At 34.1% G+C, this 121,896-nt stretch overlaps 1 protein-coding gene across 2 annotated transcripts; it reads right to left on the bottom strand.

Moving 5' to 3' along the window:
• Positions 1-495: 495 nt before the first annotated feature.
• Positions 496-93,997, bottom strand: LOC145252637 (constitutive coactivator of PPAR-gamma-like protein 1 homolog). 2 transcript variants are annotated; one of them, XM_080112370.1, is made up of 17 exons: positions 92,951-93,997; positions 60,787-60,869; positions 53,586-53,680; positions 49,988-50,097; positions 45,017-45,081; positions 42,579-42,666; positions 36,957-36,997; positions 32,024-32,158; positions 30,197-30,353; positions 27,335-27,590; positions 25,409-25,517; positions 23,674-23,880; positions 22,592-22,820; positions 14,176-14,323; positions 13,997-14,084; positions 3,381-3,541; positions 496-1,231 (listed from the first exon to the last, which is right to left on the bottom strand). In XM_080112370.1, the coding sequence occupies exons 1-17, from the start codon at positions 93,666-93,668 to the stop codon at positions 931-933; spliced, it is 2,991 nt and encodes a 996-aa protein (XP_079968496.1). In that variant the 5' UTR covers positions 93,669-93,997; the 3' UTR covers positions 496-930. The 2 variants fall into 2 exon arrangements, with proteins under 2 accessions (XP_079968496.1, XP_079968497.1); XM_080112371.1 differs by having other exon boundaries at positions 3,381-3,538.
• Positions 93,998-121,896: the final 27,899 nt, after the last annotated feature.

The raw sequence follows: 121,896 nt of genomic DNA, 5'->3' as shown, positions 1-121,896 counted from the left end.
TTGAAAAACAAAGAAAAATCTTTATGACGTACATACTTGCCATCGAATGAAAAGGTCATATAAAAATTATGTAAATTGATCAAGTGTTTTTTTTTTAAACTAAGAAAATCAAATTTTTATAAGAAAGGAAGTATGTTGTTTTGATCAGCCATATTTGATAAAGGGAGCCAATTCAATTTGAACAACCCCAATCCAAATCAGCTCTGTAATGAGTACGATTTATTAAAATTGCTAAAAATCAGTAAATAAAAAATGATTTTCTATATAAAAAAAAACAAAACAAAAAACAAAAAAACCCTACTTGATCAATTACGTAATTTTTGGAATATAACATTTTCATTCAGTGATGATATAAAGACTTTTCTTATATATATATATATAATTACGTTTAACTCTGAACTTGCACCAATAATAAAGTAAAATAAAAATAAACAAAATAACGAACTTAGATATTAAAAAAAAAAAAAAAAAAAAAAAAAAAAATAGATTCACAAATTTTATAATTTTTTAAAAATCTTTTATTTCAATTAAAATATTAATTCTACAATACTGTACATAAAAAAAGGATTTACTATCAGAAATTTTTTTTCTTATAGTTAAATAAGGAAATTAATTCCCAAGGAAGAAATTAACCTTCGTAAAAATAATATTCACCACATCTGCTGGCTTGAAATAATATATAATGCATTGATGTATATATTTCTAAAATAATTTTTCTTTAAAATTTAAATTATTAAAAAAACAAAAAACCTTTTTCTTTTCTAAACAATCAAATTTAGATTATAAAAAAAATTTAATATTGAAGCCTAAAAAATTTAATATTTCCAAAATGTCCGATGATCGCAGAAAGGAAGAGGAGGAGGAGAGTGAAGAGATTTGATTATTATTGCTGTAGCAAGAATGGTGATACAACATGTACAAAGATGAAATTTAAGCCTTTGCCATGACAATGTTTTCTGTTGAAGGACTACTGTTTTTTGGTTCCTTTTTAGTAGCCGTTGAGGAGGAGGAAGAGTCATGGCTGTTGTTGTTGTTGGTGGTGGTATGATTGTTGGTGGCAGTGGTGGTGGCATTGTTGTTGTTGTTAGTTTTGGTCGCCGAGCCTTTTTTATCTTTCGGACTTATTGCACTGTTTGAATTGACCTTCTCATCGGCGTTGCTGTATTTTCCGTGTTTGTCGTTGTCAGAGGTGGATAAGAACTGACTCACAGATACAACAGCTGATCCAGATCTGGCCGAAGGGAAAAATAAAAGAATTATGGTTTAATTATTTTTATTTGTTTTTTACATGCATGCCTAATGTAAAACCTCCTCCAATTATATCAGAGGAAAGTAATGAGCTACTTCCACAAACTGTTTCTAGCTGAAGAAAAAAAAATGCACTGCAGTTCCATCACCTACCGACTATTAATGCTGAAAATGACCAAAATAAACTCCATTAAGAAAGAAAAAAAATTAAAGAATAAAAAAAAGACAGCTATCTGATTCCAACTAAATTTTGTATTATTTACACTAAGTTCAATTTTCAGGTACCTAAATATATTACATACACAGGTATGATACTATCTCAAATATCCCATCCTTCTTAATAGACAAGATTCTAGAAATATTAACATTTTATTTTGCTAAGTTTAAATACAGAGAATCGAGTTAAAGTTAAGTACTAAAAATAATACAACTATCTGGTTGCAAACTAATTGTTTATTGTAATAATACTGTTTTAATTATTCTATTTAGAAATATTATTTAAAACTGATTAATTTATTTTTAATTAAAAAATAAATTATTTTAAATTATTAAGCACACACTAACTGCCTTTAGAAACGAAAGTTATTCAAGCTGCTAGAGTTATTTCCCTTTTAAGTTATGAGCATTATTTCTTGTTTAATTTTCATAGTCAAAAATGGATGTGTTTTATGCTTCCATAAATCCAACATATGGCCCACTTTCAGGAAAATCATAAAAAGTTAGGATATTCGATGTATTTCAAATAGCATGTGACTAAACCCTCTGCCCATCAATGTTTCCACTGGGTATATATAGCTAGTTAATAAAAAAAAAAAAAAAAAAAAAAAAAAGAAAGAAAGAAAGAAAAGATTTTTGTCAATAATTAATTGAATAATTCTTTTTATACATACATACATACACACACACACACACACACACACACACACCTGTAATTAGGGTGCTAGAGAGTGTCAATTATGTAAATTGATTAAGGTCTTTCAACATATACTCCTTATCAAATCGACCCATCATGAAGTATCCGGCTCTGTTACACTCCTTAATGCTTCAATACAGGCAAACAACTTAAATATTAATGGTCAACATAAACTTTGACCTTTTTTTAATACAAGTCACTATTTGACATATACTTCTGACATTGAGAACTTTTCTCAAATTAAACACAAAAGATCCAATTGTACTTGAACTTGAGAAATTTCATGATAGTATTCAAGCTAATTTTGTACACAATATCACAAATTGAATTGTGTTAAAAAAATCACCTGAATATAAAATTTTTGTTCTATTCATTTAATGTTAGTATTCCCTAATTAAGAGATCAGATGTTTCCTGATATTACATTACATAAGCTCACCCTCGAGTTCAGCAGTTCAACTGTTTCTAAATTTCACTTTGTGCTGCCTTGTCTGCTCACTTGCTCCAAAGTTTTCCCTTTGTCAACCAACCTTCCTGCAATTTAAAACACAAAATGCTTCTGCATCCAGAAGAAGCATTTCGTATAATCACGGATGATTCAATTCATTCTTTTGTCTTTATTGCCAACAAATAAAAATAATATAACTGATTGTAGTTTTGAATCCCAAATTTAACCACACTGAGGAGCAATATAAATGGCAAAACACGTATCCATGGATAATTGTCTTATGAATAAAAAAAATATAAATGCTCCTATATATAGAGTGTGACACAGTGTAATGGAGGTGATTCCATCTAGCATTTAAGTAAATGCTTCACTGTAGAAAATTAACCGTCTTTATTAAGGACAATAGAAAAAAAAAATAATACATCCATCTATTATATATATATATATATATATATATATATAGATATATATATATATAGATATATATATATATAGATATATATAGATAGATAGGATGCTATATTACCTTTGAACTTTGTATCAATCCCCTGTGCTGATGAGATCTGATATCAATAAAAACCAATATCTCAGAAATAATCATACACAAAATTGTTGTTTATATTGAATTCTTAGAGCATATACAAATTATTTTTAAAAATTTATTTACCTGATATACATATGTATACATAAAAAAAAAAAAAAAAAAAAAAAAAAAAAAAATTAAATTGTTTAAAAACAATACCAAAGCAAATAAAAGTTTCTTGAAACTTACTCTCCAGTTATTTCTACTGTACAACCTCTTCCGCGGCCAATTGCAACTGCACCAGTACCTTTGACATTCCGAGATTTATTTCCGGGCTTTGGACGGGCTCTTAATGTACGCCTAGCAGCTGGTCGAAATCCTCGGCCTCTTGAAAAACGGTTATCATGCTGCTGAAATTAAAATCAACAGTTTCAATAAGAAAACTTAACTCCAAAGATGAGAAAATATTTAAAACCTTTATCATGTAATACACTTTTTTGCCAACAATACCAATTTCAATACTGATCTCTGAAACTTCATTATTTCTCCAGTTAATCATAAATTATGGCTATGATATCCTTTTGTTACTTCAGAATCCATTATGCCATACAAGATCTCTTCCCAATATCTTGAATTTGTTTTACTGGATGATATCATCTTTTCATGACAAAAGATTTACTTGGTTTCCCACAACTTCATTTAACATTATTCAGAGACAAACATACAAGATAAAACACATTCAGTCTTAGTAGTGTATATATATATATATTTTGTTACGGTACGCTTCAGACCATCACTCCCATGTTACAACAATTCATTCTAAAACTTGAATTCCAATTAGGATATATCTCTGAATCAGATATCACATTAATAAATAAATAATATATATATACACACACACACTATTTTATTAAACCATAAAAATTAATGATTTCAAAAAGTTGATTGATTGATTGATTGATTGGTTTTACGGCATATCAACCTATGTGGTCATTTAATGCCGGAGTCCTTTTTTTTTTTTTTTTTTAAACTTTTTTTATTGGGAGGGGGGGAATGACTTTTTCAGCCTTTCCTCCCTTTTTTTATAAAATTGAACTAAGAAATTAAATATTGTATTTATACATGGATGTGTATATTTGGGTGACTTTAAATTTCCTTAAATTTTCTTATATAAATTTACTTTCCTTAGGTATGCTAGAATATTTGCTGAGTTGACCTTTTCAAAAAGGTCTTCCATATTGCTTTCTGTATAATATAATTTTCTAGTTGGGGCAAGGTCATCACACCCAACTAGGATATGTTTTACTGTGAGTGTCTCCTGGCATGGGATGCACTCTGGCGCCGATTCTCCATTTAGTATATAAGAATGAGTAAAGTTGGTGTGCCCTATGCGCAGTCGAGTCAGTATCACATCTTCTCGGCGTGATCTCTTGATGTCCGGACATCGTTCCTTAAGTTCAGGTTTGATTGAGTATAATTTGTTGCCCTCTTGCTGACTCCACCGCAGTTGCCATTTTTCCTGTATGTATGCTTTTATCTGGGGTCTAAGATCAGTATGTGGAATCTTAAAATTGTCAGTTGGAAGGTGAGAAGATCTTTTTGCAGCTATATCTGCCCTGTCATTACCTTTGATCCCCACATGGCTGGGGATCCAGACAAGAATAATGTTTTTAGTAGTTGAAAGGATATTGATTTTTTCTATTAATTTTGTTGTTAGTGGATTTTCTTGTTTTTGATTTTGTATAGATAATAGGACTGATAGAGAATCTGTGAGAATGATGAAGTTTTTGGTGGTTTCCTCTGAAATTATGTTGAGTGCTAGATCGATAGCTATAGTCTCTGCAGTGAATATAGATGCTTCATTTTGAAGATTTCTCTTCATTGTGGTTTTATGGTACGTTGCTGCACATCCAGTGTGATTGTTGCTTTTAGACCCGTCTGTGTAGATAAAGGTGTAGTCTGAATATTGTAATTTTAAATGTTGAAGTTCGTCGTGGTATTCAATAGGGTTTGTGGTAGATTTGGACTTTTTGTTTAGGTTGAGTTTTATTTCAACTTGTTTCATGGTCCATGGGGGTGTTTTAGGCAGTATGAAGTTGTGAATGCTGGAGATTGGAATTTTCGATTCTTCAATGCTTTCCTTCATTCGGAGCCCGAACGTTTTGATAGTTTTTCTTCTCATGTTAAAGAGTTCTTCATATTTAGGATAGAAGGTACATTGGTATGCAGGGTTGTTTGGGCAAGACTTCAGTTTCAGTAAATATTGAAGGGCTAACTTTTCTCGCCTTAGATCTAGTGGGGGTTCGTATGCTTCCGTGTATAGACTGTTCACGGGGGAAGTTCTGTATGCTCCTAGGGCCAATCTTAGGCCAGTATGGTGAATAGGGTCTAGGCTTTTTATATATGATGTTCGGGTTGATCCATATATGAAACAACCGTAGTCTAGCTTTGAACGGACTAGTGCTCTGTAAAGTTTAAGGAGTGTTTCCCTGTCTGCACCCCAATCGGTATGTGCTACCACTCTCAAAAGATTTACAGCTTTGTTACATTTTTTTTTCAGATAGTTTATGTGTGGGATGAATGTTAACTTTTTGTCAAATAAAATCCCTAAGAATTTGTACTGGTCAGTAACGGGTATGGGCATTCCTTCCATGGTTAGGACAGGATCATTATGCATGTTCTTTAGTTTGCAGAAATGCATGCATTTCGTTTTTCTTTTGGAGAATCTAAATCCATTCTCTTCCGTCCATCTCATTACTTTGTTTAAGCACAATTGAAGCTTCCTTTCTATTATAGATATATATCTAGATCTACAGCATATTAGGAAGTCATCCACATATAGGGAGCAATCTACCCCAGGGTTAAGGTTTTTTACAATGTTGTTAATTCGGATACTGAACAGGGTCACTGACAGTATACTCCCTTGAGGTACTCCATTCTCTTGTTCTTTCAAGTCCGAGAGAGCTGTGCCAACCTTTATTCTGAACCGTCTATTTTTTAAAAATTTTCAATAAAAATTGGCATTCTGCCTTTTAGTCCAAGCGCCTTCAGATCCCTTGTAACACCGTACTTCCACACAGTATCGTAGGCTTTTTCCATGTCAAAAAACACTGCTGTTAAATGTTCCTTCCTTACAAAGGCTTCTCTGATGAAGGTTTCAAGTCTGACTATGTGGTCTATTGAACTTCGGTTTTTCCTGAATCCTGTTTGAAATTCTGTAATAAGATTCTCTGTTTCCAGGAACCAGATTAGTCTTTTGTTTATAATCCTTTCCATGGTCTTACAAATGCAGCTTGTTAGAGCTATTGGCCTGAAATTCAATGGATCTGAGACGTTACTTGATTGGGATTGGATGTTTGAGTTTTCAGATTTGGGGATTGGTATTATTGTGGCCTCTTTCCAGGTCTCGGGTACGTTTCCACTGGACCATATAATATTGAAAATTTCAAGTAGGTATTTCATTGAGGCTTCTGGAAGTTTTTTGAGGATTTCATATGGAATTTCATCGGGCCCTGTAGCTGTGTCATGGGATTTGGTTAGCGATTCTTTTAATTCAGGCAAGGTAAGAGGTTGGTTGTATTTTTCAGTATTTTGTGATTTAAATAGAATTTTCTTTTTCTCTTCCTTTTCTCTAATCTTTTTGAATTTCTCTGTTTGTCTGTCACATGATGAAATTTTTGATAAATTATCTGCCAGGTTATTGGAAATGTCTTTTTGATCGGTGTATATTTTGTTGCCTTTAGAGATGTGGGATATTGGTGTACTACTACACTTTCCTTCTATTTTCCTCATCATGTTCCAAACTGTTTTCGCCTTGGTATTCACATTAATTTTGGATATATAATTTCTCCAGGTTGTTCTTTTGGATTCCTTTATGATTCGTCTGGCTTTTGCTCTGTTGTTTTTGAAGAAATCCAGATTTTCGCTTGTTGGATACTTTTCGAATTTTCTCAAGGCAGCTCGTCGAGCTCTGATGGCTTTTCTGCATTCTTTTGTGAACCAAGGTTTGTTGTGATTGTTGGTTTTGGTTGTTTTCGGTATAGTATTATTTGCTATGTTTGTGAGTGTTTTAATGAAGTAGTTCAAATGGTCATCTTCATCATTCTTTTCGATAATTAATTGGTTTTTGTACTGTTCCTGGAAGTCTTCCCAATCCGCTTTATGTAGGTTCCATTTGGGTGTTTTTTGTTCAGTGCTAGTACTTAGACTTTCCAGGATGATTGGGAAATGATCACTCCCACAGGTGTCATTGTGTACTTTCCAGTCATAGTCCGTATATATGGAAGGATCACATAAGGTAAGGTCAATGGCGGTGAAAGTACCTGTTGCTGGGTACATATAGGTGTAGTTTTGATTATTAAGGAGGCATAGATTATTTTTATTTATTATGTTTTCTATTTCTTTTCCTTTTTTATTTGTTTCTTTACTTCCCCATATTACATTGTGACTGTTGAGATCTCCTAGTAGAAAAAAGGGTTTAGGGAGTTGTTTTATTAATTGAGTTATCTCAGTTTCGTTGATTGTATCTTTTGGAGGGATGTAGATTGAGCAAAGTGTTATAGTTCTATGTAGAGTCACTGAAACTGCAATTGCTTGCAAGTTTGTGTTTATATTTATTTGTCTTTGAGGGACTTCATTCTACACAAGTATTGATGTGCCTCCAGAAGCTCTGTCCGTATCTTTATTTATGTAGTTGTAAGAAGTGTAGTGTTTTATGTTGATGGTATTATTTTCTTTCAGAAAGGTCTCCTGTAGACAGACAAGTGCTGGGCTCATATTTGTTATTAATAATGTGAGTTCATTTTGGTTTGCTTTTATCCCTCTGATATTCCATTGTAATATTTTGTTCATCATTTGGAATTGTGTTCAACTTCCATCGTCTCCAATCCCTCAAATCTATTTTCTGTCGGAGTCCCTGTTCGAGATATAGATCGGGATCTTTCTTTTCCTGTTTTTGTTTGTTTTTTTTTTTGGCTGGGGGGATTTTTGATTCTTTTCTGGCTTGTGATGTGTTTGATGGTTGTTCGGTTGTTTTTGTAGAAATGGTTTGTGGTTTTGTTTCTTTTTGTGGTTCAGTAGTGTCTTAATATTATCCTTGGATTGGTTGCAGACATTGCACTATTCATTTTCCTCATTTCTTCTAATAGTTCTTTCATTTCCTTTATTAGTTTGCTTAGGACATCAATTTTCTTGTCAGTTGTATCCGTTACATGTATATGACCATTTTGATTGTTGATTGGATTAGTTTTTTTTGTTGCATCTGCATATGTTTTAGTTTCGATGATTTTCCTGGCCTCTGGGTAGGATATATTCTTTATATGTTTTAGTTTGGTCACTTCTTTTTCTCTTTTCCATATTTCGCAATATCTAGAGCCAGCGCCATGGTTTCCCAGGCAGTTGGCACACTTGAAATCTTTTCTGCAGTCAATGTGTGGGCCACTTTCTCCACATCTTCCACACACTGGTAATCGTGTGCACCGATCTTGATGGTGTCCAAACTTCTGGCACTTGAAGCATTGGAGGGGGTTTGGAATATAAATTTCTACATTTATTTTCATATATCCGACTTTCACTTCTTTGGGTATGGTGAGGGAATCGAAAGTTAGTATATATGTATTGGTATCGATTTTCTCACCGTTTTTTTTAATTTGAACTCTGCGAACATCTAACACATTCTGTTTCTGTAAGTTTGTCCGGATTTCCTCCAAGGGACAAAGTGCAAGTTCGTGGCTTTTCACTACTCCTTTGCAGGTATTTAGGCTTGGATGTCTGTAGCATTTGACTTTGATGTTTTCAAATAATTTTAGTTTCAATATTTCTTTAGTTTGTTCTTCGTTATGGGTTTCTATTAGTAGGCTGCCGTTAAATTGTTTTTTAATAGACTTTGGTTTTAGAGTTTTAAGATTTTTTTCAATTTTAAAAGGTGATAGTTTGCTCAAAGGAGTTTCCTCCATTGATTCTATTACTATGAATGTTGAGTTCCTTGGTTTTATCGTCTCTTCGTCAGAGCTACTGATGTCAGAGACATCAGAGTGGGTTCTCTTTGGGTGGTTGGGTGGTTTTTGGGAGGAATAAGCCATATATTTTGTTTTCTTTTTTCGTCATCTTTGTTCCCCACCCACCTCGGAGTCCTATTTGGGAAGAGCCTGGGGGGAAACCCATTCGCCCAGCCTCTACAGGGATACAATGATGATATAACCGACTTTGGTGGTATTATAATGATTATCTGTTCTCTCTTGATATTGCTATGGGATCTGTAGCAATCCTGAGGGGTTTACAGCCTCGTCATCGATATTCACACCTAATCGATTGACCCTCAGCCACCGCTTTCCATCATATATTAGGGAGTAGGGTTATTTGTGGGAGAGGGAGGATGTGTTGTATTAGTAGTGAGTTTTTGGAATGGGCAATATATGGTGGGGCTTGGCGTGACTGGCCGATTGGTCGGATCGGGCCTCTCCGACCGCCCGTCTAATCGAAGTAAGGGCCAAAGTAATGTGTTGCGGTGCCTAAACTTCTATGTATCCTGGTTTAGGTTCGCTCAATCACCAGGATCACGTCCTAAGACTTTACGGGTAGCAACCCACGGCTAACTGGTTGCCCCATTGAGGGATTTTTACCCTCTGCAGGGGGACAGTCGGTTTGTTCTCATGCCCTACCGACAGGGCAAAAAAATAAATAAATAAATAGATAATTTAATAGAATATATTTGTTTTCTTTTTCTTTCTTTTTTTGTTGTTTCTTTTCCTTTTTAAAATCTGTTTCTATTTAACCCATAGTTGGGACCCTAACAGGTACTACCACTCCGGGTCAGGGTGGACCTGGGAGCAATGGCAATTAAGAGGTGGCTCCACACTCCCCAAGCCCGTAAGCTGGACCTCACCATCGGATGTAGTTTAAGGTCATATCCAGGACCGGGAGTAAGGTAGGAAAAAATAAAATAAAAAGGGGGGGGGGGAAATAGGCTGTTGTTTTTGTTTTTGGTTTTGCAGAACATAATTAAGTTTTACAAAAAAGATCAGAAAACAAAAAAACGTCAATGTAGGTGCATTTCGTCTCAGGAAGCCACAGGGCAGCCTGATCTGGTAGCACCAGGATTTCAAAAAGATATGCAGACAACATCCAATAGATGTTAGAGACGGGTTGAATGAAAGAAGATCAACGAAAGAAATGTTTTCTCTCTTTTTTTCCTATATCATGTGAAACGACTAAGTCCAAACACAAAACCATATTCAAACATAAATGTCACAAAGCAAAAAAAACAATATTGAACTCAGCAACTCAATAGGGATGGAATGGGTCAGGGAAATGGGGGAGGGTGAATATAAAAGCTTAGGAAACAGATATTGTTTTTCCTTGAAAGATTTGCAATGATCCAATGTAACCAGTTCTCATTTGTATATTTCTCTTTCCTGTGAGGTCGAAACCTCCAACGTTTTAAGGGATAATCTCATGAATTATCTTTTTATTTTTAAATCACTCCTCTTAGCGTAGTGACAAAATCTATTTGTGTTTGATATCCTTTGGTCAATTTTCCTTTTTGTATTCCATGTGCTTCCTGTAGGTGCGTATATATTTTTGTATATGTCTCGGCTCAAACTTTTATATATTTCCTTAGAGGTTCATTCTGTATTTATTTCGCTGTATGGTAAAGTCCATGGATAGCTTGATTCTCTCTTATCATAATGTCATGGATATATATATATATATATATATCTGCTTGTCTCCAAGCATCGTTTTCCTTTTGGTTGTCTGTCCTTTACTTTGCTACGTTGGAAATTCCACAAGCTGCCATGCTCATTTTCACATACATATATCTGTCTTGTTAGATATATCTTTGCTTGCATTCAAGCATTGTTTTTCTTTTGGTGATCAGCCCTTTGCTGCAATGTTGGAAAAATTTGTAGGTTGCTTCACCCTTTTCCGTTGCACTTATTTTTATTAAATTGACTTGGGCACACTGATATCTAGCTGACTTCTCTTGATTTATTTTGTTCAACATGCTTTGTCCTTGAGATGGTGGTTGGTGTAGGAAAAGGCCTATGTGATGTGTTCTGACACACGTAGGCGTTATCTGCTTACTGAATAAATATACATACATTATATAAGGATGGGTGTGTGTGTGTGTGTGTAATCTCTTTTGTATTATAACCCCACTATGAGTTCCCATCACAACATACTAGCAGGGAGACCCGATGCTGCCTGGGATTGAATGATGATCAATGAATGTTTCACTCTTGCATATTTTTATTGTCATCAAAACTTATGAAATTGCTCATTTTAAAATCAAATCAATTGCTTGCTTGTTTTAGTTGGGGACCCATTGCGGTACACTGGGAGGAAGTTTTACATGCCTCCCCGCAGTAACTTAGTCCAAACTATTTTGTAGTATACATTGCACTGTAGAGAACCTACTGTTGATATTATAAAATTATTTTTTTATATATAATGGCTTGAATTAGAGTTTAAAATGCAAAAGTTAAATATCATGCTTCAATTGTGCTTTAAACAAAAACATTCATTTTGAATGCGCCCCTGTCATACCAAAGAACCTATACTGTTAATTTTACATGCCTGACTTTTCTGCTTGTATGGTGATAATGACTTGAATTTTAGTTTAAAATGAAAAAGCCAAGTATCATGGGTCAATTGTGCTTTAAACAAAAGCATTTCAAACGCGGAATATACTTAGATTTTGTATTGAAATGTCTCCAATAAGTATTGAAATTGATTAAAAAATCTGAAGGAACAGTCCAATTTTGACCAAAGTTAACACCCTTATACAGCCTTATATCACAAGCACATTTGAGAAGTTTTATCACTGCATGGCATAGAAAATCAACAGTAAGTTCTTTAATAAGACAGAAGTGCGCTTGATACTTGATTCTGCATTTTAAACTTCAATTCAAGCCATTATATAAAAACTAACAGGTCATTCGACATTGCCTAGTTGTAAAATATGCTTAAATATGTTATTTTAATTTATGTAGATTTTCTTATTATTATAGAGTCAATTCTTTATTTATTATTATATTGTACCCAATAATGAGTTCAAAGTTAAAAAAAAAAAAAAAAAAGAAAAAAAGCTGCGCGTGCATGGTCCCCATATCCTGCATATGAGATGATGCCACAAAAAAATAGTGAAGAAATGATGAAGGGCCAACATTACCTTCACATTTTCGCCAAGTTTCAGAAAAATCTAATGGATGGGGCAAAAATTATGGGGTGAAAAGCGTAATTTTTTTTGCAATTTTGGGGCATTTGTAACCCCTTTTGTGCTCCTGGGAACACCAAATCTCAGTGAAAATGGACAAACGATGCAGTTTCACGCCTTAAGCTATATTTGAATTCAGCCCCATGGAAGACCACTATATAGACATACATATCAAGTTTTTGAGTAATATGAAAAAAAAAGCTCCAAAAAGGCATGTTTTTTTAGCCATAAAAGTCCCAGAGGGATACGAACCAGAATTTTGCCAGAGTCACCCATACTGAATTTATATTAAGAACAATAGCCTTCACATTTTGGCCAAGTTTCAGGAAAATCTAATGGATGGATTAAATGCTATGGGGTAAAAAGTGTCATTTTTGGCAATTTTGGGGCATTTTTTACTTCTTTTGAACCCCTGGGGACGCCTAATCCCAGTGTAAATGGATAACGGTGCAGTTTCAGGCCTTAACACATGTATATTTGAGTTGACCACCATGAAAAACCATTATATAGTCAGACGTAAAGTTTTTGAGAAATATGAAAAAAAAAGAGAGCCATAAAAAAGGGGTATTTTTAGCACTGAAAGTCCCCAGGGACACAAACCAGAATTTTGCCAGGGCCACTCATACTGGATTTATATTAAGAACAATGGGCTCCACATTTTGGCCAAGTTTCAGAAAAACATAATGGATGTTAGAGGCCAAAACGTGTCATTTTTGGCTATTTTTTTTTTTACCTATTTTGAGCCCCTGGGGACACAACGGGAATTTTTGCCAAAAAAAAATTTTTTTCACTGTGCACATCTATTTAATGAAATACAATTTGTGGTAAAATTTCAGGAAAAACTAATGAATGGTTATCTGGCAATCGTCCAGACTAATGGAAGCACGCCACTGAAAATGTAAGTCCCTCTCTGATAAATCGGGCCACCAATATAACTTAGGTGCCACTAGTTAAAATTAAAACCAAAACCTAGCTCTTCAGTATTATTTGTTACTATCTGAGCCACGTCCATATGCAGATAAAAACTTAAAAAAATAATGTTTAGCTTATAAATGTATATTTGCGCATGCGTAGAGGAGCACTTGAAGTTGACTAACAAGTAACAATTTTCTTTTCAATTTAATCACTTACAGTGGAAAAAAACAAAATCGAATTTGTTCCACAGGTCCAAATCCCCTATATAGCAATTTTAAGTCTGTAGACAAAAAATTGATAGTAGATCGGTAAACACCGTTCCTCACACTGACAGATAACGACACATTTCTCTCTCTCTCTAGATTATATATATATATATATATATATATATGTAAAAATCATGGCTCCTGTGAGATGTGACATTATCTGGCTGTGGAAATAATTATATATGAGAGAGAAAGAAAGATAATTTCGATAATATTGGAAGTGTGAAATATTCATTCATCCTCATTCAATCCTGGTCAACATTGGGTCTCCCTGCTAGTCAATAAATATTGTAATTTATTCAATTTTTATTTTCATCAATTTTTCTTCTTATATATATATATCCCAAATAATGATTCAATGGGTCAATCTCAAAAATCTTAGAATTATGAACCCGTTTTGGGAATGGGTATTCCTGCTAGTATTCAGTAAGAAGAAAAAAAAAAAAAAAAAAAAAATGAAAAATGCTTACCGCAGTTTTAATTCCTCTGCCCATGCCGTAAAGAGTCGAAGATGGTTTCCCCTTGAGTGCTCTGCCAGAGGCAGCCCCACGTTGAACTCTGAAAACAATATTAAATTATTTATTAAACATAAAAAAAATTGCTGAACACAAAATGCATATTTTCAAAGCATAGAATGTGAAGGAGATACCTTTTTCCTGGCCCTCCAACAGACATGACCTGTGGAGCCATATTAGAGGCACGACCCCGAGCAGCTCCATGAAGATTTGGTCCCCAGCTGCCAACTACAACACCTGCAATCTCTAACTGGCCTCCTCTGGCATCTACTGGTGAACGGCCTAACAAAGAAAAACAAAACAGCAAATCAGATAAAAGAAAAATATATTTGGTTCCGCAAGGAAGGAAAGGTCCACACATTCAATATAAATTGATATATATGTGACCTTGTCTGTGCATGCGTGCAGAACAGTCTATCAAACTACTGTCAATTTTTGGTCTACAGATTTTAAACTTGATACAGGGTATTTGAACCTGTGAAACAAATTCGATTTGGCTTTTAGCCAGATAAAATAGCTGTTTAGGGATCAAAATTTAAAAATTGGAACTTGGTAAGCGTAAATCAACTTAATGTGTATCCTCAGTGTTCATTTTTAAATTTTGAACTCTGAAAGAATAAAATAAATAAAATATTGATTTCGCCTGAAGAATGACTATCAATTCAATGTTTCCATGAAACTAAAAGTATGGATAGACCATCAAACTATACTTTTTTTTTTTTAAATAAAAGTATATGCACTTACACATGTAGTTACAAACTTTGGTCATTTATTCTTTACTAAAAATAATATTACACTAGCTATATTCATCTAGCAACCCATTGTTATGCCTTATGTCAAAGAATATTCCTAGTATTTTCAACCAAGTGATAGAAGAATATGACATATCCTTTATATTATTGGCTATAACAGAAGCATAAAACCAAGTTAAAGCAACATGAGCAAAACTGCTAATAAAATCTTCCATTATTCAATAAATATATTTTATCTTTATGCTTTTGAAATTTAGCATTAAAAAAAAAAATTTAATTTAAAACTTTATGCTTAAAAATTGACTGATAATTTCTTTTATTAAGCAAATTTCAAGGTTTTGATGTCAATTGCATTTTAGTTTTTTAAAATTTAAAAAGTTGAATCAGTCCACAAAATCTTCCAATATTAGAAACAAATCAAGATTTTTTTTTTTTTTATTTCTCATCCAAAAATTAATCAAGTATAAAAATTTTAAGCTTATATCCTTAATGAGTAACTTTTTACAAAAGGTTTGATAAAGTGTACATTTGATATTTTCCTGTCCAACTGACAAATTGGCTTTGGGCTATGTTTATATTGTAACAAATAAGTTTTTTTTATGGATATACTAATGCAAAAAAAAAAAAAAATTAGTTTAATCTGTATGACATTATGACTCATAAGTTTCAATGTGTTAGATGCTAAAATAAAACATGAACCAAGTTGCTCTTCTGTATCATTTTCATATAATTTTTGTGACGGCACCAATATTTAAAACAGGTATTTCTAAGAATTATTAATTTTACTTATATTATCATTCTTTTAATTAACTATGGCATTATGTTTATAAAGACTTCACTTTTTTGAAAATTTCATCTTCAATTATACACTGCTCAAGTTAGCCTTGTATTCAATATCACACAAAATGTTAACTTTGAATACTCATAACTTGGATACAAATTGAGGTGGCAAGATAAATTTGGTATTTTTTTAAATAGCCCACAGCTCTATGTAAGCATACGTACACATTTTTTTTTTTATATTGAAAAATAAAATTCAGTTTGGGATACCTATTCAAAAATGTTTAATAAAAAGGCTCGGCGACCAAAACTAACAGCAACAACGTCACCATCACTGCCACCATGAACAACAGCAATGACTCTTCCTCCTCAACGGCTACTAAAAAGGAACCAAAAAACAGTAGTCCTTCAACAGAAAACATTCTCATGGCAAAAGCTTGAATTTCATCTTTGTACATGTTGTATCACCATTCTTGCTACAGCAATAATAATCAAATCTCTTCACTCTCCTCCTCCTCCTCCTCTTCCTTTCTGCGATCATCGGACATTTTGGAAATATTAAATTTTTTTTTATAATCTAAATTTGATTGTTTAGAAAAGAAAAAAGGTTTTTTGTTTTTTTAATAATTTAAATTTTAAAGAAAAATTATTTTAGAAATATATACATCAATGCATTATATATTATTTCAAGCCAGCAGATGTGGTGAATATTATTTTTATGAAAATTAATTTCTTCCATGGGAATTAATTTCCTTATTTAACTATAAGAAAAAAAATTCTGATAGTAAATCCTTTGTAGAATTAATATTTTAATTGAAATAAAAGATTTTTAAAAAATTAAAAAAATTGTGAATCTATTTTATTTATTTTTTAATATCTAAATTCGTTATTTTGTTTATTTTTATTTTACTTTATTATTGGTGCAAGTCTAGAGTTTAACGTAATTAAAAAAAAAAAAAAAAAAAAAAAATATATATATATATATATATATATATATATATATATATATAGATAAGAAAAGTCTTTATATCATCACTGAATGAAAATGTCATATCCCAAAAATTACATACATTTTTGATATATAGAAAATCATTTTTTATTTACTGATTTTTAGCAATTTTAATAAAATTTGTAAACATTAACTTATTTTAATTTTAAATAGCCCACAGCACTAGGTAAGCATACGTACACAATTTTTTTTTTTTTTATATTGAAAAATAAAATTCAGTTTGGGATACCTATTCAAAAATTGTTTATATGTTTAATAAAATTTGAAAACATTAATACGTGATCCAAGGAAGAAAACAATAATGCCATTAGCAAGAGAAAGATCCCAAGTATGTATATTATGGGTGGATTAAGCAAAACTCTTATTACCTCCTACTTGCATTGTTTGCTAGAGGCAAAAGCTACTCACACCTAATAGTATCCTGTATCTCTACAAAGCCACCATTCACCCATGCATGGAGTATTGCTGGTACATCTATCACTAGTTTTCTCCTCTTGGACAGGATCTAAAAAAAAAAGTCTCCAATCTAACAAGTCCCAGAGTATAAACCAAGCTCCAACTCTTGTCCAATTACTACAATGTTGTATCCCCATGCCTGTTTCACAATTACTTTAATGGAATGTGCTCTGATGAACTCTTAGCACTTGTGCCCCCTCAACATTCATACCCCAAACTAACCAGACAAGCAGCAAAATCCAACCCCTTCACTGTAGAGGTCTCTAGATGCCAGAAAATCTAAGTCTTTTCTCTCAAAATACATTTTGAAATACTCTCTCAGTTTCCTGCTTCTGTGACTATACTAACATGTTGAAATTTAAATGTAATACAAACAAGCATCTCTCTTCTTAACTCCCCCACATAGTGCCCCTGTAGACATGGTCCCAAATAGTAGCCTCCTAAGTAGCAATATACCTTGTTTAAAGTGAATAATAAAAAAAAAAGTAATCTCTAAAAGTATATACTATAAATGTAAATTTAGCTCAATGATTAGGACTTTAGGTTTCAGAGCTCATATATTATAACACAAAAGAATGAAGTTTATAATTGAGTTTTTCGTCACACTTGGATTGATATTAAAAATCTAGATTTTCTATTTAAAAATTATTAAATCGAACATCTTAATCAGTCATAGATATAAAACGATCAAATAAAGGGCTACTAAATTGCATATTCTTTGAAAAACTTTCATTTTGTAATTATTCCTTTTTTTTATTGGAGGATTGATTTTCTTAAATTATTCTGCTGAATTCTATTTATGCATATTTTCTACATTGTGCATAATTGCATAGCATTTACAATGATAAAGTTCTCGCACACAAACATGCATTTGTAATTGTAAATATATACTCATGAGCAAAAACAAAAAAAAAAAGGGCCAAGAGTGAAAGAAGGAAGAAATCGATTTTTCAATATTTTTCCATGAATTTTTGTTAATTTTAACTGAAAATTTCTATTTTGTAGATTATTATTATATAGCATATAATGAAAAAATGAAAAAAATGAATCCTAAAAATGGTAAGACCGCATCTTGGCGAGGATATAAGAAACCGAATTGCATGGATTAAGGCAGTCCAAAATGACTTACAAGCAGATTTTTGATATTTTAAGAAAAGAAAATATGAAAACATCTTTCTGTAGTGAAGCGAATTGGTCAAAGGTTCGAAGTCGAACACTTGGTAAAAGAAAAACCTGGATTTGGTCGCCCTAGAGCGTCCACTTTGAAGGACGACCACAGGCTTAAATTAACTGTTTTAAAGGATTGAGAGGAAATTTATGTTGACCATAGCAAAGAATTAAAAACAAGGGTTGGAAATACTCTTTTTTGATATACAATATCTAGACCAGGGATGGGCAAACTACGGCCCGCGGGCCGCATGTGATGCACCAAAGGTATTCATGCGGCCCTCCAAATACTGAATATTGAATTGTGGTTTTCTGATAGCTATGCAGACTGCCGGACACAAATACGGGCAGATCCTTGCAAAAAATGAAAATTTGGAAATAAAAAAATACCTTCCTTAACAATCTAAATTTCTGAAGAAAGAAAAACAAATAAAGTAAAAGGAAACGAAGAAACCTTACGAATTACACATTAAAAAATGACTTTTATGGGAACTGGTAAATTTACACTTGGTTCCCAGCTAGACTGCCAGGCGTAGCTTTATCGAATCCTTTTTGATTTGCCACGCCCGAAACTTTTGCCTGGCCGAAAACAGCCAATAAATTATTTTGATATACTAAAAATATTGTGGGGACCATAAAATCTGGCGCTTGTAGTCTGGGGTACAGCCGACCGACCAGTCAAGTCTTAGCGAACTCTCTCTCCCATCTCCATTACTCCTAAAAGACACTAAAATTTTCATATATTTAGAATTTCCAAAGAAAGGAAATCTTATAAATTCATTGCCAAGCATTTTCGTAAGTAAAAATATTGACTAATTATTTTGTTTACATCTGTAATTATGCTAATTTGTTACAAAAATTTAGTAAATTTAAATTCCCATTATGTAATTTCGCAAGTCAAACTTTTTAGAATATCAATAACAGGGTTTATGCAAATCCAAGCAAAATATTTAAAAAAAATGCAATTAATCAAAATATCTTGATTCAAATAATATCTAAAATTTAAAATTTTACAGGACGCCTATATATATATATATATATATATATATATATATATTAGTCAATTTTGTACATTTATTACTGATTAAAATAAATTAACTGATTTATAAAATATTTATTAAAACACACTTTTAATCTTGTTTTCCATTTTTCTATAAATGACCAAAAATTAATTCAATATATGCAAAAAGTTTATAAAAGGTAAAATTTTGTGGGTGTTTAAAAAAATTGCAAAAATGTGTGAATACCAATCGAATCTTCGATTCGTTTCATGCGGTTTCTATTTTTTTGTTATGTTTTCGATAACTATATTTTCAGGCACTCATTTTACTTCTTTTTTTAATATTTTCGTAAATTGTATCAACATTATGGTAAATATGGATAAGCACGCTATGTTTTTCGGTTGTCACAAAAATGGAACAGAACTTCTAATTTTGTCCTGGTTTACTCATTTTTTGTTAAAAACTACAAATGCGTGAAATAAGTCAATTTTAATAGAAAAAACAAATTCAGCGAAAAAATAATTTATCGAAAAAAAATATAAAAAACAAATAATTTAAAATAAATTTATAAATTTTATCATTTCATGTTTAATACCAATCAAAAATGGCTTCATTTCCCGTTAATTTAACAAATATCAATGATTTAAAATAAATTTATAAATTCCATTTTCATGATAATAACAAAATTATTATCCCCGTTAAAATTAAAAACAAATTTTATTTTTTCGTTTAAAATACTTGCTTCCTTAAAATGCTTCATCTCAGCGACAAGATCATAATGGCTATCCGCAGGGCTATCAGAAGAGAGGATCTCAATATGCAACTAGCCCACTCTGGGCCATCCCTTGGACAGAAACTCTCTAAACGCAGGCACAATGAGGACCCACAACCATGCACATTAGCAAATTGCCCCGTATACCCCGCAACAATCTGCCACCGTACACACTTAGTATACAGACTAGAATGCTCTGCCTGCAGAAAATTCTATGTGGGCAGCACCACGAGACCCCTACACATAAGAGTCAAGGAACAAACACAAACATCATCATTCTGCAAACACCTCAACACCTGCAGAAACACTAATACATCTATTAAAGTCGATATTTTAACCACAGAACGCAATATTGGGAATCTTCGCATAAAAGAATCATTACTAATACCCAAATTACGTCCAGAACTCAACAAACTGGAGCTCGGATCTTCATTCATTATATAACTCTACATACGGCTCCCACCTAAGACTTACCATTACAACCATAATCCATTAGAACAAATACACCACTGCACACCGCTCACAGCCCAACTCACAATCCAGATAGGACATTACTACAAGCCCCTCCCATATAAATTATATGTATAAAAAAAAAGTAATAATATAATAAAAGAAATTTAATAAATAAAAACAGCAGAATATATTTAAAACAAAAAAAAATTAAATATAGCTAACTGAAGTAACACAAACCAATTAAAAATAAAGTAAAAAAAAAAAAAAAAAATGTCCCATCTACTACCATTTATAATCTCATGGAAATAAATAAATTAACAACTCCTAAGGAATGTCATCCCAATGCCCCCCTCCCCACCTACCTATCTTCCTACTCCTGGCAACACTAACCTAAACACCCAGCTGCCAATTGGGAGCGCACCACCCCGCATCCCACCTCCCCTCTCACATCCCCCCCCTCTCACATCCCACCCCTACTCTATCCTTCAATAGCTAACCGGACACAACCCACTAGCGACTTACGTGACCTAGATAAACCTAGACACCCCACATATCAGCAGAAAATAAATAAATAATAGTAATAATGATAAAGACAACAAAATAGAGAACATACAAAATTTAAAAAAGCTCACGCTAAAGCAACAAGTTATAAACAAAAAAAAAAAAAACAGACAAATAAATAAATAGAAATAAATAAAAATTATAAACATGTTAATTACCTAATCAGACCATACATAAATCCCCTACTCACATTTGCTCCGAGGCCCCACATAGCTACCCAACTTCCGCTCCATCATCTAGCATGCTTTGAATCGATCTGTTACGCCTACCATTTGAAAAGGGAATTTTTTTCCGAAATTAATAATGGATATTGTTACAGACATAACAAGTAAGACATTTTACCTAATACAACTGAATAAATATATGTATATATAAAATATATGTATGTACTTATTGATTTGTAAATCGACACTTGTTCTCGTCTTCTCTTACCAACAACCACTATATTTCATTCCTCGCATTGTGACAGCCTTCTAAATCCCTACTACATATATACAAATATATTTAAATTGGGAATTTATTGTTTGAAACAAGGGATATATGAAGAAAAATTATATTTATTTCCTTAATCCATGGATTTTTAGAATGCATATAAAAGTGGTATGCCTTCCATCTTATATTGATGAGGAATTTATTGATAGCCTGCACAAGTTTGTGGATGAAGTATGGTTTAGAGGAAATGGGGACATTTTTAGCAGAGAGAGGTATATATTCCTTGTCAAACAGTTTTGGTAAAGATAGAAAAGCTTGACCAAAAGGGAGCTTCAGGATAAATGAGATAAGTCACAGATTAGAAATCAAGTGAATTTTCCTGTCAGATATTACATTGAAGTAATGCTTTCAGGACGATCCTAGCCAAAAAGGTAAAGCTCAATATATAAAAATAGAGCAATATATAAGCTTAATGGTTAAAGTTAAATTCTGTAGATTAAAATATATACAAATATATTTAAGTTGAGAATTTGTTTGAAACAAGGAATATATGGAGAAAATTATATATTTATTTCCTTAATCCATGGATTTTCAATAATGGCTCATTATCAGAGGAAACGAAATGCAATTAGCAAAGTGTTCAGCTGTGAAGCTCCCTTTTTGGTCGAGCTTTTCTATCCTTACCAAAAACGGTTTACAAGGAATATATATCCCTTGCCCTATGTCTGAATACACTTTATGTAAAATTTCAAATGTTTACACCAAAAATTGGCCGAGTAATTTAGTAGAGACCACAAAGGTCAAATTTTTTTAAAACTTTGACCCCTTAACATTCATTCATCAAATTAAAAAGTTTGATCCATGTTCAAGTAATCTACATCTAATATTTAAAGTGTTTAGACTGAAAATGGGCGGAGGAGTTTGGTAAAGTTTTCAAAGGTCAAATTATTGAACTTTGACACCTTGACAACCAAATTTCTGGCCAAAAATCGACTAAAATGAATTTCCCAAATCTCAATACTCCTTGTGTCAAATCTCGAATCTGTAGACTAAAAATTGACAGAGTAGTTTGGTAGGAAAATGTACACACACACAGACAATTTCACTTTTATAGATATACACACACACATTATATATAAGAAATATTAAAACTAATTATTGCCTTACCTAGAATGCCTCTTCCTCTTCCTTTATTTTGATTTTGTCCACTTTGAAGAATATTTGAAGGAATTTGAGAGACACCAAGGGGTCGGTGGCCATAATTCACATTCTGGTAAGCTGGAAACGGATAGCTAGTAAACTGGCCACAAGGTAGCATTGGTGGTTTGGCAAATTCAACTTTTAAACCTTCCATGATTGCTTGTCGCATTCGTTCAACCTTTAGGACTTGGTCAACCTATACAGGGGAGAAAAACATTTTTTAATAAAAAACAAACAAAAAATTATAGAAAGTAAACAAAGATTACTATATTTTTGTATACTTAAAATATTTCCAGACATTAAAGATTCATCTTATTTCAGCTTCCAATAGTTATTTACATCTATAAATCTAAAATAAATTACATTTATCAAAGATTAATTAAAATAAAAAAAAAAAGGTTAGTTTTCTGATTTAAATTATTTTCAGCGCCAAAAGTAACATTTCCTCGCCTCAACATTTGTACGTTCACTAAATATTTAAATTTGTATTTACACTGAACACTAATGGTATTCATCCAGGGTAGGTTGAACTAGCTCCAAATAAGTTCATGGCATCTCGTGTCAAGGTGACCCGCTCCAAACGATTCGCAGGTGAGTGATATACATCAAGCATTCTTAATTCTAGTGTCAAACATGAAAAATGCAGGCGCCAGCAATGTTTGTCAATGTGTGTCCTCACTGTTCCTACCAAAGTTTTCAGTTGGCTGCGTCTGCATTTCTTCCAGCCAGCAAATGCGATTGGGCCTATCATCTTACAAATAAATCTTAAGTTATCAAAAGATGGAAATTATTTACAAAATCTCTAACACAAAAACAATGATTACAGTCAATCATTTGACATGATTAGTTTGTTTATGGATTGGGAGACTGGGGTTCAATACTTGATAGAATCATTAAAAATTCTTGAAGCCCATCTTAAACATTTGGCATTATAAAGGTCAGGATCAAGGTTAAGTGTATTCCTGAAATAGAACCCTCCTATACATCTGTGCAGTAGTAGCTAATGAAAATGGAGATTATGCTTGAACATTTTATATTTTATGGCTTACCTGTCCATCGCACATGTCTATTAATGGAGTGTTGTTATTAGCTTTCAAGAGTTTGAAGTGAAACAATTTTCCATCAAAATAAAGCCATGGGCAACACATGGTCCATGGAATTGGAGCTCCACAAATGTCATTGGCAAAGATTGCAGTTTCAATTCCAGCCATGAACAAGGAAGCAAGATGGACACCACGGTTATTGATTGATGGAAGCTACAAAGAGAAAGATATAAAAACAGATATTGATCCTTGCTTCAAATTTAAGAAAAAAAAAAAAAAAAAAATTCATCAAAAATGAAAACATCCAATAAACAAATTGTTAACATTTAGCAAATGGTAATAATATTTTTAGTCACTTAAAATGCTATGTCATATTTGACAATAGTCGGCAAATCAACATATTTTGTTACAAGTTTGTCTCAAGATCAACTTTATTATATTATGTAACGACAGTAGGCATATTTCTTAAAAAAAAAAAACAAAAAAAACACAGGCTCCTTCAATCTTTGGCAGACTATGGATACGCATGAAGAAGTGCCTGAGCATATAATTTTTTTTTTATGGTAGGAGGTGCACAATCTCCAACCACATCTCTTCTGAGTTGACATTGTTAAACACCAGTGGCAAGTGAAATGTATGTACATGGCGACTGGAAACAAATACAGAGATAAGCAGGGAGCACATACAGCGTCTAGAATTCCCAAATTGTCACCCATCTGACACTAACAAGGTTCAACGTTGCTTAACTTTGGTGATCTGACGAGAACAGGTGTGTCAATGCAATTATGCTGTATATACTTTTTCAACCTTAAAATGAAACATTCAATAGTGATAAAAATAATTTTTTCTTAAAAAAAGTAGGTTATGCATCAGCATGTGGATATTTGCGTAGTACCCAGACAGTTTCTCAGGGAGCTTTCTCTGATACTAGTGCCTCTTATGGGTGTGGCAAAGGATATATGAATTTGAAAATAACTATTCATCAACATAAAGATCTTGGACTTCTGGAAGTTTCAGAATTGGCAATAGGACGAGCATACAACAGTATAAAAAAAAAACAAAAAAAAAACACTCTTCCAGAATCACATGACAGTCATTGAAAAGTTTAACAATGAACCAGAGACAACAGACCATAAGCAGTGCAAATGGAGAATCAATCCCTACAATTGTGATAACTTGAGACTTAGCATAAAGACATCCAGCCAAACAAGGTCGAACTCCTGTCAGACTAAACATGGACAATAAATATGGATAGTGAGCGCAGTAGAAAATGTCAAATGAAATTTACTATAAATACATTTTACATTTCATCAAAATGACAATGCAATAGATTGACTAATAATAGTTTGTAATTCATTTGTTAAATTAAAAGATATTGCTGCTCTCATGATGCTGCCAGATGTTAGGTGCAGCATTTTTTCATAATCATACCTAATCAAATTTCTCACATCTAACTTGTGACTCCTCCAGTGAATAATCTTAAATCTGACTAGTTGTATTCAATGATAGTCATGTGCTGGAATCCAGCCAAGCCAAGAAAAGATTACAAGAAAGATAATCATAGTTACATGATCAATTGAGGAGAAGAAAAGTAATATTGTCCACTGTCTTACAAACTCAAATGTTTGAGAGGTAAGGAGAATCTTAGGTGAATGACATGGTTACATATTTCAAAGAAATCAAGTGTTAGCCTTGGTTTTCTGATTCGTTAATGAAGTACAAAAAAAAAAAAATTATTTACCTTAAGATCTTGCATTATCTGGATATCGTGAAGAAGTGGAGAGACAGCCATTGCTAAGAATGCATCTAATTCTTGCCTTTGAAGTACTCTGCTAGTTTGTAAAATGTATCTATAAGAAAATGATATATGAACATTTGGATTATGGATCTGACATAACAATCTTAAGGAATGGTGGAATTATATATAAAACAATTACAATGAATCCCATAAAGAATGTTAAAAAATCTGGAAAGTATTAGACTCATGCGTAAAATTATTTTCCAATGGTATTTTTTTTGTAAATTGTCTTTTCATGTCCCTAAAGATATTCACCAATGAGAGAAAAGTCATTTTTGATAGTTTTCTTTGTAAAAAAAGTTGAGATAATTAAAAACAAAACGTTCATACATTTTACAAAAGTATGAGAAACTAGTTCTTACCCAGAATTCAAAACATCTTTATGATGCACATACTCATCACAAAACAAAAACGTCATACTTCAAAAATCAAATTGATCAAGTAGATTTATTTTCCTAAGAAAATCAATTTTATGAATCCAGAACAGTGCGTCTCACTTTGACATTATTTTAATAAATAAAAGGGAGACAATTCAACTACTAAGATCAAAATCAGTTTTGTAATGGCTATGAATTACTTTTACACACAAAAAAAAAAAAAAGGAAAAAAAAATATCGCTAAAAATCATTAAAACGATTATATATATATATATATAAAATCATTAAAACGATTTTATATATATATATAAAATCATTAAAACGATTTTATATATATATATAAAATCATTAAAACGATTTTATATATATATATATATATATATATAAAATCATTAAAACGATTTTATATATATATATATATAAAATCATTAAAACGATTTTATATATATATAAAATCATTAAAACGATTTTATATATATATATAAAATCATTAAAACGATTTCATATATATATATAAAATCATTAAAACGATTTCATATATATATATATATATAAAATCATTAAAACGATTATAAAGACAGATTTGATAGAAAGAGATAAAGACCTGTTCAGAGATAGGTTAGTTTGGAAATCAATTTCTAAAAGCTGTCCAACACATGCCAGCAGCATTAAACCAAATATGATAATGATAATAATGGTAATAAAATAAATTTAAAAAATTGATTATTAGTAAATTTCTCTAAAACACTTATAATCATTAATTACTATAATGTGCTCTATTTTGTCCGTAGATCATATACTATGTGAATATTGCTTAAGCATTGGTTTAATAAGACCATGCTCAAGTATTAGCTTCATTTATCTAAATGAATAAATATGAAAGTTGGGCCCATTTCTTGAACTAACATTGTAACACACATAACATCCTATTGTAAGTTAATTCAGCTTCACAATGGATACATCATCTTTTTTTATACACTGCTTATGTATATGCAATATCCACCACAAGATAAACTAATTTGTATATTGGTTTTTAAAAAGGATATTTTATTAACTGTTGTTTGTTATTGTTTTGATTCTAATGTAAGAAATAGTTCCATTTCATTTCCTGTACAAAGATTTAGCATTTCTATTCAAATATTTTTTTCTTTGAGGAAAATGACTTGATTTTTAACAAGTTGCAAGTGATTTCTAAATTGCACTTGTAAAGTCGAATTGATTTTTTTTTTTTTTTTTTACTCCTCCTTTTTCTACGGCAACATTTAAAAGATAAATTTTTACTGTTATTACATAAACATTAATCTTTATATGACTAAATGAAAAAGATTTTGTTTCGCATTTACAACAAAGTTATAAACAAAATGTTTAATTTGTTAAATTAATGTTTTAAGTATTTCAAGTAGCAAACTTTGCAAACAAGCCAGAAAAGCCAAACAGTTAATCATAGAATAGAAAAATAAATAAATAAAGCTGACGATATGACGATGGATACCTGTGAACACAACACATGAGGAGGAGATGTTGCGGAACGTAGCTTGTGTTTAACATGAGGGGAGTATCACTTTTCAGACAAGTAAGGAATGCCCTCAGGCGACGATTTTTGTCATCAGCTTGTTGTCCTAACCAAAGACGCTCAATACTTGGAGTTTTCCAGTCAACTGGCCGGGCTATCACTACCTCACAGTGCGCATTAGAGACACCTTTACGAATCACCCATTCTTTAACACCGACTTCAAAACATTTGTCACCTAAAAAAAAAAAAAAAAAAAAAAAAAATTTTTTAATAAAAAAGATAATTAAATGAATTAATTTAAGGACTTGTCAAACAAGTGGAAATTCCACACAGAATTTGAAATACAACCGTAAATGTATGGAGCTAACTATACATTTATATAGAATGTATATGTATGTATGCATATATATATATTATTCAGACTACTGTACTTATCTGGAGTGTTATTTTTACATTTTGGCCTACGTAACCTTCGACATTCAGATGCCTCTTATCCAACTCCACAATCTGCATGGAATTTTAAACAGAACTCTGTATTTAATTCATGAGGGTAGCATGCTCTTGTTCTATTCGACCAGGTAGAATTTAGAAGTAATTTGTAATTGCATTCAGTGTATTGTTCACAATCAACATTGGACCTCTAACCTCCAAAAGAGTGCCACTTACAATTGAATTTTACCAAGTACTTTATCAGTTATGCTACTGGTCTGCAAGATCAATCCTCATCTCAAAAATTCAGAAACATAACGTGTGTATATATGATTTACTGCTAACCTAATTAATTGATCATTATGAATTTTGGAACACACTCGTTAGGTAGGAGTAATTTGATTTAGTTTTATGCAAAGGGGGGGGGGTGAGCACTTAAAATAATTTATATACCTCCTATTTTTGTGAAATTTAAATGAGTAATAGACATTAATAAATATTCCTAAAATTTTAATTCTTTGGCACATTTAAAGGGTTTAAAATGCATAATATGGACAGAACTTTAAATTTGAGCACTTCAGAATTGCATTGAATTTAATCGACTCATGAGATTCAAATTAAAAAAACATTTCATGAATTTTAATTTCTTCTGAAGCCCCTCCTGTAATGGAATGATCAAAACTGGAATAAGGATTCTAAACATAAGATTTAATTAGCAGCATTATATTTTCATTTTAATCTTTGTAAGAAAACAAAAATGGTGCAACACTATTGTTTGGAGAATTTAGTTGGGCAGTTCTGGGATCTAGTACCTAAAGTAAAAAGTGTGGAAATGTGGGGCAAATCGAACCACATGAACATTACTGGAATAAAAATGCACGCGTTAGCGAGGCTGTTTGCAACTGACAGCATGCAAGAAAGGTTAATCTTGCAAGTAAGTTTAGTTGAACCCGTAGGAGTTGATTTTTTGTTGGTTTTTCTGTTCAGCTTAGATTACTTTTCATTTTTGTTGCATATGTGAAACAGACTTCCTTGTTTCAGAGTTTTACTTACCCCCCCCCAAAAAAAAACATGACGTATAGTAAAATATGACTTAAATATAAATTGAAGTTTATTTCATAATTGTATTCTAAAACAAAGCAAACATTTAAAATGACATAATTGTTTTTTGTATGAGAATCATGAGTTATCCTCCCAGGCAGTGATGGATTAGCAAATTAGATTAGCATAAAGCCTGCCACAGTTCAAGGCAAGATACTTACAAAAAGACTTATTTTTACATCAAAAAACAGATGAAAAAAAAAAAAAAAAAAAAAATTGAACAAGGCTAAAAAAAGAAAAAGAAATACCATAAAATATAAACAATTCAGCATCAATTAACTTATTCATATCAAGAATGTCAGTTACTCATAAGTTTAATGCTAATGAATGTAATAAAATTATTGACTTTATCTTTGTCTCCATTTACCTCTCCAAGACAGCCATTTGTATGTAAGAGATATTTTAACTCTTTCAAAACTGATTAAAATATATATATTTTTTATTCCTATTTATTTATTCATGTTCACATTGGATGATCATGTTAGTAATAAAACAGGAGATATCTAATTTCTGAAAGACATTTTCACAAAAAAGCAAATGTCATGTCCTGTCATAGTTGTTGCATTCATTTTGGATTGGTTAAGCTGGCTCTTTTCAATAAGTTCACCACATCCCGAACACTGACTGATCAGGTATGGCAATCCAAGACTGCTTCCATTATGAGCATTTGCAGTTCCAGCGAGCACCCCGTAAAAAGTGAAATCCTCAAAATAAATAAAATCAAACCCAGAATGGCATTTGGTCACAGATGCTAGACTCTTATTGTTATAAATTTTGTGGTAAAAAAATCATAAAAACAAAGTTTTGATCAAATTTGTAGCGATGTATATCACTGCAAATTTCATTCATTGATGTTTTATTTTTAAAGGTATGTACTCTGGCTATGCCTTAATACATCACATTTGAACACCACTAGAAACAAAAGAAAAAAAAACAATTCTAACTGGCATTTCCATGAGATTACAAATACAGATATGTTATGATCAGCTTCAATTTCAATCTTTACCTCTTAAAAAATGTACCGGTTCCTTATCAAATAGTATGTTTAACACAAACATCTCTAGATAAATCCCGCCCCAAACTAATGCAAAATGAAATAGTAACACTTACAAGCATTTTTCTTGGTATGGCTATGAAAACCTGTTACACTAATAAAAGGTAATACAAAAACCCAAATGAAACGAAATTGAGTCAAGAGAATTAAAAAATATTGAATTAAGTAGAATTTTTGGATGAAAAAAAAAAAAAAAGAAAAAAAAAATCCAATCGAGAAGTGAAATAAAAATTTACTAAAGATCAAAAATATTTCACCTTTGTCTTTGTTCTGATTTTCATGAATGATTTTCAATTTGTTTAAATTGAAAAGTACTGAATACAGCGTCTGTCTGACAGGTCGGTAGAGTTCAACATATGATGGCAACTCCCTGGTGACATCATCTTCAAGACAAACTTCTAACTTGATTTCTCCCTGTAGATGAGTTAAAAAGTAGAAGAATTAACAATTGCAGAAAACCTTAAAAGATACTATAACTAAAAGATTAAAGGGTTTATTTTATAGTATATCCACCATCTACGGGCTATTTAATACTGAATGTTATCAAATGAAATCTTAATATAGGATAATTATTTTAATTTTATATATTAAGAATAAAAATTGAAAGGTCTAATTTCTTTGATGAAGTCTAATATTTTGGTTCTAGTATTTTGTTCGGCTATGTTGCTGATCCTGACAGTCTATTAATGTTTGATTGTATAATATTCTTGACTTATTGGAGACTTATTGACTTGTAATAATGTTTGTGAGTATTAGGCATATCCTATATGGAGTCTGGCTACTACATCCCTTTTCTTGCCCTTTTTTTTAGACTAGGAGCCACAAAAGATTAGTTAGAGAATATTTCTATGTAGTAATGTAATTACCTTTACATAGACACTCATGTCTGTACAGGTAACATCATTAAAGACTGGAAAACATTTCTTGAGTAGAAAATTAGCACAACTATTCTTTGACTTGTGATACCATTCACAATGACTTGGTGGAGTTAACTCCTTCCAATTGTTTTAGAGTCCCAACTGAGGGGTGAATAACCTTAACAGTTCTTTGCAAATGTTGAGATGAATGGCAGCCAAATCTCAATTCCATCAGTAAAAACAGCAAAGTTTTGAGTTTGCTACCACATTGTTTCTTCCAGCCTTGAAGTAGAACCAGATCAATGTCCTTTCTGATTAATTTGCCTTGCTGATGCCGCAGAGTGTGATCTCACCAGCAAGGACTCCTCACAAGAGCTTACTGAAAGGAAGATATTTGGTACTGCGCATGGACTCCTACATTTGAGACAAACTGCTGCAGCAATGTAAATAGTTAATTAAAAACTTTTAGTTTGCAAATGTCTGCAGCTCTCATCAGCTAGGATTCATACGCAGAAAAGAATGGTATGAATCAGATCTTAATGAATGCTGATCTTTATAGTGTGCTTAATTAGTTTTTGTTTGTCTATCATGCTGCCTGGGAAATCTAGACATGTTATGGAGTTGATGCAAGAGATTGCACACTGCACATAGCCAAATCATCTGAGACCTCCCAAATTCCACTAATACCAAGTGATGAACTGATGGTTGAAGCAAGTTTGTTGCTGAATATCCAGATTTTAATCCCTTAGTAGCCATCTTTACTGGTTAAAAGCAGAATTAAATTAGTCTTACAGATCCAAATCCCCTGTATATCAAGTTTCAAGTCTGTAAACCAAAAACTGACAGAAGAGTTTGATAGAGACTATGCAGGCACCCTTACAGTTAATATTCATAGTCTGTCAAGATTGAATGAACTGTTCATTATATACTAGAAGATGAGAAGTTTTCCAACTCAGTAAAAGGAACCTACCTTATTTATAGAAGATTTGACAGTTTCTTCTATGTATTCATGTCGTTTATGAATGATTAGCTAAGGAGTTTGAACACCAGCCTATTTTATCAATGCATTTAAGGTTTGAATCATTGCTTAGGAATTCCTATTTTTCTTACATATTTTAATTGATCATTACAAACCAAATAGAAATATATAAGCCTATATGAGACACTATTATGATAGTTTGATACCAATACTTTTAATCTAAATAAAAAACATTTTAAAATTCTTACTTGAGAAAGTAACTGATAAACCCATGGTGCCATTAATCCTTTTTGATGTCTTTCACTGGCAATACGCATTATTTCTGGAGAGATCTGTGGTAATTTTAATTCCTTATTCTGTAAGCTGTCACCTTTTCCTTGACTCTGGAAAGAAAAAAAAAAGTAAACAAACATTACAGAAAACGTTAAAATAACATGTAAAAATCAATTTTTTTCAAGAATGATAAAGTAAAAATTTGACACTGGTATATATAGAGTGGATTGAACTTTTAATGTTCCCATAAATTATGCCTACCCTTATATATATATATATATATATATGATTGTTGAGCTGGATTAAATCCGACGATATGAAATAAAATAAAATGGAGGTGGAAGGACCTGGATACTCAACGTTTCGCTCGATTTATGCGAGCTTCTTCAAGAGGGATGGTCATTGACGAGAGAGTCGGAGGATTGTGGCTATATATAATGATGGGGGAGAGCAGCGTGTTTTCCTTATGTAAATTAGATGTCATATATACATGTATATACATTTTATGAGAGAAGAACTAATTAGAGTAAACTAGTGTAGTGGATTACGTCTAAAAGATAAAATATCGTAGAGATTAAAAATTGTGTTTGGAAATATAGTGGTGATAGATTAAATAAATAAAATGACACGAGATTACGAAAGAATCTTTTTTTTTTTTTTAAATTAGAAATAATTGAATTGGAATAAAATAGCGCAGTAACTTAAAAGATGGTGTCTAAAAATAATAGGAGGTGATAAAATGGAGTCTAAAAATAGATAATGATAAAATACAGTAAATAAGTAAAATAAAAATAAAATTAAGTGAAATTACGAATTTTTTTTTTTTTTTTTCGCGTTTAACCGCTGTCTAAGTTGTTTTCTTTAATAATTATTTTTGACAGAAAGGGAGCAACGTGGAAAAAACCTTTTCTTTGCTTAATTATATTGCTGGAATGGGAGATTATAGCTGATTCAATTAAACGTTGTGTGGATCTGTTATGTATGTGTTTAAGGAAAGTTGCTTTGTTAAAATCAAAATGATGGTCTTAAATTTAAGTTTAAAAAAATGTTATGGTAGGTAAGTAGAAAGGATCAAACCCGGAGTCATGAGTAAAAGTAGGAAAATAAAGTGTGAAAAAAAAACAACAAAAAAAAAACATCTGCAACGTTAACAGTTCGACCACCAAGAAAAGTCCATTCCAGTTGTTTAGGAAAAAAAAAAAAAAAAAAAAAAAAAAAAAAAAAAAAACGACTACGGTAGGTCGGCGCGAACGTGAAAATATAATGTGAATTGTCCAGCACGCTAACCACTAGGCCACAGAGCACTGCAGCTTAGGTTAGTGATTTTAAATAACTTCACATGAAAGAACTACGAAGCCAAACCGGTGTTCTCTTCTCAACTGTTCCTTGTGAACGATCCCCAAACAGTGTTAAGTGGTGGCAGGGGGAGGAGGAATTTATTAGAGAGAAAATATTTTACCACTTCCATTGATCTTAACCGATTTTGGCCGTGACTTCTCAGCAGAAAAAGTATAGAAATCTAAGATTATCGAGGAATTTGAGAAATAAGCCTATAACACACCTCAGATATTGTTCTGCCCTTTGTGCATATTATATTTGCATGAAATATCTTGATTTTTAATCCTATTAAGATCAAAATCATACGGGAAAAAATGAGTTCATTTTATTTATATAGGGATAAATGTTTAGTTATTTTTTGTTGTTTTTTTTTGCTTATATGACAGCTTATGAAAACCATTTCTGGTCATTCACTTCCTACATGCTTGAGAGTCATCTCCCTTATATTAACTCTCAAACACTTAGGAATCACAGCTAACACTATCAGAAAAAAACAAGTATATAATTGAATTGAAAAGATTTTCACGGCTTACACTAACATCAGTTCTTTGATTTTGAAAATCTGTTTACTGGTTAAAGACAAATTCTAAATATATAAAAAAGTGAATGGGGTGGAGAAAGCAATAAAATCAAAAACTAATAACGATTCTTGGTTATTAATATTATTGAAACCGTCTGGTAGTTCATTGTATTCTGCAGACAAAATACAAATATATGTGAAAGAAAATGTGCTTGTTGGCATAAAACTAAATGCATTATTATTCATTTACTTTTTAAAACTATTGTAAACAAAGTTAAAATGTTTTTTTATAAATAAAAAATTGATTATTAGTAGTTTTTTTTTTTTTTAAATTTTGGTTTCATATTTAAACTTCTATTTTAACATAAAAGTTTTATTGTAAAAGTTACGTAGACTCTTTTAGTATGTAAATACTACTTATTAGTAGTGTTATTGTAGATGAAAATCCTCAGGCGATTACATGTGAACACCTTGAAAAATTTGTCAGGACGGAAAAAAAATCCTTTTAGAATTTAGAGTGGAGGGATCAATTTCACATGTAAATTTAAGATAAATTTGTGGAAACACTTGAGGACCTGCTGTCGATAGAAAATTTAAGATTATCTTTGGGAAGAAAAATGTTAACTTTGCAAAGAAGGTGTCCAGTCTTTGGTGAAATGCTGACCATAACAGTGAAACCAGCAATTAATACTAAATGCCAACGCATATTCTCAAAGATTGTATTTCTGTTGAATGACAAAATACAACTACGTACGACCTTCTACACTATTGAAAATTAGGTTTCAAGTTACTAGAACCAGATCCCTCCCCTACTGATCATTACCTCTTTGGGCTATTCAAAAATCCTTTATGAGGTTATCGATTTAATCCAAAGGAAGAAAAAAAAAAAAAAAAAAAACTTCTGATAGAAGCTTGAGGATCATTTGAAGTGCATTATAATATGCAAGAATTTTTTTTTTTTTTTTTTTTTTTTTAGAAAATGCAATTGTTTAAAACTGCTGTTAAAATAATTTTTCTACATAAATGACAACTGAAATTGCAGATCATCTTATACATGTGTGTGTGTGTGTGTGTATATATATATATATATATATATATATATATATGGTGATTGTCACTTCTTGACAGAAGAAGACCATCTTTCCCTTGCTTTATTATTGATTACTCATTCATTTTCATGTATTTTTGAAATTAAAAAAAAAAAATTATATACACATATATATATACATGTGGAGATGTGATCAAGATGCATCAATTCCTATTTTCTGTGGGAGCGAAGGTGGCTCTTCAGACCAGCCCTGCTCTTACACAGTCTGTTGCAAAGGTCACACTTAAGCTGAGATTGAGGGATGCCAACTGATGCTGTTCTACTGTGAATGCTCATATGACGCTTCAGGCCTACACTCGATTTACTGACCACAAAGCAAACAGAACATCTGTGCCCTGCAATGTTTTCCCCATCAAAGAAAGATTGATCTCCATGTGAACGCTTGTGGCTAGCTAGGCCAGCTCCGGATAAAGTCATTTTACTGCATAAATCACAGGTGTGGTTCTGCATGAAATCCTCCGACAGACCTGATATATCTGACAGATTTTTCTTCCGGATATCACGCTTCATTTTTGCATGCTTATATTTTTTCTTCTCAAAACTATCACAGCCATGATAGACCAAGGAGCACCACTTTTTATCATCATTGGAAGCACTTTCCCAACTGAACACGTCAATACCAAGAGCTTTAAGATTATCTTTGATATTATCCTTAAAGTGTTTCCTCGGTTTATGTTGTGGACGCTTTCCTTGTGTAATTTCACCATAGAACAGGCGCTTTGGCAATCTATCGTTGTCCATCCTTCTCAGATGTTCAGCCCACCTCATCTGGTTGCGTATAATCAACTTCTCAATAAAAGGTACATCAGCTCGCATGAGAACATCCATATCAGGTATAAAAGTGCTCCACCTGATGCCCAGAATGTGTCTCAGGAATTTCTGGTGCACTCTTTCCATGACTTTTATGTGTCTACCATAAGTTGTCCAGGCCTCAGAAGCGTAAAGCAGGGATGGTAAAATACAAGATTGATAGACACTGATCTTTGTATGAATAGTTATACCCCTGTCAGACCATACTCGCTTGTCTAAGACACCAAAAGCCTTAGTGCCACACTGTATCCTATAGTTGACTTCAGCATCCAGGGTTCCATCTCTGGTGAGAGTACTACCCAAATACACGGCAAGTCTCTGGTTGTTGAAAAAATATTTGGTTCCACATACAAACTACCGGGTGGAGGTGTGAACATGACCATAGTCTTCTTAAGGCCAAAAGACACACAGGCCCCCGAAAACAAATCCACGATACTCTGCATATCCCTCTCATCATGGGCCACAAGATTGGCGTCATCCGCATAAAGCAATTCATGAACCAGGTGTTGAAAGGTCCTTGTAGAAGCATGAAAACGACGAAGATCAAAGACCCTACCTGTGGTTCTGAAATGCAAATAAACACCTAGAGAACATTCCCTAAAGGCATACGATAACATAGTTGCAAAATAAATTAAAAAAGTGTAGGTGCTAGGATATCGCCCTGCTACACACCATTGTCGACTGAAATGGATTCCGATAGGCATCCGTTGAAGTTCAGGTGAGCCTTCATATTAGTGTGGAGCTCCCTGAGTAATCGTAGAAATTGAGGTGGGCATCCCAACTTACCCAGAATTATCCATAGGGCACTTCTGTTCACCGTATCAAAAGCCTTAGTCAAATCAACAAAAACCTGATAAAGCGGAACACAGTGTTCAGTACATTTCTCCTGCAACTGCCGAGCAGAGAAGATCATCTCCGTGGTTCCTCTGCCCAGACAAAACCCACTTTGGCTTTCTGGAATGACGGATGGACAAATATACTTTAACAATCTATTGAGTAGAACTCTGGAAAATACTTTGCCAACTGCTTCCAACAAATGAAATTGCAGATCATCTTATACATGTGTGTGTGTGTGTGTATATATATATATATATATACACACACACACACACACACACACACAGATACTCACTTGTGTTTTTGTATTATCAGCTGAATTTTTGCTTGAATCTCCTGAAATAGAAAAATATATATATATATATACATACATGTAAGTGTTATCCACAATTATTTTAGACTAATAAATATATTACTGGTAGTGTATAATGTTTCAAGTTACAAAATTTAAAATTTGTTTTTTTGTTATAAGAGCAAAATTCAAAAATTGAAATATTGAATTTCAAGTAAAACCAATGGTATCTTAATTGTCATATCACTGTAATGAACATATCCAAAAATTATGAAAAACCATAAGGTATAAAATTAATTATTAATGAAAACAGTCTTACTTATAACGTCACCAACTAACTTCGGAAGACCCCCCCCCCCATCCGATTTTGTTTTATATCATAAGTTGCTTAAAACGTGATTAGTTAAAGTTCAGAATAAAATCACGCTTTCTCTTAACGGTTAATTTAAAAAAAAAAAAAATCTTCTGAACGCTATTAAAAGTTAAATTCTACACTAGTTTGGAGACGGAATGCGTTGTTGTGATAAGTGATTTTCTCTACTAATTCGCACTTTTTATTTTAAGATTCAAATATTAATAACTACATTTTATTTCAGTATTTAATTTATGTATTTCTGTTGTATTAAATGCTAGCTTTAATTTTTTTTTTTTTTTTTTTTTTTTTTTTCTCGTCCATAAATGTTTATCTACCAAGTTGATCTTAAATATTGTATAATCAATCCATTATATTATCATTTTCAGTCCCCCACCCCTAATTTCTGGCTCCCATCTTATCTCGCAATTACTTATAACGTCACCAACTAACTTCGGAAGAACCACCCCCCCATCCGATTTTGTTTTATATCATAAGTTGCTTAAAACATGATTAGTTAAAGTTCAGAATAAAATCACGCTTTCTCTTAACGGTTAATTTAAAAAAAAAAAAATCTTCTGAACGCTATTAAAAGTTAAATTCTACACTAGTTTGGAGACGGAATGCGTTGTTGTGATAAGTGATTTTCTCTACTAATTCGCACTTTTTATTTTAAGATTCAAATATTAATAACTACATTTTATTTCAGTATTTAATTTATGTATTTCTGTTGTATTAAATGCTAGCTTTAATTTTTTTTTTTTTTTTTTCTCGTCCATAAATGTTTATCTACCAAGTTGATCTTAAATATTGTATAATCAATCCATTATATTATCATTTTCAGTCCCCCACCCCTAATTTCTGGCTCCCATCTTATCTCGCAATTACTTATAACGTCACCAACTAACTTCGGAAGGACCCCCCCCCATCCGATTTTGTTTTATATCATAAGTTGCTTAAAACGTGATTAGTTAAAGTTCAGAATAAAATCACGCTTTCTCTTAACGGTTAATTTAAAAAAAAAAAAATCTTCTGAACGCTATTAAAAGTTAAATTCTACACTAGTTTGGAGACGGAATGCGTTGTTGTGATAAGTGATTTTCTCTACTAATTCGCACTTTTTATTTTAAGATTCAAATATTAATAACTACATTTTATTTCAGTATTTAATTTATGTATTTCTGTTGTATTAAATGCTAGCTTTAATTTTTTTTTTTTTTTTCCTCGTCCATAAATGTTTATTTATCTACCGAGTTGATTGCAAAAATAGATTACCTAATTGTACTCATTTTTAGTTCGTGGGAGGGGAATCTATCACCATACTTTCCCTTAAACATGTCCGTTGGACTTTTATTAAGTACAATACTTAATAGTTATTTTTTTTTTTTTTTTTTTTAATGGAGAGTAGAAAACGCATTGTGGATGCGTTATCGGCAGCTCCTGTTACTCTCGCTTCTTCTTATTTGTCCCTCAGTCCTCATTTTTTAAATGAGTGATTTTTCTGACAAAGGGAGAAGAAAAAGCTGTTTTCTAGGTTGGCAGTATTTTTGCGCGAACAGTTGGCAGAGTTGGTGGAAATTTTCTGTTTCTATGTCTATCCTTGTAGCCATGTCACTAGTAAGGGTGCTGGAGGTAAACGTTTTGTCTGGGCTGACGTTATCCGCCTGATAGTCAGGGACCCGAACCTTGGATTAACCACTAAGGAGGCTGTCCTATCAGCAGGTGCAAAGTACTGGGGCTGCTGTATTGCCATTTGGTGAATGGAATCTGGACCATGCAGTAGCTTCTGGTGGGGCCTCTCGATGCCATACTAGTGGGTAATTGTTACGGCTTTACCTTATCATGTGGTACAAAAAAAAAAAAATTCTTCGTTTCTTTTTCTCTCTTAGTTTCCCCTCTCTGTCCTGCTCTAAGTAAATCTGTCGACCTAGTCCACAAATTCCAAAATTTCATCATGACAAGTTTCAAGAAAAAATACACGATTAAACCCGGTTCTCCAACTTCCAACGTAGACCCCTACTACCATGTCTCCTTCTCCAACATCAGGGGTCTACGTTCTAACCTTCCAGAGGTTGAAACCCAATTACAGGAGACTAAACCAGACCTTTTATTTTTAAGTGAAACTGGCATTGGACAGGCTATTTCCCTTGATGAGTTTGCAATTACAGGATACTCTAACTTAACTTCTAAATCTGACCCCCAAGATCGCCATGGGCATGGAATATGTGCCTATATAAAAGATAGCTTTCCATGTGGGAGGGACATCTCCAGGGAAGATCCTAACTTACCCTATATGTGCTTCCGGGTTGCTTTAGCTCACACTACTGCATTTATATTTACTCTCTATCGCCCCCACAACAGCGGAGTTACTATCTTTCAAAGCATATCTGAGAAAATTGACCAAGTCCTTTCTACTTATCCTTCAGCTAACATTCACGTATGTGGAGACTTCAATGTTCACAACGTCGAATGGTTGACCCACTCAAACAAGACCGATGATGAGGGGAGGTTCTGTCATGATTTCTCCATTGCCTATGACCTCACTCAGATTGTTCAGGAACCTACCCGTGTGCCCGATAATGACGGCCAGTATGCGAGCCTACTAGACCTTTTTCTCACAACTTGCCCTGAACTATGTTCAGTTTCTGTTCTGTCGCCTCTTGGATCTTCCGACCACTCTGTTGTATCAATTAAGATAAAAATGAAATGTAATAAGTCCCCAGACGTACCTCTTCATCGTACAGTATATCGATACACTAAGGCTGACTGGGATAGCTTCCGTACATTTATATCTGATCTACCTCTGCATTCCATGTTTAAAAAGGATGTGTCCTCTATAGTATTAGACCTAACTGAATGGTTAATTGTAGGTATTGACCATTTCATACCCTCTAAAAAGTTTCAGCAAAAACCTAACAGCCAGCCATGGTTCTCTCCAGAATGTGCTGCTGCCATTGCGCACAGAAATCACTTTTTCCACTGCTTCAAACGTAATAGATGTATGGAAACTAAAGCCGTTTTCAGGACTGCCAGCAACCATTGTAAGAAAGTAATAAGGAACGCAAGAGAGTTATATGCTCAATCTGTTAAGTCCAAAGTAGCTGAGCAGCGGCTTGGTTCCCACCAGTTTTGGCAAATAGCAAACAGAATCCTGAACAGAAGCGTGTGCTCCATCCCAACTATTATCAATGGACCTGAGGTAATCTCGTCAGCATCAGACAAAGCCAAACTCTTTGTCAAGAACTTTGCAGCTAATTCTACCCTTTGCGACCAAGACCGCCAACCCCCAATATTTCCTCTTGTATCAGAAAACACGCTACGTGATATACGTATATCTGTACGTGATGTTGCCAAGCTAATCAAAAACCTTGATTCCAGTAAAGCAACTGGCCCTGATGGTATTCCAATTATAGTACTCAAAAAACTTCAACCTGAACTAGCGCCCATACTTACAAAACTGTTTAAACGTTGTCTTAAGGAGAATAGTTTCCCATCTCCCTGGAAAATCTCATCAGTATGCCCTGTATTTAAGAATTCAGGTGATCGCTCATCCCCCTCTCAGTACAGGCCAATAAGTCTCCTGTGCGTCATGAGTAAGTTGTTAGAATCTGTATTAAATACAGAAGTAATCAAACATCTCAACAAAAATAACCTTCTTAGTGACACTCAATATGGTTTCCGTTCTGCTAGATCTACAGCAGATGTCCTTACAGTTATATCGCATAGGATTAGCAAATCTCTCGACGGTGGCAATCTTTCTAGGGCAATTGCTCTTGACATATCTAAAGCCTTTGATAGGGTATGGCATAAAGGTTTACTTCATAAGATCGCTAGCTATGGTATAGCTGGAAAAGTCTTCTCAATTATTAAATCATTTCTTTCTGATAGGTTCATAAGAGTAGTAGTTGAGGGGCAAAAATCAGAAGCTCACAGTATTAATGCCGGTGTCCCTCAGGGATCCATCCTGGGCCCAACTCTTTTCCTGATCTACATTAATGATCTTCCAAATCATATCCTTACATCATTTGTAGACATTTATGCTGACGACACTACCATTTATGGTACCACATCTAAGACAGTAAACGAGCAAGTTCTCTCCAATTCTCTCTCCTCTGATCTTGAGCACGTAGTACAATGGGGAAAGGAGTGGCTGGTTACTTTTAATGCATCTAAAACCAAGCTTCTCTCTTTACATCATCAACATTCTAATCCACATTTGTCATCAATTGAAATGAATGGCTCTCGTCTTCAGGAGGCCTCAAGTTTTGACAAGCTTCTGGGCTTGACCATTACTCCTGATCTTAAATGGAACACGTATATCAAATCTGTTGCCAAGGCCGCTGGAAAAATGGTGGGATCTTTCTATCGATCCAGTAGATATCTCACTGCTGATGCTATTCTCTATCTATATAAGAGCCAGGTACGTCCAAGGATGGAATACTGTTGCCACATCTGGGCAGGAGCTGCTAGAAAGGACTTGGCCTGCCTTGATAGAGTTCAAAATAGACTTCGTAGCCTCGTAGGAGATGTCCTTTTCTCCTCCTTGCAACCTCTATCTCACAGAAGAGATGTTGCGAGTTTGTCTCTGATGTATCGTTATTTTCATGGAAAGTGTTCAACTGAGCTTCAATCTATGGTCCCCCCTCGCCAAACTTTCACAAGAAACACTCGTCTAGCTGTAAACACTATCAATAATTTCCCCCACTCTTTATCTGTCCCTAAACCTAAACGTAGATTCCATGAACAAAGCTTCTTTCTTAGAACTGCACGCCTGTGGAATTGTCTTCCGTTTTCCTGCTTTCCGGCTGACTACAATATGGTTTTGTTCAAGTCTAAAGTAAATAAGTTCTTGATGAGCCGTTCCATATAAGTTATTAAATTTACCAAATTTTCATTACTAATGATTACTATATTGACCAACTTCTACTGTACACTCTTTAACCCTTATCCTTGAGTGGCCTCTGGGCCTTGATAATGTGGTGATGCCTTTGTAAAAAAAAAAAAAAAAAAAAAATTGTTGGTCAACAAAATATAATTAACAAAAAAGAGCAAGAATGAGGAACTTAAATCTCATAAAATTTGATTTTTTTCATTTAAAAATAAAACTACTTGATCAATTTACATAATTTTTGGAATACAATATTTTCGTTTCATGAGTATGTACATCATACATTTTTTTTTTTTTTTCTGGACAAGAACTGGAAATTATTTTCAGACTTAAGATAATCAGCAAGAAAGAAAAACAAATATAAAAAAGGGGGTTGCTTCCATACCAGATTGGTAAACTTTATCTTGTAAAACTTGATTTGGTGGATCAATAACTATTTGTGGATTGACAGAATCAGCATATCCGGAGGTTTCCTAATTTATATGGGAAGAAAAAATTTATTTTAATTGTTAAAAAAAAAAAAAAAAAAAAAAATCAATTTACAGTAAAAGATTAATAAAATTAAAACAAGCACTAATAATACTTTTGTTATAAAAAGTAAACTTTACTATTTAATTAGGTTTAAAAAATTTTTATTAACATCATTTATATTAATTTATATATATTTATTTCGAAAGAATTCTCTTGACATTTAGAAAATTCAAAACAATGTTTTAATTGACCATTTGACGGCACATCTTTTCAAATCTGGGGAGTCTATACAAAACCCTTTAATCTAATCTTAGTAGAAGTATCAATGACTAAGAAAAGTATAAAGATTAACACTTCTACCCAGTCATGATTGACGGATGTTGGTTGTTTTGGGTTTATTATTTTTTTTTTTTACAGCATAACAACCCTTTTCAAGTTATTTAATGTCGAATCCAGTTATTTTGAAGAACAATTTTTAATAGAATATATTTGTTTTTTTCAAGTCGGTTTCTATTTAACACATAGTTAGGACCCTAACAGATACTACCACTCCGAGTAAGAGTGGACCTGGGAGCAATAGCAATTAAAGGGTGGCTCTACACTCCCCAAAGCCTGCAAGCTGGGGTCTCACCATCGGATATAGTTTAAGGTCATATCCAGAACCCATGATTGACAGAAGGAGAATAAATAAAGGCTTCAATTCCAAATTTCATATATGTTCCTGATTTTGAAAAGATGCACCCGCAAAAGAACAAAGATTACATTGGATAAAACGCTGTGAAAATAATTAGCAACCACGATAAGAAAAATAGTCTGAATAATCAAATCATCAATCTACATCTAAAAAAACAATTCAATACAAAAATAAGATACTTCGAGTTTATTTTAAGGTTTTGTATGCACATTCAAAATTAAAAAGAAAATTCTAAGTAAATATTTAGACACGTGTTGCTTACACATCTTGATTTAATACAAAAATAAAACAAACTTTACTTTTCTTTAAATTATTGCCAATTTTCAGAGTCCGGGTTTCTCATACAGACATTTTGAATAAAAAAGTAAATAAATAAATTTAGGTTGGAATTGAGGAAACTGAAAGTTGCAACCACTCTAGAAGTAAACTGCCTTGAATAACTCTTTTCATCCCCGAATACTAAGTTTTTATTAATGATATAAAAAAACAAAAATATTTGTAACTAGAACTAGGAAAGGACTAAGATGAACAATTAAAAGAGAGAAAATACTAGCATAAAATGAAAAGAAAATGAAGAGGAGAGAGAAAGAGAGGGAAATAAAGGGGTAAAAAGATTGAATAATATAATATCTTCTAATCATTTAAAGATCTTCAGGACTGGATATATATTTTTTTGTGCGTTTGATATTTTATTTTCCTATCATTGGTTGCCTCACATAGCTAAATGGCTTACATTTTATTTTACCCAACCCCAATCTCCAATTCCCCTCCCAGTTGGATAGTCAATCAGACTTATAATAACATTTATGTACTTTTTTTTTTTTTTTTTTTTTTTTTTGAGTCATTTTTTCATTGCTTATGATATCGTAATTGCATTTCTTTTGTTCGTCCCTGGTTCTGTCTGTTGAGTTGTTTTGTGGAAATTCCATTAAGATTTCTTTCCTTACCACATTATCTTATATACTAGCTGGTTGCCCGGTAGTACAATACGCTTACACGATATTTTAATTTATGCAGAGTGCGTCTGTATTATTATAGAATCATATTACGAGGAATAATCTGCCCGCTGGACGAATTCACAAAAAAAAAAAAATTTTAATTAAAAATATTAATGATAATATTGTTCATCAAATTCCGTCTGTGTTTGTTTACATATCATGTCAGCTGATATTTGGGCTTGACAATCTTAAACAGTCTTGTTATAGGAAGGAAGAAATTTTACAGGGTAACATTTTACGTTACACCAGCTGGTGTAACGTAAAATATTACCCTGTAAAATTTCTTTTATCTATAATAATCTTTCGACTATTCTTAAGATCGGATTTTTTCGATACTTGTTGGATGAATTTCTAGACTAAACATATCTAAGAACATTGTCAGACATATATATATATATATATATATATATATATCTGTGTTTAACCATGCATTTTGTTGTTCTTATAATGCGTATGCATCACTTAGGGATATAATGAGGAGAAGCTTATCTTGAATCAGACGTGTCGCAAAGGTTGTTATCCCACGGCTGACATATTTTAAATTCTGTACAGGGGACAACGTCCGATTCTAATATCTCCTGACAGAGTGTGATAATTGGTTCAACTTTATAAATATACAAGTAAAATGATTAAAAAAAAAAGTCTTCAAACATTACTTACTGTATTCTCTTTTCTATTTTGTCCATTGTGCATGCCATAATTGTTTTGTCTCTGAAGACCACTTACTGAAAATAAGGAAAAAAATGGTTTCATGTTTTACATTAAAAGAATGTAATCAATTTGTTTTATCTTCTTTACTTTTAAAGTAAAAATTGTTTTTAGTAGCTACCACCCATCTTGAGAGACAATGAACATTTTTTGAAACAGTAACTCATCAGAATTTGTCCAAGAGTCAATAATAAACTCAAAGACACCGGAATAAGCTGGCAAATTAATAAAGAGCCCCCATTTTTGTTTTGAGATACAAGATATAATGGACACCCTCTGAAAGAATGCCTACGCAATAAGAAAGTAAGATTTGGTTATAGTCAGCTAACATACTTCCTAATTTCTGATGTAATCTTATTAGAAGCGTTGACAAGGCAACTCAGTTCCTTCATTTTTTTTTCTCTCACTCCTATAAATTATGATTTCAATAATTTTATTTTTATACTATCATAAACATATTTCTAATAAAAATTAAAAGAAAACTTATTTTTATAATTTCATAAACATATTTCTTATAAAATCTCAAATAAAATAAAAACTCAGGAGGTGGGGGCATGGGGAAGAGTAGCCCCCCACCCAATCATAAATGAAAGCAAAAAGATTTGCCCCTCCCCTCCACCTTCCCACAAAAAAAGCGAGAAATAAAAATGACTTCTTATAATTTTTTTTTTTTTTTTTACTTGTAAACAACTACTTGCTGGCAACAATTTCAAATGTTATATTCGTTCAAAACAGACTTGAATACAATAAAATCAACTTTTTAACTAAGTCTTCATTTGGTCTACCAAGCCACAAATACCTAATATAATTCGTTTTTTTAAAACATCATATTTTTGTTTATTTTAAATAAAACTATCAATCAAAATTTGGTTTAAGTAGTTTTATAAATAAATTTTTTAAATATATAAATGCACTCTCCATAAAAAAAAAGAAGCAATCTTGGTCGTGAATAAATAACTAATTTTTGCTACTATTTTTATTATTTTTTAAAAAATAAAAACATCAATCCAAAGGTTAATTTAAGTTGTGTAAAAATATATATACAAAAAACACACTTTTGGTTGTGAAAATCCGCTTGAACATGCCAAGGTTAAGGTTAAACCGGTGTCGACCAAAATCTGTCACTTTTTTAGTGAAATCAGCTGGGGTCCTTATTCCATACTTTGTTATTGTTATTTTTATTTGTATAATTTTGTTTATTTTTATTGTCTAACTAGCAAAAGTACCCGTTGTTGACTGGGTTCAAAAACAGCCTACAGAAAATGGACTGATTTATGAAAGTATGATAGCTATGAAAAGGAAAGGTTGTAAAGAGATAGCTTCAAATTTGGGGGTATCAAAACCAAAGCAAAATATGATGAAAGTAAAAATAAAATAGATAAACCCCATAATTTATTATACCACTATCACACTGAAACACTTATCACAATATTCTGTGGATCTATATTAAAAAAAACTTGTTAAATTTTGTGACATATTTCCATTCTATGGCGGTCAGGCACGAACGAACACCCCATAATTTTATCATACCATATTTCTTTAAACCGAAACATAATTATCAAAGTATATTTACGCAGATAGATATGAAAAGTCTTTATTAAAGTTTGTGCATATTTCCATTCTATGGAGGCCAGGCATGAACACAGACCCCACAATTTTATTATATCATCCCTATTTAAGTTAAAACATACTTATCAAAGTATTATGTACATCTATATCAAAAACACTTGTAAACATTTAAAAAAAATTTTTTTAATATTTTATTTAATATTTTATTTCCATACTTTGTGGACCAGGCATGTACGCAGACCCCACAATTTTAATGAATCATCATTATGCCAGATTAAACATACCCATTCCTGTGCCTCGATACATCTATCATTATATGTGATCAGTTTTCTATTATAGATTTTATTTTTTTAGTATACTTTTTGATAATGTCCTATTCTCATATTTTATTTCAATAAATCGCTTCACAATAGAAATACTGAAGAACAATAAAAGTGAAGGAACTGATTTGCCTTGTTATTGCTTCCAGTAGTTCTACGCCAGAAATTATGAAGTACATTAGCTAACTATAGCCCAACGTTTATATAACCTTTAGGTACCACCAACGTGAGACAGATTTACCCCCACCACACTCAACGTAACTAATTTATTATCATAACTTTTGTATCATCTAAAAAAAAGATGCTTCGAATAAACTAATAGTATTAAAAAAAAAAAAAAAAAATTTTTTTACAACGCACAAAAATAATGAAAATGCGATACCAAAATCGTGTTTATATTATTAATGCTTTAAAACAACATTCTTATGTGGTGATTATTTCAAAAACAAACACCCGTGTTTAAAAATTCTAGCAAAAATCAACTAATGTTCAGATTTTCATGAAATTTTTGTTATGTGTTCAATTCTAAATTAACTTATATTCTAAAAATAATTTTTAAAATATTTAAATAGAATAAAATTCCAATACTCTGCGAAATGAAGTTTTAAACAGATTTTTTAGTAAGGTTTTCTAAATTAAAAAAAAAATATTTTCATATACAAAATATGACTATTGGCAATTATAAAATAGTAAATTTAACTACAACTTAAAATTATTTCAATTATTAAAAGATACTTATTTCTAGGGAGCGGGGGTCAACTTGATTTTAACGTCTATTTAAAAAAAAAAAAAAAATTTGTACAAAGGTCTCTAATTAACAAAATTTACATAAACAATAGCAAAACAAAAAAAACAAAAAAAAAAACAACAAAAAAAAAACACGCTGCTTCCCTGGTTCAATTAAAGTGTCTAGTGGCATTTGTAAAAAGTAAGCACAAACAAAATGATGACGTGGCTGATAGTGTGTAAAATGTTAGTGATTTTACACAACATTTTGGATCTCCCTAATAATATCCAACTTCACTTGTATTGAAAAAAAAAAAAAAAAAAAAAAATCCTTGATTAGAAATAACTCTGAAGTGAGCAAAGAATTTGCATTACTTTGAAGTTTTCCTCTTCTTAGTCGCTCTACCAATGCCTCACCGAAGTTTAATGGTGGGGATGGATTTACACCTTGCCTGAAGTATTAGAAAGAGTGCATTGAGTCACATTCACTTCCGAACATACAGAAGCTGGTATTTTCAACAGTCACTTGAATACTGACCATCTTCAATATTGCTTAACTTTGGTGATCTGATCAGAATGTGTGTTTCAGTATGATACCCTTAAATTTCCATATGTATAATATTAAAAAGACCATGAATGAAGAAAAAAAAACAACAAAAAAACAATTTGCAGTTTATCTTAAAGCATTTCAAATATAATTAATGTAAAAGTAAGATATTTTTTATATAAAGTAATAATAATAGCTGGATGGGCCAGTAATACTGAAACAGTGTTATAAGAGTGGCTGAATCCCTAAATATATAAAAACAATTCAAATCGGTGAGACACATAAAATAATTTACATGAATGAAGTATTCAACTTCTTTTTTCACTCATCAAGGCCCAAAGACCACTTGAGTACAAGAGTTAATAGTTTGTGTCAGGTGAATGAGGAGGCCTGGTTGAATCTGAGGTGAAACTGATTATTTAATAGGATGGCTCAACAGGAATTTGTTAACATTGGACTTGAAAATGACCATGCTGTAGTCAATTGAGAAACAGCCTTGTATTATGTTCCACAGATGGACAGTTTTAGGAAAGAAACTTACAGAAATTCTGTTTGGTTTCAGGTACACAGAGGAAAGGAAAATTATTTACAGTGGTTAGAACTAAACAAGTTTTTACTGCAGATGCTTTACAGGGGCAAATCAGGGACTCAGAAAATGTTTATGAAAAGTTTAAAAAATTATTTCAATTTGCTGAAATTGTCATTTGCCTGAAGTTTAACTTTCATTAGCTTTTATTAATAAACAATTTAGGCTTCTGTAGGGATTTATTTATAGGGGGGGGGGAATAAATATTGATAGAATTCGTTGTTAAACAAAAGATTGTTTTTAATAGAAAAAGAAAAAATTTGTGCCTAGAAGTGAAAAAAATGATTTTTGAAGATCAGTATATGGGTCCTAAGCTATTATTTATTTATTTTTTTATTTAGATTAACTGAACTAGTAAAAAGTTAGGTTTTAAGCTTAAATTAAGGCTGCTTGAGCTTACACCTCCAGAATTATACAAATTTTGAAATAAAATTTGATTCAAATATATTTTCAGATAATTTCTATATAAAAAAATAAAAAAAATAATTATGTTGAAACAGAATTACTCAAAGAAAACAGACACATGTTTGATTAAAGAAAAATTGTTTTATAATATATTTTTTCATAATTTCTGTATAGGGTACCTAAATATTTAGGTATTCAAGCATTTTGGATTGACTTGCTTTTATGCCCAACCATTTATTATTAAAATTCAGTTTTTGGGGTGCAACTTTACTATAGTGTGTCATCCGACTCAATCGTGTATTTTCAAACAAAGGCATTTCAGGGAAAAACATCACTTATTTAAGTCTCATGTCAAAATTAGTATAAATTCCAAAAAATACGAAAAAATTACGAGAAGATGTCCCAGAGTTGATTTTTGGAAAAAAAGCTTGCAGTAGATCGAGAAAAAGCAAGATGGCCGACCTGAAAGATGGTGTCATCGGATTCTATGCAAAGTAACTTAAATGATAGAATGCAGTTATCTTCCCCTGTTTTCAAGCTTCTAAAAGGGTTAATTTACAGTGAAAAATCGCAATTTCAAAAAATTCTGTTTTTACATATAGTTATTTTTCTACTGGACCATTTTTCGTATTTTTTGGAATTTAAACTAATTTCGGCATGACACATAAGTACGTAATAATGTTTTTCTTTGAAATGCATTTTTTCAAAGACACACTATAGTAAAGTTGCACCATTGTTTGATTAAAAGCAAACAAATACATAATACTTACTTTTTACTCTTGGTTTATATTTTAGAAATCCATCTTTAGTTCCATTCAAATAATATTGGACACTTTGCTTCAATTTTTTTATAAGTTCTTGTTTATTTTTATTTGAATTTCTACAAAAGAACAAAAACAAAAGTTATAAAAATATCAAAATAAAATTTCCCATAAACATTTTATAATGAAAGTGTTTCTATAAAAAGACAAACTAAGTAAAAAAAAAAAAACTACAAAAAACAAAACAAATGCGTAAATCAAGATATTTTCTTTTGTCTTTTCAAAATTTATGGAATAATATTTAAGAGAGTTCTATAAATCTTGTTTTTCATTTAGGTCTCCTTTTTAATTTTCTCAAAATTGGTTTTGCAATAAGAATCAATAGGACATCTTACAATATGCTGAAATCCATAAATACTTTTAAATTTTCCTTCTTTTCATGAGGTATAGTACAAAAAAAAAAAATACATTTTTAAAGCAGCTGTAGCATAATTCTGTCATTACAGAGCAACATGGCTGATGTACAATATCAACAAAAATGGAGAAATGACTCCTCCCACTTATCATTCACCCTTCCTCCTGCAATCTCATTCATGTACAGATGAAAAGCGTAAAAAAAAATTCTTGAATTAAAATTATGGTTCTTTTTTAAAAACAGGGAAATTCGAAAGATTGAATTTTCAAGTAAAACTAAGGGTATTTACTTAATTGTTATGTCACAATAATGAACATATCCAAAAATTATGAAAAATGATGAGGCAGAAAATTAATTATTAATGAAAAGTTTTCAAAGACAATTAGCAAAAATTACGTTTTCCAAAAAAAAAAAAAAAAAAACTGGGGAGTTCGAATCGAAACAATAGTTGCTGTTAATATTCTTAAATCCTTCTAGAGGCCATAATGACAGGATTTTTAATTCATAATTTTATTTATATAAAAGCTCCAATTTGAAATGGTTCTGATATCATAGCAAACATTGAAAAGTTGTAAGAAGACCCAACATTGCCAGAGATTGAATAAGGAACAAAAATGCACTCAGCCCATAACACCCCATTTTTTCATTTTGATCTTTTTTCTATTTCATGAATATCCAATTTTTGGAATGAGGTTTAAAGGATGTATTAGAAAATAAGGTGATATTAATTCAAATACATTTTGGTAAATTAACGTTCCTGAGGAAAAAAAACAAAAAAGCATTTCCCTAGGAATTAGTGAGGATCTCTTTGAATTTCTGCTTCAAACACTGTATTTCTATTCTTGTTTTAATTTCTATAATTTTCAAGTTATAAAATAAAATATAAAATGTACTTTTTTTATTTTTTATGCAAACACAGATCCCCATATTATTGTTCCTGCCATGTATGCTGGATAATGTAATTTAAGAATACATATGATTATGGTAATCTAGTTCTGAATTTTGTGAAAAGTTTTTGAACAGACAAAAACTCTGAGACACACGCATGTTATCAGAGATAAAATTTATTACATGCATTTATATCTGTTCTAAGAATACAACATCAACAACTGTTTAACGTATATCATTTAAGAGATTAAATGGACCTTTATTACAAGCCTCCTTATCAGTGCATAGTGTAAACACCAACTTCGAAAGTAGAACATAGCATCAAGACTAAAGTATAGTTCAGTCAGTTATACAGCAAATTCAATGACGGAGATTAATGATATAGTAATTACAGTTCATTTCTAACAGTGCACAAATCAATGAAATTGAACATACAAAGGGACACAGTAGGGTAAAGAAAGACTGTCAGATTACAGGTATAAAAAAAACATTAATAGAAAATTTCTTTTATACAATCAGAAAAACTGTTTTTCAAAGGAGAATTATATATAGTGGATGTTTTAGCTTGTTAAAAACAAACAAAAACTTATAGTCTTGATTTAGAATGAGTGTTTTATGCTAACTTGATGGTTGAATTTGGTTAAGTTTATGCTCATTTTTGCATTATTAAATACTAATCTTTATTAATCCGTAACTGTACATCGAATGGATACCATAATACCTAATTCACCTTATCATAACATAGGTTCATGCAAAATTTCAGCTAGATTGGACTAGTAATTTCTGAGAAAAAATGAAACAGAGACAAATAAACAGATAGACTAAGAGAAATATAATGTAGTTGAGTATTCACAGTGAAAAAGACAATAGCCAAAAGCAAAAAATTATTTTAATAGAACACTTACAAGCAACATTATAAAAACATATCTGAATAAAAATTTAAAAAAAATATAAATTAGTTTTACAAATATATTTTGTTGTACATATATTGTTAGAAACTGGTTTAATTTTTCAACAGGTTATTGGAGATAGAAGTGGCATAAGCCAGCCATGTGTATATGCTTGTAACTCGTTAGTGAGAAATGTGTGAACAAACTCCATTTTCAGAAATGTTAATCAACTGTCATGAGCAGTAGAACATCTACAGATCGTAATGTTGTTCAACTTTTGAAAATGGGATCAAAGCAGTCCTATACATCTTTATGTATTTGTATGTACAGGATTCACTAAACTAATTAACCCGATCATTACGCATTTAGGAAACAGCTGCTAAACACATGATACAAATGTGGGTTATGTTTAGTTCAATTTACTTTTCTGCAAAGAGGATAAGAAAAGGGAGTGAAAATCCTTTGTGAAAATCCAGATACTTTAGTTTATGAAATTTCAAAAATGAATAAATATCCCCAAATTTCAATTTATTTGGAGTATATTAAAAGGTCTTTAGGGGGCATAATATGGACACGATTTCCTATTTGAAAATTCAAATATTTCAGATTTGCATTGGATTTGATTCATAGTCAATTAAGCAAGATTCCTTGAACTTCATTTTCTAGAATCAAAATAATGTAATCGATTTTGCTCAACATTGGAATAAAAGATTCTAAACAAAAGGTTTACTCACATTATATGTTGATTTTAATCTACGTAAAGAGGATATAAAATGTGGTACAAAACTGTTCTGTTCAGGGTATTAATTATATCCGTCCTGGGATACGTAGTCAGCTGTAGACAGACTATTTCAGAACTTTGCAGCATAGCACCCACTCCAACAACCACCAAGTTGGTACTCAGTACTTTAACCACTAGTCCATGGAGAGAGGTGCCGCTAGTAATGATAATCTACAATGCTTTTATACAAGCATTGACTGCTACTTTCACAGTGCTCTATTTGCTTATTTACAAAGAGCTTTGCATTATACTAAAGTAGCAGCAGGCAAAATCGCAGTGATCAACCTGAGATGAAGGGACTTTCTATATATGTGTGTGTGTGTGTGGCCTTATATGCCTCTCAGGGGCTAACATTTCTAGCTATAAAAAGCTGTCATCCATAATAATACATCCATAGTATCCAAACCTAATCTGAATATCTTCTGTAAAAAGGTTTATACGTTTATAAGTGACCTCATACATCATTCTTGATCTTTGCATCCAATTCTAGAACAGTCTGTGGCTCAATTCCCTCACACCAACTTGTTTTTTTCATTCATACTTTGTGATCCTACTAAAGATTGTTGAATTCATACACCCCCTCCACACACACAAATGCATCATTAATTCTAGCAACAAAGACTTGGTACCTACTTGAAAATATCCTCCCCAATTGCATCTAGATTGTCAATTGATGACAATTTTCTTACATAATCAACCACAGCTTTGATGACTTTTTCTGGTGTCAGCTGAAAAAAGAAATAGACATTGTTAAAAAGGTTCATCCAAACAAATTATTTGAACAAGCATCATTAAATTTGAAAAATATGTATCGACAGAAAATGTGAAATTAAGAAAATACACTGTTTTTCGATTGGGTTTACTTTGGTTGCAATCAATGTTGTTTGCACAGGGATGTGAGTAACCAATGAAAAAACATTAATATTTTGGAATTCTTTTGAGATGAGTAATTTGTATATTTTATTTAGTTATTTGCAGACTATTATCCTCATCTTTTACACTTGTTTAACGACGTTTCGACCAACTATTCCCCTGGCCTTCGTCAGGTTGTTAACCGCGACGAGATAGGAATGCTGAATCTTTAACAGCATCTTCAGTAATTATTGCCTTCCATAGTTATCGTCTCACCACGTTTTTGGCCAACTAATCCTGTCTGGTTTTGGGTAGGATTGAAATCTATCTTTAGACAGTGCGAGATTCAACGTTTATCCACTGCATCATGGGCCCGTGGTGTAGTGGATAGAGATGTTGAATCGTTACAGTTTCAGGTGAAGATTCAGCATTCCTATCCCATTGCGGTTAACAACCTAATGAAGGCTAGAGGAATAGTTGGCCGAAACGTTAAAAAAAAAACTATAAAAGATGAGGATAATAGTCCATAAATAGATAAAATACAACAATGTTATCAATAAAATGGTTATTTTAAACTAGTAGAGCTACCTGGCATTTCCTTGGGAAATAGTAATTTATTTTTCTCAATAATAGTTAGTTTTCTATTGTTGTCATATGCAAGGTAAATATTATTGTAAAAACCAAAAGTACTAATCAAAATAAAACTAAAAAAAAAACAAACAAACAAACACAAGTTAAATTTTACTTAAAGAGCAAAAATGTAAGTACAGTTTTACAAAAAATGCATGGTAAGTTTTACTTAAAAAAACCCAAAAGAAAACAAAAACAAAAGAAAACATTAAGTGAATTTGTAAAGAAAGCATCTGTGTACCCATAGATTGATTTTATTATAGCCACGAAAATATTAAGAAAAATAGAATATTTTATTTCTATTAAAAAAGTGAAAGAAATTCTTTCACATTTTATTATCAGTTTTAAGTTTCAGCCTCCCTTTCTTTGTTCATAAAAATCAATTTGTATACATGATTGCCACTGATTATTGAATAACGTTTGCAAGACGATAGCAAACTGGCAGAGCGAGTATGACAAAGCAAAGTTAATTTCAAATGTTACAGTGGAACAATTATTTGATCATAGATTACCCGAACAGAAGCTCATCACAAACAGCTGGAATCTTGTGTTGATAATACATAGCAGTAGTTTGCTTCTTTTTCTTCTTGTTTAGGTTAATAACTTATACATTTTGTGATGAATGCTTAATTTTGTCTTCTTTTTAACTAGCATGGATACCCGGCGTTGCCGGTTCGCCATGAAGTTCGGTTTGGACACACCTACTATACAAAGGATTTTGAGCACTTCCATCGATACTCCCACAACAATTTAAAAACTAAAACAAATAAAAACATGAAAATTTAATCACAAAAAAAAAAAAAAAAAAAAAAAAAGTATGTGACAACCTCACCACCAGATATTTTAACAAAGGGATACGAAGAGAAGCTATTTTCCAGATATTGAGCACTTTTTGTTGCCCGTGCGCTAAAACCCATTCCCACCAAGAAAATTAACTAAAACAACTTTCCTTTCAATCAAAATATCAGCGAATGCCTGTATGACCAAAAAAAAGTTGTGGCAGCCAGGCTGAAACATGAGACATAAAAGAGGAAAGGGAAAAAAAGTTACTGACCAACAGGTTTCCAACACGGCCACCAATACTTATGATGTTGCAAAATAAGGTTTTTAAACATAGTTTTAGTTAATTAAATGTGTGTGACTTGCAAAAACAGCGCAGTAAAATAGGATCCCACTTCCAAAAAGTGGTCTAGTTGACCGCCACAGAATTAATCTTTTTTCTAATTTTCACATATTATGCATCCAAGGCATTGCTTTTTCAGATGGTACTGGTTTCAACCTGGTCGAATCTGTCCGACAAAAGTTTTTAGCAGACATACATACAAACACAGACATCTTTCCTTTATATAATAGACTAGCGGGGGGTACCCGGCGATACCCGGGTGACTTGAGGTAAATCAAAACTCCGGGGTGGGGGGTGTTAAATAAAAAAAAAAAATGTTTTGGTAAGTGAGTATGAGGTTCAAACCCGTACCCTTGAGTTGGAAATTAATGTATGAAAAAAAAAAAAAAAAAAAAAAAAAAAAACTGTGACGTTAATCATTGGGCCACCGCGACGTACAACGTAGACAGGTTTCAATTTATTTATTTAACTATAAAAACAGGCGTGCGCAATAAAAGTTAACTCTGCTGCTTCCATTTGACCTAATTAAGAAGGTCAAATAGAAGTCACGCAGCGTTTGGGTTTGTTTACTCAAATTTGACTGTTTTTTCCCCTCCCAACAGATGTTGGGGAGGGGAAAGCGGTACTTGTGCATTTAACGAACCAGACGTAAGTCAGCATTTGCTCGGCTTTGTCCGACGCATGACGTCAACAGCCGGATATAACCGAGCGTTGCCGATTAAGCAGACGAGAATTGCGCTATCAATTGGAAGAGTGTCACAACTCAAGAAACGCTTATTTGAAGAGAGTTAAAAAAAAAAAAAAAAAAAAAAAAAATTGTTTTAAAAAGATAACTGACGAAATAATAATGAATATTACAAACCTTGCGGAACAGCTCTAGACCCCAGAGGCTGTACTAAACTTTTGCCAGCAACGGAAATTGTTGGCAGAAGAGAACAGGTGTTTACATTTTGGCCAGGATTGAGTACTTGCAAAGAGAACAAGCCTTTCCGACGGTTATGGTTGGAGGTGTAGAAGTGTAACATGTCATCGATGGACCTTCATTAGGATTGGGACCTTCTTCTCAAAATCCCGACTAACCATCGCATGCATAATACAAATAATATACTTATGGGCGTTCGAGATGGCATCTACAAAAAATCTCCATCGCGAATGTGGGTTACGTTCTCGCCACACAATTGTGGATTGGAAAATTTTCCAGCGTGATATATGCAGGGACTATTTTCTTAGGAATCCCAGGCAGATTGGAGGCCCAGGCCATACGGTAGAAATCGACGAGTCCGTTTTTAACCGCAGAAAACATAACGTCGGCAGACCTCTGACACCGGTGGTCTGGGTCTTCGGTGGATATGACCCCGCCGAAAAGGAAGGTTTCTTGGTCACTGTACCAAATAGGAACGCCGAAACCCTCCTTCCACTAATAAAAAGAAATCCTTGTTTCTGGCAAAAAAAAAAAAAAAAAAAAAAAAGAAAGTCCTTGTTTCTGGTGAAAAAAAAAAATGTACAAATAAATAATCCGTGTTCTGCCCCCCCCCCAAATGCTTTTTATTGCCCCTTTTTTAGGCTTTTCCCATTTATTTGACAAAGAGTTGCAAAAAAAAAATAAAAAAAAAAAAAAAAAAATAACTTTTACGTTTTTAAGACATAGACAATATGTTTTTTTACGTTAAAATTAAAAAAAAAAAAAAAAAAACATTTCAGACAAAAAAAAAAAAAGATTCCTATTTAACAAAAAAAACTTGTTTTATATGTATTTATTTTGAAAACAGAAAACAATTCCAAACAATAATAATAAAAAAAACAAATGAACGGTGGGTTTTTGCTTTTTACTTATTTAATTTTTTTTATGTTTCTACATTTTACAATTTCATTGTACAGTTATTTTGTTGTAACGTTTTTATTTTATTGCCAACGCTCGGTTTTATCCGGCTGTTGACGTCATGCGCCAGACAAAGCCGAGCAAATGCTGAGTTACGTCTGGTTTGTTAAATGCACAAGTACAATTAAATCTAGACAATTGGGAGCTGCTTTCCCAGCTCCCAACTGTCCAGATTTAATAGCAACTGTCTGATATACAAGATTGATCAAGGCTGATTGCTTCTGGATGTTTTTCCCGGCGCAATGCCGAGAATACGTCCGTTTGAGTTTAGTTTCACTTTATTTATACTAAAAAGCCCAATCAACATGCGAGAAGCCAAAATGGCAATAATTTTGTAAAAATCGACGTAAATAAATCTAGACGTGACGTGCTTTCCCAAATCCTAGATATTATTATATAGGACCTATATAAACAGTTGTAAGCGATCGTAACGAACCCGGGAGCGTGTGCGAAAGAAGCCTTTGCGGGACATACACGAAATGGTCACACACATTTTGCCTTTTATATATATATATAGACTAGCGGGGGTACCTGGCGTTGCCCGGGTGTTTGGAGGTGTAAAAAAAGAAAAAAAGTTTTTGTACGTAGGTAGGAGGTAGGCTCGAACCTGAAGCCTTGAGGCGAAGGTGAAAAAAAGCATGATAACTTACCGTGACACTATGAGGACAGCAGAAGTGAGAATCATTGAAATTAACGATTAAAAAGTTAAGTGAATGAGTTCACACATGTGCGTAAATTTAATGAGAAAGAAGTACATAGAAGCTAGAAGTAACGTTAAGAAAGAAATAGCGACAGCTAAGAGGGAATTTACGGAAACCACTAAAAAACGCATCGAAGCACAAAAACTAGAACTCGTGACTTCTGGAAAATCTACAACAGTGTAGTAAATAATGGGCAATCAACAATTCCCCCACTAACCAACAATCACGAGGTTCTTTGCTCAGCAACCGAGAAGGCTAACATGCTTGCCAGTCGGTTTGCCTCAAACTCCACACTGGACCCTCTAAACCACCCCCTACCTCAATTTCCTATGCGGACAGACGCCACGCTAGACGATCTGATAATCACCCCTGCTCAGGTGCATGCTATCATAAAAAACCTTGACACTTCCAAAGCATGTGGATCCGACCTCATCGCAGCTGTGCTATTAAAAAAGTGCTCAGCCGAAGTAGCTCCAGTTCTCTCCAAACTCTACAACAAATGCCTTAATGAATCTTGCTTTCCGGGCTGTTGGAAAACTGCTTCTGTGGTACCAGTATTCAAGAATTCTGGCGAAAGAACTGACCCATTAAATTATCGCCCTATTAGCCTCCTCCCACTTTTTGCCAAAATATTTGAGACCTTAATTAACCATGCTCTAGTCCAGCACCTTACAGATGCTAAACTTCTGACCGACCAACAATATGGATTTAGACAAGCCCGTTCCACGGCAGACATCCTCACTGTAATCTCTGAACGCATATACCATTCACTGGACAAAGCGGGAGAGGGCAGAGCGGTAGCTCTAGATATATCTAAGGCTTTTGACAGGGTATGGCATGAGGGTCTCCTCAGGAAGATTAGATCTTATGGTATCACTGGTAGAATACTTAACATAATTAAATCCTTCTTAGATAAGAGAAAAATCCAGGTTGTCCTCGACGGTCGTACATCTAAACAATGATATAAATGCGGGAGTGCCTCAGGGATCTATCCTTGGACCTCTGCTGTTCCTGATATTCATAAATGATCTCCCCGACAAAATTATCTCTGAGATGGGTATATATGCTGATGACACCACACTCTATAGCAGGCACGACAGGAAAACAAATGAACATATATCCAAAGTAATGGCAGAAACACTAGAGGATGACCTCCAATCAGTAGTGGAATGGGGACAAAAATGGATGGTAACGTTCAATGCCGCCAAGACAAAACTGGTTTCATTCAATAATTACAAGAAACCTTCTCTACCACCTACAGCAATGGTCACCGACTCTTTATCTGAGAGTATGTCTCTCAAGCTCCTTGGCCTAACGTTCACAGGAAACATGAGTTGGAACAATTACATCGAGGGCATTGCCAGGGCCGCTGCGAGGAAGGTGGGCTCTCTACCGTGCTAGAAAACTTCTAACACCCGAAAGTATCCTGTACTTCTATAAGGCCACTATTCGCCCATGTATGGAGTATTGCTGTCATATTTGGGCCGGTGCATCGGCTACTAGTCTCTCGCTCCTTGACAGGGTTCAAAAGAGAGTCGCAAATCTGATAGGCCCTAAACTGGCATCTAAACTTCAGCCTCTGTCTCATCGTTGAAACGTTGCATCCCTCTGCCTGTTCTACAAGTATTATAATGGTGAATGCTCTGAAGAACTGCAAGCACTTGTGCCCCCACGACGTGAACACCCTCGACAGACCCGACAAGCTGCAAAATCCCACCCCCACACTGTAGAGATCCCTAGATGTAAAAGATCTTTCTACTTCAGTAGTTTCTTTCCCAGAACTGCCAGACTTTGGAATTCTATTCCAGGTTACTGCTTCCCCAACTGTACTGACATGCATAAGTTCAAGTGCAACGTGAACCAACATCTCGCTGCCCTAATCCCTACATAGTATCCCAGTAGATGTTTCCCCTGATAGTAGCCCCCTACACCAAAGTGGCAATGTGCCTTGTTTGGGGTGAAAATGTAATAAAAAAAAAAAAAAAGGTCAAACATTACATCCCAGGAGAATGAAATACCGCACTTAACTTTGGCTGCGAGCCAGTTTTTTTTATTTTGTTTCCCCAAGATGCTGGGGGAAAACCAGCTCTCCATAAAAAGGGGAGTATCCAAATGAATAGCAATTATCTGATATGACAGGTTTTCCCCCTGCATTGATCAAAGCTCATTGCTTTTGGACGTCCCTGGCAGGAAAGCCAACTGACTTTATTTCAATTAGTTTCACTTCATTTCTACTAAAAAGCCAAACATGCGGGACCATGTGATAGCATGAATTTTATAAAATAAAAGTCGCTCAAATAAAAGATAGACACTGTCTCCTTTCGTAAATTGGAGATATTATAATCCAGGGAGTATATAAAAAGTTCTAAGACAACTGCCCCGAATATGACTATTCTTTTTCACGGTTCAGAAAGAGAAAAATTTTATGAACTCATCCACTATGGGTCATTAGCGATTTCCTGTCTGTGACGAAGTATGTTGACATGTAGCTTTAATTCCGATCTGAATTTGCGATGGAATTTTTTACTTTTCTGCCTAATCTAACCCAAGGCGTAAAATACCGTTTTTACCATTTTTTTAATACCCAAATCACTATTGCTACACAAAGATGCAGAAATCGAAAAATAAAATGAAAATGTTTTATTATACCTTTGTAGGTTTTCCCTCAGTTGCCTTAGAAACTTCATCCTTAAAAAACTCAACAAGGTCTTCATCAGAAAGAATGTGATTTCCTGAAGTTTAGAAAGAGAAAAGAATTATTAAAAGATGGAAGATATCAACATTTCGAATGAAAATAATCTCAAGTTCAAAACATCAATTTCACACAAAAAAACTGAAGTCATGGATAAAATATGGTTGGAATGAAATTTTAGATATCTCAATTTTTCACTATATAAGTCTTTAGATGCTGGAAGATATTTTTATTCTGATAGCTTCTTTCCTCTAACGACTTACCTTTGGAATCCCCTTCTCATTTCTCCTACAGCACTAATGTGCAGAAAACCAAATGTAATGTAAACAAACATCTTGCTGCAAATTGCCTCTATAAATCTGATCCCTATCATAACACTTGTTTAAGGTTCAATGCCAAAATGTCTTATTTGGAGTAATTAAAAAAAAAAAAAAATTTAGGCAGGGTCTAACTTACAGAACAAGGAGGTGGTGAAATTTTTAAACAGAAATTTCAGGACAGGCCCGTGTATTGGCTGGAATTACTAAAAAGAAAATATTTTATAAATAATTATTAAAAAAAAAAAAAATTCTTTTTCAAGAATGAAGTCTCAGAGGATCTGCCTTTATGTCAGGTTTTTTTGTGGTGCTAAAAGCAAACAAAACTTACCCCCTCCCCCTACAACTTCCACCATTAGGACGCTAGTCTAGTTAGTATCAAATCATACAGTTAGGTAGGATGTAGTTATGTTAACTCAATCTGTGTTGCTTAGCTTTGGTGATCTGACAAGAACTAATATTTCAATGCAATTTTGTCAGCAAAATATTTAAGTAAATCACAAGTTGGTAGAAAATATTTGTTCAAGTCTGCATTAAAAAAAAAAAAAAAAAAAAACATTTTAAAGAATTCAGATTCTAAGTTTTATGACTCTTCTCAACAGATATGATATACAAAAATATACATTACATATAATTTCTAATTGCTTATGTCTATAATTGTATACTTCTGCTCATAATTCTGGAAAGGAGTACCAGAAAAATTAATACCAAATTGGGAATCAGCAGGAGAACTAGATAAAATATGCTTTGCTCCACAAAATTGATCATAATCCTCTAGAATAGAAGTCAGCAACCTTTAAGCTGAGGGTTACATCTGGCCATGCTGGTATACAATTTTTATCCAGGACAACTCTTAGACACTAAATAATCAACTAGCATTGATTACAAATCTCACAGTTCACTTTAAAGGTAAAGTATCATTAAGCGTAATTGAAATAATATGAATAAATATATCGACTTATGTTCCACTGCCAAAGAAAAGTTTCAACTTGAGTTAATTGAAGATTTGCATTGAACATCCAAAACCACACATTACCTTCTTGTAAATAAAAGAATATATTTTTATCAGAAATACAAGAGCTTTGTTATGTTTCTTTGAATCGAGTAAACTTGAATTTCAGGTGTATTTTTTTTTTCTTTTCAATTTCTACATGTAAATTATCTCGTCCACTTAGTGTTTCTCTAAAGTTCTGAGACATACTTCACTACTAGACAAACACAGGAGTTGAATCTGATCTTGTTGACCAATATACGAAAAATCATTGATGGCAATCACTGTTACAACCAATGACACAATACCAGGGATGACATATATCACATTTTGGCTGCTTACATTTCATGAATTTTTTTTATATTTTAATCGTAATTCATGTATTCATAGTGCAAATTTTATTTTAATTATAATTTTTTATGACCTTTATAGATTGGATATTTTTAACTTTTATTTATTATCTTCTACTATATAAAGGAGAGATGTCTATTAGTGTTAATGTATGTGTGTGTGTGTGTAGGTCTTACTAAAACTTTCAAAATATGAAGTGGGTAAGAATGATTCTGGTACTGTCTTAAAGAACAAGTACCGACGCATAATCTGTGAAATTTAGAACAAAATATTCATTTTTTTCTATTTTAATAATCACAGAATTTGATAAGGTGTAACATAAAATCGTCTCTTTCTAAATGATTCCAGTATCTACGCATGCGCGAACCACTTCACCTCTCGGATGTGGACTACATAAATTTGCAATGTCATGGTATGACCGTTACTGTGGTCCAACGGGTTGGAACATTGAGAAATATTTGGTTTTGCATTTGTGTTCACCTTACGGTGAACATTTCATTATTTTGTTTTTAACACTTTTGAAAATGTTTATTTCGGTAAGCTTAAACAAGGCTAAAAGATTCTTTTATATATTTTTTTGTTTTGTACTTAGTATTATTTACTTGGCTCAAAGCAAAAAAATTAAAAGGGATTTTTTTTTTTATCAGCTGTTTATTTAGATGAGATGAGTTAAAAACCAGATTAACTATTAAATGCATGACCATCACTTGCATAAATCACTTTTTTTTTTTTTTTTTTTTTTTAAATCGTAACTGCTTAAACTTTTTCTTGCTCACATGCCTCTATTTCGAATTCGTAGCAGTGAGCCAACATCAGGACATTTTTCAAACTGATTAAAACAAAAATCATTTAGCAAGTGCAGTCAAACGTAACTTAATTTTCTTTTTTAAATAGCCTGGGCAACACTGGGTAGCCCTGCTAGTTTAATATAAGAGGCAAATTTACAGGTTTTTTTTAAATTTTTATAAATCTTGGACTTTAGTATGGACTTAGTATATGCAATTTATTTGCATTAATTTTGCTTCATTTTAAACAAGAAAGCTTTCTAAAAATTTTTTCAAGATCTGCATCTACAGAATCAAGTTAAACATTCCAATGCCTAAATCCTAAAGTCTGTTGTCCATCTTGTTGCCGTGATGTATTAGATGGTTTGGACATACTAGTTGCCAGAGAGGGGAGGGACTTAATTTGCAATGTAATCCTCCCTATTTCACTGTCTAGGCAGCACAAAAATATTGGTGAGCTGCTGAAAATGTGAGAAACAACCATTAGGGAGGGTTTGACGCCTTTGATGATGGAATCACGACTGGTAAACCATTTTGTGAGATTTTGTTCGGGGTCACCATTGTTTGAGATGTGGTGCACACAAAAGAAACTGGTTCAACCTTACAAGAGTGAACATTGTTGTAACAAAAGATGCTAGTGGCAAACAAAAAAAATTGCAGAAATTACTGCAACTTTCTCAATCGGAGTACCATGGTCAAGAGACACAAAAACAAGGAGCTTATTTAACAAAGTTATGATTTGTAAATATATTTTTATAAATTATCATAATCATCCAATTTTGGTATTTAAGGTTGTGTGAGTGTTCTGGTCATCACTAGATAACGTCTCACACTTGTTCTCTATGCAGCCTGATCCAAAGGGTTGATGCCAGTCATGTTACAGGCAGTCAAGTCACTACATAGAGGCAAGATGTTCCTTGGTCTTGTGTTATTGAGTTGATGCAAAAGATGCCACGCTGTACATAGCTAAGCCACCTGAATACTTAGAAAATACTGATTATCACTTCAAACAGTGATGCTGTAGTTGGTTTTGTGATTAAGAAAAGAACAAGACTGGACAAAAAATGATTAGAATTGTGAAAAAAATATTCCTCTTTCACAAAAAAAAGAAAAAGAAAAAAAAAGAAAAAAAAAAGATTTATTCATACATAAACTGAGTTGACAAAGTGTTTTTAATTATTCTGTGGCTCCACTTAATAAATATACACACACACACAATAGTATCTCCGTATTCTACCATAATTCGTTCCAAACATTTGTTTGAACACCAATATGTTAGACGACCGAAATGATATTTCCCCTTTAAATTAACTAAAGTAGAATTGGTTTCAGGGTTTAAAAGTCCCTATTTATCTGCAAACTGATGATTTAATACAATTGCAGACTAACAAACATATAAAGATGATTACAATACTAAACAGTACACCTGCACTAAGAGAATAAAATGAAATTCCAATTCAACCGTCTTTATTTCTTACCTTTCAATGATCACCTAATGCTGCAATTGAATAGATAAAGAGGCAGAGAGGAATAGGAAGGTTACTGCATGAAAGAAGAATCCGCTTCCATCAAAACAGAAGGCAAATTGTAATCTTTTAAAATAATTTTTGTGCAATTAACGCGCGTTGTTCCAGGGTAAGTCTGCTTTGTTCATGTTGCATCAAGCTCTGGTCGCTACTGATTTTTTCCCCTTGATTTTTGGACACCTCGTGGTCCTCTGTCATACAATGCTAAAAGGAGTCGACTAATCGAATTGTAGGGATCTGTTGCTGTACTGGTATGCTAAAAATAACTTGGTCACTGTCTAGACAGTCGAATGAGTTTTTATGGCAGAGTTCTAAAAATAAATTTCATTGCAAAGTTCAGACTCACATGGTGATGTTGTCTAGATGGGGCTGGGAAGGGAGTCGTTACACCACACTTAAAAAATATCATGCATCAAACTGTCGATCTGATCCGACCAGCATAAATCACAACGTTCAATTGAGGAACAGCATTGCTTGTTTACATTCGAAACGAAGCCAATGGTTTCAACTTCGAAATTTTGTTCGATTACTGAGGCAAGAAAATCTCCAACTATTGGTATGAACACAGAGTTATTCAATCACAGAAATGTTTAAAACCAGAGGTATTACTATATATATATATATATATATATATATATATATATATATATATATATATATATATATATAGAGAGAGAGAGAGAGAGAGAGAGAGAGAGAGAATCATAAGGATGGTTTTACTTTAATAAGAGATTCTCATTACTTAATAAGGGATACGCATAACTCCTAGCTTATCTCCACCCACCCCATTAACATTCAATTAGGCACGGCCAAAACGGAAAGAGAGAGGAAGTAATTTCGGCAGAGTATTTAAAAATCTACTAAAAATCAAGTAATTATCCAATCAATATGAAATTTTCACTGATTATTAAGTTAAGAATGAACTTTATAATGGTGTACTTTTTTTTTTTTTTTTGCCTACAACCCCCCCCCCTTTATTTGTGGTTACAAATATGCTTACAATAATCAGCCAAAACTGAGCAAACTATATTGTATTGTGGAGAGGGTTAGGATTGTAGTTATAAAAAAAAAAAAAAAAAAAAAACTGCACATATCAGATTTTAAGGTTGAAAATCCGAATTTTGAATGTTTAATTTTTCATCTTTTGTGTTTGGAAGTGTGAAATTCATTGAATATGTTAATAATTATCTTTCAGATCAGCAAAAAAAAATATTTTCACGGAAAACACTACTTTTAAATCTTTGAAAAATAAATTAATTTTTTTAGTGCGACAAATATACCATTAAATAGAAATTGTTTTGAAGAATTCATTAAAAAATGAATAACTAACTGCACATTTTGCTAAAAATACGATAATTTGTTTCAGCAATTTGTTGTTATGTAATATTGCCTCACCTATGGTAAACCATAAGGCCTACACACAGTTGTTCATATTTACAAACAGTTGTTATCTCCCCCTTTTCCTTTTTGTTGTGCTTGACTTAGTTTATTGCATCTACTACACTTTTTCGTCCAGAAACACTTGGTCCTAATGGCAAGACGACCAAGCATGATACTAAATGCAGGAGATGTCTCCAACATATACAGCACTTAGCATTCCCAAAATGGTCACCCATCTGGTTCTGGCCAGCCTCATCGTTGTTTAACTTCAGGGGTTATGTAGGCAAAAATACACACACACACGGGAGTCACAGGAAATAGATGTTTTTAAGGAAAAAAAACTGAATATTCAAAAAATTTTATTTACTAAACTATCCCATTATGGAATATTTAAAAGCAAAAAGTTATGTCTGACAAATGATGGCCATGCGTTTCCTGTGACTCACCCTGTGTGTGTGTGTGTGTGTGTATATATATATATTGCCTATGAAAAAAGAATTAAACCCTTATAAAGTTGATTATTTACTTAATCTTCAAAACAAACATTAAAAATACATGGAAATTTACAGGACTAAATGAACTTATTTTGTCTTATAAAGGTTACCATAGTTTCTCCCAAACTATCATTAAATCTCGGATTCTTTAATTTCGCCACACAAATTCTACAGAGCGAGATAACTGATGGAATTATTTGAAATTCAGGTCCTTATGTTATAATATTTTGGCATATTTTTATAGCAAATCCTAAATCTTATTTAGAAAAAAAAAAAAAATTGGTTACAAAAACAGACATGTTTTTTTTTGGGGGGAAAATTTAAAATTCTATTAAAAATAGCAGAAAAAGTTTTATATTATTCTGCTTTTCATATGATAAAAATTTGGGCTTTTATTTTTCTGGGGGGAAAAATAAGTTGCTCAAGAATAATGGATTTTAATTTGTTAAAAAAAATAATTTTTTTTAAAAAAAACTTGCTTTTTCTTCCATTTTTTGGCCATGCCTACATTCATTCTTAAAAAAACAATTTCTATGAAAGTTTGCTCATCATTATCACAAAACTAGCAGGCTATCCAGTGTTACCCGGTCGTAAAATACACATAAATATTATATTTTAATTCATGCAGATTTCTTATTTATTATTAAAGAGACGATTCTCTTGATTATTATCCAATATATAGTAATAATTTCAAAAGTAATAAAAAGATATGACTTGGGTACCATCCACTAGAATCAAAACCAGAACGTTTAGTGCTCCAACTTTAGTCGTTATTTACCTCTTTGTGTCGTTATCTGAGCTACCGACAGATGGATATGAAAAATACAAATTTAAGCAACTTTGAGCTATGAATATTAAATTTTGCACATGTAACAGCAGGAGTAATGTTTTATTCAACTTACTCAGCCAAGGTCAACTGTTTTGTTTTCAATTTTGACCCATTAGCAGCTAATTTTGCTAAAAACCAAATTGTCCAACAGGTCCAAATACCCTATATATCAAATTTCAACTTTGTAGACTAAATATTCACAGGAGTTTGGTAGAGACACATTTCTGTGTGCTATGATGTTTTTATCTTTAATTTTACGCAATTACGCAGAATGTAGAAACTATGCATACATAGAATTTAGTGTAATAGTGAAATGGAACAAATCATTTAAGAAATAAAAATGAATAAATAATTAACGCTTATTTTAGTTAACCTTTATGTAGTTGCTCGCATATCTATGACCGAGTATATTAAGAAGTTCGTTTTAATATCTTTTCAATAGAAAAAGTAGGGTTTTGATATAAATGTCAGAGTGAGGAAAAAAAAAAAAAAAAAAAAAAAACTTATAGCTATATAGATTAAATTGCTCAGGTCCAACAAAAGACAACTATTATCTCTGATAAAAGAAGTTACAATTGAAAAAAGAAAAGAATTTACAAACAAATAGCCAACAAAAATGGAGATAAGATTGGTGGAAATATCCTTTCCCATCCAAATGGAAATGGATTTCTGACAACTTAGCGTATAATTCACATTTCTAATCATTAAATAATTAAAATTATCAAATAGAGTTCTCTTTATATCAAAACAGATGATATACGAGTTCTTTTGTTTTTAAAGTTGGCAAAAAATCTCCAGTAAACTTGAAAACAGGTTGCAACAGGTTGAGTCATCTCCTCTATCAGTGGTCAGAGCTCAGTGCAGCTAACCCACAGCCCCTTACTCCCCACAGTTGGAACTAATGTGAAAAGAATGAGAAGGCCGATAAGTTAACATAATTTGAAAATCAAATTGGCAGGTGAGATTCAAGCACAAGAAGTGTAACAGTACGACCGTCGTTATGGTTATAATAAGCCAATGAATTAACACTGTCAATATTTTAGCAGGATCAAAATAGAGAATAAAGAGAAAATATTACGTTGTACAAGTTTTAGTAATTTATGAGATGAAGTGATGAGCCAGAATTGACACACTTCTCAGATGTTTGGGCATTTTTTATTTTTTAAAAACGACTCTGGAGTGGAATCTGATTTTCGTTTCAGCTAACTCCCCACATCTATCCAAAATTTATCTCATGAACAAACTGATATCTTTATATTGGTCATCATGATAATAACATTGGATATATACTTTACAGATTCAAAACTACACTTGATGGAAGTATATTGGTTGTGTATTCCTGTCTCAACAAAGGCGATTGGACCTGGTGGTTTCTAACAGAAGTTAGACTACTTGGTAGGTGGCCAAACACAGGACCAGTGAATAATTCTATCTTTCGTAGATTATCTTAGTGGATTTATTTGAACTCCCATGTGTAAAGATTATCACAAGCAGCCTTCTTTAGAGCTGGAATCTGTCTGAGGGTCAATTGAGCCCTACAAACTTTTTTTTTTTTTTTTTACACTATTAATTTATTAAATCTATTTGACACACAATCACTGACCAGTTGGTTGCATCACACGTTTCTAGATCTTTAATTTTCGTTCCCTTTTTTCCTCCGCTTTCTCAGTAGCCCCCTCCTCTCTAATAACAACAGCATCAGTTCAGGACAGATCCCCAAGGGACAACATTAATACTGGCAACCCAGTTTATTATTATCTTGAAGCAGATTATATTTCTATTTACTTGCCTTGCCATAAGCACAGAGTTGGGGACAAGATTAGTTTTTAATGTGGAAAAAAAAAAAAAAAAAATCTAGTTTTGCCCAAAAGGGACTCTAAATCAGAACAAAAATAAAACATGCTTCAGTCTAGAAGAACCGTTGTCCTAATTGACCAAAGACAGGAAGAGAATAAGTGTAGTATTAGAACAGATGTTACATTTTGCTTCTAACAAAAAGTCATGGTTATGTTTTCATCTGTTTTTAGGTTAAATATTTGCTCTTCTCCACATAGGGAGAAAGATACCTTTATTTCATCTTGAAAGCCTATCTTCGTTTTTCTGTAATACTCAAGCATCTGTTTATTTTATTGCTAAACAATAACTACCAGAACTATCTGGCATTGCACTTGATTTCGATAAATTACAAAACTAGAACAAAATTAAATGTAAACAATATGCTTAATACAGAAATGTTTAAGTTCATCTGAGGACAAAATTAGAGTAAAAATACTTATGCATCTGGTGAGATCCATGATCTTTGTAAATATGATGCATTAACTAATTGAGCTACCAAAGTAATTAGGAAATGGCGATACTATTAACTAGATAAAGAACAGGTGGTTGCTTCTAATTAACCTAGAGTTGAAAGAGTCAAACACCGAGTCTTGAAAATTGTTTATTAAATTTGTGCCTGATGTTATGGATAGCAGTGGTAGGACTTCTAGTGTAAGGGTGAAAGACCCTCTACTTTCCTTTATTTATGACTAGTGGGTGGGTGGGTGCCAAGCGTTGCCCATACGCTGGACCCCTTCCAAATCAAAACAACCCCAGCCCAATCAAAATAGCAGAGAGTGGCCGTTCATGTGACAGAAAAAAAAAAAAAAAAAAAAAAATCGCGATAACTGAGTTCAAACGTGAAACATGGAAGAAGGCAAACACTTGTGGCCAAATGTTTTTACCCACACAACCATGAGTGCTTATGATGTCATAGTGCTACAAAATAAGCATTTTAAACAGTTTTAGTTTAATATGCGTGCGTGACTTTCCGGTCTATTGCAATGACTGTTACTTTACAGTCTGTACTGGAAATAAGTAGAATTTTTTAAAACCGAAATAAACATTTTTATGCTTTAAAAATAATTACTTATGGCTTATTGTGATATTAAAAGTAAAAGTAAAAAAAAAAAAAAAAAAAAAAAAATGTGATTTATCTAAACCTCGAAATAAGAAAAAAGTTGTTTTAATTTAATTAACCGTCGATAAAAATGCCAAATTAATATAACATATTAAAAAAAAACATTTTTAAAATTTTTTAACCCTGTTTAAATGCAAAAGAATGTAAATCAAAGTTTTTTGTTTTTGTTTTGATTAAAGAATTGGATTGGAATTTTTGTTTCTTCTAAAAAGGTGGCTACAAAGTTGGTGTTCATTTTAAGTTAAAAAAAAATATAGAAAAGTGATCCCCACTTTTTGAAACTATAATTTCTTTATATCTTGGAAACTACTAGTTTTCTGGAATTTTATTTGTTTTCAGCACCCTTGAAAACCTATAATAGTGGTAATTTTAAAGAATTTTTTGTGGGTGGAAAGATACTGCACCTTTACCAATGTTTCAATCAGTCATTTGATTTCCTAGTTTTGCATATGAATTATGAAATATCCAATATTTCCCCCAACCCCCTGGCAATGATAGAGGGGAGACTAAAACTTGCTATGGTTTCAAATGATCTGAAATAACAGCAAGGAGAGACTTGATTCCAAATATTTCTCATAAGTTATATATCCTCTCTTGGGTTTTCATACATAAAGTAAATTTCACAGTGTATAAGGATTATTTGATACTGGAGATATTCATAATTGTACACTATTTCCAAAAGAGGGGAGATATAACATATGAGAAATACTTAGAATCAAGTCTCCTCTTGCTGCTATTTCAGATCATTTGAAACCATAGCAGCAAGTTTTAGTCGCCCTTCCATCAAGGCTAGAGGTTTTGGGGAAAATATATATATTTAAAGAGTGCAAATGTAACTGCATCTATCAGAACAAAAACAAACTTAGAATGCTTTACATTTACAGAAATTATACAAAATTATTAGTTGTAAAAATTGGCAAGAATTGAAGACCAATTACAAATAAGTGGATTGTAATTGAAACTAGGCTATATTGGGTTTAACATTTTTATGTTATAAACTGTTTTTATGATTTATTAGCACAAAGAAAACATTAAAATCAGGCAAGCCTAATATTTCATAGAAGACTTGGTATAGCTTGGGTCCTTATGACTGTTTTTCCAGGGAAGGGGCTAAAAAGGGATAAGATATGTTGAGATTAGAAGGCATACAAAGATGAATGGGATAATTAGTAAAGCTATTGCAATTACAAGGGAAAATTGGAAAAATTAGGTATTTTTACTTTTGAAAAGAATAAAAGTGAAACTTTCAAAATAATAGTTTCAGTTTCAAACACAGAAACACAAAATTTCTATTAGTTATAGAATTGAAGTTTTTGGTGGCAACGATTTTTACAATAAGAAGAAAAAAAAAGAGTTAATGAATTTAACTGTTAGATTTTTTAAGTCAGCTGTATAAAAACAAAAAATTGTTTGCATATAGCAATTGCAGGTGTGAGTATAGACATAACCTAAATGATCAAAGAATGGAATTTGTGTACTACAGATAAGAACCTTTTTAATATGAAACATTTGATATTTATATTCAGACAACCAGTGTATACATGTTTTTCTAATGCTCACTCGATTCGTGTACATGCACACACCGGAGGGAGGAGGATATGGTGAATGAAGATATACTACACTGACCCACAAAGGAGCAAGTAATGATCGATAGGATGTGATGAACCTCCACCTGCAAAGAGGGAGTTTAGATTAACAGTACAGCTAGTACACTAGCCGCCCCCAAATAATCAAGGAATGAACACATACTATAGTGTCCCTCAAAAGGAGGTAATAACTGGGAGGTTTTCCCATAAGGTAAAAAGATAATGCTTGTGAATATGGTATCATAGAGATGGAAGTAGTAAGCCCAAAGTTCACTTTCTATTCTCCTTAAAGGTTAAGATCTTTTAAAAATCATTTTATTCTAAATAACCACACAGAATAAAGCCGTGTGTGGTCACCCACTAGTTAACCTTGTGTCTCATCAACTATTTCAAATTCTCTTTCCCGACCAATCATGGCTTAACATCTTTGCTCTCTGGCACAATAAAAAGTCTTTAATTATTAACCTTACACCGGAATCCAATGAACAAGTTTGAAAGCTGCACTTAAACTGACTTAAGTTTCTCTCACAGAAAGCTACTTAACTACATGTAACTAAGAGTTCACAATAAAACAAATGTTAATGAGTCAATAAAAGCTATAAAATCCATCACAACGATTTTATTTAATGTTTTCAATCAGACAAGATTGCTTTTGGAGCTCAGTCAGAAAAACAAAAAATGTTTCAATAGATTTTACCAATTTAAAATTATTCTTTTAAGTTTAATTCAAGAAACCTAATTTCAATTATTTTTCTGACTTGGATGACCCTTCCCAATAGTTTCTTTTGAAAATGAATAAACTATATAAAAGTTGAATTTCTAGCAGCAGGACTCTGGAGTGTGAGCCCAGCCTAAAATTTCAGGAATTGGATATATTTGTACTAGAAACTACAACTCTTTATCATGATTAACTTTTTTTTTTAAATTTAAGTTCCTTACAGTTGGTTTAAAAACAAATAGCAAATGTTGAATACAGCCTTGAGAAAAAAAAAATTCTATGATATATAAGAATACTCATCCAAGGAAGGATAAATTAATTTCCTCAACAGAACAGCTTGCACCACTTTTTTTTTTCTCTAATAAAGATTAAAATCATGGTATGCCTAAAATGTTTATTCTAATTTAGATCATATATGATTTTGATTCTAAAAAAATGCCTAACATTTAAGACTTAAGCTTAAAGGTATCTTAAAAAATAAAAACTCAGAAAATCATTAATTAATTGATATCTAATGATCAAATTTAATGCAAATCTGACGTATTTGAATTTTTAATTGGGAGGTTGGGCTCATTATGTGCCCACTTAAACCCCTTTTAAATACTATATAAAAAACCTCCTGAAATTCAAAAAATAATATCTATTGTTAAAACGTCACAAAAATCAGAACTATTTGAGTTTACATAAAGGGCTTCCATCTCCTTTTTATAAAATTACATGCAGCCCACACAATGACCAGTTATTCCTAGCATCTGCGTAACAAAACTCATGATTGGTCAATTTACTATATTAACAAAATGATCTCAATTTTCTCCTGTACAACTTTGGCCATTATAGGCAAACAGCACATGTCCTATGCAAATCTTTAACACTCACCACTTACAGCAACTACTAAAATGTTGCTCTCCAAAAAACGTATACAATTCAATCATATTTACAAATTATTACAATTAATATGACTAAACTTACCCTCAAATACATAATCCCACACAGTAGCAAACAATTTCATCCTCATGGTATTTAAGTTCTCCCACAAAACCCATGAACACAGCATGATATAATTTATAGCAATACTTTTCACCTTAGCACCGATCCTTGTTTGATTTCTAAACTAATAGCGTTTCTTACATATTAGGTTAGACATTAAAATTAAATAACTGCTTCCTTGTTTTTAGTTAAATTTTATGTGTTCCATAACAATCATGGATTAAAGAAATAACAAAACGAGTCAAATTCAGCAGTGCATTCTACACATTAACATTAAAAAGATTTGCTCTTCAGCAGTGAACGAGTGGTTCAGTGGGGGAAGACGTGGCTGGTTACCTTTAATGCATCTAAAACCAAACTCCTATCTTTACATCATCAATGCTCTGATCCCCATCTGGCATCAATTGAAATGGATGGCTCTCGTCTAGGAGAAGCCCCATGTTTTGACAACCTTCTGGGCTTGACCTTTACTCCTGATCTAAAATGGAACACGTACATCAATTCTGTTGCCAAGGTCGCTGGAAAGATGGTGGGATCCTTCTACTGCTCCAGAAGATATCTTACTACTGATGTAATTCTCTATCTATATAAAAGCCAAGTATGTCCAAGGATGGAATACTGCTGCCATATCTGGGCAGGAGCTGCTAAAAACAGCCTATCCTGCCTTGACAGAGTACAAAATAGACTTTGTGGCTTAGTGGGGGATGCCCTTTTCTCTTCCCTGTAACCTCTCTCTCACAGAAGAGACGTTGCAAGCCTATCTTTGTGTCATCGTTATTTCCATAGCAGGTGCCCGTCTGAACTCCAATCTCTGGTCCCCCCCCCTCGCCAATCTTTTACAAAAAACACCCGTCTAGCTGAATCCACTGTCAAAAACTTTTCCCACTCTTTATCTATGCCTAAATCAAAACGTAGATTCCATGAACAAAGCTTCTTTCTTAGAACTGCACGCCTGTGGAACTCTGTTCCGTCTGCCTGCTTCCCTCCTGACTACAACTTGGATGTCTTCAAGTCCAACGTAAACAAATTCCTGATGAACCGCCCCCTTAAGTAGACACTTTAAATATCCACACTAACGTACTGTACTTACAATAACCCTTATCCCTGAGTGGCTTCCGGCCCTTGATAAGTGATGACAACCTTGTAAAAAAAAAAAAAAAAAAAAAGCATAATAGATTGAATTACCCAAACATTCCAATTCGCATTCACAGAAGAGTCTTAACCACCACAGTAAGGCAGTTATTTGCTTTTTAATAATGCTTTAACATTGTTTTCGTTTCTTCTACTTTTTTTTACCAAGAAAAAAAAAAGGGGGGGAGGGGATACATATTAAAACTGCTTATCTCTTACAATACACAACAAAAGCTATTATAACAAATATTTACCATTACTTCCTAACTCGGTAAATGATTTCCTTTCTCTGCTTCCTATCATATGGCATTATACAGAGACATATGGATATCCATCCAAAACTGCCATAGCCACATGTATCATAATTTTTATAAAACTACTAGCAAACCATTTTTCTACATAAAGTTGCAAAGACTAAACAGCAATTTCTTCAATTACTGACAGGCATACAATTCCAGACACAAATTGTAAATTTGTTAAAGTATTGAGCAAAGAACATGTTTTATAAACCTAACACTTTCTTTGCTATAAGATACTTCTTCATAAAAGCAATAGCTACTTCATTATGAAATTATCCTTAATATTTTAATTTACTAATTTCCTTGCAAATACTTCCATCACATGTAAACAGCTTAGAGCATAAATACCTGGCAAATTTGTTATTTTACTTTATTTACTCATTTTCAGTTATCTCTCTCTGCTTTTTATGTGGCTAAACTAGGATTTACAACTGTTGTTGTGTATAAAACATGGAGTTCAACATTTGGATATTGTACAAACATGTTATGCAACAAAATTAATATTCATACAGTTATTAATTTTTTAAAAAGTAGATAATCACATTTGAGATATTGATACTTTCTTATTTATTCATTTAAAAAGGATTTTTTTCTTTTCAGTCAATTTTTAATTTTCTTGTTCTTTTCTATTGAGAAACATGTTTACATAATATTCATATTATCTTCGATCATTTTTAATAATTGCTTTTTTTTTTTTAATTCCTTAAAAATTACCTCTGTGTATTACCTCAATCTAGAAGGATTTGATTTCTCCTTTCCTGAAGGAGCACACGTTAAATTAAATTTGGATTTATATATATATATATATATATATATATACACACACACACTTTTATTAATATAAACAAATTTACATAGTTGCAGACACTAGAAATGCTGACGTTTTGAACAAATGGTTTCTTCTGTGGAAAGAAACCATTTATTAAGTCACCCGATGAGGACTTCTAGTTTTAACCAAACCTTTGTCTGAAACATTAGCATGTCCAGTGTCGTGACCCTATAAATTTATTTACATTAATAAAAATAAATCTTGCTTTTCTTTTGAGCACTCTTAATAAACTTGTTAAATTCATTAGTTATCACTCTTGAATACTTTTAACCTTATATATATATATATATATATATATATAAAATGCTGAATCACAGGGTCATATAAATGTATGGCAAAATCACATTGACAACCAGCTCTGAAGTTAAGCAATGTTGATGCCAGTAAGTATCAAATGGTTGACTATTTAGCAATATCAGACGCTACATGTAGGAAGATTTCAACCTCCCTGCAAGAACTGCAAAAACCTAACATCATCATCGCCTGAGTTACAGCACAGACTAAGAAGTAATCTGTATTGTATCAATTGTTGTAGCTGACAACTATTACAGGTTACAAAGCCAAGCAGAAAACTGAGGTTACAATCAAAGATTGGAGACTCTGGAATTCAGACATGTCACTAGTACAGAAGTCGACTATAGGAACATCCAGAGAACAGAAACACAAATGATTGGAACTGAAATGAGCATCAAAACGACAGCTACTAACACTTGTGGAACATTTGGAAGAAGAAGAAAACAATGTGAAACGTAGTGGTGGAACTCTTGAGTGGTGGCATCCTGTATGCTTCTGACATCATCCGACATGCAAAGAGAGCCTACTGGAAAACCTGGTGTATAGATGTGATGCCATGTGGGGAAGCCAAAAGCCTCTAAAAGGCCATCTATAAATTTGTTAGACAAATTAAGGACTGCTTTGATGTTTCTCCAAAGTTGTGTATCAAGTCTGATGATGGAAAGTTTCCAACAGACTGAAATTGTCCAAAGATGGTGGTGGTGGTGATGGTGGGGGGGGGGGATATTTAAAAAAATTACTTAATGAGTTTGAACACTACTATCCCCCAAAGAGGTGATGGCAAGGCCAAAGCTGGAAATACTGAAGGTTAAGGTAAGTGTTGCAAGGAAAGAATCAAAATCAAATAAGGCTCTAGGCCTGCCAGGCATAACTGATTTGCTGAAATGCAAAGGAGAGAATTTCAGCAGATCACTTTTGTCAATTATGTAAAAATTGAAACTATACTTATAATTTACCAGAGCAATGGGGTAATTGCATCACAGTCCCACTTTACAAAGGCAAAGGGGGGTTCACTTTAGCGTGACAGTTATAGAGGACTGAGACTTCTTTTTCTACTATTGCAACTCTTAAGAAATTCTGACATAGAAAGTAGCTTTTCACATCTTTATTGACAAGGTGCCAAGAAAAGCGATCCTCAAGTAATTAGTGAATGCAGTTTACAGACTATCTTAAATCAAACACTGCTCTATTATTGGTGTGCTCTCTGAATCCTTAGAAATAACTACATGAGTACACAAGAGATCAGTACTTAGCTCATACTTTTTATTAATTGTCCTTGATGAGCTGACAACAATGTGTAGGCATAGTATTCCATGGTAAACTCTGTATTCAGACAATACTGTTATCAGTACACTTAGTATAACAGAACTGAATACAGCAGTTAAGTGGAAATCAGCACTTGAAATGGGTGACTTCAGGATTAATATGACAAAGATGAAGCATATGATATTTGATGCAAAAGAGATCCTATCTGCTCCACAAGGCAAATATTCACGCAGCATTTCTAAGCTTGGAACTGGTTCGGATTATCAATATCAAATACAGAACATGCAATAAGTGGCACCACAAAAAGTGCACCAACTTGCCAATGATATGTGTAGCAGATGCAATTAATCTCATTTGCAGCACCTGTTGAAATCAGAGTTCCATGAAAAGAAATTATTGCAAATATCGAGAAAGTCAATCAATTTAGTTACTCCGGTAACACAATTGATTTCAGTGGTCGAACTGACACAACTATAAGATGACACACATATATATATAGACACATGAAGAGTTTTCAAGCAGCTGTCAAATTTTACAAAACACAGAAATTCTATTTATTGCAAGAGACTGAGGTAGCACACAATGCACATGTCTGACCTGTATCCTTGTATTGCTGTGAAATATGGTCACCAATGAAATATCAGAATGACACCATACAGGCTGCAGCACATCTGATGGAGAAAATTCCCAGTGTAATTAATGCTACAGGTCTCCATAAGAAAGTATGTTGCGCAACAATATTTCAAACTGATACATCCATGTCATCCACCATCAGTAATGCAATATGCTGCAAAGTATGTTCCACATTGATGCCAACAGCCCAAAGCCACATAGCAGGTTGCTTAAAACATGGAGGGGATCGGTTGATAACTTGATTCTGGCAGGTGGCACAAAAGAAAAAAAATGGCAACAAATACGAAAAGTTGAAGTCATTTATGAAACCTCTAACCTTAATCATGAAACAAGAAAAAATAATAAAAATAATGTTTTAAGTGAGCCATATATATATATATATATATATATATATATATATATATATATATATATATATATATATATATATATATATATATATATTGTATTTATTTGCTTCCCCACCAAAGCAAATTAGGCACAAGGCCTTTTTTTAATTTGGGGTAAAAACCAGCTCTCCTAAAAGTAGGCAAAAAGGGGGCACTCTGGTTACCAAAAATAATAATTATCTCAGTATAGAGGGTTTCTATTACCTTAAGTGCAGCATCTGCAGAACAGATACTACACTTTGAGGTATTTATTTGCTTGCCCACTGAACAAATTAGGCACAAGGCCGATTTTTAAAGTGAGGAGGGAAGGGGAAATGGGGACCAACTCCCTGGGGAGTAGGGGAGCTGGATAGTGACAATTGGTATGAAGGGTTGCCCCTACATTGACCAAGGTCTTATATGTGGGATTTCCCCCCATATGGTCTTTGCTTGCACACTTTGATCCCGGCCCCAAGGCCAAGTGGGGGAAAGATGTGTTTGCTCATAGCAACTGTCCGTGGCTATAAATATTACTAAACAAGCAAACAAGAGATTGTTTTTTTGTTTTAAATATAGAACAGTTGATATCCATAAACAGACGGACAGAGTTGCTATGGGTAGCCATTGTGTACACGCTTATCCAATGTTTAGATGAATCACTTAAAAAATGATAAACTGATTTAGTTTAACTTGCAAAATCTAGTTTATCTTTTTTAAAATATTTTAATAAAATTCAATATTTTCTCTTTATAAATGAACAATAAATCTATCTTGTGACACTAATAATTTTTTTTCCATGTTACTTCAAGTTAGGTAAATATTTTAAATGATGGGTGATTTATTTCATAAATAGTGTTTATTTCAAGCTCATCAATTGTCTAACAGCCAGCAACCCTTATGGACGCGGCCCCTAGAAAACATGCACAGATTATAACATTACATGAACACATCAAACAGATGTAGAAAAATCTCAAATTTTTGTTGGTGTCAACCTGCCAAATGGTATCAATGCTAGGAAAAAATCAGATCAGCAAGTCCTAAATGGAAAAGAAGTTGTGGAAGAGGAAAATGATACCTAGAGATAATTTGTATGCGATCAACTTACATTTATTATAATACTAGCGTGGGTGTTTGGAGGTGTGTGTATTGGTGGTGGTGGTGGGGGGTAGATCAAAACAACCCTGTTTAAAAAAAAAAAAAAAAAAATGTTGGCCGGGTGTTTGGAGGTGTAAAAGAAAAAAATAATTTTGGTAGGAAGGTAGGCTCGAACCCGAAGCCTCGATGCGAAGGTGGAAAAGGGAAAAAAACCCTGAGACCTAATCAGCTCGGCCACGAGGGGAGAGGAAGTGAAAACTATCTTAGTTTAATGTTTATAAAGTGAAATTGACAGGTGCAAGAATTTAATAAGATCAAACATCATGCGACTTAAGTTTGGCGCTGCAAGCCAGTTTCTGTGTATTTTTTTGTTTCCCCCGCCAAACGAATAGCAATTGGCTGATATGACGGAGTCTTTTCCCCAGCATTGATCAAACCTTGTTTGCTTTCTGGAGGGCCAAGAACACAAGTTTGTTTTCAGTTTCAGTTTTTCATACAAAAAAGCAAAACAAAGACACGGCGATAAAAAAAAATCTTGAAAATAGCGCATAAAAGTCGGGCAAATTAAGGATAGATGCAACCCTTGTTTGTAACTCGTAGATATGATTTAGACAGTACATAAGTTTTAAGGAACGACCCGACCGAGCGACCCCCCTCCCTCCAAAGCCTTTGCCGGATATACACAAAAAGTGCACACACACGCACACATATATATTTTCGCTTTTATATATATATATATATAGACTAGTCTGGGTGCCCAGCGTTGCGTTGAGGAAAAAAAAATTTTTTTCTTTTTTTTGTTTTTGGCAGGCAGGCAGGCAGGCTCAATCCCGTACCATGAAGATCGAAAAAAAAAGGTGACATTTTTGCTGTTGCATCTATCGCCAAACCCGAAGTGACAAAGGTTTAAATTAAGGCTAGACAATCGAAAAGTGGGGATGACTTTCGAAAATATTGGCAAAAAAAGTGACCCCTCCTTGTAGACAAGTGCCTAGTTGAGGGTGAAGGAATTAATGTTTTTAGCCAATTTTTCGATATTTGTCTTCTGAAGGGTTGAGCGCCAAAACGATACCAATCTCGTGAAAATCCGTCACCTCTGTCGAAAGTTTTAGGTAAAAATGCAAACATACATACATTTAAACAAACAGGTGAGATTTATATTATAGAAGATGTTAGTTGTGCATAACTTTGTAATCATCCATTGTAGATTAGTCTCAGATGGTGGATAGAATAAACCAGGCTGGGCAACCTCGTTAGCATTACACCAGTCGAAGCTCTCTTAGATAGTTAGCGATAGACTCCTTCTCAATAAGGAAAGGCAAGGCCATGGAAGGATGGACCTCTTAGAACTAGCCAGAAGGAATACCAAAGCCCAACAGATAAAAGACTATCAAAATGGCCCAGTTTCTGTAGAACTAATTATTGAGGGCAGATTCTAAATTGGTAAGATAGGTGCAAGAAAGGAAAAGCCTTGGATGTGTCTCAATTACAAATGTAAATGACACATGAAAATATAAAATGGAAAAGTCTCAATTACAAAAGAGCGATGGGAAGAAAGTGGGAACAGAAGGAATGAAACAAAACGTAGAATAATCTGGAGACAGAGTTCAATCCCTGTATGGAGTAGCAGATTTTCATTCTTTCTTCAATCTCATCCAAAATAAATTTCACAAAAGAATTTCGAAGACGAAATTGGTGATTTGAATTGTTGATTATTTGAATGTAAATAAAGTTTATAGTGATATAAAAATGTTGCTGGTTTTATTTGTTGCTGGTTTTTGTTGCTTGATTTGTTAAAAAACAATTATATTTCTGTCATTTTGATGGTATGGCTACTTGAGTGATTGCAATCATATTTTAATGTCCATTTTACATGGTCATGTATTGAACAGGACCATCCGTTAACTTTTCAATTTCAATTTGATAAAGCTTATATTTTGCATTTTTTTTCCCTCAACAATCATTCTTGCAGATGTAGCTCTCTAAGTTTCTTGGATCGAACACAAATCAATACATCTCTCAAGAAACTCTTGAAAATCTCACCAGACATTTAAACTCTATAGCCATAAATTTAATCAATTTTACTTTGGGAGTGATTTCCTTAGTTGAGGCAACATTTTTGAGGCCAACCCAGTGAGATGGAGACCAATGCTTTTTATCAATGCACTAACCTCACCTGTCCTTTTGGCTTTCATACAAATTTATTTTTTCATTATATATATATACATACATACACACTAGCAGAGTGATTCGACGTTGCCTGGGATTGAATGATGATCAACTCATGTTTCACACTCCCATATTTTTATTGTCATAGAAATCGGTGAAATTGCCCATTTTTCAATAAAATAGATTGATTGTCTGCTCTAGTTCCAAACTCATCACGGTGCACAGGGAGGAAGTTTCACATGCCTCTTACAGTGACTTAGTCCACAATACATTGTAGTCTACATTGCTCTGTAGTGAATGTACTGTTGATTTTATACAATTATTTTTATATATAATGAATTAAAGTTTAAAATAAAAACAGCCAAGCATCATGCTTTAACTGTGCTTTAAACATAAATATTCATTTTGAATGCAACACTGTCATATCAAAGAACCTACTGTTGATTTCATGTTGGGCCTTTCGGTTTGTGTGGTAATAAAACTTCTCAAATGCACTTGTGATGTTAGGCTGTATAAGATGTTAACTTTGGTCAAAACTGCTCGTTCTTTCTTTTACTGGATTATTTCAATTATTGATACTTATCGAAGACATTCCGATACAAAACATATCTAAGAACACTGCCAGGCATATAAAGTATCTTTGTGTGAAATTTCATAAAAATCAGCCTAGCTGTTTTCAAATCCATAGGGAACTCAGTTTCTTTTTATATAATAGTAGATATACAATAGAACTCTGGGATACGGTGGCCCTAGGATAAGGTTTTTTTTTTCAGATTACGATGTGGAATATGTTTTTCCGGACCCTGGTTTTGGTATTTGCCCAACCTTACGGTGTTATTTATAATGTTATTTGATTATGTATATATATATATATATATATATATGTATATTATATACTGTACTGTATTTTGTAATTAATTTTTAATGCCGTATCCCAGGGTTCTGTGTGTGTATATATATATATATATATATATATATATATATATATATATATATCTCCACTTATTCTGTGCCCTTTCACCCACTGCAAAGTCCAATGTCAGTTGAAAATATGAATACAATGATCTATCTATATAGCAATTGTATTTGTCTACCTTAGCATGACCATGTCAATATGCATGCACAAAATCAAAGTACACTTCAGCATGAAATGCTGTGTTATATTTATAGTAGAATGATGCAGTGGGTATTAGGTTAGTGCAAAAATAATGTTGGTTTTTGACGTTCAACTTCAAAAGATCATGACTCCTTTCATAATAAACTTTATTAATCGAAATAAGAACCATTAGAATTGACACATATTTGCCAACAAGAAACAAGTTTATTTATCCCATTAGCATAGAAATTCGGATTTCTAGAAGCGATGAAGTTATTGAAGGCTGATTCGGCATCATCTCGGCTTTTTAAACATTTTTTGCGCAGGAAGTTGTCGAGATGCTTGAAAAAAATGATAATCGGTGGGCCAGAGGTCCCATGAACATGGCAGATGAGGCAGAATCTCGTAGCCCAATTCGTTCAGTTTCTGCAAGGTCAGTTGAGTAACATGCAGGAGAATTGGATCCTCCATAAACCAATCTCAGGCACATACGGAGCTTCTGGTGCAGTTTGTCGATTTGTCAGCAGTACTTCTCTGCTGCAATCGTTTCGCTCGGATTCAAGAAGCTGTGATGGAGGAGACCAATTGCAGACCACTAAACAGTCACCATAACCTTTTTTGGTGCAATTTCGGCTTTGGGAAGTGTTGTGGAGCTTCTCCGGCATCCAACCTCTGTGCCGAACATCGCCAGTTGTTATAGAGGATCCACTTCTCATCACACGTCACAATCCGCTACAGAAATGAGTTGTTTTTGTTGTGCAGAAGGAGCATAGAAGACACCTCAAAACGAGGACTTTTTGATTATCGTTCAATTCATGTGGCACCCATTTATCCAACGTTTTTTTACTTCCCTATTTGCTTTAAATTGCGAACAAGTGGTCGACCTCGAATTCAACAGCAACTACGTGTGGTTTTGTGAGGATTAGCTTCAATTAAGGCTTTCATATATTCTATATCAACTGCAATCGGCCAGCCACGACTGTCTTCATCTTCAAGGCTGTCATCACCATTGCGAAATTTTTTGAACAACCATTGTGCCACATGTTCGTTAATGGTTCCAGAGCGAAACGCATCATTGATATCATGAGCTGTCTCGGCAGTTTTTTCAGCCTAGTTTGAACTGAAACAAGAAATCGTGCAGATTTGAATTTTGTCCATGCTGTCGAAAAGCCTGCAAAAAAAAATTAAGAGATTGAGAACAGTAACAGATAACACGATTTGATAGAGTGAAAAACACGCTTCAAAATAATATGTAACATGGTTATATATATCAATGAATTCAGAAATCCTATAGAAAGTAACATGTGAGAAAACGATATTCTTTTTGCACCAATCTAATAATCTGCATGGATTGTGGAGTTAGTGATGTGTTAGCATTTTATTGAGAGCAATTACATGTTTACTTATATACAGTAAGCATTTCATGTGTATAATACAAACACGTTTGTTGTTTACTTGCAATTGAAATGAATAGTATTTTAACTTTGATTTTTTGACAGTTTTCTTCAATGATTTTTTAGCTAAAATTATTGTAATTAAACTTGGAAGAAATCAGTTATCTTCTGTTTCTTGTTCACATAAAGAAAGCTGTATTAATGCTACTACTGTGCCCAACGTGGATGAATGATATTCCTATTGACAATATAGCTATCAATAATCATGGATTAAACCAAAGGAATTTAATAGTTTCTACTTCAGTCATCATATTTGGTTTGGTTTAATGTTTTACATGTTCGCATGCATTTGATAACTTTTACAAAATCACTTCCTATCTTATCTCTGGCCAGGTCTTTATCCCTTTCATGTTTTGTCTTCTCCCTATAAACTGAGCCTGCTACCGCAACTGTTCTACATCTACTAACCCAAGAACTTTCATCCATTCTTTCAATGTAGAAATACCATAAAACCATACTTGGCATCTAATAATAAAATTGCTGGACAATTCTTTTTATTAATGAATAACCATTTACCAAGGCCAAAAGTCACTCAAGGATAAAGGATGGATTGTCAGTTGAACAATGAATATTATGATGTCTGAAACAATGGTATGAACAAAATTTAATTACGAAGACGGTTTATGGTAAGTATTCAAACACAACTAATGTGAAGGGAAGCAGTCTTGTGGTAATATGTCCCAAATGGCAAACTTTTGAAGAGAAACTTGTTCATGAAAATTCCACTTGACCTTAGACACACATAAATAAAGGCAAATTCTTTTTCGTTCTTGCTGTGAATGTCTGCGCAAGCTGATGCATAAATGTATTGAACTAATTTCATTCAATTAATGAGCAAAGAATAATATTAAAGTTCACAAAATCTTGAATAAAAACTTTCGCAAAAATTCCTCAAATCCTCCTCCCTGAAGTTAAAACATTTTTTTTCCAGGAATGACATATCAATTTCATCTATGCTCCTTTGTGAAACAAAAATAAAAATCTCTGGCAGGTAGAAAACTAGTTTAGTTTATAAACCTTCTTTCCCCAAATTATCTGATGAAGGTTAGTTTAAGAGATATTTTTGAGTGAATTTTACCTAGAGGTCACAAGTTAAATCCTTAAGAAAAATATAATAAAAGGAAATGATATGCGATATTTCAGAACAAAAAGCATGGAACAAGAGTAATCTACTTTAGCGGATAAAATAAAGAATTTGATTCCAAATTCCTGGCACTTGAAACTCTGGTAACAGCACAGTACCATATTGAAATGTGAATTGTGATACTAAAACGTTCTGATACTGGAGCTTCTGCAAATTTAACAACTACACAAATTGTAACTGATAAAGATTGCAAAATGGCAATGATTAAAATAAAGAAAACAGAAAAATACCCTGCAATATATACTGATATGTGTTGAACGGCTTTTAGAATTTGACTAAATAAAAAAAAACAACAAAAAAAAAAACTGGTCAGGTCTTTATCCATCTTTATCAATTCCTTCCATGTTTTCTTAGTCTTCCCCTGCTGACTGCTACTTCAGCTGTTCTACATCTACTAAACCAAAAAACTCATCCAATGTGATCAAACTAATGAAGTATCCAGTTCCTTCATGCATCTCATTATACTATCCAGATATAATCTTCCTCTGAGGTCATCAGATCTAAGCTATTTTTTTAAGATTCACATGACACATTGTATCATTTCTTTTCATGCAACATGTTCTTAATCCTCACTGGCCAAGTTCTGTACATAATCACACTTTGTACACACATGCCCGACAGTGATAATGTTCGGATGATTAGTAATAGCAAAAGTTTCCTGGACTTACTCTATCCACTTTTATGTAAATAAAATAATTGAACACAAGTTGCTTTTCATGCATTGCATATGTGCACAAGTAGCGGATTTACAGGTTCATTCCAACAGTATTAGTTCCTACATCATTAATAGATAAAATGTAATTTGGGCCAATTCCTATTTCAATCATGTAAATTAGAGTGAAATGAGTTTCAGCATTACCTCTAAACAATTTTTTTTTTTTAAACTTAAACTATGTTTAAGTGACGCACAAAATAACATTTAAAACAGTTATATTGTACTTGCTTCAGCATTCATTCTGGAGTGGTTGGGATGGTTCTATCCAAAGAATTTACAGTGTCCCCAACGAATGCTAGTCAGGTGCGACAGTCGACGTCAGTCACAAATCAGAATGTTAGCAAATCAGAATTTCAGTGGTAAACTCCACAGAAACGAGGGCCCAGGATTAGCTCTGCATTATGTTTCACCGTTCTGAGCCAGATTTTTATTTTAAAATAAAATGTAAATTATTTTACAAAAGCCTAAGTTTTAAACTTGTTGTAGGGGTTGATTATAGTGATTGGTCTTATAACCTGTCAGATTTTAATGATCAAAGAAAGAGGCCTAACACAGGAATCAAAGATTTTTATGAGGTGGTTGATATTGCAGCTTGTAGAGCACTTGGTTGCCCTGCTTTTCCAATATCGATAGTCAAATTTGAGGACGGAGTTGAAGAACAACTTGGCAGACTGAAAGAGAAATCCCTGTGAAAAAGATAAGAGTTTACAATTGTAGCTTTGTTGTCCTAAAAGGGACAGATGCAAATGTTTGATCAGGAAAAAGGGATGTTGATGAATGGGCTCAGTTCAAAGCTGACTGCTCGAGTGTGATTACCAATATGCAACTGTACCAGTATCATCTGAGTTGGTCAAGTTAACAGCTAGACAAGTGATTTAGTCGAGAGGAAGCAGTTGATGGACCAAGCGGTACGAGTCAACAACCCGATACGTGAACTAGTTTTATTAGTCCAACTGTAATAAGTGTCCTGTTAACAATAATAAACAAATTGATTCAGTTATTTAAAACTGTTTTCGAGACACTCTCTAAAACGCTATCAACAGAGGTCCTAGGTGTAGAAATGTACACTTTGATTTATTTATCTCCTCTTCAGAAGGTTAGACACAAGGTCAGGTAAGGTTTTGAAAGGCCAGTGCACTAGGTTGGTTGTTTTTGTTTTATGGCATATCAACCCTTTTCAGGTTATTTAATGCCGAATCCAAAGATTCGGAAGAAAAATATTTTAATACAATATATTTGTTGTTTTCAAGTTGGTTTCTATTTAACCCATAGTTGGGACCGTAACAGGTACTACCACTCCGGGTCAGAGTGGACCTGGGAGCAATGGCAATTAAAGAGTGGCTCCACACTCCCCAAAGCCCGCAAGCTGGGGCCTCACCACTGGATATAGTTTAAGGTCATATCCAGGACCACAGTGCAGTACTAGGATAAGTGAACTCTAGCCTACAAAAATACCTGAGCCCTGAGCAGCCCTGTTGGCATTGATAAGAGTAGATCAAGTGATTAACAGTCTCTTTTTAAAGAGAGAAGATACAGCTTTGGAGGATGAACTTCTTACGACTGAACAGTAACGATACTTCGACCAACAGAAGAAAAGCCAATCACAAAGAAAAGGAGGTCATTGTCAAATAATATTATCGGGTTTGTTACCAAGGAATTTGTGGTTGTAAACAACTCACAACACGTTTCCATAAATCGACAATAAAAATACGACTCTAGCAAAATAAACAAAACCCAACGTCATTAACCACCATCCCAGATTTTATACCAAGAAAACGAGTAGAAAGTGAAAGCAAAACAAACGAAAAAAATACGACTAAATAGATTCCGGCATTTATTTTATTTAACACCAAGTATAATTTTAATACATAATTCCAACCAAGAGTTTACAGGGTAGGGGGGGGGGGAATCTCGAGCAGTTTTAAACAGTTTTTCCTTTGGTCATTCAATACTTTTACTTGATAAAACGAGTCTAAAATAATTTAAGGGGAAAAACAGAATAAGCAGTAAACACTTTTATAAAGTAGTACACCCGTTCTAGATTCCCTTACAAAGTTTAAAGATTTGATACCAAATCTTATATCTAAAAATCCTTATTATAATTTTGATGATTTTGTTTCTAAAATATATATAAAAAAATTAAGATTTTAAGCTTAAGTGGGTTTGAAATTCAGAGAATCTTGCTCCATTGGCTGTGGATCAAACTCAATAAACTTAATACAAATCTTCTGTTTCAATTTTAAAATGGAAAAATTATAACCATATCATTACCCGTCTAAAACCCTTTAAAATCACCAAAAGAAACTAAAATGAGGAATATTTTATTGAGATCAAATAATATTATAGAAATAATAATCTAATAACTTTCAAATATCAGAGGTATGTGAATTTTCATGAAGAGCTTATCCCCTTTGCACAGACTCAAATACAGTCCACATTTGAACCTCTAGCAGAGGGGGTTGCAAAATTCATAAAGATCAGTTAATTATTCTAGGAGTGAATTATCTACGTACAAATATGTACCTTACTTTATAAAAATATCGATTAAAATATTGTAAAAAAAAAAAATAATAAATAAATAAATAAATAAATAAATGTTTTAGTGTCTTAAATTAAGGGGCAGATAACTGCGCAGTGTCACGGAAGACATTTTTATCGAAGAGCGACTTACGTGTGTACAAGAGGGGGTGTTATAAAACTACACGATGCAAGATTAATATCATAAAACAAAAAGATAGAGAGAAAAAAAAGTAAATGTCCAAAACAGCAATAATAAAAAAAATATTTTCTTAAGATAAATTTAATAAATTATAAGAATAAACATCTACTAAAGAGATTTTGTTTCTGTTTGTTTTCCAAATAGCCGGTGTTATATACGACTATCGTTTCTAATGGAGAATATTCAAATTAAGTGCATAACACAAATTATTGCTATTGAAAACATTCTTTAAAAAATCAGCGAATAATCAAATTCCAAATGAGAACTGAATTGGACACATCTATACAAATAAATTATTAAACCGCATAAAAAGTAAAAGAAAAAATATCAATTGTAGTTTCGTCTTAAAACACAATGAAAAAGTGAAACTAATTTGATGGCGTTCAGCAGCTTAATAGTAAAAACAAAAAAGTATATTTAACGTTATTACTACTAGTTGATATAAAAAGAGTAGAGGGTATCATACAATAAACTGGGCAGGGTAAAGGGAGGTATAAATGTAATGTATATTTATTTAGTCAATAAATATCTTACTACTATTCTCATTTTGGTTACCATATTGACCTGCCCCCGTCACTTAAAAATGATTGCTAAGCAACATTTTGGACAAGTAGGCTATTATATGTCCATGTGATGGTTCAATCCTTACTACAGGTGATAACTAAGAATAACAAACTAAGATATCGATAGCGCATGGTCAAGGCTGGCGTGACGAGAACAAGCTACAGCCGTGAATTAAATAAACGGTTCAGTTTGAAATTCTCTTCGATCGACAGATGCCTCCGTTCAGTCTCAAGGGACAATGGATACCTCCTGTAAGGATCTGCGCGAATAACTGTGAGGCAAGGGTCGCGCAATCCTTAACCACACGCGACGCCCCTTAATCGGCACTCGAGTCCAGTGGTAAAAAGTGCTAGACAACTGGAAACAATGCAGAGATAAGCAGAGAGAGCACCTGAAATTCCAAAATGGTCACCCATTTTAGTATTGACCTAGACTCAACGTTGTTTAACTTCGGTGATCTAACGAGAACTGGTGTGTCAATGTGATTATGCCGTATATTCCCTTACATGTTCTAAAATTGAACATGAAGATTTCCAATTTCGAAAAGATGCATCTGAAAGATGCATCGGATGTTATATCGGCGAAACGTTGTGAATATAACAAATTTATAAATACTCGACACGGTGACAAGCAAAATATGGGCCCTTATGATTAATGATTATTTTCCTCTCAGATAACGTGAAATTCCACCCCCCACATTTTCCCACGTTTTTGTCCGCTTGTTAACCATGTCTAACTATCTAGTCAAACTAACAGCAGAAACCGGAAATAAAAAAGCAGGCAATCTTAAGTATAACCATGTACGTTATTAATATTAATCTAAAAAGAAAAAAAAAAAGAAAAGAAAAACAGACTCCGAAACACAAAATGCTAAAATATATTGCAATTGGATATTTAAATGAAGATACACAAAACAAATACGGGTTAAAAATACAAACAATCATACAATATATATAAAGCTAAAAATACAGTATTTATAAACTGAACACAAAAGAGATAATGTTAAAAAATAAAATAGAACGTTTTTTCTGTCCTCGTTCAGTAGAGGAGAAATCCTTCACGACTGAGACAATTTTTATTTTTGTTCCTATCCACAGTGCCCTTTTTGGGGAGCTGGAGTTTCCCCACATTAAAAATCACCTTGTGTCTAACTTTGCCCTCGTGGGGAGGCAAGTAAATAGGAATATTTTTTATATATATATATATATATATATATATACACACACACAATTATAGGTATTACTATACAAACACCGTGACAGCGTTAGGGTTAGGATTAGGGTTAGGGTTAGGTTTAGGGTTAGGGTTAATTCGCTGTCACGGTGTTTGTATAGTTTTACCCAATTATATTTATATAGCAGTTCTAATTCATTTTTAAATGTTTCATATATATTTGAATATAAATTGTTTCACCATATAATAATAAACTGCATAGGTAAATACGAGAAGTTATAACTACTGACTACTGTGGTGCTTCTAATATGGTGTCTTCAAAAGAAAAGCTTTTTCCCACACTTCCGTTTAGTAGCGCAAGTGAACTTTAATACTAAACTTACGTCGACAAACTTTCATTCAAGCTAGAAATCACAAATAGTAGTTTTAAAAGCTCCGAAGCCTCTTGAATTTACAATTTCCACCAATAATTAAATAAATAAAATACCGGCACCGCCATTTTTTTTTTTTTTTTTTTTCCAATAATAAAAGTTAAACCTCGATGTTTGAAAATGATTTTTGACGCCTTTTTTTTTAAAGACTTAGATTACCGGCTAAAAATAATTTGTCTAAATTAAGTTTGAAGGTAAAAGTCGAATTGTGTGGTTTATTTATATACTACTAAACAAAACCAGAATTACTTGGGAAAGGAGTCACTATTTTCGAAAAGAATAGTAGCTTAAAAAAAAAAAAAAAAAAAAAAAAAAAAAAAAGTTCAATTGTAGTATAGGGACCGTTGAATTTCACGCCCATTTTGACAAAATTTTGGATAAAACTGGATTTTTATTGTAAATCCAAAAATCTTCCCTACTAACCATCATCTTTTTGATGATACTATTATTAAAGTATTTTTAAGGCGCTTCCAACTTATTGATGTCAAACAATATTCGAAGTTTATTTGATGCGATAAAAACAAATTGCTTTTTTTGTTTTTCTGTGTAATACGATTTTTAAAAATGTTAACACGAAGGAAAACAAAGAAAATATTGAATTAAAGTTAGATTTTAAAAGACAAAATTAGAAATTTATTCCAGGGCAACAAATAACATTTAAATATAATAAAGTTTGATGCTTATGTACTTATGTTACCGTGCTATTTTTGTTTTTAAATGTTAAATTCAAGTTTTACATTAGGTTAGATGTTAGCTGAAAGTACAGTATAATTACAAAACATCCGCCCCTCCCCACATTCAGAATAGCTTTCTAAATAACATTATTTCAGCACGGTAACATAAGTGCATAAGTACCATCAGTTTTATTGAAATGTGGTCGGGGAAAAAAATCATACGAAATAAGCGAGTCCAACGGTTTCTAATTGGACCGGAAATGCAGTTCAGTTTGTGGTTAAATTCAAGAAAATATCGTAAATATAATGTTATCCAGATTTGTTATTGTTTAAAAAGATAACATTGAAAATTGTAGTGAAAATAAGTAGTTTATTTTTATTATTTACGATTTTCAAGTCATATTTTCGTTCGGATGCGGCCATTTTGTCATAGAAAATAAAACAGAAAATATCAAGGACGATAACTCGATCAAGAGTTTCAGTTGAATTAAGAGTTAGAGTGTTGGGGTAGAGATATCATCATAACATGCAGATCGCATAAGTAACAGTATACGCTTTATGATTACATATTTGCAGATATGTTTCAGCTAAAACATAGGGAACTTTAAATTGCACATATGTAGTAAAAAATCTTTGTAAACAATCATTAAAATATATAGATCTACTTATGATTTGAGTGAGCACTCCTATAAAGACAGGGAATATACGATTATTTACTCGTATCATAACAAAACTGTACTTGGAATTAAAAAATTGAATCTTTTTAAAAACGAATAAAATACAGTTACTGGAATCTTTCTCTTGTTTATTTAGGCCTAAACATGCTATAGGGTAAAATTCACACATACACATTTCAGGGACTAAGAGCTACAACGATCAAGTATCAACTTGCAAATGCCAGTAGCTAAATAGTCATTGGAATATGGAGGGTACTTATGCAGAATAAAGAACATGTTAAATTACCATCATTTTGAAATCCATTCTTAATATAGGGAAGGGAGATTTTTTTAAACAATATCGTACAAAAGATCACGTAAAAAATGAATTATATATATAAGCACGATCAGCATTATTATGCATAAGTACAAACAGAACGAAGTTATATGCATCATATATACTGTGTTGTAAAAAAGGCAAAAGTACTTACCTAATAGTGCCGCAAAGAGACAGAATCGACTAAGATGAAGATTAAGACATTTAGCAATGTCGCTCATGATGTATTCCTTCGTTTCAAGCGACCCTTTGTAGGTAAGTTTCAGGTTATTTGAGCAGAAATAACGGGGCGGATCAAATATTGCGTACATCGAGTCCTGGGCCACGATGCCCTGCAGCCCATACTCGCGACAATAGGCGATCACTTCCTGGTGGTGGTCATCCATTGAACAGGCGACGGTCACGTTGAGTTGGCGGAGGGCCATACGAAGCGAGCCCCGTAGAAAAACAGGCGGGGTCCACCAGACCTTGGGTGGCGGAGTGCCCTTGTTGTGGACATGTTTCGCCACGAGGCTCGCTTTCTTCTTTTGGTTTTGCTGTTCGGTGGCCCAGTCGTCGAGACTCTGGTTTTCGAGGGCCCCGTTAAAGAAGACTACCAACTCCATGTTGGCACTGTGGCAGGCCTGCATGAGACTGGAGAGAAAACATGTCATGCGGTTCCACTGGCCACCGCAAACCCAATCCGAGAAGAAACCACCGTAGAGCCGGTCTAGGCAACTCTCAGCATCAACGACAAGGCAAAAGCGATTGGAATCTCCATATTTGTGGCGTCGTTTTGGTAAAAACCCACGAGACAGTTTTAATAAATCAACTGACACACAAGCACTAGCGCAATTGGCCTCTAAAAAATCCTGTAAAGCTTTGATACCCATTTTTTTCTTATATTGAGAAAAAAAAGTTAAATTTATCCCCCCCTTAGTAATTTACTCTTTTTATATTTTTTCTAACAAGATATCTATAATTATTATATAAATCTATCTCTCTCTATTTTTTTTTCGATCAACCCTTTCCTATAATCACTGCCTAACTCATGAAGATGATAAAAAATAAGAAAACTAGAAAGAAAATAAAGACAATACGGGCACGTTCGCACCCTCTAAGTAACTACCATGTGCGCCTTCCCCTCCTTCAAGCCGGACACGGCGGCAGGGTTCTTTTAGAAAATGCCCGGATGAATGGCATCCCATAATAATCTCACCAAATCTCATCGTACTTAACGTGAGCGGCAGTAGCGGCCTCCAGACGAATCACAATGTAGATATGTTGTTTAAAACAACAACAGAAGAGAGAAAAAAAAAAAAAAAAAAAAAAAAAAATGGAAATAATGAATAAAAAAAAAAAGAAAAGAAAAAAGCTTTGCAATCTATCTGATTACTATTAAACATCGTATATCTTACTTGTTTTGTTTATATATATATATATATATATATATATATATATATATATATATATATATATATATATATAAAAAATCATCCATATACAGTACTGTTTCGTTGTATCACAGCTCATAAGTGCGGCTAGACATACACCTTTCCTTTCCCCAGCCGTGGATTGAGCCTATTACCATCGTGTAGACTAGGGATTCTCAACCGGGGTCCATGGAATATTTCTGGGTGTCCACAGGCAAAACATAACAGAATGAGGGTCCACAACGATATTTTGGTGGTCCATGAAGAAAACCAACTCAGAATAGTTTTTATTATTAAAATTTTAATTTCTACTGTCTGATCTCCATCGGCTTGACCATGGAAGAAACATTGTAATATTGTAATACAAGATATTGGTAAAGAATTATTATCACTTTAATTTAGATTATTATTATTACTTATTATCATTATTATCATAATTATTATAGTTGTTGTAGAATACCTTATTTGCATTAAATTAGTTTTCATTTAAAAATAAAGCTTAATTTCATATTATTTCTTTGATTATTAACACCTCAAAATTTATATAAGTGTAAAATAGAAGATTGTCCAATAGTTATGAAGGGGTCCACCAAGATAAAAAGAAGGGAAAAGGGGTCCATGAGTAAAAAAAGGTTAGAACCACTGGTGTAGACAGTCGGCAGCTCTAACCATATATATATATATATATATATATATATATATATATATATATATTAGTGATGGAATGACTCCAATATTTTTTCTGATTCCGATACAATTACTGATTCCGTACTAAATCCCCAATTCCGATACAATTACCAATTCCGATTCTGATTCTTTATAAATCTCTAAATATTTAACTATATAGTTGTATTTTTTCTCTGATTACCGTAAAAACATACATGTTAAATGTGCAAATATTTTACTAAACAAAAAAATATACTTGTGGGGGGGGGGCGATCGATCGATTTTAGCCTCACTGGTGGTTTAAAATCAATAAATATTTATTAATTTATCATTATAACCACCAATGGAAGATTTAGCTTTGAACAAAATCAAATAAAAAAGATAATTAAAAGAATCATTTTGGCATCAGAAAATCGGTACAAATTTTTCAGATTCTGATACCGATTCCGATACTCTTAAATAATCCAATTTTTCCGATTAATCATCCCAACACTAATATATATATATATATATATATATATATATATATATATATATATATATATATATATATATACATATATATATATATAAGAGCAAATAGTTAATAAAACATGTTAAAAAACACTTTGAAAAAGAGTTAAAAACATATTTAATCTGAAAAGGAAACACTGATGAGAAGGAAAGTATTTCTTCGAAACTCTGCGGATTAAGGACTATCCACTTATTAAGTGTTTCCTTTTCAGATTAAATATGTTTTTAACTCTTTTTCAAAGTGTTTTTAAACATGTTTTATTAACTATTTGCTCTTATTATAAGCTCTATCTCCTATTTGGTTTGAGATTACTTCATAAATATTAATTCTTTAATATTTATAATATACTTTAGTTTTACCATCTGGGATCATTTTGGTAAATTTAATTGTAATTTTTATTTTATATATATATATATATATATATATATATATATATATATATATATATATATATATATATAAGAGAAAGAAAATTAAAATTGTAAGTTGAAATTTACAATAAAAATTTATTGTTCGACTGAATACTCCAAAAAACAATTTAAATTATATTTTGGAGTATTCAATCAAACAATAAATTTTGATTGTAAATTTCAGCTTACAGTTTTAATTTTCCTTCTCTTATAATAATAAGCTCTACTCTATATTGTGTATTGAGCTTTTTTTTATACGGTTGGGATTAAATTATCTATATATAAATACTGGTATTTATATTAGATTGAAGTTTACCATTGCGTATATCAGGTAAACATGACATCTTTTTTGCTTCCATTATTATTCATATATATATATATATATATATATATATATATATATATATATATATATATATAACAAATTAAGAGTATACCCTGCTCTACTTTGGTCTTGTTACACTTCATTGGATACTTAACCTTTGGAAACCAATGAAGTGTAATGATGTTAATACAGGAGTGCTCAATACCGAAGTAGAGCAGAGTATACTCTTTATTTGTTTTTACATAAGCAGTGTTGCTACAGTGTCATGAGCATGTTTCAGTCAGCTACCTACTAGTAACTAGAGACCTTTTCAGGTGATACTGCTTGCAAAGTTTGCAATGACAATATCAGGTCTTCTTCATCACATGGAGTTAAAATCAGGAGGTTCTGTCAGATGTTATGAAAAATAAGATTTGGTTGTAATTCAATAAGACCCAACAAGGGTGTGGATTTGAGTTTCCATTGAGAAATAGGAAAGGTTGGAGGGTTAAAGAATGGTATCCATATGTGTGTGTGATGGCCCTAGTGTGTATAGGTTCTATTAGTGAATGTGAATTTGATATATGTATGCTAAAAGGGGTTTCAGATTTAATCAAAACTATTCAGTTATAAAAATGCTTGTATTTTACTAGTATTTTTATGTGGTCAGAAAACGTACAACTTATGTTGCCCTCTTGTATATCTTTGCCCCACTGTATCATCCCTACCTACCCCAGTGAAGAGGTTAAGAGACAAGGAAGAAAAGGAAAAGATGCAAGGGAGAAAGAAAGAAAAGAAATAAGAAAGAAAGAATGGAAAGTGGAAAAATGGAAAGGGGAAGCCATAAATATTTTGTTGGTGGCGATTCTAGAGTATGTCTTTCTCCTTCCTACTCGTCCTCCATCCTGTCTATTCCCCTCACCCTCACTCCCATTTCTCATCATAGTTTTTTTTACTTATTAACTGCTAGGCTTTGAAAGTTATATAGCAATAATCATAATAATAAAATGTATATAATTAATTTATCTCCATGCTTAGATGAAATTCTCTACTTTAATTGTGATAATGATAATTAAAAATAGAAGGGAAAGGGGGTAAATAAGTTGGTGGCTGTGATATTTATAGTAATTGTCAATGATAATTTTTAATAATAATATTGATTAGTAACAATAGTGGGAAGAGAGTGTTAATAGTAAGATTCAAAAATCAAAATTTAAAGAATAAGGGATTTCAAAAAGTAGAAGATAAGATATAAATGACAAAAGATAAAATATAGAATAAGTCTACCTAGTGTGTCATGCTTTTGGGAATTATCAGTGCAGGGTGCCACGATTACTGCTGATCAGGAGATTCGAACCCAGCCACGAAGCCATCTCTGACTCCATTAGCAAGGAACAAACCCACATGGGCAACATTAACTGCAAAAAATATCGTTGAAAGTTTAAACATTCATTTTTAAATGTCGAGACGTCTGTCCATAATTATCCAATGATTATAACATCATGATCTGTGCATGCGAGCTTAAGTGACTGATTTTCATTTCATCTGTAAAGTGCTCAACAATAAGAACTGTGTTCTTAAAGGGGTTGACATAATTATTACTATAATAATTTTTTAAGTACCTACAAGCACTAACTTTCGGGAATCATCAGTGCAGGATGTCACGATTTTATATATATATAATCCTGGGTATGACGTAAAACTACATCCGTCAACGAGGCCCTGGTGCGGGAGCTCCAGGGTTTTGGGGAGAATGTCACTACCCCCTTAGTCGTTGCCATGCTGGGTCACCCTTGGGTAAGGTGTAGTACCCACTAGCCCCCCTATTTAGGGTCACAAAAATCCAAGCCTGGATGAGGAAGGAATTCCAACGGCTTGCGCAGTGGATGAACCAGCACTGCAGTGCCAACGTGGTCAACAAGGGTGATGTACAACTCGACTCGAGTCTGCCTCAGCCATCAGATGCAGCTGGTTGCCTGCGTGCAAACTGTCCTGGCCCGTTCTTGCCTCTGTACTTTTGCTTTCAGCAGAGAGAGTGCTAGCAGTACTGGGCAAGCTGCTTATTCCTACTTTGCCTAGGCTGGGAGAGAGGTGAAAGTCCTGTGGAGATGGAGTGAGGGTGTACCGGCAGGTTTGATGGACTGGAAGTCGTGGCGTGATCTCTGCACTCAGGCGATTGGCATATGATGGTCATGTTACATAGTTTTATCATTGAAGTTATCACTAGGGTTATTATAGAGGGGCACCAAATTGACGTTTGGTGTATAACATAAAAGGATTCCGTGTGCGTATGATCGTCTAGTTTCATATGCGGTTGTGTGTGTTCATCTCTAATTGTTCATATGCTTTTGTGTGTGTGTTACATGCATTTTCTTCGACATACCTTACTTCATGTGTCGTCGATGTGATCCATCTGGAATTCATCTTCTCTTGAGCAGGAGACTGGTACCTGTTAGACGAAGATTTATCACTCCAAGACGATGAATGGGTTTTATAGTTTTTTATTTACCTCCCAGATGTCGACACAGAATATGGAAGTAAATCTTGCTTGCTTTGAACACGTCAGCGTCCCCCACTCCCAGTGAAGGGGAGGGAACAGCTATTAAGCCGTCCGTCTTCTTCAAAGCCCAAATCCAGTCTCTCAGATCTAGCCAACCTGACCACATCACTCATACGTAATCTGGTCAGCTGACCCTCGGTTCTGGTAAACGTGTCTACACTCCACGTTTACTCACCTCTCTCTCTCTCTCTCTCTCTCTCTCTCTCTCTCTCTCTCAATCCATTCTGTAAGAGCACGACTACAGGCGCCACTACCCGGATTTCCTGGCATCAGGTGTCACATCTGCTGCCGGGTTTCAGAGCTCCAATCGGACCCATGTCGCACCTTCGACACGGACACTAACCAACCTCAGTGTCATCGTTGAAATCGACGGACTGCCCAAGAGAGAGAAATATATAAACTGTCTTATATAAATATATATATAAATATATATATAAATAATATATAAAAATTCTAAGTTAAATTATGTAGAATTACCCGTCGTTGACTGGGTTCAAAAATAGCCTACAGAAAATGAACTCTGATTTATGAAAGTATGATAGGTTATGAAAAGGAAGGGTTGTAAAGAGATAGCTTCGAATTTAGGGGTATCAGAATCAAAGCAAAATATGATGAAAGTAAAAATAAAATAGATAAACCCCATAATTTATTATACCATACCTGTTCACACTGGAACACTTATCACAATATTCTGTATTAAAAAACCTTGTTAAACTTTGTGACATATTTCCATTCTTTAGAGGTCAGGCGCGAACGAACACTCCATAATTTTATTATACCATATTTCTTCAAACTGAAACATAATTATCAAAGTATACTTACGCAAATATATATGAAAAGTCTTTATCAAAGTTTGTGCCTATTTCCATTCTTTGTAGGCTAGGCGCGAACGCAGACCCCACAATTTTATTATACCATCTCTATTTAAGTTAAAACATATTTATCAAAGTATTATTATGTACATCTATATCAAAAACACTTGTAAACGTTTTTTTTTTAAATTTTTAAATTTTTTATTTCCATACTTTGTGGACCAGGCGCAAATGCAGACCCCACAATTTTAATGAATCACCGTTCTGCCAGATCAAACATACCCATTCCTGTGTCTCGATACATCTTCTATCATTATATGTAATCAGGTTTTTAAAATAGTCAACCATATAGGAGCCTAATCGTGACCACACACACACACACACACACACACACACACACACACACACACACACACACACACACACACACACACACACACAGACATTCAGCTTTATATTATAGATATATATATATATGCACATATATATATATAGAGAGAGAGAGATTTATAAATATATATATATATATATATATATAAACGCTATGAATTCTAGAAAGACTGAATGCAATACTACTACAGCCACAGAATACAATTTTATATAATATGTGTCATGCCTCTGTTTCAATATATACATGTATAGATAGCCATTTTTTTGTATGTAACACCAAAGGGGCTTATTTAGTATATATTCAAATGAAAGTAAACATCAGTAGCAGCTGACTGAAGTATTAGCGTTATTTCCACTGTAAACAAGACAGCAACTGTTTTTTTTCCTTCAAAATGAATGTAATTATAAAAGTTGTTGATAATTTTGAAACTGAAAGTTGTAGAAAGGACGAGAATTTGATTGCATTTCACAATGTTTATACAACATACGTTTCTATGTGAATAGAGTAAATTCTCCACTTAAATACGTATGTGTACTTTATAGTGGACAAAATATTTGTAAATGGACTTTTTAGTGAGTTATATACTGTTGCTATTATTATTATTATCTATATATTAATAGGATAGCGTGTGGGTTATTTTGTTGCGGGCCAGGATGTAAATATCCTAACTCACTACAAAAGAAAATAATGAAATGAATGGAAAGAAGGAAACAAAACTCAATTGCTGGATAAAATAAACATGTCGTTTATTTTCTGTTGAAAAAATGAATGTTTTAGGTGTAACACATGTTCATGTCCGCGCATGGAAAGAAGAGTGAGTAATGTAGTGGAACGAGAAATGATAGTCCAGCATGTAGACAAAGACAAAGATAGAAGGTTGACATCAGTAAAGCTGTGCGCACATGGCGGTACTCGTCTACGTGGAAATGTCTTCAGGCCACTAGCTGTGTACGCGACTTATCTGGTTGATGGACCAAAGCAAAAGGGAAAAAAGAGTGAGAAAGTCAATCCAGTTCATGGAGAGAGAAAGTGTATAAAGTGTACGTACTGTCTGTTAGCTCTTGCCCCACATACAGTAGCAAGTGGCGTGAGGTGCGCTGGTGCATGCGCCCCAAAAGGGAGGCGGCTGGTCCGCCGACCATTCAGGTCGGAAGCTGGTCTGAAAAGAAAGAAGCTGCTTATTGCTCTTGCTTTTATAGTTGTTTCCGGTGGTCTTTTGCGCATGTGTGGATTTCCTTCAAAGGGGAAGTGACATTGCCCATGTGTGTACGTTAGCGTGTGTGTGTATGCACGTGAATGTGAGTGTATGTACGTGAACGTGAATATATCTACGTGTGTGTACGCGTGCGCACGTATGTTTGTGTGCGCGTATGTATATGACAAGAAATATGGCTTGAGATGTGAACGCGTTGTTTTTTATTTTGTGTGTCATGCTTACATCTGAGTGACTGTCGTTTAATTATTATGGACTTCCATTTCTTGTAATAAAACCAAGCTTCTCTCTTTACATCATCAACATTCTGATCCACATCTGCCATCAATTGAAATGAATGGCTCTCGTCTTTAGGAGGCCTCAAGTTTTGACAAGCTTCTGGGCTTGACCTTTACTCCTGATCTTAAATGGAACATGTACATCAAATCTGTTGCCAAGGCCGCTGAGAAAATGGTGGGATCTTTCTATCGATCCGGTAAATATCTCACTGCTGATGCTATTCTCTATCTATATAAGAGCCAGGTACGTCCAAGGATGGAATATTGTAGCCACATCTGGGCAGGAGCTGCTAGAAAGGACTTGTCCTGCCTTGATAGAGTTCAAAATAGACTTCGTAGCCTCGTAGGAGATGTCCTTTTCTCTTCCTTGCAACCTCTATCTCACAGAAGAGATGTTGCGAGTTTGTCTCTGATGTATCGTTATTTTCATGGAAGGTGTTCAACTGAGCTTCAATCTATGGTCCCCCCCTCGCCAAACTTTCACAAGAAACACTTGTCTAGCTGTACACACTATCAATAATTCCCCCCACTCTTTATCTGTGCCTAAACCTAAACGTAGGTTCCATGAACAAAGCTTCTTTCTTAGAACTGCACGCCTGTGGAATTGTATTCCGTTTTCCTGCTTTCCGGCTGACTACAATATGGTAGTGTTCAAGTCTAACGTAAATAAGTTCTTGATGATTATATAAGTTATCAAATTTACCAAATGTTCATTACTAATGATTACTATATTGTCCAATGTCTACTGTACACTCTTTAACCCTTATCCTTGAGTGGCCTCTTGGCCTTGATAATGTGGTGATGCCTATGTAAAAAAAAAAATAAAATAAATAATTTTACTAAGAATTTTTCATAAGTTTTGGTTGCAGTTTCGATTATAGCTGATGGCACTCAAATAATCTATTTGTAAATAATTTTATCAAGAATTCTTCATAAGTTTTGGTTTTGATTATAGCTGAAGGAACTCAAGTTATATATATATATATATATATATATATATATATATATATATATATATATATATAAATTAAATTTACCAAAATGATCCAAGATGGTAAAACTAAAGTATATTATATATATCAAAGAATTAATATTTATAAAGTAATCTCAACCAGATGTAAAAGCTCGATAAAACCAAATAGGAGTTAGAGCTTATAATTATATATACATATATAAATATATATATATATATATATATATATATATATATATATATATATATAGGTTTTGCTGTCGGTTTCGATTCAATCTGTCATATAGATATATTTTTTTTATTTTTGAAATAGCCACTTTATAATATATAAAAATCGATAGAACGTTTACTCTATAATAATATATACGAAATCTGCAAAAATGAAAATATCATATTTAAGTGTACTTTATGACCAGACTATGCTGGGCATCCCTTCTAGCTTAGATAAATATTTTTGCAGTTTAAACAAAAGAGATACAATAATATCAGAGCGTCTCCATTTACACTGAACATCTACAGAATGCCAACATCAATATATTACATATGAATGAGTCCCCTGTGGAATTTCCACAGGTCCTGCTAGTTATTATTATCATTATTAGCAGGGTGACCCGACATTGCTTGGATTGAATGATGACCAATAAATCTTTCACACTCACATGTTTTTATTATCATCAAAATCGATGAAATAGTCTGTTTTTCAATCAAATCGATTGCTTTCCTGCTCTAATTGGCGACCCATTGCGATGCATCTGGAGGAAGATTCCCATGCCTCTCCGAACGACTAAGTTCACTGTGCACTGTAGAGAGTGTACTGCTGATTTTATAAAATTATTTTTATATATAATAGTTTGCATTAAAGTTTAAAATACAAAAGTCAAGTATCATGCTTCAATCGTGTACTAAACAGAAACATGCTCTTGTCATGTCAAAGAAGCTACTGTTGATTTTATATGTCGGGCCTTTCAGATTGTGTGGTAATAAAGCTTCTAAAATGCACTTGTGGTGTTAGGTTGTGTAGGATGTTAACTTTGGTCAAAATTGCCTGTTCCTTGTTTCATCGGATTATTTCGCTTATCAAAGACATTACAACACAAAACTTATCTAAGAACACTGCCAGGCACATAAAGTACCTTTGTGTGAAATTTTATAAAAATTGGCGCAGCTGTTTTTGAGTCCATAAGGAACGAACTTACAGACATGCAGATATGCAGACATGCAGACAAAGTTCCTTTTATATAATAGTAGATAAATAGGCAGATTTATAGTTTTAGTTTTCACACAGGTCATCATCAGAGATTGCTCACGGTGGTGTTTGCTGGAGTCTACATGGCAATGAATTTTTCCAGATTTCCAATAGTCTTTATCTGTTCCAATAACCTTTGCAGATTAATTTGCGTTATCACTTGCCATTGACTTCTTGCTGGAAATGACTATTGGTCATCATTGGAATTTGGGTGGCAGTAAGCCTCCCCAAGATCCTAGTACTCTTCGCTGACTCTATTGTTACTTTTTTTTTGGGGGGGCGGGAGTTAGTCAATTTATAATTTTGCAGTTTCAGTCATATGGATATATCTTTTTATTTTTGAAATAGCAACTTTATAATATATAAAAATCGATAGAACATTAACTCTATGATAATATATAAAAAATCTGTAAGAATTAAAATATCATATTTAAGTGTACTTTACGACCGAACTATGCTGGGCATCCCTGCTAGCTTAGATAAATACTTTTGCAGCTTTAATAAAAGAGATACAATGATATCAAAGTGTCTTCATTTACACCGAACATCTACAGAATGCCAACATCAATATATTACATATGAATGAGTCCCCTGTGGAATTTCCACAGTTGCCTCATTTCGTTTCATTTTTGTTATAGTTTCTATATGTCTGGTTAGTGTTTATCGCTCATGTGGATTAGTTTCCGCATTCAAGGGGTTTTCCTTAATATTTCAACTGTTTTCAGCATTACTGTCCATTGCATAACCTCAGTCTTCCTGTCAATTCTGATTTTTCTCAGTGTTTTTTTTCAAATTCTTTGCAAATGTTCCTAGTGCTTCTGCAATTATTGGCATTCTTCAGGTTCCATATTCATTCAGTTCTCTGGTTAGTTCTGCACATTCGTTTCATTTTTCTGTCTCTTTGATCCTGATCCTGTGGCCTACGAGGACGGTAAAATCCACAAGTTGGCAGTTTCTTTCCTTCTTGTTAATTATTATAATGCCCAGTCTTCTTGCTTGGATGAGTATGTCTGTTTGTATCTCCATATTCAAGAGGATTTTGTGATTTTCATTTTCTTGTATTGCCTCTGGTTTGTGTTTGAATCTTTTATCCCCATGTCGAGGTGTAGTTGTCTCCAAAACTCCCAATGTACTGCCTTCCCCCTGCAGTTGTACCTGTCCTTTTGGATTACTTTGCTGCATTCACTTATTATATGGTTTATTGTTTCGTCTCTTTGTCCACAGTCTTCATTTATTGTTTTCTTGTGTCTTATCTATTTTAGTTTTAATGTAGTTGGTTCTAATGGCATAATTCTATGCAGCTGTCAGTAGAGATACTGTTTCTATGTTAACGTGTTCTTTTTCTTAGCCATATCCAGGTGTTTTTATGATTCTCTTTTTTTTTTTTTTTTTTGTTATTCTGATGAATTGTCCATGTAGTTCTTTCTCTTTCTACTTTTCTTTTCTTGTCTTTTGTTTGTAGTTTCATCGTTTCCTGTATTGTTCTTGACACTTTCTCTCACTACAGTGACTGATCTTTCTGTGTTCTGACTTATGCCCTTTTCCAAATCGTTTTTGTGCTTTCTACACAGTCTCCTATGTTTATCATCCCTCTTCCGTTCCTTTTTCACATAAAGTGGTCAGTATCATCTTCTGGGTGTAATGCACTGTGCATTGTCATTAATTTCCTTGTCTTCTGATCAAGATAACTAAGTTTTTCTTTAGTCCAACCTATGAATTAGCGATACTGCCCAGGTGTTTATTCCTTTAATTGGATTTCTATTGTATAGTGTTGTTTCTAAGAGTTTCGTCATTATTCACAAGCACTTTTTTTTCAATCTTCTCTTTCATTTCTGTAGATTTGATGGAATCCGCTTCCAGAACCCCTGGATATTTGTAAGCGTCATGTTTCATCTTCTTTTAGTTGGGCAGTTCTATACTTTCTGATGTTTCTAGTTTTCCATTTTTCATCCCTAGTAAAGCACACTTTTCCATTCCTATGTCCTGGCAGAATATTCTGGTTGCATTTATCAATTTCTCCAGTTCATTTACGTTTTTTACAAACAACTTCAAGTCATCCATATACATGAGGTGGTTCGTTCTTTGTTCTCTATCTGTAAACTTGTATCTGGCATTACATTTTCTAAATATATAGTTGAGTGACATCATGGCTATGATAAATAGTAGTGGTGATAGTGAGTCTCATTTGAAAATGCCTCGCTGTGTTCTTATCTCAGTCAGGTTCTGTCCTCCAGCCATCAGTTCTAGTCTCCATGTTTCCATTGTTGTCTTAATAATATTAATAATCTTGTCAGATATCTTGTACATTCTCAGGCATTCAATTATCAATGCTTGTGGGATTCTATTGTAAGCTTTCTTGTAATCAATCCATGCTATAGCTATGTTCTTTTACCTGTTTTTTGTTTTTTTGTTTTTTGTTTTTTTACTTCTTTCAAGATCCATGTATGATAAGTTGTGTGTTTTTCGTTTTTCTTTCCAGCATCCTTTTTGTTCCTCAAGCAGTAGTCCATGAGTGTTAAGGGAGTGGTAGACCTGTTCACTCAGTTGTGCACTTAACATTTTCCACATGGTTAGTAAGCAGGTTATCGGTCTTTAATTGCTTGAGGTCATCTCCTTTTCAGTGTCTTTTTGTATTAACAGTTCTTCCATTAGTCATCCATTCTGATACTTCTGTTTTGCAGATATATCTTCTTCGATTTTATACCAGTCTGTAATGTTATCATGTAGTGTGAATTTTTTGAACCAGTATGCATGGTGCTTTCCAATTTGCCATTTTCCTTAGAATCATCTTGAGTATTTCTTCATTAATTTCTGTTTCTCTTCCTGCTTTAATTTCCTGGAGTTCATTCTTCAAGTCTTTCAACTATTTGGAGTTTCTGTTTTGGTTTTGTGGCTGTCCTCATATCTGGCTCAAAATATGTTTGATTTCTGTTGGGTCCGGTTGTTCCGATCTTGCTATTCCTCCATTCACACTGTAGGGAAAATTGTGGCTTACCATTAAAGCACCCGCATGTATGTGTGTAATGTGGAGTTGAGCTGTCGGGGAGAGGGAGGAAAGAATTATGATGACAGTGCCCACAGCTTTTATAACTAGGCAATCTCACAAACTAATGGAAAGTCTCATGGCTTGTGTACAAAATCTCGCTGGTCAGCTACATAAAAGGAGGCCGCAGGGAGAATGGGGACAATCTTTGATGAGAATCTTTGGAGACTGTTGTTGCGTGTAACTGTCTTATCTTTTTTAATTACTTTTTTCTTTCCTTTCTTTTTTGTGCTACAAGCTATTTCGGCATTATAGACAAATTTGACCTAAAATTGATCCCTGAATTTGACGGATCTCTCAGGGCTAGTCTGTTGTCAGATGGTTTGAAAACGTCACAGTTGCAGACAGTTCAAAATAGAGTCGGCACTATTCATCCCACTGAGGCTGACAAAAAGAGCCTATGCTGTATACCAGCAACTCGGGGATGATGTGGACCTGGAAGAAATTAAGCAGGCACTATATGCGGCTTTTGGTATAGACCCCTTCTTTGCCTGAAAACAATTTAATGAACAAAGGCTCAAATCGGGTAAAACGGTGGATGTTTACCTGGCAGATTTGAGGAAGTTGATCCAATCATTTTCCAAGGGACTGCCAAAGTCAGAGCAATACAAGGGACACAAATGGCCAAAGAGTAAAGAACAAATACGCTGCTATCATTGCAACAAGCTAGGTCACATAGTGCAGAATTGTTCGGGAAACGAGTGTGGGGACAAGTAATGTCACTATCCATGCCCTAGGTCAGTCAATAGATGCAGTGTTACCTGTGGTTGACATGAAAGTCTAGAAGTGTAAGCCATTTTGAGTTTCAGAACAGTTTCAGATGGTTCGCTGTTACACACAAGTCCTGGGAGGTGACTTGTTTGTAGTAGACAGTTCCACAGAACAAAATATTCTTACCGTGTCAAAACCCGGGAAAGAACATGTGAAATTGCTCCAGAAAAGGTTTAATATTTATGAAGCAATTCTGGTTTCTGATTGGTTTGTAGCAGAACGTGAATTAATTTGATTCGTCAGTTCTTAGCCGCCTCGTTTATAAATAGAATCGTCCGACTGTGTGGGATCATACCCCATTAATATGTCCAAAATATTGCAACATACTCCCTATTTTTTATAATGGGGAAGTCCCTTGTGTTTGTTCTGCTCAAAAATAAATATATATTTTTATATTTACTTAGACATAACAAAAATTAGAAATCATTTGGATCTTAGAATTTTAGCATTTAAAAAGACGCCATTTTTAATTGTGTTCAAATGTCAAAAAGGAAAATTACAAAGATTTTTTTTTTTTTTTAAGCAAAAGTATTAGTAGGTTAAAGTGTTAATACAAATAAAAATGGATACAGTTTAACGTCTTGTCCAGGACTATTTTTTTTTTTTACTTTTTTTTTTTTGATATATAGAAATCTATATACTCTGAGCATTACCCCTAGGGTTTTCCACTGATATTCATGCAAAAAAAAAAAATAAGAGCCTTCTCATAAGTGGAACTTCTGTTCTTTAGTTCCTTTTAAATGACGTAGGACTTGTTTAGCTTTGTTTAAATCCTTCATTGCCGGTCGTGATAATTTTGTGACAGTTTTGTTACTGTATAGCATATGTCGGGCCTGGTTGCATTCATCAAATATATAAGACTACCTATAATTTCGCGATATTGTGTGTCATTTATTATTTCAGATTCTGTGTGTATATTTTTATTAATATCATTTTCGACTAGTGTAGAGCGTTTCTTGCACTCTCCCATTCCAAATTTTAAAAGTATTTTGTCGATGTATCTCGATTGAGTCATCGTAACAAGTCCTTTGCTTTGAGTAAATTCTATCCTCAGAAACCAAGATATTTTGCCAAGATCGGTCATTTTGAATCTTTTACTTAATTTGTTCTTAACATCAGTTAACATTATGTCACAATTTGATGCGATTAAAATATCATCGACTCACAAAACCAAAATCAGTAGTTTATCGTCTTTGTGTTGGGTATATAAACAGAGGTCTACAGCGCATTGTCTAAATTGTTGTTTAATAATATAATCATGGAATACTGTGTTCCAACACTGAGCACTCTGCTTTAGACCATATAATGACTTGCTAAGTCGCCACACACTATTTTTATTTTTCATTATAAATCCCTCTGGAGGGGTAATATAAATTTCACAGTCTATTGGGGCATTCAAATAAGCATTTTTTACGTCCATTTGATGGATGTTTAGGTCATATTGTGATGCGACTTGCAGTAAAATCCTGACTGCCGTTAGGCCTGTGGTCGGTGAAAACGTAGAAAAGTATTCTTTACCGTAAATCCGAGAGCATCCCTTAGCAACAAATCTTGCTTTGCACTGTTCTACGCCTGATGCTGTACTCTTTTTTTTGTAAAAACCCATCTGGTAGAAATAACATGTTTATCTCTTGGGAGAGGCACTACCGTATAGGTATCATTTTCGGTTAAGGCATCTATTTCTTTTTTTCATGGCAATTTTCCATTTATCACAATGTTCTGAATTAATTGCTTTGTTGAAGCTTTTTGGTGCATTTACCATTGAACAGCAATAGTCGATTTGATAATCCTTTATATTGTCGACCACAAAAAAATCGGGTCGTCTTCTATTTCTTTTGGGATATCTCTCGACTTTATCATCATCATCATCATCATCATCATCATCATGGACACTCTTGTCTCCGTCATTTTTCTTGTTTTCGTTTGTTCTAATTATTTGAGGTAATATAATTCCATCCTCTTCATATGACGGGTTTTCGTCTTTACAATTAAACGTGTCTGTGAATTTTACACACCGGATTCTTTTTATTTTATTTTTTTTCGGGAAAAAATATTAAATTGGCTGGACTGTTTTTATTGTATCCAAGAAATATACCTCTGTCGGCTTTAATATTCAATTTACTCTTTTTCTCTATACATGCAAAGCAAGTTGAACCAAATATATGCATTCTGCTTAAATTTGTTTTTTTACCACAGAAAGATTCATATAGAGTTTTAGATAGTGTTTTGTTAAAACACCTGTCGCGTATATAGGCTGCAGCCATAAGTGCATACGTCCAGAGGTTTTTAGGGAGTTTTGATTCAATGAGTAGGCATCTTGCCATTTCAAAAAGTGTCCGCCACGCACGTTCAGCAGTCCCATTTTGGTGTGGCGATCTAGGAGCTGATGTTTCATGCCTGATATGATAGTTAATTAGTAAAAGTTCAAAGTCTTTATTGGTAAATTCCGTACCGTTGTCAGAGCGAATACACTTGATTTCACCGTAGGGGGCCATGTCGGCTAGATATTTCCTAGTTGCTAGCAGGGTATCAGATTTGTTCTTTAAAAAGTAAACCATTATTAAACCTGAATGGTCATCTACGAAATTCAACACATATCTATTATGTTTTCTGGCCATCGGTTCTATGGGACCATTCAAGTCACAATGCCCCATTGATAGGATTTTTTTTTTTGGCCTTTTTGTCTGGTATCTTGTTTTGATAGTTTGTCATTTTCCCTTGCGTACAGACGTCGCAGTTGAAAGTTTTTGATGTTTGTATTCGCATTCCATCAACTACAGTCGGCAACTTTTTGATATCAGGAATATTGCAGTGTCCAAGAATTTTATGCCATGTCTGTAGATCATGGCAGGTGGTTTTTGATGGGACTACGCTATTTAAATAATATAGTCTTCCATTTTCTTTAATGTCGAATACAGTTCCATTCGAGTATACCAGTTTTGATTTATTGGGGCTAAAGTTTATATTTGCACCTTGTTTTGTGGCAGCTTGTACAGAAAATATATTTTGCTTAAATTTTGGGATTAGAAGAGCGTTTTCTAGAATACAGAAACAATTCACCTTTATTGTTCTTTAGCGAGATTTTCGCATTGCCTCTTTTCAAAACGATATCATTGACTCGACTCCCGTCAGCTAGTTCTACAAAATGATTTTGTGGCTTAAAGTTGGGATTAACATTGATAAAATCAGATTCCTTTGTAATCACATGTGCCATGGCCCCACAATCGACAAGAAAATTATTATTGCTTGTTGACGCATCAAATGTACACGAAAATAAAAATGTATGTTCGCTAACAGAGCTCTCTACATTTTTAATGTAGTCGCCATTTTGAGTCCTGTATCTACATTGGAAACTCTTGTGATTAGGTCAGTTCAGTGTATAAAGAAATAATTTTGGGTTTTCCTTTCGATAAATAATGCTCTCTCAATATGTTTAATGCTTTGCAGCCGTCGTCCAGGGCTTCTCTCACTATCAGTGATAGACTTCAGTCATCTAAACGTTGTATTAATTCCGCAAAGACAGTTGCGTTCTTTTCAATGAAGTCGTAGTCGTTTCTGTTTTCAGGTTGTGTTTCTAGTACTTTGTGTAGCTTTTGGATTCGTAGATATCCCAGAAATTTAACTTGCCACAATTCGAATTTTGATTCGGATCCATCGAAATAAAGACGCCCGCTGGGCGCATAACCTCTAGAAGTGTAAGCCATTTTGAGTTTCAGAACAGTTTCAGATGGTTCGCTGTTACACACAAGTCCTGGGAGGTGACTTGTTTGTAGTAGACAGTTCCACAGAACAAAATATTCTTACCGTGACGAAACCCGGGAAAGAACATGTGAAATTGCCCCAGAAAAGGTTTAATATTTATGAAGCAATTCTGGTTTCTGATTGGTTTGTAGCAGAACGTGAATTAATTTGATTCGTCAGTTCTTAGCAGCATCGTTTATAAATAGAATTGTCCGACTGTGTGGGATCATACCCCATTAATATGTCCAAAATATTGCAACAGTGTACGGTGCTCAGCGCTCATCAACACCGGGTGTTCCCAGTCAATAGTTAGTGCGTATCGATGCTACATGTGGAGTGGTCAATAAAAAAGAATTTGCGTCCCAGGTTTGCTGTGGAGTTGGAATTGTGTTGATCCTTATGGATGGGGGTGTTCAGGCTAAAGTCAATATTCTGGTAGTTCATGGAAAGCCCCTCGGTTATGACCTGCTACTTGGAATCAACACAATTGGAATATTGGGAGGTGTTACAGTCTTACCAGCTGGCGACGTGAAAATTAGTGGAAGAAGGAGGGTGTGTGCAGCCCTGTGTATTAATGAACCCAATTTCAACGTCTCCTTCAATTTTGATGGGAAAGTGTTGACTGCCAGGTGGACATGGGCCCAAAAGGACTTACCAATTCAACTCCACAACAAGATTGCAGAGTACAAGGTGCCTGATAACATCAGAGAAGAGTACGAGAAGGAGCTGGACCTTTGGATTGCAAATGGCTGGTTGATTCCACATCCCCTGGACTCCAGGTTTGATTCCTTTAATGCAGGAACAAAAGCAGAAGTGTTGGACTACTGTGAATTAAATGGCTTTGTGGATGCATTCACTACCAATGCAGAAGAATGTGCACAAAAGCTAAGGCAATGGCAGCGGCAAGGAATTGATGTATCACTTCTAGATTTACGGAAGGCATATCTTCAGATCCACATCGATGAGGCACTTTAACCATTTCAAACTGTCTTTTCCAAGAGCCAGCACTTTTGTCTCACGTGGCTAGAATTTGGACTCAACGTGACGCCTTTCATTATAAAATCTGTTATAGACGCCATCATATCACAAAACCACACAATCAAGCATGCTGTGTCAGCATATGTCGATGACATTTTCATCAATGAAAGTGTGGTCTTTGTGTTGCACCAGCATTTTCAGGATTTTGGTTTGGCATCCAAGGATCTAATGCATCTAAAAGATAGAGCCAGAGTTCTTGGCTTGCAGGTCTGGGAAGAAAGTGGCACCCACCGATGGAAATCAGATTCCTGAAATCCCTGATGTGCTGACCCATCAGAACATGTTTTCCCTGTGTGGGAAACTTGTCAGTCATTTTCCCATATGTGGATGGCTCAGGGTGGCAGTCGTGTTCGTCAAGTCTGGTGACTGCATCAACCAAGGGATGGGATGACGAAGTACAAGGCATCAAGACATCTCTTTCTGTCACATATTAGCAGAGATGTTAAACAAGATACAAGAGCAAAACCCTGTAAGAGGAGACTGGGGCATGATGCAAGATTACAGTCTGGGTAGACGTGAGTTCTGTAGCTACAGGGGTAGGATTGGAGACAAGCAGAAATGTCATCAAAAAAGCATGTTGCCAACAATGCCAGACATCTAAATTTAGCAGAGCTCTATGCAGTGCTCGGGGAGGGGGGTAACTTGGCCCTCAAGTGGGAGGTGACAATATTACACTCGGTCATTGATTCAGTGTGCGTGCACCGATGGATTTCTGACACCCTGACTGGGAAGGCACAGGTGCATTCAAGGGCTGCTGGCGAGATGTTGGTCAGCTCTGTAATTACTGATGAAAGAGTATGAATTGGCCATGGATATGATGCTTGTACAGTCTTGGCAGATTGTCTCATCAGAGTATTATGCAGGTGGTTGGATCTGCTAAAGAAGGAGGGCTGATGCTTGAAAGCTGCACAGTGAAGGGAGGATGACTTAACCAAGACCAGCTAGACAATGTCCATTGCCAAACCAGACATCCGGGTGTGAAACAGACTGTATTTCATCACATTAATCGATCCAAAGTGTCCAAAGAGAATGTGAAATCCATTGTAAAAGCCTGCAAAACCTACCAATTGATTGATCCAGCACCTGTTCGCTGGACAAGAGGGAAACTAAGCGCCAAAGACAACTAGAATAGACTGGCGATGGATATAACCCACCACAATGGTGAGGATTTTTTTAAAGCTTATTGATTGCGGTCCATCTAGGTTTGCAGTATGGCGGCCGCTGCGTCGGCAAGATTCAACTTGTCATCCAACAGTCAGAGAGTGTCTTCCTTGAGTTAGGCCCACTAATGGAGATACTGACTGACAATGGCACTGCATTTACTGTGAGGAGTTCAAGAAATTTGTGGATAGTTGAGATGTGCATCTGTATTTTGATGTGCCTACTTGCCGAGTGGGAATAGGATTATCGAACAAAACCACAGAACTGTCAAGATCATCGCAGCTGGAAGGCCTGTACAGTGTCTGAGCTGGTCTACTGGTACAACGTCATCCGAAAAGATAATATTTCATCTTCCACAGACCCGGCCGATGCATTGCATAGGTACCATGTCAGGGTGAAGGATATTGAAACCAACCCGCTGCCCAAACTGGAAGTAATCAGAGAGAAGTTTAAGGGAGATGTCGTTTGAGTCAAAAACCCGCATGGCAAGTGTACAACAAGATATGGTACTGGACGCGTCACCAAGGTAACCAGTCCACAATCAGTGTGGGTTGATGGTGTGTCTCCATCACGTTAAAGACTTATGGCTGGTGATGCGACCACAAACACCATTGGATGACAAAAGTGAACTGGATTCTGGGACTAGTAAGCCATCACTCTGGTTTACACCAGCTTCATCAGGCAGTGATTTGGATATTAGCAACCTCCCAGTGGATGCAGTGATTTTCAAGTCTCAGACTGCAGATAAAAGCACATGTGAGGATGAAGCCTGTGTCGTTCCTCTTTGAAAAAGTCTCAGCAAAGACGGTTATCACCTCCCTTTCCTGTCTGTGATCATGAGATCAAAGGGGAGTGTACAGAAAATTGTGGTTTACCATTAAAGCGTCCGTGCATATGTGCATCATGTGGAGTTGAGCTGTCAGGAAAGAATCAAGATGGCAGTGCTCACAGCATTTATAACTGGGCGGTTTCACAAAGTAACAGAAAGTTTCATGGCTCGTGTGCAAAATTTCACTGGTCGGCTACATAAAATGAAGCTGCAAGGAGAACTGGGATGATCGGTGATGAGAATCCTTGAAGACTGTTGTTGCATTTGACTGAGTGTTTTGCTTCTTTTTTTTTTAATCACTTTTTTCCCTCCCTTCTTTCCTTTTTCGTTTCCTGTTTTGTTTGTACTCTTCTGACTTATATTTGTATCATCTTTGTGTTCCTTTTTTCTGCTATCTTTTGATTTAGTTCTTTATGTTTTTATTAAGTCTTTCCGTGCGCTCCCGTTTTCCTCTCTTCCACAATTTTCTTTTCTTCATTCTAGTTATGGTTTTAACTTCTTTTCTGAGTCTCGTGATCTTGGCTTCCAGTCTTATTATTCATCACAGTTTTGTAGATCCTTTGTTTTGGTCTCCTTTTAGGCTTTAATTTCATGCTTACTGATTTTACCTCCGCATTAAATTGTTGAAGTATGTGATAGTATCTGTAATCAGAGTTTTTTTTTGTGTCTGTTTCGATTTACTCAAAACCGCACACACCTCGTCTTCTCATGTATCGTTCTCTTCTTCCTCTTCTACTTCTTGCTCTTTCTCTTCTTTTTTCTTCTCAGTCGTCAGAAGCGTCGTCTTTTCTTGACTACGTTTTTCCTTCTCGCTTCTTGCTCACAGTGACCCGTTTTTATGCTAAGCTGAACTCTCGTGTGTGCGAGAGAACACGAGATTTTGCGTGATTTAAAACCAACACAAAGTCAAGTATCTGCAGAATGTCTTCTTGGTTCCTCCTCTTCTCTTTTCTCTCTCCCAACAATCGAACACAGCATATAATAACAAAACTCTAAAGCACGTCTGACAGCACTGACTTCTGCCAACAGTCTGCCCCTCCTCTTAACAACACAGGCTTTTTATATCGCAAAATCGTTCACCTCTATTTGCATATTCTTCTAACTCACGTGATCACTACTCTATAAATAAGAGTCTTGACCGTTTCTTTTCTTTCTTTTTATTTATTTTCGGTGACCGACCCGCACGTGGTCTATCCAGGTAAGTCACGCATTTCTCCACACTCCCCCCTGATCTCATGATCACAAACAGGACATGCGGGCAATCGTCGTTGACGGGTACTCCTTCGAAGAATTGGGGGCAGCACTTCCTCATTGCTGTTTTCTTCATTACCACCATCATTACTACCAGTCTGTTCCATTATCCCGTCTCGTGGTTCCATAGGCGGTGTCTCACAATCAGGGCAGGGGGGCAGTATCCGTCTTTGTCGGGTACTTCTCCGAAGAATCGGAGGCGTCATCTCCTCAGTATGCTCCATCATCCCTTCTCGCGGGGTTTCGCAATCACGGGGGGTGGGCAGTATTCGTCTCTGTCGAGTATTTCGATGAGGCATTACTTCCTTGTGTCCATCGCTCTCCTCACTATTGTCATCAGTATGTCCCATCATTCCCTCGTCTGGTTCTGTTGGTGGTGTTTCTATGCTCACCTGAAAGGGCAGTAAGTGATCAGGATCATCTCTGAACGGTGTGTGATCCTCCTCATTGTTCTCAGAATCAGAAGAGGTATAACAAGGGCGGATATCTTTTACGTGACGTGGTATGCCACCAATCAACATGGTCTGAGGACTTATGATTTCGTCTATTTTTCCCCGGAAAAATTTCGTAGTGCACCCAGCATTCGGGGGTTTTATCCAAACAAGGTCTCCCACCTGATATGGTGTATTGACAACACTCACCACTGATGGTATGGCATCAACTCCTTTCACACGCTGTTCATATTGGTAAATCCCATTGGCTGGTGCAGTTGCTGGTGTTGCATTGTCCTTGGGTGTTATATTATACCAGTACACAGCTTCTGGAATAGAGCACTGTGTCCTGGCTGCAATTCTTTTGATGGTGCGGTGACACCGTTCTGCTATACCATTACCCTCGGGATAATATGCACACCGATAATGCATTTTAATCCCCCATTCGTGCACGAATTTCTGAAATTCTTGACATCGAAATGTGGCGGCATTATCAGTCAGAATTTCAATCGGGGCACCACGTTCAAAAAAGACGGCTCTCAACTGTTGTATAATGCTGGCTGCATCCTGTCGTGTCAACAGGCGCCATATTGTGAAACGCGTCGGGCCACAATCCGTCATGGTCAAAAAATGTTTGTCCCCATAATGTGTTATGTCCATCCCTACTCGCTGCCAGTTGCCCTCCACCTCGAGCTTTCCTTTTTGCCATTGGGATGGTGCCGGATCAATTCTCTGACACTCTTCACACGAACGTATGGCTGCTTTCACTGATGCTTTTGTAGTTGCAGGGCATACTCTTCGGACAAAATATGCAGTCCTCTGAATTCCAGGATGTCCAATCTGCTGGTGTATCATACGGATCTGGTCAGGTGTTAATTGATCCGTTACAGTCGCGCATGTTTGTTGTTGAAGATCGGATCCCTGCCTCATTGCATCGATCCACCTCTTTGGTACTCGAGTCAAGCTATCAGCCAAATTCTGCATCGACGAGACTAACATAATGTCTACCTGCAAGCTGTATTCGTCAACTAGACGCTTAATTATTGCTAGTCTCCTTCGTACTAGCATTTCACTTGCAGCTCTAGTCTTAACTCGAGCCTTTCCAGTCAAGGTGTCGGTTAACCAATGGTAAACACACAATGAGTCAGTGTGGAGATGCACAACATTAGTCTGCCATTGCAATGCGAGATTAAGACCTTTTAACGTGGCATCAAGTTCTGCCAAATTTATATGTTGGGCATCATTTTTTGGACGAAGCCAGCATGCATCTTCCACAACAACACCTAGTTGCTCCAACACGACACCTGTAGCCAACGAACTTGCATCAACCCATGCATTTAGTTCGTTTCCAGACACTTGCCACTCACCCCGGGCAGGGTCATTCCTATGCACTCTGGACAACATTTCAGCCATCATTTGTTGGAGAGAATCATCATCCGCAACATCGTCCCATCCTTTTGTTACTGTAGTCACTAGTCTTTTCACCACTCCTGTTGCCGATCGGAGCCATCCACAGACAGGTAGATGTCCTACCAATTTACCACAGATAGAAAACACAGTACGTCTTGTTAATACATTGGGTAACTTTGGAAGTGGGCTCCCTCGTTTCCATCGCAATGTATTGCCCTCCTCCCAGACCTCGAGGCCTAGCACGGGCACTCCATCCTTTAGGCGCTTAGGGTCTTTGCTTATTAACCCAAACGCTTTCAGTTTTATTCGAACTGCATCCGCAGACATTATGTCCTCATTAACATAGATGTCATCTATGTAGGCTGAAGCAGCTTTTGCTGTGGTCTCATCCTGCATCAAAACAGTTTTAATAATGGTTGTCATAATCAAGGGTGCTACGTTTAGGCCAAAACCCAAACGTGTCAAACAATATAGTTTTCCCTTGAGTGGTACTGTCTGAAATGGCCATAATGACTCATGGACACGTATCTGCAGGTAGGCCCTCTTTAGATCCAGAAGTGCCACATTGCTCCCTTTTTGACGCCATTCTCTCAGTTTAGCAGCGCACACATCTGCGTTTCCGGTAAACGCATCAACATGCCGATTCAACTCTCGGTAATCCATTACGGGACGAATTTTTTCTTTGGTAGGTTGTTCAACAGCCATGAGCGGAATTAATCCCTTGGGTGGTCCCAGACGTTCCTGTGGGTATGGTATTAACCAACCGTTGTCAATCCACATCTGAAGTTCTTCTTCATATGCGGCCCTATTCTTGGTAGAAACTGCATACTCTGAAATCGTGTTGCACAGCCGATCTGGTTCCTGGCTCATGGCCCATTTCCACTTTGCAGTCCACACCCTTTCGTTGTCATCAAATGTAGCACAGAAGTCCTTTTCTTCAATCGACATGGCTGCACAGACGTCTTTCCCTTCTCCAAGCCTGATACCTCTAGCTGCTGTGATTGTAACGCCTCCTAGTGCTTGTATTGCATCAATTCCAAGCAACATGTCGTAGCCAAGGGGTTTCTCCTGCATCACCAGAACGTCAACTTTAGCTGTGTCACCCTTCTCAGTACAGATTGTGACTGTCCCTTCACCACAACATACCCGTGATAAGCCATTGATGGTCATAACGCCGACTGGGTTCCTCCGCCACACCGGACAGCAATGGGCACTAACTATAGACCGGGAACACCCCGTGTCTATAAGTGCTGAACACTGCACATCATCAAGTTTAACGCTAATGACAGGCAATTCTGTGTTTATTGGTTGGCAGGGGGCAAGGGTAGCGATAGTACCTTGCCCCCAACTTCGTTTCCCGAACAGTTGCGAGATATGTGCCCAAACTTATTGCAGCGATAGCATTGCACTGGTCTCTTTGATTGTGGATATACACTTCTCCTATCACTCCGGCACTCTTTAGCAAAATGATTGGCCTCCCCACATTTATAGCACACTGGGGTGGCATGCTTATTACTATCTGGAAGAGAGTCCACATTGCCTCCATGTCGAAAACGAGCTGCTGCTGCAATTGGTTCCTGTTCCTTACAGATGTTTCGAGCTCGGGCCAATAACTCATCAGTTGACAATTCATCGATTCTTGATGATGCCCGCAACAGTTTACTGACCTCCTCGGGTAGGCCTACCAAAAAAGCACAGCTTAATATTTTATCGTTGACCCCACCAAACGGTACAGATAATTTTCGCAGGTCGGCCAGGTACACGTCGACTGTTTCCTTGGGTTGAAGTGTCCGGCTCGTGAACTGTTGCCACGCAACAAATGGATCTGTACCAAACGCTGTATACAGGCTCTGCTTGATTTCATCCCAGTCTGGTTCATCCCCGAGTTGTTGGTAGACTGCATAGGCCCCCCCGGTTAGCCTCAAAGGGATAACTGTGGCTGGTTCTTTAATTTTGCACAGTTTACAGATTTTCTCTGCCTTTTCAATCCATTCGACGACAGCCGGTCCAGTGGTAGATCCGTCGAACTCGGGTATTAAGCGAATGTCGAATCTGTCCATTGTTAGTCACCGCACACCAAGCGTCGAAATAGCTTAAAACCAACACAAAGTCAAGTATCTGCAGAATGTCTTCTTGGTTCCTCCTCTTCTCTTTTCTCTCTCCCAACAATCGAACACAGCATATAATAACAAAACTCTAAAGCACGTCTGACAGCACTGACTTCTGCCAACAGTCTGCCCCTCCTCTTAACAACACAGGCTTTTTATATCGTAAAATCGTTCACCTCTATTTGCATATTCTTCTAACTCACGTGATCACTACTCTATAAATAAGAGTCTTGACCGTTTCTTTTCTTTCTTTTTATTTATTTTCGGTGACCGACCCGCACGTGGTCTATCCAGGTAAGTCACGCATTTCTCCAATATGGCAATATTAACCGGCCGCCATCTTGCCATTTTTCTTTGGACGTACCCGCTTTGCAGAATGCACACCTCGAGCGTTTGTCAGGTAAGCCCGTCTGTTCGCAATTTATTACACAGTATCTGCTAAGGTAAGTGGGAAGAGTCTACTTACTTTCTCTGTTTCTAATTTCTGTTTGTTCCTCACTTCGTTATTATTATTATCATTATTATTATTATTATTATTATTATTATTATTACCATTATTATTATTATTATTATTATTATTATTCATTATGAGTTTTCACACAAATTTTAATTCAAGCTGCTATATATAAAAACAATTTTATAACATCAACAGGCCAGGAGGGGGGCATTCTGCCCCAGTTGAAAAATAGCTCTCGTCTTGGGGAAGCACCATGTTTTGACAAGCTTCTTGAACTGACCTTCATTCCTGATCTGAAATGGAACACATGCATAAAATCTGTTGCCAAGATTGCTGGAAAAATGGTTGGATCATTTTACGGCTCCAGTAGGTATCTTACTGCTGATGCAATTCTCTATCTGTATAAGAGCCAAATATGTCCTAAAATGGAATACTATTTCCCACATCTGGACAAGAGCTGCTCGGTGTGTCCTATCTGACCTTGATAGAGTTCAAAACTTGCTTCGAAATCTAGTAGGTGATGCCCTTTTCTCTTCTCTGCAACCTTTTTCACAGAAGAGATGTTTTGAGCTTGTCTCTGCTCTATTGTTATTTTCATGGCAACTGCTCTTCTGAGCTCCAATCTATGGTCCCTTCCGGCCAAACTTTCGCAAAAAAACACTCAACTAGCTACATCCACTATCAACAATTTTCCTCACTCTCTATCTGTGCCTAATTCTAAATGCAAATTCCATGAGCAATGCTCCTTTCCTAGAACTGCCTGCACATGGAACACTGTTCTATTGGCCTACTTCCTGGCAAATTACAGTATGATAGCCTTCAAGTCCAATGTAAACAAGCTCTTTTTGAGGCATCCCCGTAAATGATCCAAATTCAACTCAATCTACACTATTAAGGATTACTAAACTACCACCATTCATTAGCCTTTATCCTCGAATGGCCTTTGGTCATTGATAAGTGGTGACTCTCTTGTAAAAAGAAAAAAGAAAAGGTCCAGGAGGAAGGAAAGACTGCAGAGGGAGAGCACTTGCACTGTAAGGGAGTGAAGAATACTGAGATCTTGGAGAGGCTTTTTATCACTCCAATCCCAGGAAAAGATCAATAGTCAATGCCAGTGAGAAATTAACGGTGAGCTGCTGTTGCAGTAAAACAGAGTCATTTGCAATATTTATTGAAAAAGGTGGAGAGTACTGGAAATCTGAGGAAATTTGTTGTCACTCGGACTCCAGGGAACACCACTGGTCGTTATCAGTGAGCAATCATTGATAATAATATGTTTGAGAACTTCTAGTGATCGTCCCAGTAGACCACAGGGTGAACATCAAGAAGACAGAGAAACAAAGCAAATACATGAAACCGGCCAGAGAGCTGAAAAGGAATATAGAAGATGAAGAAAGGCAAAATAACAGCAATAATCGTAGGCGTGCTAGGAACAATCCCAAAAAAATAATAAAAAAAAAGAATGGGAGAAATTGGAATCAAGAGGATGGCTGAGAAAATGCAATGGATAGCAATAATGAAAATGGTTGAAATTTTAAGGAAAAACTTTGAATGTAGGCACTAATGCACATACGCTACAAATGTTAACTGGCCATATACAAACTGCAACAGAAGTGAAACAAAAAAATACAGAACACCACATGGAACCAAGAAAACTGGAACTGCAGAATTGTAAATTAACTACATGTAGACTCTGTGGACAAAGAGGCAAAACAATAAATAACATAATAAGTGAATGCAGCAAACTAGCCTCAAAGTTGTTTAAAAATTCACCAGGGCTTGGTAATTTGTGACTGATTGGTGTTGTTCGTAGGCATAGCATTGCTAAATTAGGGACTCTGCCTGCTTGCTTTGCCTTGATTAGTGTTCTTTTAACTGTTTAGATTTGATGCTCAACAAAGCCATTAGATCTTGGGAAATTTGGGGATGACGTTATGCGGTCAAATTGCCATTGTTGGGAAAATTCTCTGAATGCTTCACTGGAATATTGTGGTCCGTTGTCACTAATGACTCTGGTGGGAATACCATGCTCAGAGAAAATCTGTTTCATTGCTGAGATAACCCTATTGCTTGTAGTTAGG

Source organism: Euprymna scolopes, chromosome 29 (genome assembly GCF_053919585.1).
Source record: "Euprymna scolopes isolate OS-2025 chromosome 29, ASM5391958v1, whole genome shotgun sequence".
NCBI lineage: Eukaryota > Metazoa > Mollusca > Cephalopoda > Sepiida > Sepiolidae > Euprymna > Euprymna scolopes.
This window is presented reverse-complemented; position numbering and strand designations above follow the sequence as displayed.

Excerpts from the sequence above, each read along its gene's own strand:
- LOC145252637 (XM_080112370.1), bottom strand. The coding sequence starts at position 93,668 with ATGGGTATCAAAGCTTTACAGGATTTTTTAGAGGCCAATTGCGCTAGT. Across the intron at positions 60,870-92,950 it reads TCTCTTTGCGGCACTATTAG|GAAATCACATTCTTTCTGAT; the intron begins GTAAGTACTTTT and ends TCTAAACTTCAG. Across the intron at positions 42,667-45,016 it reads AAAATAGAAAAGAGAATACA|GAAACCTCCGGATATGCTGA; the intron begins GTAAGTAATGTT and ends CATATAAATTAG.